Source organism: Juglans regia, chromosome 5 (assembly GCF_001411555.2).
Source record: "Juglans regia cultivar Chandler chromosome 5, Walnut 2.0, whole genome shotgun sequence".
Taxonomy (NCBI): Eukaryota; Viridiplantae; Streptophyta; class Magnoliopsida; order Fagales; family Juglandaceae; genus Juglans; species Juglans regia.
This window is the reverse complement of record NC_049905.1, coordinates 9,622,884-9,767,062: the sequence shown is the minus strand read 5'-3', so window position 1 is coordinate 9,767,062 and position 144,179 is coordinate 9,622,884. Positions and strand designations below refer to the sequence as shown.

The 144,179-nt window shown below is 36.0% G+C and overlaps 6 protein-coding genes across 18 annotated transcripts; 1 reads left to right on the top strand and 5 right to left on the bottom strand.

Moving 5' to 3' along the window:
- Nucleotides 1-982: 982 nt before the first annotated feature.
- Nucleotides 983-5,485, bottom strand: LOC109022081 (mitogen-activated protein kinase 3-like). Its single transcript, XM_035690223.1, has 6 exons — nucleotides 5,044-5,485; nucleotides 4,807-4,936; nucleotides 3,987-4,124; nucleotides 3,526-3,858; nucleotides 2,722-2,905; nucleotides 983-1,488 (listed from the first exon to the last, which is right to left on the bottom strand). The coding sequence occupies exons 1-6, from the start codon at nucleotides 5,214-5,216 to the stop codon at nucleotides 1,322-1,324; spliced, it is 1,125 nt and encodes a 374-aa protein (XP_035546116.1). The 5' UTR covers nucleotides 5,217-5,485; the 3' UTR covers nucleotides 983-1,321.
- Nucleotides 5,486-20,163: 14,678 nt separating this feature from the next.
- LOC109022108 lies at nucleotides 20,164-35,675 on the top strand. Of its 3 annotated transcripts, XM_019004922.2 has the most exons (12): nucleotides 23,240-23,402; nucleotides 23,831-23,908; nucleotides 24,206-24,279; nucleotides 24,422-24,774; nucleotides 24,857-24,947; nucleotides 25,219-25,346; nucleotides 25,561-25,680; nucleotides 25,790-25,947; nucleotides 33,371-33,415; nucleotides 33,708-33,786; nucleotides 33,906-33,979; nucleotides 35,251-35,675. In XM_019004922.2, the coding sequence occupies exons 6-12, from the start codon at nucleotides 25,278-25,280 to the stop codon at nucleotides 35,297-35,299; spliced, it is 594 nt and encodes a 197-aa protein (XP_018860467.1). In that variant the 5' UTR covers nucleotides 23,240-23,402; nucleotides 23,831-23,908; nucleotides 24,206-24,279; nucleotides 24,422-24,774; nucleotides 24,857-24,947; nucleotides 25,219-25,277; the 3' UTR covers nucleotides 35,300-35,675. The 3 variants fall into 3 exon arrangements, 1 of the variants encoding a protein (XP_018860467.1); XR_004801596.1 differs by lacking the exons at nucleotides 25,561-25,680; nucleotides 25,790-25,947; nucleotides 33,371-33,415; ... (1 more) ...; nucleotides 33,906-33,979; nucleotides 35,251-35,675 and adding an exon at nucleotides 20,164-21,100 and having other exon boundaries at nucleotides 22,131-23,402; nucleotides 25,216-25,282; XR_004801595.1 differs by lacking the exons at nucleotides 24,857-24,947; nucleotides 25,219-25,346; nucleotides 25,561-25,680; ... (3 more) ...; nucleotides 33,906-33,979; nucleotides 35,251-35,675 and adding an exon at nucleotides 20,164-21,100 and having other exon boundaries at nucleotides 22,131-23,402; nucleotides 24,422-24,829.
- Nucleotides 35,676-47,893: 12,218 nt separating this feature from the next.
- On the bottom strand, nucleotides 47,894-57,577 carry LOC109022183. 3 transcript variants are annotated; one of them, XR_004801508.1, is made up of 12 exons: nucleotides 57,492-57,577; nucleotides 57,022-57,066; nucleotides 56,641-56,719; nucleotides 56,447-56,524; nucleotides 55,140-55,246; nucleotides 51,993-52,151; nucleotides 49,847-50,063; nucleotides 49,661-49,735; nucleotides 49,192-49,541; nucleotides 48,825-49,017; nucleotides 48,438-48,690; nucleotides 47,894-48,349 (listed from the first exon to the last, which is right to left on the bottom strand). XR_004801508.1 is itself a non-coding variant. In XM_035689980.1 (7 exons), the coding sequence occupies exons 4-7, from the start codon at nucleotides 49,289-49,291 to the stop codon at nucleotides 48,278-48,280; spliced, it is 618 nt and encodes a 205-aa protein (XP_035545873.1). In that variant the 5' UTR covers nucleotides 49,292-49,541; nucleotides 49,661-49,735; nucleotides 49,847-50,063; nucleotides 50,459-50,648; the 3' UTR covers nucleotides 47,894-48,277. The 3 variants fall into 3 exon arrangements, 1 of the variants encoding a protein (XP_035545873.1); XR_004801509.1 differs by having other exon boundaries at nucleotides 48,937-49,017; nucleotides 56,447-56,520; XM_035689980.1 differs by lacking the exons at nucleotides 51,993-52,151; nucleotides 55,140-55,246; nucleotides 56,447-56,524; ... (1 more) ...; nucleotides 57,022-57,066; nucleotides 57,492-57,577 and adding an exon at nucleotides 50,459-50,648.
- A 347-nt stretch (nucleotides 57,578-57,924) lies between these two features.
- Nucleotides 57,925-66,262, bottom strand: LOC109022156 (U3 small nucleolar RNA-associated protein 20-like). 8 transcript variants are annotated; one of them, XM_019005002.2, is made up of 11 exons: nucleotides 65,990-66,262; nucleotides 65,308-65,766; nucleotides 64,619-64,663; nucleotides 64,280-64,358; nucleotides 64,086-64,159; nucleotides 62,772-62,873; nucleotides 61,255-61,391; nucleotides 60,992-61,169; nucleotides 59,274-59,507; nucleotides 58,995-59,127; nucleotides 58,720-58,758 (listed from the first exon to the last, which is right to left on the bottom strand). In XM_019005002.2, exons 2-8 carry the CDS (start codon nucleotides 65,496-65,498, stop codon nucleotides 61,120-61,122), a joined length of 678 nt encoding a protein of 225 aa, XP_018860547.1. In that variant the 5' UTR covers nucleotides 65,499-65,766; nucleotides 65,990-66,262; the 3' UTR covers nucleotides 58,720-58,758; nucleotides 58,995-59,127; nucleotides 59,274-59,507; nucleotides 60,992-61,119. The 8 variants fall into 8 exon arrangements, with proteins under 8 accessions (XP_018860535.1, XP_018860527.1, XP_035546348.1 ...); XM_035690457.1 differs by having other exon boundaries at nucleotides 61,251-61,391; nucleotides 65,308-66,262; XM_019004995.2 differs by having other exon boundaries at nucleotides 65,308-66,262.
- An 18,014-nt stretch (nucleotides 66,263-84,276) lies between these two features.
- LOC109014626 lies at nucleotides 84,277-85,692 on the bottom strand. The gene has a single exon (XM_018997129.2). It carries the CDS (start codon nucleotides 85,690-85,692, stop codon nucleotides 84,277-84,279), a length of 1,416 nt encoding a protein of 471 aa, XP_018852674.2.
- Nucleotides 85,693-97,040: 11,348 nt separating this feature from the next.
- Nucleotides 97,041-128,730, bottom strand: LOC109022127 (small subunit processome component 20 homolog). Of its 2 annotated transcripts, none has more exons than XM_019004936.2 (33): nucleotides 128,576-128,730; nucleotides 128,406-128,496; nucleotides 128,174-128,304; nucleotides 127,866-127,985; nucleotides 127,599-127,756; nucleotides 126,530-126,574; nucleotides 126,158-126,236; nucleotides 125,964-126,037; nucleotides 124,818-124,924; nucleotides 120,924-121,082; nucleotides 115,109-115,312; nucleotides 114,493-114,709; nucleotides 114,308-114,382; nucleotides 113,839-114,188; nucleotides 113,472-113,664; nucleotides 113,085-113,337; nucleotides 112,660-112,996; nucleotides 112,164-112,344; nucleotides 111,898-112,038; nucleotides 111,492-111,753; nucleotides 110,910-111,350; nucleotides 110,050-110,513; nucleotides 109,646-109,782; nucleotides 109,379-109,560; nucleotides 108,896-109,288; nucleotides 108,529-108,654; nucleotides 108,040-108,105; nucleotides 106,141-107,954; nucleotides 105,728-106,007; nucleotides 99,367-99,600; nucleotides 97,917-98,420; nucleotides 97,638-97,770; nucleotides 97,041-97,401 (listed from the first exon to the last, which is right to left on the bottom strand). In XM_019004936.2, the coding sequence occupies exons 3-33, from the start codon at nucleotides 128,240-128,242 to the stop codon at nucleotides 97,127-97,129; spliced, it is 8,073 nt and encodes a 2,690-aa protein (XP_018860481.2). In that variant the 5' UTR covers nucleotides 128,243-128,304; nucleotides 128,406-128,496; nucleotides 128,576-128,730; the 3' UTR covers nucleotides 97,041-97,126. The 2 variants fall into 2 exon arrangements, with proteins under 2 accessions (XP_018860481.2, XP_018860488.2); XM_019004943.2 differs by having other exon boundaries at nucleotides 128,174-128,301.
- Nucleotides 128,731-144,179: the final 15,449 nt, after the last annotated feature.

The following is a 144,179-nucleotide window of genomic DNA, read 5'->3' as shown; positions in this document are numbered from 1 at the left end:
AGTGTCTTTGGCACGAATTGACAATGATTGGGTTTGAGGAAGACTCTTCTCAGGTGGTTCAATATGCTCTAATGAGATTGTTCCTTTTTCACAGTTAAAATCTGAGTGATTTGCAGTGGCTTTTGGGAAAACATCAACAAGTTGTTATTTTGAGGAAATGAATCTGATTGTCAGAGCACCAGAAGATACCCCGATCGCGAACAAAGTGATAATCCCTTTCAATGTGTTTCGTCCATGCATGGAAGACCGGATTTGCTATCATCGTCGTTACATTATCACACCATAGCAACGGCGAATGTGATTGTGGAATGTTTAGTTCATTAAGCAAAGAGAGAATACATGAGAATACTTCAGTGGTTGTGTTAGCAATGGCTCAATACTTGACTTCGATGCTAGATCGGGAGACCGTTTTCTGCTTTCGAAAGCTCTACAAAATGATGCGGGAGCCAAGAAATGCATGTCAATAGTTGATCAACAGTCGTCAAGGCAGCAAGTCCAGGAAAAACTGAAGTGGACCAACGTCCTTTAGTGGGAGAGTTCCATCAGAAATTGCTTCACCTGAGAACCAAGACAGAGAGGTGGGCATGGACATTGGGAAGGCAACAAACATGTTTGTTCGCTGCAGTAAATCAATGGCAAGGAAAAACTGAAGTGGACCAACCTCCTTTAGTACGAATTTCATGGAGGTATAGTGTATTAGATACTATATCAAAATGAAAAATTTCGGCCGAAGGCCGGAATGGAGAATTTAAAACTATGAATCGACATGCAGCGTGTGGATTTGATGATTTTGATTGGCAAATTCAGGTGGTTGAACCATAACAAACATATTCAATGGGAGAAAGGCATTTTTCATGTCCAGTTGATGGTTGTGCCAATTGGCAGAGAGAGCACGGAAAAGAACAGTACGGATGGCGACGAGCTCGATAAGTGGGGTCAACAAATATTTACACAAGAACTTGGATGTTGGCACTTATGAATCTAATAAGACAGAACAAAACAATAGGCAACTTTTATTAAAACTGACTTGAACTGAATTCAATCCACTATACAAAATAGAGATTAAGCACATCAAAGAAGTAATTAAGATACAAGCACATCTAAGGAAAATAAAACGTTGAGGGGGGGAAAAAAACCCGCCCTTGTGGAATGACCTCAAAATTAAATTTGGAGGCCGAGTACAGCCGATGGGCAGTCTTTTTTATAATAACAGAACACACCAAAGTAAAATAATTTACACTGACATTAGCGATGGTTTGATCGATGACTTGCAGGCTAAGAAGCTTATGAGATTACACCAAAAGAGAAACTTTTTTTTCATTTATGCATACTCGGGGTTGAATGCTAAGGCCTCCTGGTAAATCATATCCTTCATTTGCTCCTCTTCCAATAGTTGCTCAAAGTCGAAGGAAAATGGCTCTGCGCAGACCGGTTCATCAGCTATGTCATGCAGTCTTTCAAAGTAAGGATGGGCCAAAGCTTCTTCAACTGTGCAGAGACAACATATTAACTATTGGAGAAAAGTAACATAAAGGAAAATTTGAAATTAAACTCAATATTTAACTCTGAGGCATGTCTTCTGCCCAACAAAGATTCAATTCCACATATGAAAAAAAATCCACATATGAAGTATTATTAATGGTGGCAAGCACTAAAATCCCCACCGATTTAGAGATAAAAGCATGTCTATAAATGTATAATTCTGACAACTAATAAATGCATGCAAGTTTTGCTTTGTCTGTACATGTGAATAAACCTTGCAGAGTGAAATTTGAAGAAAGAGAGACTTCTGAATGTTTTCCATGACGGGATGAAAAACGAAGGTTCCATAACTGAGGGACTTCAAATCACAACTTCTAACGCCTTTTTTAAGTGATCAAAGGTTAGCTATTCAGTGCCTGACGTCTGATATCACGATAGTAGATGAAGAGAGTAGACCAGATAACATGGCTTCCCATACACTAACAACACAGAAGCAACTCATAAACTCTATTCTACAAAATGTATATGAAACCCAATTACAATTTACAAATTTTAATAGGTACAGCTTGCGGTTTCTTTAAGAGAAACAATTAGGTTAGACTTTCATCGTATTAAAACTTTAACTTGTCTGTTAAAATTTCTCAATTACTTCGGACCTATCCAAAAAGCAATTAATGGAGCATCCACTTCTAAACAACAGATAACTGATCAAAACTGAATTTGATACAAGTGCTTGGTTCACTAGTCACCTAATTCAACTGCTTCTCATTGAACACACGATTGTGCAGAAACATTATTTTGATTGCTCGAGTTTTCTCTTTGCGTTCACATCATTGACACATGGTTTATTATGCTAATAGTGCTCTTGACAGTTCCAAGGTGAGTCGGTGACGACATTCTATTCAAGGATGACATATTACTACAAAACTCAAGCTATGATTCATTAATCGTGAACAAAAATCAAACTGAAAACAAACAGTTTTTAATGTTAAGTCCAAACTATTAATCTTCTAAAGCATTTTAAGGAACTGCGTGATAAATTTATATGCCTTAGAATGCCCAACTTGGTTTGAAAGTAAGTTTGAAGTAGGCAGTGAAACTCAATATGATGATTGCTTTCCCTTTTTAAGTTGATTGATGAAAAATTTTCATATCAACAATGCTACAATAATTAAAAATTAATAAATTTCATCTGGCCAGCAAAGCATAAAAATGACTGAAACAGTATAGTAAAATTACCAGTGATTCTTTTAGCCGGATCAAATGTCAACATTTTCTCCATGAGATCAATGGCCAGTGGATTAACATGTGGGAAAACACTGAGTAATGGCTGTCGAGGGTGTGGGGGCTGTTGGCGAATATATCTTTTTGTATCCTCATTCCGAACAAACCAAAGATCGGACTCAGTTGGCATCCCAAGGAGCTAGAAAAAATAAATACATAAATGAAGCATAAATAAGAGCATGCATAAGCATATATCAAGCAGAAATCACTTAAAAGAATTCATTAATAATACCTAATTCATTCCAATAACATACTAAAGCAAAAGGAAATACTAGTAAGGAAGTCTATTGCTAATATAAGTAATTAGAACCCTTGAAATTAATCACTAAACACAGTAATGTACAATAACATATGAGAAATAAATAGTCAACTCATGGAAGCAAACTAATATACTATAACATATGACAGACAAATAGCCAACTCATGAAAGCAAAAAAAAAAAAAAAAAATACAAAGGCAATGAAGCTCAGCTATATATCTAAAAGAGTTGTTTAAATTAGAAGCATGATCAGCTTTCAGAGTTGAAAAGATAAAAGAGTTTCCATATTGTTCATTTATTCTGATACTTAAGTGCATCAGTGGAATGCCATGTAGAAAACCAGAACAGGAAATTTGTTACAATAAGTATCTTAAGTTATATTATTTCTTCTCATAGAGGTTGAACACTAAACAAACCCTTACAACAAAGAACTGAAGTTGAAATTACTTTTCTTAAAAGTATATGTCTATCCTGACTTGCTTTCTTTTTTTATTCCTTACCTCTATCAACAAGCGCATCTGATGCGCTTGATCTCTGCCTGGAAACAAAGGCCTTCTATTCATAAGCTCCATAAAGATGCAACCCACAGACCACACATCAATGGCAGCAGTGTAATCTGAAGAGTTCAACAGTAGCTCAGGCGCCCTGTACCATCTCGTGACAACATATTCAGTCATAAACTCATTCTCTGCAGTCGGACGAGCAAGACCAAAATCACAAATCTTCAGGTCACAATTTGCATTCAATAAGAGGTTGCTGGGTTTCAAGTCTCTATGAATAACATTTGCAGAATGTATAAACTTCAGTCCTCGAAGGATCTGATACAAGAAGTACTGCAAAGCATCATTGCCATCATAAAACTAATGTCAGTTCCAAAAAAATATTAACAATAAAAAGAAGCACATAGTTTAGAAAGTCGAGGTGCTATACAATTGTGAGACTCAAAAGCAAGGCATCGTACCTGAGAGTGCTCCTCTGATAAGCCTTGATTGGAGCGAATTATTTGGTGAAGATCAGTATCCATGAGTTCCGTGGCAATGTAGACATCTGTAAATTCTCTCCGTAAAGGAGGAGGAACAACATCTCTTATACCTATGACCTGTATTACATGCAGGTGATTCTACTTCACAAATCCGATAATAATACAAGACAGTCTTATATTGAATCTATTAAAGTCCAAATCCCTATTACTTGGGCTCAAGATGAATGTTTCTTAAACCGTCCTCTTCTGGAAAAAAAAAAATGTTTTTTAAATATTAGATAAAGTAAAAAGTTCAACTTTCTTTTGCTACAATGGAACTTTATTAACAAAAACAATGCTCTTTCCGTTCCATTTATTAGAGCAAGAGGAATGCTATTTATAATCTTTTAATTATCATCATTTCATCGTGCAATCATTTGATGTCAATCATTTTACATCAAGAAAAGATCAAAGGGTAATCGATAAGAGATAATTGACATCATTTTTCAATAAAGCAAAACACTCTTAAGACATAAAAAATTTAGAATCTGTGGAAGTTTTTATTCTAATTTTAATTACTAAATTCATGGATAATCAGAGATGAGTTGCTATCATAAAACAAGATTTTTTAAAAAAAAAAAAAAAAAAAATCCCCTAAATAGGAAGTATTAGCACAAGGGCCCAAAATTCATACCACATCAGAGTTAAGTTTTACTTTTCAAAATTGAGTCACAGAAAGATGAACCAATGTTTTAGCTTTTTCTAGAATCAGCCAACAACTTGAATGAAACTGAAGATTTTCTTTCCATTTTTTCCTTACATTTTCATGATCGAAATGCCGAAGCAGCTTAATCTCCCTGAGCGTACGCTTGGCGTCCATGTGGTTATCGAACGCGTTCGCTATTTTCTTCATGGCGACCATCTCGTTCGTCTCCGAATTCAACACCGAGCTTCAAAAAGTCAACCACCGAAAATACAGTTAAGTTACATCCCAAACCACAACCCATCAAAGAAAAACCAGCCACCAAAAAAAAAAAACCCAAATCTGATCGAGTACCAGACGATTCCGTACGCGCCGCGACCGATAGGCATGATGGGAGGGCGGTACTTGGCCGTGATCTCGAAGAGGTTCCCGAAGATGTTGTGCTGAAAAAACTGACCTCCGTGCGTTGGAACCGCCGGAAAATCCCCTAACTGACCGGCTGCCGAACTGTGGTTGGCGTCAGCCATTTCCGAACTCTCTCTCTCTCTCTCTCACACACACACACACACACTCTCTCTCTACCTCTTCCACAGAAGCTTTCTCGCTCCTTATAGTGTGAAGAACAAGCAATGAGGACGAAGAATTTGAAGGGAGAGACAGAAAGGATTTAAAGGAGAAGAGCAGCCTGAGGTTCAGATCCTCAGTGCTTTTCCGTTTGGTCTGAGCTCGGAGTAAATGGCTGGAAGGTGACGGGAAACGAGACAGAGAGAGAGAGAGAGGATGCAAAAGTAGTGACCCCATACCGGGTTGGACAGGCATCGGAGGGCTGAGATTCCAGGCTTCCAGCCGCCTCTCATCGATGGTTCATATTTGTTCTATTTTTCCAACCGTCATTGGTTCGGATAACTTAAAAGTCAACAAAACCACGCATGAATTTAAACATTATAACTAAAATTAAATAATTATTTATTACTTTTTTACGATTTTCTTCTCAATTTTGTGTTTTTTTTTTTTCCCTCATCTTCTCAATTTTGTGTTCGACGTATCATTAAATAATAAGTTCAGATGTAAAATATAATAAATATTCTTGATTATTTAATCTAACATTATAAAATAATATAATAAAATAGATGATGAATAATATTATCCAATTGGGTTAATTAACTATGATATTTTAAAAAAATTGGCATTATTTTTCAAGATTTTCTTTTTTAAATTAGTGAAATAAAAGTCTTAGTTGTCATTTGGATAGTGAGTTAAGATGAAATGAAAGTTAAAAATTAAATAAAATATTATTATAATATTATTATTATTTTAAGATTTGAAAAATTGAATTGTTTATTATATTTTGTGTGAAAATTTAAAAAAATTATAATGATGAGATGAGATGAGATGAAACACTTTCACTATCTAAATGAGCTCGCTTGTTTAGAAAAAAATTTCATTTCAAAAATTTCATCTTATCTCATTTATCTTCTTCTTAAATATCACTCAAATACAAATACTTTCAAATTAATCATTACAACTTTCTTAAACTTTCAAATAAAAAATAAAAAATAATTCAATTTTTTCAAATCTCCAAATAAAAATAATATTATAATAATATTACAACTTTATAATATTTTTTATTTAACTTTTTCTCTATCTCATTTATCAAAATTTCATAAAATACCAACTCAAATTATCTCACTACTATTCACACTATCTTATTACTATTCATAAAATTTTTATCTCGTCTCACTAATCAAGCTTGTCTGATCTTCAATCACAAATATTTTAAATAATTCTTAATTTAATTCATTAGTATTTGTAAAATAGTCACATCATATGATTAATTAATGACAAATTAGGTTAAGACAGCATTCATCTATTTTTATGTGTTAATGAAGTCAACTTAATACGTGTTCATAAAAAGATTTTCTTTGAGATTCCTTTCTGCTTTTATAATTTTTTTTTTTTATAAAAGATTGACATTTGAGAAAATATTAATTTAAAAGATGGTTGGATTAAGAGAAGAAAATATATATATATATATATATATTTATATATATATTCAAAAGATGTGTGAGGAAATTGTTAATGGCCAATTGTAATAAAAGGTCTTTTGATGATGTGTGGAGAATTATGAACCACCAGATTTAATTAATTTAATGTTGTTAGAGGTTTCAAATTCTATACATATCATATCCTTTTTTTTTTTTTTTTTGGCTCCTTATGGGCAATCAAATCTAGTTGGTCCAATTTTTGTATCATATTTAATGAGCCACTTCCATTTTTTATTAGAAAAATAGATGACTTGGGCTCAATTATTGGAGCATTAAGGTTGGATTTGTTGGAATAGGGTTTTTTTTTTTTTTTTTTCAGATTTTTCTGTTGGGCAGAATTTTTTTAATCTCAATCATTTTTCTTAAATATAATTATTTATTATATTTTAAAAAATTGTAATTGGTTATGTGAGAGTTTTCAATCATTTAAATTTAATTTAATTTAAATAAAAAATAAATAAACAGATCTTGATCCTATTTCATAGTGTTTAGATGATAACAGTCTTCAACAGGTATAACTGAAAAAATTATAACAGAATGACAAGATAAGTCATCTCATGGAGATAAAACAAATTTTCAATCTTATGAAATATGAAAGAAAAATTTCAAGTCCTGGCAAGACTTATTTGAAACCAAAAGCCTTTTTTTTGGCTGAATGGAAACCAAAAGCCTCTGTTTACTTGAATTAGTCACTGATATTAATTTGTGGGTACAGAGAAAAGGACTTTGTAATATAATTGCATTTGTTTGTCCCATTGAGCACAGTAGATTTTGGATGGGATTAATGTCAAAGTCACAAACTCTTGACATCAAGTTTCAAATTAATTAAGCCACAAAAAATAATAATAACAAAAACTCGCTAAATATTTACAATAGTGTACGTTTGGATCTCAAATCCATCTCAACTCATCATTACAATTTTTTCAAATCTCAAAATAATAATAATATTAAAAAATAATATTCTAACAATATTTTATTATCTCAACTCAACTCAGTTCAATATCCAAACACAGCCTAAGGAGATGTTTGAAAAAGTTTTATTTTCAAACATCATTCAAACTAATTATTATAATTTTTTCAAACTAATTATTACTATTTTTTCAAACTTTCAAATAAAAATAAAAAATAATTCAAATTTTTTAAATTTTAAAATAAAAATAATATTAAGAAATTATATTCTAATAATATTTTAAGTTTATAATATTTTTTATTCAACTTTTTCTCTCTTATTTTTCAAAATCAATAAATACTTAACTTAAACTATCTCACTATTATTTACAAATCAATTTATTATTATTCACAAAATTCTGATTATATCTCATTCTCCAAATAAAATCCCTTAAATGCAATGCTTTATAGGTGAAAAAGCAGAAAATTTACTTGTTTTGTATGATGTAAGCACTTAAGAATTTAACCGAATAAAAAGGGTCCTACATGCCAACGCATACATGTAGGACTTTCGAGGAAGGCCACCTTCCTTACCACCAAACACTCCTCTCGAACCACTTGGATCACCGTTAGGACGAGCTCCTACTAGTGCCGACGGCACCAAAGGGCCCATGGGTGCCGCCATGGACGAATCCATAGGAGAATAAACCCTAACCACCAAGCAAAAGATACCTTGAAAATTACCGAGCTAAATTCTTGAGTGCTCACATCATACAAAACAAGTAAATTTTCTGCTTTTTCACCTATAAAGCATTGCATTTAAGGGATTTTATTTGGAAATTGAGATATAATCAGAATTTTGCTTTCTTGTAGTTTGAGTTAGTATTAGTATTATTTATTTACGATTTTTCTCCGTCGTAAATGAGAATTTGTTTTGAATAAAAGATGGAGGTGTCACCCTCTTTTTATTAAAAAAAAATATATATTGTTCAACTAAATTGAAGAATAAAAAAAGATGAGTTTTAGAAGATTCTTGAAAAGATTGCGATACCATGGCCAAAATTCTAGACGGTCGACGACTATAGTTACCGAACATGGCGTGGAAAAAGGATTATTTAATTTTGAAATTTTATGATTGAGTAAATAAAGAGGTTAGTCAAGATCGGTTAGATTGTTGTTGCCAACTTCTCATGTGCTTTTTTCCTTTGATAATTTTTATTTGCTTGTTCACACCCATTGAGTTGAAAATTATAAGCATAAGAGTTTTTTCAACTTGTTCCCACGTGCGATTAACATCATGCAGCTTCAATCCATTTCTTACTTTACCCATATAAAAATAAAATAAAATAAAGATCTAGAGAGAAGACAAAAGAGCCAAACAAAAGCATAAGATTATCCAATATATGGGTTAAAAAATTTGCTACTCATCATCTCTACATACTACACACCACACTTTTTTTTAATTTTTTTTTTAAATTTATTGAATTATTCTACTCATCATCCATATACGACACATTTGGTAAGAGAAAAAAATACAAATAAAATAGAAAAAAAATGTGGTGTGTAATTTGTGTAGATGATGAATAGAATTTTTCATAGGTTAAACCCTATCAAGATATACATAACCCCTATTTAATTTCCATGACTTAGCATATGTTTAGGATTGCGGTGAAAAATATAATTTATAACTTTATGGCTTATAACTTACAACTTAAGTAATAAGTTGTATTATTAAAAAGTTATTTACTATTTGGTAATATTTATATGTTTAAAATACTTTCAAACATGTTATATTTGTTTGGAAACAAATTAAAGAAGGGTTTTTTAATGTAGAAATGACGATCATTTGATTTTTTTAAAAATTATAACTATCATCTTAAAAGTTTGAAAGTTGTATGGGTATTTTCGCTCATTCACAGTCTTTTTTAAATTTGAATTCCATTCTGAATTATCTGGAAAAACACGTTTGAGTAAAAGCATCAAAACGATGATTTTCCTTAAACATACCTTTTAGCTTATTTGTGATTAAAAAAAAAAAACTTTAATAAGTAACATCTAAACAATTTAATTTTTCTGTTAAGCATTTTTTGACTTCTAACGCAACTCCAAATAGGCCCTTAACCGTCCTTCCTTTGTGAAAAAGCGAAACGTGAAATTATGAATTCTAATCTTACAAGTTGCCCATCATCTCATTATATATAGCAAAACAAGAAAGCTAAAGCTAGCCATGCACCTTAGAGTTTATAGTATAAAAAAAGATGACACGTAAAGTTGATTCTAATATATATATATATATATATATATATATATATATATATATTGAGCATTTGATATTGTACGAGAAATTCATTCGAACAATCATAAATACCATGGAATCCATTTATGTGCCTATATCTCCCGTACTCTAAATCTTGATCAAATTCAAACAGCAACTGTAAAAAAGTTAATTACTTATAGAATAACGGTTTAAATTAAAAAAGAACACCAAGATAATGGTTTAAAGTTGATATGATGAAGACGTCTCAACCATTTAACTTGAAAATGATGGACATTAAATAAGTCTAAATGATAAAAAAAAAAAAAATGCTTTAAAGTGTTTTTTAAAAAGATGTTCTTGATTAAGTTTGTTCATGTGTGAATACGCCGCATATTTTCTTCAATTTTCATCATATGGAAAGACCGAAACAAAGAAGTCAAGGAGGTAGGGCCGTAGGGGCCGGGGTGATGTTGGGTAGGGTTGCCGCGTCACCGAACCAACCCCATGCATTACGCAAAAGCCACCAAAGGGTCCAAAGGTCTTCGGATTGACCAACTCAAACCAAACTCAATTCAAAGATTTACAAAGACGTGGGAGCTTCTTCGTCAACTTGCAGCCCTCCTCAACTCAATTGCTGTTGTTTTTTTTGTTTAAAATTTATAAAAGCCATGCACGAGGCATTGCAGAAGCTCACCCCTTGTAGACGTCTATGCTACTATCCCATGTACAAATCACTTGTACAGTCTAATTAGATGCATGGACATTATTGTATCATACTCAAAGCTTTCCATGAAGAATACAATATCGGATGTTCTTGACCATGCTCACATGCCCTCGTGCAAGCCCATTCTACTCTATCGCCAAACACCAGCAAGCCATCTCTATTATCTCTTATTATGATCTTGCTCATCACATGCATGTGCAATATTGTGGATATATAATTGACCCATTTCATGTAGCAAGCTACTGATCAAGAATCCTTCACTCTATATATATATATATATATATATATATATATATATATATATGTGGATTGCATGATAAGTTAGGCATGCATGCACCTTTTTTCTTCAAGCAGTATGGACTAGAATGCATTTTTGGGTGCAAATTGGGTTGGCTACCCCACAAGAAGGTGTTCTACGAATGGCTCGAGTACTGGCCAGGGCCGAGTATAGAACTGTACATGGTTTCTACAATTGCTTAACTTACGTGGTCAACATTCTTACTTTGTGATCTTGGTGTTACCAAGTCATCTCCTCCGACCCTTTACTACAATTAATAAAGTTCTCTTTACATGACAATGGACCTTGTCTTTCATGCATGTAGAAAACACATTGAAATTGATTACTATTATGTTTAGGAGCATGTTGCCCTTGAGAACTTGTAGACTAAGCATGTGTACGTCCTTCTCATCTCAACTTTCAAACATATTTACCGAACCCTTGATCCCGACAAACTCAATCTTGTATCACAGTTCACTTAGCGTGCGGGGGGGGGGGGGGGATATTGAAAGAGTTGACTTTCTTAAGCTTGGCAACTTTATTATATTGTGAAGGCGTGTTTTGTAACCACCAACTCCGAAACGTGCTGTGTTCTTGTAAAAGAGAATAAGGTGGTGATACCAAAGTTAGGATAGATTTTGTATTGGAGAAAAGAGAGAGAGTAGAGAGTTAGTTCAGAGTGATTAGCCTCATTTCGTTATTGGCTTTATGTGATTTATATTATCCTCGTCAATGTCTTGTCGGCTACAGGATCTTCAGTGGGGATTCCAGACTTGCGCTCCATGTTGATGTATTTAATATGACATGACTTTTTGCACATCATCCTCACTATATCGGGTTGGATTAAATGTGCTTGATTCTAGGCCCAAAGACGGCTGCAGGCACAGGCCTAGCCCTATGGGGGGAGAAATATCCCTCTTCCAGTTACACCCCAATTCATACCATATGAACATTGAGAATTATTCTTTGTCCCTTCACGACATGCCCCCATGATCGTTGCCCACAATAGCTCGCACTGCTATGCCTAGGGTAAAGTGCGACGATTCATCTCCCATGTTCAATTGTGTGGTGGGAGTTATGGGCCTCGTTTCTAGCATGCCATCTTGTCTGACATTTGTCACATTTCCATTTGAAACCGTCCAATCAGTTCGGTAGACCTATTTGTACCCCTGGTTTAGGTTAGCAATCTTTGCCTTCCCGCACTGTCATTTCTTTCATTTCCATTGTTCCTGCGCTTTCCCTTTCCTCATCCTTCAACAATGCTCAAGCCAAATGGTCCCCCAAAAGGTATCCCACCTCTCTTCCCGAGAATCGCATCCACCGCATCTTGAAGCCCCCTTCAAGGTTTGGGGCGAACGTCACGCAACGCTTCCTAGCATTTCGAGGGGTACCATTGGACTGCATCCATCTCTCACTCAGATCTGTACGTCGTTCATGCCTCGTTTGGGATATCAGAGTACATTACCATTGGACTGCATCCATTTCTCACTCAAATCTGTACGTCGTTCGTGACTCGTTTGGGATATCAGAGTACATTACTCTAGAGGTGCCGGTACCCCATTAAGGTGTCGTGGACTTGGAGGGGTTCACCGAGAAGGTGGCTCTATACCCCCATGATGTTCTTGAACATGTTGCGACTCCCTTTTCGCCGCCCCTTTTGAGACATTTTGGATTTCGTTGAGCTAGTCCTAGTGCAGCTTCACCTCAATGCCTGGAGGATATTGATATCTTGCTGCGTTGTTTGGCGTAGAGGTGTTGTGTGATGGGGGTGAAGAATATCCTAACTTGACGACTAGGGAGTTTTTCCATACCCACCAGATACTAGGTCATGAGGGCAATGTGTGTAGTTTCAGGTCTCTACCTAAGTTTCGGGTTGCCTACCTTGAACAACAATTCTCTGGTGTCAAAGATTGGTTCAGAAAATTCTTTTTCATGTTAGGAGGGGGTTGGGAGTTTCCTGCCAGAAGTTCCTAATCCAGGCTGTGTGGAGGTTCGTCCTTGATGACAAGGAGTTTAAGATAAACTTGTCTACTCGTGAGCGAGCTCACATCAGGAAGGTTTATGCCTAGGTCAAAAGGCACCAAGAGGAGGTCTAGAGCAAGGCCCTATTGACGAGAGTGAACATTGAATAGTTTGTACTGATGTCGGAACGGTCGGGGATTTCTGGCCCTTATTTCCTGTGGGAGGCCTTCAATTTCCTGTGGTGAGAAGAGGCCCCGCAGTCTGGTGGTGGAGGAGAAGGGAAAAAAGGGATGCGTTGAGGCCCTACGGGGGTCACCGACCCCCAAAGCAGTCCAGGGGGTGGGCAAGGGGTTTCCTCTCATTCTTGACCGAAAAGTTTGAGCCAACCCTCATGCACTCTGTCTATCATGCTGACAGGGTCATCGCCCCATTTGACACTACAAGTTGAGCATATGAGGAGGATGACGACACACCGTGACCTGTCCTAGCCAAATGACGTCTAGGTTCTTATGGAGCAAGCATAAATCAATTTTGCAACAACAATGGGGCTCGACCACCCCTCTTTTGGCCCCCAGGCCTCTTCGGCATGACTTTGGCTCCAGCCCCTACCTAGCTAGGTGATCAAGACCAGACCATGTATTTCGGTCATGCAGAGCGGGAACTTGACATGGTCTTCTTCGTGGCCTTCCTTGATCCCATTCTAGCAAGTTCAGTTGTTGTCAACCTCCCTTTTGAAGGTGCCGAAGGGACACATGGCCGAGCTGTCTGGGGAATCGGTTGGGGAGATCACCCCTCTCATTCCCTTCCATCAACAGCATTTGGAGGTGAGATGCCCACTTTTACCACAGACCTGGGCAGGGAAACAATCTCATCCCCTATTTTTTTGGCAACCTGCCTAGGGCGAGGACAACTCAGGAGGAGGCAAAAGTAAAGGCTTTGACCGAGAGCCTTACTGGTGATGATACGTCAAGACCACAATAAGGTGATGTAAATGTCGAGGATATAGCAGGGCCTTCGGCCAATGGAGCAACTGGTGAGGGGATGGTGGAATCCCCCACTGTAGAGGTGGGCAGTGTCGGGGGATGCGAAGGTTCTTTCCTGAGGGCTTTTCCTTCTACCCCTCCAAGCATGCCATTTGAGCTAGTGTGTGTTCTTCAGAAAGGAGTACATGGTGGCGTAGGGGCTTCCAGAGTCTGTTTGAGCTGGGGCACTGCTCGGATGAAAGCAGTTCGCGAAACAGTTAGCAAGCTCATAGGACTCCTGTCTTTGGTACATTTCCACTAGCCCTCTTTGCTTTGTTCGTCTTTGTTTTTTTTTTTGTCTTACAATATTGCTGCCTACATGCCTGAGGGAATCAATCAGCTGGTGGCCTAGATTGTTGATAGAAGGGCCGACTTGGAATGGGAGGTCCTTAGGTAGTGAGCTTTCGCGATCTAGGCCCACGAAAAGGTTCTCCAGGCTCGAGCGGAGAGGGATTGCGTGGTGAAGCCTTCGTCGACGTCTTTCGACGAGGGCGCATGGAGGAGAGGGAGAACTCTCGCCTTTGCAACAAGGCTGCTCGCCTTTGAGGGGAGTTGGTTGAAAGGGTCAAGGAGATAAACCGCTGTCATCTTAAGGCCAAGTGGCTCGGGGAGGATCATGATGCCAATCAGGACAAGTTGTCCTGCCAGGACACCAAGCTGGTGGAGTTAAGGGAGCGTTTCCAGGAGCATGGCGAGGCCATCCAGAAAATCGAGCGCTCCTTCTAGGGCCTAGAAGAGCAGCGTATGTTGGAGCTTGGGGAGCAAAGGCGGCTTGAGGACGACGTCAAATCTCGAGACCGACTAATCACTCGAGTTAATGACTCCCTCCAACAGAGTTGGAAAGAGATCATATCTCGGGTCGGAGAACTAGGGACCCTAAGATCTGACTTGGCCTCGGCCAAGAGCAAGATCATCATCAGTGATCTTCAGGTTGCCTCCTTGGAGGCCGAGCTGACCTCCTCCGAGGGAGACCTGATGCAGATTTCTCCTCAATTAACAAAGGTAGGGTGGTCTACAACAGGCCCTAGGGCCACAGTTACCAGGAGGGCTTGGAAAAGATGCGAGACTTTGTTCTTGAGAACCTCGGGGCCAAACTCCTTGAACTTGACCTAAAGACCCTGCACCCTGACAATTCCTCACTCCAGTTCCTCAATGTTTGATGCCTTTCCACCTTCGGCTCCTTGCCCCTGATCTGCTGAGGACACTTGTATACATGTGTTTATTATTATTTATTTCGTAGCAATTTTCATGTTCTTCACCCCGATCCAACTTAGGGCTTGGCTGAGCTTAGTCGCACGTGTTGCTCGTCGGGGCTTAAAATGGGTTGAGATCCTCGACCAAGCTAGTCGCGAACGGCTTGGATAACTAGATGAGAGATGTACTTAACCGCGCTAGGTCACAATGAGAGTTCCCTCCTATAATGCAGGGGTGTGAGCATAGAGCATCGGTTAATATAGTTCCTATGACACGTTAGCAAAGAGGGAATAATAGAGCATTTTATTGAAAAATTTGATTTAAATTATCCGAGGGGCATACTCCTCTTTTACTGAGTTTTCAAATGAAATATTTCCTAAGGTGCTCCGTGTTCTATAGGTGTGGCAATTACTTTCCCTCCACGTCCATGAGCTAGTATGTTCTGGGTCGATCGCAGGCCGTAACCACTTATGGTCCTTTCCAACTTGGTCCGAGTTTCCCTTCCTCTTGGGAAGTCACTCCTGCTTCCTTTAGCACTAGATCCCCTCTTTGAAAGACTGTGTCTCTTCAATTGAAGTATTGTTCTATTTTCCTCGTCGACCGTTATCCTCATATTGACTTCCTCTTTTCCACCAAGTCCAGATTTGCACACATGCACTCTTTATTCATTCTTTTTTCTGAAATGCTAAACTTGGAAGCTCGGTATGCCTACCTCCACTAGGAAGACCGCCTCGCTCCAATATACTAAAACAAAGGGACTTTTTCCTTATAAAGGTTTTAACTGTGGTTTGATATGCTCACAAGACCCCAAGGAGCTCTTCTGCCCACGCTCCTTTTTTGGTTGTCAACCTCCTCTTTAGGATTCCTACCAAGATCTTGTTGGTCGCTCAAACTGTTCATTGGCTTGGGGGTGTCCTGGGGATGAATACCTGGCCTTTATCCTCCAACTCGTTGTTCTAGTTTCTGTAATGGTCGCAATTAAATTGTCTCACATTGTCTGCGATGATTACTCGGGGAATGACATACCGGCACACCACGACCTTCCACAGGAACCGAGTTACACTAGCAACAATTATTGTTGTGAATGGCTCTGCCTTCATCCACTTCATGAAATAGTGCACCGCCACCGAGATGACCTTTGCACCACCTTTTCCTCGCGGCATTGGCCCTACGATATCTAGTCCCTATTGTGTGAATGGCCAGGGGTTAGTGACAAACGTCATCTCTTAGGGTGGGCAATGCGGTACCGACGCATGCATTTGGCACTTATCGCACTTTCGGACGAATTCCTTCGCAGCCTTGAGGGCTCAGGGCCAATAGTAACCAGCTCTTAGTGCCTTTCTTGCTAGGGTCCTCCTGTTCGAGTTATTTCCACATACTCCTTCATGTATTTTTGCCAAGATGTACTAAGCCTTTTTTGAAGAGATACATCAGAGGGGAGAAGAGAAACCTCGTTTGTACAACTTCCCCTCCGCAAGTACAAATCGGGTTGCCCTTTTCTTTACCCTTCTTGCTTACTCTTTCTTGGTCGCCAGCTCTCTAGTGGTAAAAAACTGATTTATCTTGTGAGCCCACTTGGGTATGGCATCCTTTATTTTTGACATCACGGTCCTTATGGCCAGGTTCTTTATCACCCCGATGACTGCTTCCCACGGTAGCTCTGTGTCATCTATTCCCAATGTAGCCGCACTAGCTGGTCTGCCTTCTAGTTGTCCTTTCAAGGAATTCGTTCGATGGTGAGATTCTGGAAGCAGCCGCACTCTTTCCATACCCATTGTAGATAGAGCCAGAGTCTTTCGCTCTTTGCCAGGTACTTACCCTTGACCTGGCTCACCACTATCTCAGAGTCCGTCTTTACTTTTACGTTCGTCATGTCCGGAGCCCTCGTTATGGCGAGGCCTGCCAGTAAGGCCTTGTTTTCTGCTTCATTTTTGGTGGTCTTGAACTCAAATCTTATCAAGCGGTAGGTCTTTTTGCCTTCGTCGAAAACTACATATACCCCCGCACTCCTTTTTTGGCATGACGAGCTATTGACGTAGACATGCCACTGGTTGCCCTTTGGCCGGGTGGGTGTACCTTTAGGATCTTCAATCATCTTAGAAATGAAGTCTGCCAAGGTTTGCCCTTTGATGACTGCTTGGAGAACATAGTCGATATCGAACTCGCTTAGTTTGATTGACTAATTCACTAGGCACCTAGACATGTCCGAGCACTAAAGAACCTTCTTCAGTGGCGCTTCCGTTAGGACCTTTATCAGATGCACTTGGAAGTAAGGCCTTAATCGATGGGCAGCCACTACTAGTGCTAACGCCAATAGCTCCATTTGTGGGTATCTCAGCTCCGATCCCCTTAGGGCCCTACTGGTGTAGTAAACAGGCTTCAGCACTTTGTTCTCCTCCCAGACCAATGCCGCCAGGACGGCGACGGTCGTCACGGACAAGTAAAGGTACAAGGTTTCTCCCGATACCGTTTGACTTAAAAGTGGTGGGTTATATTTGTTAACCCAGGAATACCTCTTCACATTTGTCATTCCACTTATGAAATTTCTGTAGAACTTGGAGGAACAACGAGCACTTGTTTGTTGACTGAGAAACAAATCGATTAAGTGTTGTGATTCTCCCTGTGAGTCTTTGTACTTTGTTAATGGTTAGAGGGGATTTCATGTTGATCATGACTTGAATCTTCTCTAGATTAGCTTCGATGAACCTTTCCCAAACCATGAACCCAAGGAATTTTCCTGATCCTATCCCAAAAGCCTTTCGCAAATCGTTGATGTTCCTCTCGGGTTCCTTGTTTTTCATAAGCAAGTCGTCAACATATACTTCTATGTTGCAGCCGATTTGCTCTTTGAACATCTGGTTAATCAGCCTTTGATAAGTAGCCCGAGAAGTTTTTAGGCCGAAGGGCATCACTTGGTAGCAATACAAGACTCAAAGGTATACCCCACATCTATTACAATCCTTTCTTTCTTTAAAATAATTTCTTGCCAAAGGGTATACCCCTTGGAAACATTTTGGCCACTTTTGAGTTTTAAACAACTCAGGAGATGAGGAATAACTCTACCTCAATTCTTCAATTCAAGCTAGTGTGGGAAAAGAAATCATTGCTAGCACTGCCTCCTTCTCCATGATTCCTAGACAAAGCATCATAAACCTTATTCTCCCTTCCTATCTTGTATTCAATAGTGAAATTGTAACCCAATAATTTGGTGATCCACATTTGTTGAGCCTCAATTCCCACATTTTGTGCAAGAAAAAATTTAAGGGCTTGTTGATATGTTTTTACAATGAATGGTTGTCCAAACAAATAAGGTCACCAAGGCAATTAAACAACTCCTTCTTGTAAGTTGATAGCCCAAGGACCCTTCCTTACAAGGCTTTACTCATATAGGCAATTGGTTTTCCTTGTCGCATTAGAATTGCACCTATCCCCGTGCCATTAGTATCACATTTTATATTAAAGGGAAGAGTAAATTCTGGAAGCTTAAGAATAAGAGGGTCGGTCACAATATGTTTAAGTATTTCGAATGCCTTAGAGGCCTCTTCACTCCACTTAAAGGCATTCTTCCTCAATTACCTTGAACCGTGAGGCTTACATCCCTGCACAACCTCGCACTCTTGATCATATCACCATTAGCCACATGGACTGAGAGTTGAGCTGTCAAGTTATTTGGCACCCTGAACTTCTGTACAAGAGATGCATCACACCCATCAGGATCACCATGTCTCCTCTTTTATTTGTCCCAATAGCCTCATTGTGTTAGAATTTGGTGTTCCAGTCATGGCATGAATTGATATCTCAGGACCAGACTCCTCTTTTTGTAGATCAGGATTGTTTTCCCCCTCCTTCAGGCCTCTCCCTTCCTCATCTCCTGAATCACATGCTAATTCCTCCATATCTTGCAACATATAAATCTTGGGATTTTTGCATTTGTGCATTGGGTTCTTCTTCTCATCACAGTGGTAACAATCTATTCATTCTCTTTTCATCCATCTGCACCGATGATATGCTTCTAGGAGATGATGTTGGCCTTATTCCCTTATTGGATCCTTCTCGGTTCCATTTATTTTTTACTATTAACATACTGTTCTTATCTTCTAAGTTTTTGATGGATTTTCTAGCACTCAATAGGTATTCTTCTTGTATCTTTGCTAACCCAAACGTAGCATTCAAGTTTATATGATTTAGTGTTCTAATATGCAATCTTATCTCATTTTTAATCCGCTAAGGAAGCAACTCAACTTATGTGTATCAGACAAACCTTTGAATTGATTGGAAAGATACTCAAACTGAGACTTGTAAGCTGAAACGTAAGTGGTTTGTTTAAGTTTGGTGAGGGTCTCCATCGAATCATCGTATGCAGTAGGTTCAAATCTTATCAACATAGCTCGGGAAACGTCTCCCAGCTATTGAATATTCCACTCTTTGCTGCGTCTTGATACCACACTAGGGCTTCAATAAGATCAACAACCTTTGTGCCGATGGGGTCCGGTGAAACTTGAAGTGAATGGCCTTGGATAACCATCCTGCAGGATTCTCCCCATCAAAGTGAGCGAAATCCAACCTCAAACCTCTGTTGAGACCCCTCCTTTGATCTTGGCCCTCCTGTTCGTGCTCCCATTGCCTCTCCCTGTTAGCCACTGCATTCTGATTCTCTACAATGGTTCTCATCTTGTCAGCTAATTGGTCAAGTCATTCCTTGATTTCAAGAATGTTTTCTTCATGAGTTTCCACCTACTTCTACACTGCGTCTCGCTATTGCTTGAACTGAGTTTCATCCGCCATTAGAATCGAACTGCTCTGATGCCAAAATGAAATGAATCTCAATACCGACAGTGAGAAACGAAACTATCAATCAATGAAGATAATGGGGAAAGTGCAATTGATAGAAGATGAACAATCATATTCATAAATTAATTGGATTATTCGAGGTAATCCGCCTCCAGAGTCCCAAATTTGTTCCAAGCAAAATCATACCTATTTTCTCCTTTCTGCTGCCTGTAGGGAATGCTGACAGCGTGACTGACGACTCACGACTGACGAAAGGAAAAAACCAACTTTCCTTCAGTTTGGCACCAACGCCCTAGCAAATTATATAACGAAACGACACCGTTTAACACTAACAACGACGACACCGTTTGGGTCTTGAGTACCTCTCGACTACAGCTCCCACATGTAGACTCTGAACTGCACTCCCCTCCAGCTTGCTACGAGTCTTCCCTTCTGGCAGTATCTTACCATTGCTATTCCCTATTTAGGTGCTTCTCTGGGCACCGTTTGGTGACTGTAGCATAGGCTATGTAGGTTCCACCTGACGCTTCTCTGTTGTTTCCTTTTCTGGTTTGCTCCGTTTGGTAGCAATAAAATTACAGTCCAATCACTGTAGTGCGATGGCAAAATTGCATGAAACTCTAAAACCCATTTTGTCAATCCCGTTTTCTCGTTTAGACTATTCTATGTACATGAAGATGTTGCAGGTTTGCATGGACGCAAAGGCTGAAAGATGCGGTCGTTTGATTCATAACCAACTAATAACAAGTGGGTTTGATTCAAATGTACACTTAAATACAAAACTGATAATATTCTATTCGAAATTTGGCCACATGGACACAGCTCGTAACTTGTTCGATAAAATGCGTGACAGAAATTTAGTGTCCTGGACTGCTATGATTTCTGGGTTTACACAAAATGGGTATTATGAAAATGCTTTGATGATGTTTTCGGCAATGCGTGGGGTGGGTGTCAAGGCCAACCAGTTCACCTATGCGAGTGTGTTGAAGGCGTGTACTAGTATGAGGTGTTTGGAGGTGGGGATGCAAGTACATGGCTGCATACACAAGAGTAGGTTTGTGGACAATTTGTTTGTGCAGAGTGCATTGGTTGACTTGCACTCGAAATGTGGGGAAATGGAAGACGCTTGCAAGTGCTTCGAAATGATGGCGGAGAGGGATGTAGTTTCTTGGAATGCAATGATTGGTGGATATGCTGTACAGGGATTTGCCGATGAGTCATTTCAAATGTTTCGTTCAATGATGAGAGAAGGTGTAGCATTTTCCATTAAACTTCTAGATTTCATTTTTCTTCTAATTGTATTCTTCTCTATCTTTGTGATGTTGAGACTACATGCATTTATTCTTATTTTCTGAAGCAGACATATATCATAACACTCTAGTGATTGTCTTTATTTTTTGTTGCGTTGGATCTAATCAAGAACATTATAACGTAGATAGTTTGTTTGGAAAAGCTAGTCTGATGGAGACTAGTTGAAATGAATTTTTTGGAGAGATATCTTGATTAAATTCAAATGAACCATACAATTTCTAAGAAATACATTGTTGAGTGTAAATCAAAATATTAAAAAGAACAAGAAAATTAATTGAATAGACTTGAGTTGATTGTCAATATACCCTTGGTTTCTCTCTCTCTCTCTCTCGATCATCTCTGAAAATCCCAACACTTGCTTGCATTCATGTTAGTGGTAAAATTTTGTTTCTTTTATTAGCATCTATACAACTTGAGTAGAGAGAGGGCATTCACTTGTTTTCTTTTTCTTTTTCCATTCTTTAGCCCATAATTTTTTTTTTTTTTTTGGGGGGGGGGGGGGGGTTCAGCACTTTGAGGAACGATCCTGTAAAATTGTTGAGTGTTGTCTTTTTCTGCATTATTGTTTTAAGAATTGCTACTCTATCTTCTGGCATATTCTCTTCGTAATCTAATTCTGCTCCATATTGTGTTCCTACATAAATATCCTTGAGTGAAATAGTCTATCAATTGCTTAGTATCTTTATTACCTATTTAAAAAAAACAAAAGCCCTCTCTGCTGAATGATGCCATCGAGATGCATGGAATTCAGACAAGTCTAGAGCACTTCATCTATAGTTTAATCACTACATACTCTCTTAATAATATTTGAATGGACTCTAAAATATTATTTAACCAATATCCTGATCAACAGTTTTCCTCTTTCTTTTAAAGTTACTAGGAAGAATTTTCTTTTCTGTATGCTTTTTTGTAATCTTCTGTTGTAGGTTTTGATACCTTTATTTGATGTTTCTATATTAAATCTTAATAGGACTGATTCCTGATGGCTTCACCTTGGGAAGCGTCTTGAGAGCCTGTGCTACTCACAGTAGTCTCATGAAGATCAACCAGACACATGGGTTAATTATCCATTTGGGTTTTGGATCACAAAATGCTCTGATTGGATCATTGATTGGTGCTTATGCAAAATGTGGAAGAGTAGGAAGTGCTTATCACTTATACAAGAGTTTGCCAACTAAAGATATTATATCTTGTACTTCACTGATAGTTGGATTTGCACACGAAGCTAACCATAGCGGAGATGCCCTGAGACTCTTCAAGGAAGTAATTCAAATGCACATTGAAATGGATGAAGTTATATTTTGCTCCATGCTTAATATATGTGCAAATATATCATCACTAAGCTTTGGAAGACAAGTCCATGCTGTTGTTTCAAAAGTTCAATCCTGTTATGATGTGGCCATGGGCAATGCCCTTGTTGATATGTATGCAAAATGTGGAGGAATTGAAGATGCGAAGCATGCTTTTGATGAGATGGAGGAGAAAAATGTGATTTCATGGACATCACTTATTGCCGGATATGGGAAACATGGCTTTGGACATAAAGCATTTGCACTTTATAAGATGATGGAACACGAAGGGTTAAGGCCGAATGATGTTACATTCTTGACTCTTCTCTTTGCTTGTAGCCATAGTGGATTGACTGGTGAAGGATCAGAATGCTTTAATAGTATGGTAAAAGAGTACAACATTTTGCCTAAACCAGAGCATCTCTCTTGTATAATAGATCTCTTTGCACGTGGAGGCCAGTTAGAAGAAGCCTATAATTTGATATGTGAGATGAAAATCAAACCTACTGCTTCGATTTGGGGTGCCATTCTTGGGGCATCTAGCACCTATTATAATTTATCAATTGGGGAAATAGCAGCCATTAATCTTTTCAAAATGGATCCCAAGAATTCAGTTAACTATGTTGTTTTAGCTAGCTTATATGCTGCGTGCGGCCAATGGGACAATGCTTCCAAGATGTGGAATTTGGTAAAAGATAGAGGTTTAAAGAAAGATCCCGGATACAGTCTTTTACAAGCTACAAAGAAGGAAATTGCACTTTTGAAGCATAGTTGAAAGTGGAGAACTATCTCATTTTATTGCCCTTTGGGAGATAGGGAGATACTGAAACCTTTACCATGCAGAACAGATGCTTCATATGTTGAGGCCATAAAGGAGTAGGGGAGGATGCTCAAGCTCAGACTTTTGGTCCATTGATGCATTCTCAGTTCACAGTCTTGTCGTCAACATTCAGGTACTTACTAGGACTTTTTATTTCGAAGTTTGTTTGTATGATTTCATCTTGATATCATACTCCAAATGAGTGAAAGTGGTTTTGAAGTACTAAAAAGTCTCAGTTTTTATGCATGTATAAAATCTGAGCCGTTAAGTTTATGCATGATTGTTCCTGATGTCATGCTCCAAATGAGTAAAAAGAGTGTTCAAGGGCCGAATGGCTTCACATGAGTATTTGAAATATGAGCCTTAAAGCTTTTTGTTATCCATATGTATGCCCGAAGTATTTGAAATATGGGCCTTAAAGCTTTTTGTTATCCATACGTATGCCTGAAGCCTCCAAATGAGTGTTCAAAGGCTGTCATGCTTCCCGTTATAGTTGGGGAGTTTAGAGTTTAGTTCTAATGCTGACTGGGATTTTACACTCTGTTTACATCCCTTTTGCAGATCCTTTGAGTTCTCGTGCTGTCTATTGATGCTAACTTCTCTTCTATCTGAGTCTTCTCTCCTCTGTGAATTAACATGGTAAGTTCTACTATTCTTTAAGCCCCAACGCCGCACTGATTCTTTAGCTTTATCAAGGTTTTGTTTTTCTGATTTCAGTCAATTGGGTCTGTTCTTTTCCTCAACCATTAGATATTGAATGCATATTTTGTCATGCTTCCACTGCAAATGAGTCCACCATCTCTCTGGATATATTGAAACTTTAGGTGTCTTTGTGGAGATGGGTGTGCTCAAGATTTTTCCTTTATTACCAATGTTGGTTGCTCAATCTCAACAGCTTTATGTATTCATAATTTATCTGTTCACATGTGTATATAGGAGTCACTGGGTGATATCTTGTCAGGCACCAAAGCAACATTTAGCTTCAGCATTCCTATAACGGGTCTGACAAGGTCAGTAATATGCAATTTATGGAAAAAAAGTTGGTAAATCTATCAAAAAAGAGCATATTAAGTTTCGCTAGAATATTTTTTGGCATTTTATTTCCATGTATACTAAAACTTGGGTTTACTTCTAACTGAGATGTTGCGGCAGTCTTTTTTTCAGATTGAGGGAAGAGAGAAGAATGCTTCCCGATGGAAGAAAAATATCTCAAGTGCAAAACAAATCCCAACTGCCCTGATCTATTGGAATAAAGGCAAGTAGGAGCCTCAATCAAGCTTTAGATGCTTAGGGAGACCATGTTCTGGTCAATCTAAAAACATGCTTAGTGCGTTATTCTACTCGAACTAATTGAATTGGACAGATCCAAGTACAACTGATCGTGTTGACTCGAGATCCTTCCCCAAACACTTGATTTTCAGCCCCTTTCCCCATGGAACCCTAGATCAGAACGGTGACACAAACCAAGACTCTCTTCTCGCCCAAATCACTCGAGGACACAGTTGGTAAGTCCTCTTCTCTCCTCCGTCATTTTTCCCCCTCCCTCTACCGTGAATAATCAAACAGACACGGTGTGATTTCGTTCAGCACATCTTCGACCCCCAAGGAATGTCGGAGCACCACCCAAGCTACCCAGAACCCGCCAACCAGGCACCCACTACCACCTCGCGCCATTTCGGTAAGCCCACGCCAGATTCTTCCTCCTCTTCCTCCTTTACGTCGTGGTTCTCGGTCTAACAGACCACAAAACTTATTGAGTTTTGTTATATACAAACAAGTTTGCGTACTAATCTGCGTACTAATATTCTTGTCTTCATATTCTAAATTTAAATTAGCACTGTTTTCAATAAAGTCTACTTTCTGATCAATCATATTGAATGGGTGCGCAGAATCGCTTACAACTAGATTTTTCCAAACTTATTTATCTCTCCCTCTCCCTCTCCCAGCAGCTTGTGCCGCAGGTTCCTCTCTGTCAATCAAGGCGTCTGTGAAACTGAAACGCTAAGTAATGGCGACGACGTCGCATGCTCAGGCTGTGAAGTCCCTCAACAAATCCCCTGCGCGCCGCCGTTTTGTCGTAAGTCCTTAAACCCTTAACAAAACTGTGATACCCTAAACCCCATAAACAAAAAATGGAATTATTCTATGGAAAGCAAAATATCGTTTTTCATTTGAAATACTCATTGAACGACTTCTTCTTCTTTTTTTTTTTTTTTTAATATATATATATATATATGGTATAAAGTTTAACTAAATTGGTTTTCGTGTGTGTGCACGTGCGTGGGGTGCAGTTCAAGACGTTCTCTCAGAGGGTAGGAGAGATAGAAATCGATGTTTACAGAAGTCTTGACGAAGTGAAACCCGAGCCAGCAGAGGGCTCCTTTTTTCGGGACTGCCTCATAGAATGGAGGGTATGCCTTGCCTCTTTCTTCCCTCTTCTCTCTCTCCCCTCCTCCTCCTCCTCCTCCTCCTCCCCCACTAATACCAAGTTTTCGTTTTTGATTGTATTATCACGTACAGGAATTGAATACTGCTGAGGATTTTATTTCATTTTATGTGGAAATAATGCCCTTGGTACAAACATTACCTTTGGTTCTATTGCACAAGGAATTAATAGTGTCGAAACTTCTCTCTAGTTTACATATGAAAGCAAGGCTCTCTCTGGAGCCTATTCTTAGGTATGTAAGCCTAATTCATAATCCCTTCTTTACTGATCGTTGGATATTTATGTGCGCTATAGGGTATGATAAACATCTATTGAAGCTTGTGTTGTTTTCTTCTAATGCTTCGGTTTCAGAAAAAAGTATTTTGTTTTTATTAGTAATTGAAAGTTTTATTGATAGTAACATTAGGCATGACCTGAGTCACAGGTCGGGTACAAGAGAAATACCTAGTTAGAGTTTGAAACCGATTGAAGGAAGTCATGGAGGCTTACGCCCAGAAAACAATTCGTAAGCCTCCAGTAAAACAATTCTTATGCCCATATAGTATACTGTCGCTTGTGTTTCTCTATGGTCCTGTTTTGTTTTTACTTTTTTTATGTGGGCACATTTTAATGGAAATCAATCAGTAATAAGTTGAATCTGGCTCAGTAGGTAGAGTATCTTGGTTATTAACTTGGGTTGTCCTCATACCAATAGCATCATGTCAGGGAAAGTAATTAGAAGAGGGTCAGGAATGAGTGATATGATACTTTCTTCGATGAGGTTTTAGCGATCAATGCCATCAGTTTATGTAGGTATCTGAATATTGACTAACTTTTTGTTTCTGGCTACTAAGCCTGGTACAAATCTTTGCTAGCTGTAACTGATATAATAATAAATTGACATCGTGATCATTGAATATCTGTAGAATATGTATAATTTGGGTGAAGAACCTTGTAAGGGATGAGAATATTTGGTCAGTTGGAAGAAGGTTAGTTGGAATATGCGGTGGTTTGGGGATTAAAGATTTAAGGGTTTTTAATAGAGCTTTACTTGGGAAATGGCTTTGGAGATATCAATTGGAGAGTAAAGCCCTTTGGAAAAATGTAATAGAAGTGAAATATGGAAGTTTGTGGGGCGGTTGGTGTACCAATGCAGCCAGTGGAGCTTATGGGGTTAGTTTGTGGAAATTTATTAGAAAAGGATGTAATTCCTTCTCCAATAATATCAGATTGAAGGTGGGAGATGGAAAGAGGATTCTCTTTTGGCATGATCTGTGGTGTGGGGATGCTGCTCTCAAGCTGGAATTTCCTACCCTTTTCAGAATTGCTAGGGATCATAATGCAACTATTTATGATTCTTACTGCAGTAGTAACAACAAGGTTGAATGGAATATCATTTTTACAAGGGACGTTAATGACTGAGAAGTGGATGAAGTTTAGGCTCTGCTGGTTAAACTTTACAGTTCAAAGTTGGTGCTTGAAAGAGAGGATAGCATGGTGTGGATTCCTGCTGGAAATGCTTAGTTTTCAGTCTCAACTTATTACAGAATTTTGTCAAGCCTTAGTAGTTGTGTTTTTCCTTGGAAAAGTATTTGGAAAGTGAATGTTCCCTCTAAGGTTGCTTTTTTCTGTTGGGCGGCATCTTTGGGTAAAGTATTGACTACTGATAATCTTAGAAGGAGAGGTCTGTTTATTGCTGATTGGTGTGTTATGTGTAAAACGGACAGAGAATTAGTAAATCACTTTTCTCTTCACTGCAAAGTGACAAGATTCTTGTGGAATGAGGTTTTGAGTTGGACAGGATTACATTGGGTAATGCTTAGAAATGTGGTGGATCTGTTGGTAGGGTGGAAGGGTTTGAAGGGCTGTAAGAAGGTGGCAAGAGTTTGGAAGATGATTCCTCCTTGTCTTATGTGGTGCATTTGGCTTGAAAGAAATGGGAGATGCTTCGAAGATAAAGAACGCTCATTGGGAGAGCTTAGGGATTTGTTCTTGAGTACTTTGAGTTCTTGGGTTAAAGCTTTTGTAATGGAGGATAATTTTCTGCATTTGTTCTAGTTTTCTGGTGTTAGTTTCTTTTCGTTTTTGGAAGTTGTAGGCGTTTCCTTTGTATACGTCCTGTGTACTTGGGCTTATGCCTATTTCTTTGAATAAATTTATTACTTGTAAAAAAAAATATATATTTGTAGCATTTTGCCTTAGTTCTATTATTTTGCTATAGCTTGTATCTAGGTGTACTCACTTGTATACATCCTATGTACTTGGACTATGCCTATTTACTTGGAATAAATTCTATTATTACCTATAAAAAAAAATATGTATAATTTGTATTTTGATCGTTCAAGAGCGATGTAGTCGACCGAGAGAGAGAATGAATTCGTATTTTCATTTACATTCAACATCCTATACATACTACATACAAATGACCATTGTATACTCATGAACTATACTAATTACAACCATGTCCTCTAACACTCCCCCTCAAGCTGGGGCATATATATCATATAAACCTAGCTTGGAACAAATAAACTTTAACCGACTACAACACAATGGTTTGGTAAACATATCTGCAAGTTGATCAGCAGACTTCACAAAGGGTGTAGAAATGTCACCACTTAGTATCTTATCCCGAATGAAGTGACAATCAATCTCAATGTGTTTAGTCCTCTCATGGAATACAGGATTAGATGCAATATGCACTGCAGCTTGGTTATCACAAAATAACTGAAGAGGGACAGGAGCTGGAAACCCAATCTCTTGAAGAAAGTGTTGCAACCATGTTAGCTCACTAGTAGTGTGAGCCATTGCTCTGTATTCGGCTTCTGCACTAGACCGAGCTACTACTGTTTGCTTCTTACTCTTCCATGTAACCAAGTTACCTCCTACAAAGGTACAATATCCAGTAGTCGATCTTCTATCTGAAGGAGATCCAGCCCAATCAGCATCTGAAAAAGCTTCAATTCTAATGTGTCCATTTGGTCTATACAATAGTCCAAGGCCAGGAGCTCGCTTAAGATAACGAAGAATATGGATTACAGCATCCCAATGTGAGACCCTGGGCACTTGTAGAAATTGACTCACTACACTCACTGCATAAGAGATATCAGGTCTAGTGATAGTAAGATAATTCAATTTTCCAACAAGTCTTTGATACCAACCCAGATCTCCAAACAACTCACCTTCATCTTTCAAGAGTTTACGATTTAGGTCCATAGGAGTGTCAATAGGTCGTGCACCTAACATGCCAGTTTCTTCCAGAAGATCAAGTACATATTTTCTTTGAGATAGGTTAATACCTTTTTTAGATCTACCGACTTCAATTCCAAGAAAGTACCTAAGTTTGCCCAAGTCTTTTGTCTGAAACTGATCATGTAAAAATTGTTTCAGCCTAGCAATTCCAGCTGAGTCACTCCCAGTAATTACAATGTCATCAACATATACAACTAACAAAATATGACCTGCATCACTGTGTAGGTGAAAGACCGAGTGGTCTGTTTGGCATCTATGAAAACCAAATACTAATACAGCATCAGAGAACCTCCCAAACCATGCTCGAGGAGATTGTTTCAAACCATATAATGCCTTTTTTAATTTGCACACAGTACCTCGATACTCCCCCTGAGCAACAAACCCAGGTGGTTGCTCCATATACACTTCCTCATTTAAGTCGCCATGGAGGAATGCATTTTTAACATCCAACTGAAATAAGGGCCAATCCAAGTTAGCAGCAAGAGAGATCAATACCCGAATAGAAGAAATTTTGGCAACTGGGGAAAAAGTCTCATCATAATCAATGCCATAAGTTTGAGTGTAACCCTTAGCAACCAAGCGGGCTTTCAGACGTTCAACAGACCCATCAGAATGAAATTTGATTGTATATACCCATCTACAACCAACAAGGTGTTTACCAGGTGGTAGAGGAACAAGATCCCATGTCCCATTATGGTGAAGAGCATTCATTTCATTTTTCATAGCTGTCCTCCATTCCGAATCAGATAAAGCATCATGAACTGTCTTAGGAACAGAAAGTTTTGAAAGTTGAGAAGTAAAGCATGAAAAAGATGGAGATAAGGCATGACAAGAGACATATTTGGCAATCGGATGTTGAGTAACACAAGAACGAGTACCTTTTCGGAGAGCAATAGGTGGAGAGTCTGAAGTAGTAGGTAACTCAGGATCTGAAGATAGAGACAAGATTGGTGGAGGCATGGGAGCCGGGGGCCGCACACGACGCGAGTACACCTGTAAAGGAACAAGGGAAGGAATAGAGGAGGATTGGGTAAAAGTGGGTGAGTGTGCAGGAGAAAGGGTAAGAGTAGGTAATGGTAGAGGATCACACTCAACAACTGAAGATGTTGTCGAGAAATAGGGTATGGACTCAAAAAAGGTGACATCAGCACTAGTAAAGTAACGTCTAAGAGTAGGACTATAGCAGCGATATCCTTTTTGAGTCCGAGAATAACCAACAAAGAAACACTTGGTAGCACGTGGATCAAGCTTATCAAAGCCTGGGTCAAGGTTATGAACATAGCAAACACACCCAAAGATTTTGGGAGGGAGAGAAAAAGGTGGAGACAAAGGGAACAAGATGGAGAATGGGGAGGAACCATCGAGGACTGACGAAGGCATACGGTTAATAAGGTGACACGCAGTAAGAACACCATCACTCCAAAAACGTTTAGGAACATGCATGTGCAATAAAAGTGCTCTGGTTACATCTAACAAATGCCGATTTTTGCGTTCAGCCACCCCATTCTGTTGGGGTGTATAAGCGCATGAAGTTTGATGAACAATTCCTTTATTACTTAAGTAAGTATCAAAGGCACTAGATTTGTATTCTTTAGCATTGTCAGAACGCAAAACTTGAACTTTTTGTCTAAATTGAGTTTTAATTTCTTTCCGAAAGACTTTGAATATGGAAAGAAGTTCAGATCGTGCCTTCATTAAAAACAACCATGTCATACGAGAATAGTCATCAACAAATGTAACAAAATACTGAAACTTGTTTGATACAATGTTGATTGGTCCCCATATATCAGAGTGAACCAATTCAAAAGAACTAGATGCTCGATTATCAACTCGAGGTACAAAAGACACACGATGGTGTTTGCTAAGCTGACATGCTTCACAAGGAAAGGAAGATGCATTTTCAAGATTCCTAACTTGACGTTTCAAAAGAGTAAGAGATGGGTGTCCAAGGCGACAATGCCATTCAAAAGCAGATGATGAGGATGTGAGGGCTCGAGTGGGTGACTGTTTGACATCAAGGTAATACAGACCACCAGCTTCATGCCCCGTACCAATCTTCTTCCCCGTCTTGAGATCCTGAAAGATACATACAGAGGGATAAAATGTCACAGAACATTGAAGAGTTCGAGTAATTTGACTAATGGACAACAAACTAAAGGGAAAACTAGGAGCATATAGAACAGATGACAAGGATATAGAATCGGTGAGCTTAGTGGATCCAATGCCTGTAATTTTAGCAAGAGAACCATTAGCAAGAGTAACACTCTTTGGAGATGTCAAAGTATCTAACTTAGATAAGGAATAAGACAAACCGGTTAATGTTCATTAGCTCCTGAATCGATGATCCATGGATCTTGAGTAGATGAGACAAGACAGGCAGACGCTGTACCTGAATGGGCATGAGTAGCTATGGAAGATGAAGTCGCTCGTGTGAGAGCCAAAAACTGATCATACTCATCCTTCGATATGCTAATCATCTCTGGAGTCGGGTCGGAACTCGTTGACGGTGATGTAGCATTTTGGCAAATAGCTTGATTAACGGATCCAGATGGTCTACCATGGAGATCCCAACAATAGTCCACCGAGTGGTTAGTGCGACCACAATGAGTGCACTTACGAGATTCACGACCTCGAGTGCGATTACCTCTGGTATCACGCCCCCCACGTGCACCTCTATCACTCCGGCCTCCACGCCCACCGGGAGCAACATAGGAGGCAGCTAAAGCGGATCTCTCATTACTCTGATCTGAAGAAAACTGAGATCCTTGTCCAGATAATGTGGCTCGCTGAAGTCGGGAGAACACATCAGGAAATGGAGGAAGTTGTGGACTTGCCAGAATTTGAGAACGCACTGACTCATACTCAGGTTTTAATCCAACAAGGAACCGAACAACATTAAAATCTTCCCGTTGTTTTAGCATACTTGAAACATCAGAAGTGATAGGTTGATACATTCTGAGTTCTTCACATATGCTTATCACTTGAGAATAATATTCTTCTAGGCCCAAAGCACCATGTTCCAACCCAAAGAATTGCTGACACAACTCATAAATACGGGTTATGTTCCCAGCACCTGAATACATCTGTTTGAGATGCTTCCACACCTCTTGAGCAGTGTCAAAATGTATTAAGCTGGTACAAATATTAGGCTCAATACTGGTCAACATTAGGGACAGTATTTGAGCATCTTCTTGCTCCCATTGAGCAAATGTAGAACTAGCTGAGTTAGGCATTGGATCAATCAAGTGAGTACGACAAAGACCCTTGCCTTTCAAAAACACTTCAACAGATTTTGACCACAACATATAGTTTTTTCCATTTAACTTCACCGAAGTCATAGGCATACTAATGTTTGGTGTAAGAGACATTGACTCAAATTTAGTTGTCATGGAGAAAAGTATCACAACAATTCAACTTGGAGTCAAGAATACACAACATATGAAATATGGATGAAAAATTGGGATTAAAAACCCAAATTTCGGATCTGTATTGGTCAAAACAAGCCTGTACCGGCCGAAACAAGCAAGTATCGGTTCAAAATCGGCCTGTTTCGGGTCTGAACCGGCCTGTATCGGGTCTGAACCGCTCTGTTTCGGGTATATACCGGGTTGTTTCGGCCTGTATCGGGTGCGTTTCGGGTATCTCCGGAACCGGCTTAAAAACTAACCCTAAACTGGAATAGCTTATCCCGAATGAGGATAACTTATCCTAAACAGGAATAAGTTTACCGTATACATGTTACCAAACATACGTTATACTGGATAGAAATAAGACCTTACTCCGGATTAGGGGCATACGTAGTCGAGGACAGGATAGTAGAGACCTGCCACCAACCACTCCGAGACGTCGACGTCGCCGGCGATAAACAGGGATTCCGGCAGCCGATGACGACGGGAGACACACCGGTGTGCACAGAAAACGCCGGCGATCTTGATTCTGGTGTCCAGTACCGGAGACGGCACCTGAGGTTACCGGAAAAACTTGAAACAGATACCAGCCACCAACGACAACGACGTCGCCGGCAATAACCACCACAGACAACGACGGTGATACCACTGCGCCGTCGCACAAGCACCACTAACTCCGTCGCACAACCACAAGCACCACTAGCTCCGTCGCACAACCACCACTAACTGACTACACTTTGCTCTGATACCATGTAGTCGACCGAGAGAGAGAATGAATTCGTATTTTCATTTACATTCAACATCCTATACATACTACATACAAATGACCATTGTATACTCATGAGCTATACTAATTACAACCATGTCCTCTAACAAGCGACAATGAACTATAGGAGAGTTTAGTGATTTAAGAAGGAATTTTTAATTTATTGTTTATTGTTTTTTGTTCGTTTGTGAGTTATTTATGCTTTTCTTCTTTAACATGAGATATGTTGAGAGTTCCAAATTATGCTCATGCAGGTTAATTGCTGCTCTATCTAGAGATCTCTTGGTGGATTTAATCCCGTGAGTTCCTTCTTTCTGGATTTAATTCTCAGGCTTTTTTTTCTTTTTCTTAGTAAATTATTCTTGGGCGCTTCTATCCTTAGAATCCTGCACTATTGGTTGCTATTTGCTGCACTTATTAACATTGTACTTAATGAGAAATTAGCCTCTATTATTGTTGGAGATGCACCAGCCTCACACCCTCTTAAATTGCTTTGAAATTTTCCTTGTCAGACTATCATATTCTTGTGCATGCCATGTCTTTACAGTTTTTTGCATTTATGACTTGTATCTCATGTATGTGGTCTGACAGCTTTCTGCCGAGGATTGCTGATTCTTTAGCGTCTCTCCTACAAAGTGGTGCTGATGGGGAGCCAGAGATTATCGAACAGGTCCAATCCATGGTTTCTGTGGTGTTCTTTAGTTGTCAATATTTTGTCTGTTTCAATTTTTTCAAATAGCTTCCTCAATCTCAATCTAAACTTTTCCAAGTGTGGCTGTTGACATGCAGATATTTATATCGTGGTCATATATTATGATGTATTTGCAGAAGTATTTGATAGGAGACCTTGTTTATCTGCTCAAGTAAGTACTTTTGAATGCTGCTTTAGGAATTTTATTAATTTTGTTGTAATGATTCTGTGAAAGCAAACTGTTCATGCCACAATATTTGAGATTTATGTTAGAGCAAAACAAATATATTTTGGTTTGCAGTGAAACGTTCCATTTTGAAACAAAAATGAAACATGTTTCTGTGTTTGGTAGTTTTGGGGTGGGTCTAGGTAATTGGTAGCTCTTTTGATATTTTGTCTAGGTGATGTGTTTCTAATCCAGCAATATCATTCTGATTTTTGTCAGTCTAGGTGATATATTTCTAATCCAGCAATATCATTCTGATTTCTTTTATCACATATTTGTTGCTATTGCTAGCACTGCCCCTTCCACCATGGTCATGCTGTCACATAGTCCGATTTCTTTTGTAATTGTCGTCTTGTGCAATTACTGAAAAATCTCTCACTTGCAAAATGGAGAGGTTATAGGTAATGGAATCATAATTATAATAATTATGTAAACTGCATTTATATGCTATGCTATATGAGAATGAAAAGTCTGCCTCAAAAGATTTAAATCAAACTGAAGGAGCTAGTTTGAGTATCTTATGCTGCCCCCCCCCCAAGAAAAAAAAAAAAAAAAAAAGAGAAGATAGTTTTAGGTCTCCAAATCTTTTTCTCTTTTAATTTTTTCCCAGGCTTCTTTTTCTCAGAAAGGTGGTCTGGTTTACTATGTATCAAAAGATATATAGCACGACTATAAAAAATATTTGCTATTTTTCTTTGAGGATCGTGAGCAGTGAATGGATGAGCTTAGAACTCTTTTTTGAATACTTTATTCAATTGGTTGATTGTAATAGATTTCAATGGCTTGAAAGGTCACTATTTTCTTGCATTGCTCGACACTCATGCTTAGGTGTTGTTCTTGTATATGTCCCGTGTATCATTAGTCAAATTCTTGTTTACTGATAAAAAAATTTTCATCACGAGTCCTCACCAGAATAAGTACTTGAAATGGAAATTAAGTTTGAATTGAACTATAAGGTAAATTGAACAGTTGCTTTGAACAAATGTAGAAAAGACTAAACAAATTATTTTAAGGTCTAAGGGATATAGTCCTATAATGTTAATATCAGGTATTAGTTGATACATGTTCAGATTTTTCTAGAACAATGAGATGGTAGATGTTTTCTCAAATATCATTTGTATTACTGTATTAGCCAGGTACAAGAGTCGCCATTCATATATATTTACCTATGCATGAGCAAAGATATTTACTTACATTTTTTTCTCAAATTTTTTCAGGGTGACGGTAAAACTAAGATTTTATCCCAAGGATTATGTTCAAGAATAAATTATTTGAATATTACTACTTATCAAAAAATTATTATGGCAGAGGCATTATCATTCTTGCTTAGGAATGCGCCAGATGAGGAAAGGAACCTTAGTTTTTATTGGTGTAAATACTGTCAGAAAACACTGAATCACCAAGTCAAACCTTCAATGGGGAAAGGAACGTGGGAGTTTCGTTCTTCCAAACTATTGGCCAGCACTATAATTGTATTGGCTGGTATTATTAGTGCTAAAATCTAAATTGTATTGTGTTAGAGGACATGTTTGTAATTAATATAAGTGTGTGAGGGTATAAGTGTCAATTGTATGTAGTGTATATACACATTTGTACATCAATGATAGTAAGTGTAATCTTTCCAATATGTGTCTACATGGTATTAGAGCCAATGAGCTTAGTGGATCCAATGCCTGTAACTTTAGCAAGAGAACCATTAGCGAGAGTAACACTTTTTGAAGATGTCACAGTATCTAACTTAGATAAGACAGATGACAGACCAGTCAGATGCTCATTAGCTCCTGAATCAATGATCCACGGATCTTGAATGGATGAGGCAAGACATGCGGATGTTATACCTAAGTGGGTATGTAACGACCCGACCCTATATATTTTTTTTAGGGATAAAATTTGAATAATTTTATTAAGGCTTTATTATTATTATTATTATTATTTTTACTATTATTATTTTCTGTCCAGCCCTTGAATCCTCTTCAGAATACAACTCCTCTTGCCGGATTTTTCTTCTATTTTGAATTTCAAACAATCTACTCACATGCACATACACATGCACGTCTATTCCTTTATTTTATTTTTTTTATCTAGGGTTTTCTTTAGGTTCTCAAACAATTATACATATGCACGTTTCACTCACCAAAGAATGCAAGCCGCCATGCCCCCATCGTGAGTCTTCCCATCGCGTATCAATTCAACGCATGCACGGCTTCATCCGTTTCCTCCGCATTCAGGTTTCTCGTCCTAGGGTTTTCCTTTTTGACTCTCAACTAACTAGGTTATAAATAGTTAAGCTCTCCTCTGCTTGAAGGGAATAGCCACTGCCGCCCACGTCTTTTTACACTCACGCACACAGAGCACTTGCCACAAACCTCCTCCCCTCAAACCGCAGCACACGTCCGAGAAGACAAGCTCCACCACCTCCCTCAAGCTCGTCCAGCAGACCACCTCTCCCTCCACCGTAAATCCCACTGCCGTGTTGGTTCACTTTTCCTCCACACACACAACCACTGCACGCCACCGGGAAACCGCAGCACCACCTTGCCGAAGCCAAGCAAACCACGTCCCAGCTCCTCCCTCTGGCCACCTCATAGCCCAGCTAGCAGAACCACCGCACGGCCCGCCCTCAAAAAAAGCCATAAACCCGCTGCCATCCTCCCCTGTTTTAGCCCTAAAAAACAGAGCACTGAGCTCTTCGACCGTAAGCCACAGCCCGGCCACCCTCAGCCACAGAACTCGCCGACTAGCACAACCCTGAGGCACCCACTCCATCCCGGTAAGCCCACGACTGTCGTCGTCCCCCTCTTTCTCTCGGTTTGTTTACGGCTTGACTGAACTCCCGCTCTCCTCCTCTCGGCGTCAACTCCCGCACTCCTCCTCTCGGCGTCATACCACCACTGCCCAGAGAACCCAGTCGCGTCTCCGGTCCTTCCCCAGCCACCCAGAGCCGCCGCGCATCAGCTTCCTCTCTCGGTGAGCATCGCACCCCTCAACCCGAATGCATGCATCCCTTTCACGCGTAAACCAAACCAGATCATGCAACCCGTAAATCAATATTTGTTTTTGGTTAGTTAAATTACAAAAATGCCCCTCTATTTTTATTTTTCCAAAATGCCCATGTTCAGTATGTTATTTTCCAAAAATATCCTTGCTTATTTAAGACTAACGGGTAAGGCTATTTTAGTGTCGAGAAGTGTTTAGGTTTAGAAAATATAGACTATTTTAGTAGTTAGGTTTTTAAATAGAATCACTTGTTTAAATTAAAAATTTATGCAAAATACGTGTTTATTTTTATAGGCGACCGATTTCGTGCCGAAAATAGTGGATTAGCATTGCAAGGTAAGTAGCATGATCATATCCTTACGCGTATGTACAGTGAGCTGTTTGTCTTTTTATAAAAGATATTATGCATGTATGCCCTTTATTGGAAATCCCTTTTTACGTATCCAAAACATGATAAAATTATGAAAAAGTCATGATTTTATGTGAAAGATTATTCATGAAATTATTTATGAAATGCATGATTTTATGTGAAGATTATTCATAAAATTATTTATAAAATGCATGATTTTATGTGAAAGATTATTCATAAAATTATTTAAGAAATGCATGATTTTATGAGAGAGTTATTTCGTAAAATATTTATGAAAAATCATGATTTTATGCGATGAAACATGTATCACGACATTTATGAAAGAATGCGATTTCGTTTGAAATCTATGATACGATATGACAAGTATGTATGTGATTTCTTTTGAAATCTATGAAATGACAAGTATGCAAGTATGATTTGATAAAATATGTAACGGCCTATGTTATGATATGAAAACGGTACCTATGTTATGGGCATATTGCATTGCCAGGTCGTGCATGCTGGTAGTGCACCCAGTATTGTCTTCCTTATGTATGGATTCCACAACCCGCGGCCACGGGCGGAATCGGAATCTTTTTAGATTCGCTAACCCTAACTCACGGGGGTCAACAGTGGGTAACGGCCTATGATAAGTGAAAGATAAGTTAATGTTCATGCTCATGTTATTTATGCATGTATTTATGAATATGCACGCTTTTCAAGACACCTTATGTTTATTATGTTTACTGTATGATGTGTTGCTTATTGAGTATTCGACTCATTTTAGTTTGTTTTTATGTTTTTTTTAAACCCCCTAGGTGATGACATTTATGAAGATGAGACTGCAGGACAGGACTTGACTCTGGGAGGCAAGGCTAAGGCCTAGACAGATTTTGCTATGATTATTTCTATGGTTTAAATAAATTATTTTGATAAGCACATAAGACTTCTGTATTTCTTAATAAATGCTTCCGCAGACTTTATTTTAAATTTTCAGTATTTATTGAAGTTTGTTATTTTATGGAATTTTTTCGTATCTGGCGCGTTGTTAAAAAGGAAAAGCTTTTTATATTTAAGTTTAGTAGTAGCACACTGGCTTCTCGAAAATTCTAAAATGTCTTTTCGGGAACGGGGTGTTACAGGGTAAGAGTAGCTGTGGCGGATGAAGCTCGTGTGTGACCCAAAAACTGCTCATACTCATCCTTTGATATACTAATCATACATGAGTTGGTGCTAGTTAACTGTGATGTGGTATCTTGGCAAATGGCCTGATTAGCAAACCCAAATGGTCTACTATGTAGATCCCAACAATAGTCTACCGAATGGTTAGTGCGATCACAATGGGTACACTTATGAGGCTCTTGACCTCGATTGCGATTACCTTTGGCATCATGTCCCCCACATGCACCTCTACCACCTCGGCCTCCATGCCCACTAGGAGCAACATAAGAGGTAACCGCATCATATAATTGTGACTCAAATTTAATTGTCATATTTGAGAACCTTCACACAATATCACAACTGAACTGGGAGATTGAAACTCCACACAATATTTGAGAAAAATCACAATTCAACTTAAAAAATCCAAGAAACACAATCTAGAAATGTAGATACTTAGCCCAAGTACCCGAAAAACAACTTAAATACCACAATTTCGGTCCTGTATCGGCCTGAACTAGTCTGAACCGAACTGTTTTGGTTCTAAATCGGGATGTTTTGGGTCTGTATCAGCCTGAACCGGCCTATTTTGGGTCTGAACCGGTACCGGTTTAAAACTGAGCTTAAACAAGAATAAACTATCCTAAAAGAGGATAAGAATACCGTATAGGTGTTACCAAACAGGTGTTATTCCGAATAGGAATACACTCTTACTCCAGGTTTTGGCTATCCAAACTCAAGGATTGGATAGCTTATCCCTGTAACCAAACACTCCAGGCTTCAACCTTTTGCCGGTGACGGAGGCTCTTTCCGGAGGCGACGACGACGATGCCGGTACCCACAGACAAGGCCGGCAAGTCCACCCCTGGTGCCCAGTATCGGAGAAGACGCCGGAGAGTGGCCGGAAACCACTTCATACACTTTTGGTCCCGAAACAAAGGGAACCACCGTATCGATTCCGGCTACAACGACGATGCCGGTAACCACAGACAAGGCCGGTGAGTCCACCCCTGGTGCTCAGTATTGGAGAAGACACCAGAGAGTGGCCGGAAACCACTTCAAACGGAACCACCGTATCGATTTGGGCATGAACCACCATACACGATCAATCTAACGTACACTATGCTCTGAAGACGGGAAACAAGATTGGTACGGCCCTACAGGGCATAAAGCTGGTGGCCTGTATTATCTTGATGTTAAACAGTCACCCACTCGAGCCCTTACATCCACATCATCTGCTTATGAATGGCATTGTCGTCTTGGTCATCCCTCTCTTTTCCTTTTAAAGCGTCAGGTCAGGATTCTAAGAAATGTGTCTCCCTTTCCTTGTGAAGTATGTCAAATTAGTAAACATCATCGTGTGTCGTTTATACCTAGAGTTGATAAACAAGCCTCGAGTCCTTTTGAATTGGTTCACTCTGTATATGGGGACCAATCAACATTGAATCAAACATATTTTAGTATTTTGTCACATTTATTGATGACTACTCTTGTGTGACATGGGTGTTTCTAATGAAGGCAAGATCTGAACTTATTTCCATATTCAAAGTGTTTTGGAAAGAAATTAAAACTCAATTTAACAAAAAGGTTCAGATTTTGTGTTCTAATAATGTTAGAGAATATTTATCTAGTGCCTTTGCTACTTACTTAAGTAGCAAATGAATTGTTCATCAAACTTCATGTTCTTATACATCCCAACAGAATGGGATGGCTGAACACAAAAATCGTCATTTGTTAGATGTAACACAAGCACTTTTACTACACATGCATGTTCCTAAATGTTTTTGGAGTGATGGTGTTCTTACTGCTTATCACCTTATTAACTGTATGCCTTCATCAGTTCTTGATGGTTTCTCTCCTTTCTCCATCTTGTTTCCTTCATCTCCACCATTTACCCTTCCTTCAAAAATTTTTGGGTGTGTTTGCTATGTTCATAACCTTGGCCCAGGTTTTGATAAGCTTGATCCACGTTCTACCAAGTGTTTTTTTGTTGGTTATTCTCGAATTCAAAAAGGACACCGTTGTTATAGTCCTATTCTTAGACGCTACTTCACGAGTGCTGATGTTACCTTTTTTGAGTCCATACCCTATTTTTCTGACACAGTTTCCAGTGTTGAGTGTGATCCTCTACCATTACCTACTTTTACACTTTCTCCTCCTGTCACCGGTCCTCCACCCCCTCCCCTAGTTCGTTTACACGTTTACTCGCGTCGCTCACAGCTACCAGCTTCCATGCCTTCACCAATCGTGTCTCCATCTTCGGATCTTGAGTTACCTAGTATTTCAGACTCTCCACCTATTACTCTCCGCAAAGGTACTCAATCTTGTGTTACTCAACATCCAATTAGTCAATTTGTCTCATATCATGTCTTATCTCCTTCATTCACATGTTTTACCTCTCAACTTTCAAAGCTTTCTATTCTTAAGACAGTTCATGATGCTCTATCTGATCCGGGATGGAGGACAGTTATGAAAGATGAAATGAATGCCCTTCACCATAATGAGACATTGGATCTTGTTCCACTACCACTTGGTAAGCAATCTATTGGCTGTAAATGGGTATATACAATCAAATTTCATCCTGATGGTTCTGTGGAACGTTTGAAAGCCCGCTTGGTTGTTAAGGGTTACACTCAAACATATGGCATTGATTACGAGAAGACTTTCTCCCCGGTTGCCAAAATCTCCTATGTTAGAGTGTTGATCTCTCTTGCTACTAATTTACACTGGCCCTTATTTCGGTTGGATGTTAAGAATGCATTTCTGCGTGGCGACTTGCATGAAGAAGTTTATATGGAGCAACCACCTGAGTTTGTTGCTTAAGGGGAGTATCGAGGTACAGTATGCAAGTTAAAAAATGCATTATATAGTTTGAAACAATCTCCTCGAGCATGGTTTGGGAAGTTTTCTGATGTTGTATTGGCATTTGGTCTCCATAGATGCCAAACAGATCATTCAGTGTTTCACCTACATAGTAATGCAGGTCACATTTTGTTGGTTGTATATGTGGACAACACTGTAATTACTGGGAGTGACTTTGCTGGAATTGCTAGGCTGAAACAGTGTTTACATGATCAGTTTCAGACAAAAGACTTGGGCAAGTTGAGATATTTCCTTGGAATTGAAGTTAGTAGATCTAAAGAGGGTATCAACCTATCTCAGAGGAAATATGTACTTGATCTTCTAGAAGAAACCGGCATGCTGGGTGCACGACCTATTGACACCCCTATGAATCCAATTCGTAAATTCTTGAAAGAGGAAGGAGAGTTGTTTGGAGATCCAGGTAGGTATCAAAGACTTGTTGGAAAATTGAATTATCTCACTATCACTAGACCAGACATCTCTTATGTAGTGAGTGTACTGAGTCAATTTTTACAAATGCCTAGGGTCTCACATTGAGATGCTGTAATTTATATGCTTCGTTATCTTAAGTGAGCACCTGGCCTTAGATTACTGTATCGACCAGATGAACATCTTAGGGTTGAAGCCGTTTCAGATGCTGATTGGGCAGGATCCCCTTCAGATAGAAGGTCTACTACTGGATATTGTACATTTGTAAGAGGTAACTTGGTTACATGGAAGATTAAGAAACAAGCAGTAGTAGCTCAGTCTAGTGCAGAAGCTGAATATAGGGCAATGGCTCACACTACTAGTGAGCTGGCATGGTTGCAACACTTCTTCAAGAGATTGGGTTTCCAGCTCCTACCCCTCTTCAGTTATTTTGTGATAATCAAGTTGCAATGCATGTTGTCTCTAATCCTATGTTCCATGAGAGGACTAAACATATAGAGATTGATTGTCACTTCATTCGAGATAAGATACTAAGTGGTGATATTGCTACACCTTTTGTGAAGTCTGCAGATCAACTCCCAGATGTGTTTACTAAATCTTTGTGTTGGAGTCGGTTAAAACTTATTTGTTTTAAGCTAGGTTTATATGATATATATGCCCCAACTTGAGGGGGAGTATTAGAGGACATGTTTGTAATTTGTATAAGTGTGTGAGGGTATAAGTGTCAATTGTATGTAGTGTATATATACATTTGTACATCAATGAAAGTAAGTGTAATCTTTCCATTATGTGTCTACATATTGCATCTTATGTCTTTCGGAATAAAGTTCTGTTAGTTTCCCTGTTGGTTCTATCTATAGTCACAACTCATATTCTTAGGGTAGGTTTGGGGGGTGAGATGAGAATTTTGTGTTTTGTTTTAAAGTTTAAAATATTAAGTTTTAATATTATTATTGTTTTAGAATTTGAAAAAGGTGTATTGAGATTTAAAAAAATTGAATTGTTTATTATATTTTGTATGGAAATTTGAAAAATGTATAGTGATGAGATGAGATGAGATGAAAATTTTGTATTTTGTTTTATGCTCAAAACCTGCCCTTAGTCCTCCAACAGACCTAGTCATGGTGAACATCTATATGACTAGTATCTGTTGTGACCACTCGTTAGTCTCTAGAATAGTGTTATTGTTTTTTAAAACAATTTTATTGTATAATTGGAGATGTATGATGTTCTGTGGATGTGGCTGGCGGCAAGAGAGTTGATTTGATTGCTTTATGCCTTTTCAGAAACATTTCACTCTTGAGATATGCTGCTAATAATATTTTAATTGCTTGTTGCAGTTGAAAATTATATTCAATTGTTTTTCAAAAATATCATCACAAATCAGTCGGGACGATTGCCTACATTATGTACCCGAAATCCTGCTGCCCCTATATAAAGTTTGTGAAGGATTTTCTGGGAAAGTGATCCCTGGTGAGTTCGGTTTCCATGCTATAACAGTCGATTAATTTCATGAATCCTTTTTCAGTCTTTCCACGTACTTTTTTTTTGTTGGTGAGGTAATATGGTCGAGATTATTGGAACTGCATGAATTTTCATTCATAATGTAATATTATAGCAATTAAGTTTTCCCTATAGCGGATAGATAGCTTGCTTTATGTCGAGGAGTTGTTTGTATGTAACGGGCATTAACTTTTCCTGCAGATGACATAAAGCAATTGGCAGAAGAAGTTCGTGAAACAATTAATGAAGAATACTGTAGGCATCCAAAACTTCGTACAAGTGTACAGCGAGATCAGGAAGAATCTCAAGGTGAAACGGGACAAGAGAAAACAGGAAGAAAAGGTTATGGCTGTTGTCAATCAAATGCGCAATGCCAAGAGGCTTCACAAGAAAAATGTATATATATATATATATATATATATATATATCTCCTGCATCAATAGAAATTACTTTTTCAAGCAATTGAGACTATCGATCTGTGTACACACCGATACCATGCGGAGTGTTGCTCGCTTGCTCCCTCTCTTTCCTGGTTGAAAATTGTTATTCATTGCTCTTTTAATTATGATCTTTTTATCATTTGTTTTTGTGGCATCAAATGGCTGTCAAATAAGTGAAAATAAAAAATAATTTTACAATCACTTGATGCCACACCATGAGGAGAAAAAAAATATGATCGGTTGAAAGAATTATAAATAACTTTTTTCCTCAAACCAAAAAGGACTTTACGCCTCTTTTGTTTTTGTACATAAATTAATTGAGATAAAAATTAAAAGTTGAATAAAATATTATTAAATTATATTTTTTTAATATTATTTTTATTTTAAAATTTGAAAAAGTTGTAATGATCAAATTAGATGAGATTAGATAAAGAGTTTTGTGAAAGTGAATTAGGCCATTGGCTTCATTTGCTTTCAAGACTAAAATTTTAAATTTTAAAAATTTTTCATTTCATTATTATAATTTTTTCAAATTCTTACACAAAATAAAATAAATAATTTTATTTTTTTAAATCTTAAAATAAAAATAATATTAAAAAATATATTCTAACAATATTTTATTTAATTTTTTTAACTTTAATCTCATCATTTCTAAAAACAAACGATGAGTCGCTCCAGAGAATTTCAGCATCAACAAGACATACATCAAACCATGACGATAGATCCAACCTTTTACCATGTTGGAGTGAAACGGCCGGGTAAAATGCACCGGTTCCGGCGGGTCAATTAAACGGCCTTTATTTTTTTACCAGCCCTAAGATTCACCACTACTAGTCTTTGTCGTGTTGAGAAGTCTGACCTGATCATAATACTCTTTTAATTCCGTTTTGAAGCTTAACGAAATTGCAAGGAGCGATATGACATAGACGAGCCATCCAGCAATCTTGAGAGAAAATGGAACTGGAATGGTAACCCCAATAAAAAACGCAGTATATGTGAAGAATACACCACAGTTGACAACAAGTTTAGTTGTTCCCATGTACTTGGGATTAATGAACCAACCAACGAAGAAAGAAGCAAATGCAAGTAATATTGCCATATTCAGAAAATAGAAGCCTGTGGGAAAATTTGAGTGAACTTGAACGTAGACAAGTGTTACATCGATAGCTGCTGTCAAGCAAGAAGGAAGGATAATTTTTGCCCAGCTCATGTTGTGGCGCCATTCAGGTTCAACCGGCCCCAAGCCAACTCCTGCCTGTGTCGACGACTGGCTCAGTAGTACTACTAGAAGGATTTAGGTGCAGAGAGTTAGAGAAATGTCGGAAGAAATATGCCATTGTCGATCTGCAATCGAAAAAGAGCAGCCTTAAAGTACGGATTCTCCATTTACATCCTCGTGTATATATTGCCTTCTAGGACGGAAAACCACGTCATGTACTCGTTATGTTTTTTTTTGTTTGGAAGGGTATATCTCGTCATGTTAATTGTCGTGGCTTCGACTCTTCGAGGAAAGTTGCCTAGTGCTCCAATCACTGTTTGATCTACGTTGGACCTGAGGGGGACATCACATGGCCCTCCCAAAACTTTTTGACTACACAGTATATCCCATAGATTTTATACATGATTCTATAAATATAGAAAATGATCCTCTCAAAAAATTAGAGAGAGACATTTTTAGATATATTGAAATTTATAATTTGATTTTATATATATATCATCATCTTATAATATTATTATAAAATATATTATAAAAAAATTAAGTATGTAATTTAAAAAATTATTATTACTTATTTATAAATATATTTATAAATAAAATAAAATAAAATAATTATAAATATTATGTAATCATTTGTGGAACCCATATTTATCTACTCTTCAACAACTTAAAATCATCTCATCTCATTTCCAATTCAAACATACAAAATTTTTAAAAATTATTTCAACTCACAAATCTCATTACTATTTATAAATCATTTAAATAAATTTTATTTTATATCTCGATCCAAACGAAGTCCAGTCTTCGTATCCCACCTCCTACATGGGACGATCGTGAAAGTGGCCGACTCTTTTTATCCCACCTCCTACGAAGTTGGACCACGCTGAGGAAAGAATTAAAGATGGAGGATGAGAAAACTAGAGTGGGCCACGTTAAAGATGGAAGATGAGAAAACTAAGTTGGGCAGGGGTTGGGTGTACCTCGAACATACCCAAATACATACTTCCTTTGAATATCTCATTTGTTTCTTGCACATTCTATATATTACAAAATATTACCGACCATTACAACCTCCGGAAAGCCTACTACTGTCTTTATCACCCCCACGTAGGACGATCGCTAAGCCACTTACATGGAGACGCCTTTGGTTCCCCATTTTACTCACGTCCCTTTCTCAGTTCTTGACAGTCCAAGCCACGCACTTATATGGAGATGCCTTTGGTTCTGATTTTCCTCACGTCCCTTTCTCAGATTTTACATTATTGATCTATCTGCAGAGTGGTGAGTATTTATGGAGATGCAGTTCTGATTTTACATTAGATCTATCTTTTACAATTTGGCTAATTGTATTTGGGTAAACTTATTTTGAGCGTCAACCTTGAAAATGGTTTTTTGTTGGAATGGGCAGGATAGCATTGTTAATATAGGCTACGATGAGATGCATGGTGTTTATGGCGTAGTTGCATCCAGAGGGTTGTCAGAGGAATCACTGAAGATGTTACTCTCTTTGCAAAGACTTTGTTTGGATCTCACAATGTTCATTCGTGTTATGTGGGTTTTCATTGTAATGAAATAGAGAGGCTATATATGTAGTATTGGTTATAGGAATCTGTTCTTGTATTTGCATTAGTCATTTATTTCATGAACATCATCATAATTTATAGTTGCTCGCCAAGGCTAAGGACGTTTTTCGAAAGATGCACTCATGTGGTTAATTTCAATGGAATAGCAGGTGTTGAACTTTATCCAGACATGCAAAAGTAGAGATCCGTTTTTTGAGTTTTCCCAATGTCCATCATTATGAGTTTTTTGAGTCACAAGAAAATGCTCCTCCATTCACGAAAATGCCCAATTTCAATTTTTTTTTTATAAGTAAGAAATATTATATATATATATATATATATATATTAATAGGAGTAATCAAGTACACTGACTGAATACAAAAAAAACATCTTGCTCATATTAGAAAGTCTCAAATGACCCAAAAAGCCCATGAAAAACAACCCAAAATACATCAAGCCCGACCCCAACTCCTTGTTTTCCACAAAACTCTACCCGAAAACCCAACCCCAACCCCTTGTTTCCCATCTTCACAATGCCCTTCCTTTAGACTTCTCTCTAGTTGAGCTACCGCCCTTAACATCGTAGTTGATTGTCAAAGAAAGACGTTGTAACTCCTACATTTCTTGAAACTTGATTCAGTTTCAAGATCATGTAACCCCCTTCCCGTAGGCTAGGAGTGTCACGTGTTTTTCATAAAATAAAACCGATAAGAGATCTCATATTTAATAAATAAAATTAGAATTTATTTTGTCGAAAAAATTGTCTAATAAAATGTCTTCCAAAATAAACATCAATGAATAAATTTATGTCATAAAAGCCATTTTAACCATTCCTAAAGGACACCCTTCCACTCTCTGCCTTTACAAGCACGTGAATCGAATAATCCCACACTTCAATAACAAATGAAAAAGGCAAACCAACTTTTAATGAGATAGTTCACTTGAACCTTTACAAGCACATGAAGTAGGCAAGTAAGTATCACCAACAAAAGACACAAGAACCAGCAGAATGCTACGTTATAAGATCATCGAGATTATAGCCCAGAAACTTTAAGAACAAAGACATAAACTGTTGAGAATGGGATTCGACAACATTTGGAATCTTTTGCAAGGATTGGAGCAACAAGGATAATACTGTTGCATATGGAGTGCTATCTGATTCCAGAGTAACAAACGAATAACAATTCTGTACAAGATCTGGAAAATAAAACCACATCAAAACAATAAACTTCCAACGGAACTCAGTTTGAAGGAAGATAAACTAAGAAAATAATAGCTTTGTTGCTCTAAAGCATGTGCCATAGACCAGACCCTGAGTCAAGATAAGAAACTATCACTAGATCAAAATAAACAAACTAATAATTGATAATAGAAAAAACTAAAGTCCGGCTCCCAGCGGGTAGGGTGCTACTAAAGTCACACCCAGGGAGAGAAGCCACCTTTGGTTGCCCCCTCCTTCCCTTTTATTTGCTCATAAAAAATTATAATAGCAAAAATACTATTGTCACATACCACTTAACTCATCATGTAAGTTCCCACGGTCTTGTTCTTTAGATGTATGAAATATCGATTGGTACTGCTCAAGACAAAAAATAAATTCATCCCATACAACTTGAACATGCTGGCTCAACAAAATTGCAAGGCATTCCAAAGATTGCTAAAGCGGTTATTCAATACATAGGCTCGAGGTACCCTGCCAGCAGGAAGACCCATCTGTATTCTGGAAATCTATAGGATAACTTTCCAGATTGCAGAAATTGAAAGAGAAGTTCCCTCGATTGAGAAAAGCAACAGGAGAACCTGACATTTGAAGGAAAATCAACCCAAGATTTCATAGTCAGAGCAGGGTGTCAAACAACAGGAGCAGCAAGAATATAGAGAAACATACATTAATGCCCTGACTATCCACATGGGATCCCTGAGCAACTTCAGATTTTGTTTTCTTCCCAACTGCTTGATCATTTGTAGAATCTACAGAGCTCAGAGGTTCATAGTGGCACAATATTCTAAGAGTTGAAAAGCGTAACCCCTTGTTCGAGTGGCGCAAATTATCAGCAAATATCATTACTGCATCCACAGCCTTCTCCACAGAAAGTTCTGGATGATACTTCCTATTGCTACTGTGTGCTTCCACTGTAGGCCTGAGATTTTTACAGTAGCAGAAAGTTAAAGCTGAGTTTTTAAGCATAGACAAGAACCTGTAGATATTAAAATTGGCCAATAATAAGAAACAAACTCATGATGTATGTAACAGTTGACACACAGGTCAACTTACCTATAGACAATATCCAAATAATCACCTACAGCAGACAATACTTGTGCAGATGATATGTATATTTTTGCCAGATACAAAAATTTGCTTGTTTCTTCAGGCTGGGATTCTTTACCATGATGTGATTTGTTATAAGAACTCAAAGCAGCACCAATTCCGCTTTGCCGTGTTTGTTTAGGAAGACCTGCTACGGAGCCTGAAAAAATAATAAAGATTAATACGCTGATGAGCCTCATTAAGTGCATGAACTCTTGATGCAAAAAACCAAGAGAGACATATTATATACTGTCATTACAGAGACATGGGAAAGTTATACCAGGGTTCAAAGTGAGCAACAAATTACATCCAAATGATAGAGAAGGTGTCATACCTGCTTCAATCATCAGTAGCCGATCAAGTGCATCAATCAAATCTATTAAATAGGATGACATCTCTGGGATATCAATCATACGGGGATAGCAGCTAATCATTTCCCACAGCAAAACTAACTCAGTCTCATGAATATGACTACATTATGGATCCCCATGCACAATGTCATTTATTGCCCCAATCCAATAGCAGATAGCTTCCTGCAAGAAACTCTGAATCTTTGAAGACACTTCTACAGATGTGCTGCCTGAGAAGTAGGACCCTTGCCCTTTTGCTTCCATTATTCCACAGAAGGACAGTAATAGAAATAAAACCTCTTCTTTTGAAGTCTCTATCAAATCACTCAATGCACTGAAAGTCCAATCAGAAAGGTCAAGACCGTCCCAGGAAACAAACCATATCGCATACCAGAATTTTTTTTTTTTGTAAGTATATATCCCATACCAGAAATAACAAACATATAACATTACCTCAAGATGTTTACTCTGAAAATATATAATATGCAAGGGTCCTTTTGTAGTAGTTCTCTAATAAAATTCAGCAAGCTGCAACATAAGCCTAACCAATGTCAAAACTATTTTTCTTATACAAGTAAAAATGTGCCAATAATGGGGAAAAGCAAGGGAGAAAATATGTGCCAGACAAGTATGTTTTACCTTGAGTTCCTTGACCTAAATACAGGAGCCCATTGCAATCAACAGTCAGACATGGCTGGCATGTTATTTTTATTGTGGAGGCCATTCAGAATACATAACATCAATTCCAGAATCTTATCAACAGCCTTGGTTTGATCCTTCTCTGCCTTCATAATGCCAGAAGACATGACACTATTTTGCATAAGAAACTCCGCATGTTCAAGCAATGACTGGTAATCTGTTTAACATCATAGCAGTTTCACTTGGAATATAAGAACTACGTAAATATGCAGCAAACAAACAAGTAAAATAAAAGGTGTGGCTGTAAAACAAGCCAAGCTCAGCAAAAGAGCAGTTGGGTGAAATAATGCTCACGGAACTCGCTAATCAGTTGTAAAACTAAAGGAACCAATCTATAATAGCCTATTATCAGCTCCAATCAATGTCTAACTTGAAAAGCCAATCTACTTGAGCTCAACTAAAAAACTTTTTATGAAATGAAGATTTAAATTTTTTTTCTGATCATATTGGAGATTATTCACATGGACTTACATCTGAGCTTGAGCAGTGGACTAGCTTGTTTACAGCAGTTCCCCAAAAAAAAAAAGTAAATCCAGATAATTTATGACTCACCATAAACCATTCACCCGTTATGAATCTGAACGATGGAAATAAGTAGCACCAGGAGGTTACTCAAATGCAAAATGGATCCACCAATTACACAGTTAGTAATTTTTTTATAAGTATTTCAACATAAAATCCAACTCCTTTGCCTCTATATCCTCACAGTCTTTGAAACACAGAAATAACAACTTCAAGACAGCCTCTGGGGGGGGGGGGGGGCGCAGACATAGAAAGGCTTAGAACCATGAACTTTTGAAGGTTTCATAACCCATAGAGCAAGTTAAGATTCAACTAAAGTTAGCAAACAGGTTAATGCAGTATACATGTATTACAAGTGGAGGAGAAGAATAATTTAGATTTTCATGGTGAAGATTCAGAACCTGATTAGGCAAACAGAGAGAATGAAGGAAACCAAGGAAAATCACTAAATAGAGGAAGATCAATCATCTACCAAAACTTCCCAGATAATTACACTGACACTATTATCATTCCACTCATATAATTTATACTCTCATCTCAATCACTCCAAAACACATTAATTGTGCAAATGATCGAACATTCTACTCCACAAGGCACACATATTGTTAACAAGCGCTGGTTTATGATCATGCTAACACCACAATAATTTCTCTCCAAATCAATAACTAATTAACAGTAGAGAAATTCGCTCAAAAAGGACTCCAAAAGTAAAATGAGTTAGCTTATATATCATAGTTTTGTTTAGACCATGAGACATGTTTAACCGCAGTGGTGTATAACATGTATTACAACCACTAAATAAGATGATATCTGTACTTCTACAAAGCAGTAGTACCTTCTAATTTCACTTCGACAAACACATCAATCACCTCTCTTGTTATCGATACATAATTGAAAAATCTGAAAATCTTTAAACTCAGGTTTCTCCTTGCAGATGGATTAACTAGTGACAGCCAATCAGCTTGATACTCAGTGAGCATGATAGACAAGGCCAGAACTAGAAATCAAATGAGTTTTTCAAAACACAAGGTCAAGACAGAGTTTCAAAAGTGGAGTAAAAGTGGTGCAAAGTATACAGAACTCCCCTCACACACCCAAGTACAGGCACATAAATGAGTGGATAGGAATTAGACTAATTATTCTGCTGCGTAATTGTAAACTGACATTCCATACTTACAAAAGTATCTAAAGTGGAGTTTACACTATAATCAATTCAAAAAATGTCTTCCATTGGGTGTATCTTTTAAGGCAATGTCTATTTGGGATATTATCAAGAGAGAAGGAGAAGCATCGACAGGCTGGATAGAAAGAAATTATAACTAAATAACTAAACTCACACACACGTGCAACGTAAGTATGTGTCTCTCTATAGCATCATCTTTACAATTGTAAAGCACATGGATTATATTTTACACAATAATCGGTTATAACATGATAGAATCATATCATATTTTGGGAAGAAACGAAAGTAGATTGTCACAAGAATTCATGGGATTATGTATATTATAAATTCGCAATAAAATAGACCAGCGAAATAGATGCAAGAAATTTCATTTCTCAATACCCAATATAGCACTGTCCATCAATAGCCACGATACTCGTTCTGCTCTTGAATGGAACCTTGATGAGGCCCCTCTCATGACATAACATAGTAAAGCACTGACACCAAGTTTTCTTGTAGGCAACGGTTTCTTCACAACTTCACTCATTATCCTTTTAATACCTGTTAAAATCCCACACAAACCACATCAATAATCCTCAAAATAACTCAAATCTGATTGATTGCAGCTCTGGCTATGCTATATACCAACAACATGAGGTCATCTACATGCATACTATTTACCAATTTGGGGCATAGTCCTCCTTTCAAAAATATAAAAACTAAAAAAGGTAATCCACATGCATACCATTTACCAATCTACAACAGTCAACGAACAAAAGGAGATATACACATGCAATCTGTTCGTTCAGCCTACAATAAAAGTTAATCAACCAACCCTGCTCCAACTCCTTGATGGCATAGCTGCACCAATGTGCTGCAATAGCTTGGCACATGTGCAAAACTATGCAAGCCACACACACACACATACACGAATGAAGAATAAGGCAGGGTGGATGAAAAAATGAAGTGAGGGTAAAGCATCATGAAAATTATTAGATAAAATCAACTCAGCATTCATATGGTACCAGTATAAAAAAAAAATAGAACATTCTAGAAGTACTGTCACCATATGAAAAGAATGCATCAACATGAAAATTGGATGCACCACATCTGAAAACTCTTGAAAATGACCATGTTCTTTTGCACAAGAAAAAAAAAAGAAAAAAAAAAAAAAAAAGAAAAAAAAAGGCCACAGAAGATGCAATGAACACACTATCCAGAAATATAATTACCAATAATTTTATTCCAAACCACATTGCATAGAAAACGAAAAATATGACCTACACCAACTGGTATTGTAGCTATGAACCAACTTAAATGAATACTAATTACTGTTGAAGGATGGGTTTAAAATCTCATTAGGGCACGATATGTGACCAGCCCTTGAAAACAGCTTTCCCAACATTGTTTAGCCTCTCATTGTAAGGATGCATCCGTAGCAGAACTTTCGCAGATATCTGAGAATGGACCCCAAATGAATATCACTTTTATTAGAGCAGCAAATGATTGATAAGCGGACCTTGGAGGTCAAGTCTTCTACTACGTGCTCTTCCCCCAAGATGGCCCCATTTCCCCCGAATGGAGATTTGGGAAAATAAGGCATCATCAAGAATAGCATTATTTATTTGGTTGGCAACGTCATGGAAGATAAGATCTAAAGGTAGATAGCTTGAGGAAGAAGAAAGTCATAGTAATGGACTGGTGTTGTACATGAACGAAGGAAGGTTAAAGCATCAATCATCTCCCGCTTCACTACGAGGTGGCTAGGGATTTATGGGCATCAATAATTCGTTGTATTAGAATTGAGTACGTAATGACCTCAAAGGCTCAAACAATAGTAGATTTGATGGATCGTAGGTGAAGTCCAATTAGTACCCATATAAATTTACTAGTTTGAAGGATGCTACATTTTGTGTTTGATATGGTGTGTTTAGCAACAACATAATGCTTAGACTTTCGAAGATTGGAAGGATAGCGTTTGAGCTAAGAGTCATTATGCTTAATTCCTTTTATGTTTGGATGACAGTGTACGATATTTTCCCTCTAGCTTTTTAGATTTTATGAAATTGTATTCAATAGTATACTTTCTACAAAAGTGCATGCAATAGTAAATTCACCGAATTTTTCCACTACTCTTCTTCTATCCCACATCAACTATACACCTCCCAAACAACCAATTGAATCCAAGCAACATGAATCTACATGTTGGCTACACCAGTGTATGATATTGGGAGTCATGTTCTTCACTCTGGAGAGCCCTAATCCCTTCGTTCAAGTTCAACTTGCAGTTACACTTTTTACATCATAATTAATGGAACAAGTGAACCTCTTTAACTCTCTTTGATGCATTGAGACATCAACAAGCAATTCCATGAGCTCCTCCTCACCCTTCACATGAAACCCCAGCAGCATGACATAAAGTTTTTATATCTCTCCTCACCCAATCAAAGATTCCTGACCTCCCACTCTCCAAAGGATAGACCTAGCAAGAGGCTCACAACACAAAGGTACCTCTAGTTCCCTATATTTTCCATAGAATAACAAAAATCTGCCCATTCGAACTGTTGTTACAAAGGTTCCCCAATATTTCTTGAGTCCTCCCAGACACACAAGATCTAATGGGTGCAGGGCAGAACCCCGTACCTGGCCTGCCTAGCACATCTATTGGCCCCGCTAGGGCCAGAGCAGGCAACCAACCTGCCTCAAGGACCAGGGTGGACAAGGTTAAGACTTAATTCTAACATACCGGTGGGTTGCAAGCAGGTATCCCGCGCACCTGCCCAACACATAAAAACCAAAAAAACCCTAACAACCACACGCCAATCAGTAGCCACCTTCTTCCTTTCTCCTTCTCCACTTCCTCTTCAATTTCTTCCTCTTCTTCTTCCCTTTCTACTACCCCTTCTCCGCTTCCATTTCCCCTTCCCCTTTCTCTTCATCTTTTTTCTTCTTCATAGTCACAAACCCATGGTAGTGGGTATCTACATAGAGAAGACCCATGACCATGACCGTGGGTCTCCAACAAAAAAAATCTTTATTTCAAAAACAAACTTGGCTTCTATGAACAAATTGACTTATCACCCTATTGGAAAAGACAAGTGCTTTGATACCAAAACTGAATTTGAAGACCATTGTATGCTATATTTGCATGGAAAAAAGGTACAGAAACGTGGTTACCTCATACGAGAATCATCAGAAATCCTTGAACCATAAACAAAAGGTTATTATAAGTTTTTCCCTCACAATAATATTGCTATCAACACCATGCCATTTACAAACATATATTTTCTATAAGTTATTCACACAAGTCCCACTTATCAAAAACAAAAGTTATTCACATAAGTCCATACTGGAGACCACATTAAAATGTTTCCTAGTTCCCAAACAAGAAACTCGCAAGGATACAACAAAATAACAATAATGACTGCAGAAATCAATTGATGAATAATTCAAACATAAAAGGAAAAAAAGGTTCCTTTATATCCATGTCAGTAAAACAAAGGAATGGATTCCCTGAAGACAAAAATAAATAATAAAGCATGATCATACCATACTGCAACTGCTCTTCTGGTGCATTCCTAAGCAAGATTGATAATGCCTCTGCTATAAATTTTTGAACATAATCCTTGGGATGAAATCATAGTTTTACCGTCACCCTGAAAAAATTTGAGAAAAATATGTAAGTAAATATCTTTGCTCATGCATAGGTAAATATATATATGAATGGCGACTCTTGTACCTGGCTAATACAGTAATACAAATGATATTTGAGAAAACATCTACCATCTCATTGTTCTAGAAAAATCTGAACATGTATCAGCTAATACCTGATATTAACATTATAGAATATATCCCTCAGACCTTAAAATAATTTGTTTCGTCTTTTATACATTTGTTCAAATCATCTTTTCAATTTACCTAATAGTTCAATTCAAACTTAATTTCCATTTCAAGTACTTATTCTGGTGATGACTCGTGATGAAAATTTTTTTATCAGTGAACAAGAATTTTTACCGATGATACACGGGACATATACATGAACAACACCTAAGCATGAGTGTCGAGCAATGCAAGAAAATCGTGGCCTTTCAATCCATTGAAATCTATTACAATCAGCCAATCGAATAAAGTATTCAAAAAAGAGTTCTAAGCTCATCCATTGACCGCTCACGATCCTCAAAGAAAAATAGTAAATATTTTTTATAGTCATGTGCTATATATCTTTTGATACATAGTAAACCAGACCAGCTTTCTGAGAAAAAGAAGCCTGGGAAAAAATTAAAAGAGAAAACGATTTGGATACTCAAACTAGCTCCTTCAGTTTGATTTAAATCTTTTGGGGCAGACTTTTCATTCTCATGTAGCATAGCATATAAATGCAGTTTACATAATTATTATAATTATGATTCCATTGCCTATAACCTCTCCATTTTGCAACTGAGAGATTTTTCAGTAATTGCACAAGATGACAATTACAAAAGAAATTGGACTATGTGACGGAAGGGGCAGTGCTAGCAATAGCAACAAATATGTGACAAAAGAAATCAGAATGATATTGCTGGATTAGAAACATATCACCTAGACTGACAAAAATCAGAATGATATTGCTGGATTAGAAACACATCACCTAGACAAAATATCAAAAGAGCTACCAATTACCTAGACCCACCCCAAAACTACCAAACACAGAAACATGTTTCATTTTTGTTTCAAAATGGGACGTTTCACTGCAAACCAAAATATATATGTTTTGCTCTAACATAAATCTCAAATATTGTGGCATGAACAGTTTGCTTTCACAGAATCATTACAACAAAATTAATAAAATTCCTAAAGCAGCATTCAAAAGTACTTACTTGAGCAGATAAACAAGGTCTCGTATCAAATACTTCTGCAAATACATCATAATATTTGACCACGATAAAAATATCTGCCTGTCAACAGCCACACTTGGAAAAGTTTAGATTGAGATTGAGGAAGCTATTTGGAAAAACTGGAAACAGAAAAAATATTGACAACTAAAGAACACTACAGAAACCATGGATTGGACCTGTTCGATAATCTCCGGCTCCCTATCAGCACCACTTTGTAGGAGAGACGCTAAAGAATCAGCAATCCTCAGCAGAAAGCTGTCAAAGACCACATACATGAGATACAAGTCATAAATGCAAAAAACTGTAAAGACATGGCATACGCAAGAATATGATAGTCTGACAAGGAAAATTTCAAAGCAATTTAAGAGGGTGTGAGGCTAGTGCATCTCCAACAATAATAGAGGCTAATTTCTCGTTATGTACATTGTTAATAAGTGCAGCAAATAGCAACCTATAGTGCAGGATTCTAAGGATAGAAGCCCCCAAGAATAATTTACTAAGAAAAAGAAAAGGAAAAAAAAAAGCCAGAGAATTAAATCCAGAAAGAAGGAACTCACGGGATAAAATCCACCAAGAGATCTCTAGATAGAGCAGCAATTAACCTGCATGAGCATAATTTGGAACTCTCAACATATCTCATGTTAAAGAACAAAAGCATAAATAACTCATAAACAAACGAACAAAAAACAAAAAACAATACAAATTAAAAATTCCTTCTTAAATCACTAAACTCTTCTATAGTTCATTGTCGCTCTTGAACGATCAAAATACAAATTATACATATTACTTTTTTTTTTATAGGTAATAATAGAATTTATTCCAAATAAATAGGCATAGCCCAAGCTTGTATACAAGTGAGTACACCTAAATACAAGCTATAGCAAAATAGAAATAAGGCAAAACGCTACAAATATTATCATCCCTATGATCACGATGTCAATTTATTATTATATCTGTTACAGCTTCCAAAGATTTGTACCAGGCTTAGTAGCCAGAAACAAAAAGTTAGTGGATATTCAGATCCTACATAAACTGATAGCATTGATCGATCGCTAAAACCTCATCAGAGAAAGTATCATATCACTCATTCCTGACCCTCTTCTAATTACTTTCCCTGACGTGATGTTATTGGTATGAGGACAACCCAAGTTAATAACCAAGATACTCTACCTACTGAGCCAGATTCAACTTATTACTGATTGATAGTCATTTATCTTTTAGGCTTTGGGATTGTTTGGATTATGAGAATAGTAATAAGATTGTTGAAATGTAATGATTATATTTTTTTTCCGATATCATCGGCGCTGATTGCTTAACCACAAAAAAATTGGCATCTGTCAAAAGATAAATGCAATTTGGAACTTGCTCTCCAGGATGGAGAAAATTTTGTACTTAAGCTTGTTGGTGTTGATGCTCGGTTCCTGCATTTTCGACGGATTCGAACCCATTTGCTCGAAGACTTTTTTTTGAGAGATTTAAGAGGATTACAGACATTGGGGTAAAAGGATGAACCAGTCAACAAGCTTGAACATCTAGTAACTTGAGTAGCACAAACAAAGCTTATTTCATGTTGACAAAAGACGGAAACCAAATTAAACCTTTAATTCACGACCTCAACATTGGAATAGTTGACAAATTCATCTTCGCATAGTCACCAAGGAATATATATTTGATGGGTCATACTACTATTTGGTGGTTGGTAAATACAGCAAATGGTGAAAACTACCTTGTTCCTCAGCTTCAGGCTTTCACCCAGAGATGCCTCAAGATGTTCTAGAATAGTCTGCAGCAGCACTGAGGGCAGCACTGACAACAGCGATGGGTATTGAATTTCTGGGGATGGGGCTTCGATGGAAGAGGTAGAGGTCAAGGGGATGACCAAGGATGGGTGTTGAAGAATTTCTTATCAGCTGTAGTCAGGCACACAAGAGGTAAAATGGTAGAGTTACGGGGCATATGTGATATATACATACATTTTTCTTGTGAAGCGTATGTGATACTATTATATTATATTATATATTACATCGTCCTTTGTTTCTGGTGAACCCATCTCCCCATTTTCATTGTCATTATCTTCCTTTTCTTGTTGGCACGATGCTTAGCAGCAATCCTTAACTTCCTCTTGGCATTGCGCATTGGATTGACAACAGCCATTACCTCTTCTTCCTGTCTTCTCTTGTCCCGTTTCGCCTTGAGATTCTTCCTGATCTCGCTGTACGCTTGTACGAAGTTTTGGATGCCTACAGTATTCTTTATTGTTTCACGAACTTCTTCTGCCAATTGCTTTATGTCATCTGCAGGACAAGTTAATGCCCGTTACGTACAAACAACTCAACAGATTGCATGAGAAAATCATTAATTTAGGGTCATGAGATTGAGCAAGCTATCTATACGCTATTGGGAAAACTTAATTGCTATAATATTACATTATGAATGAAAATTCATGCAGTTCCAACCAAAAAGCACGATGAAAGACTGAAAAAGGATTCATGAAATTAAACGACTGTTATAGTGTGGAAACCAAACTCACCAGGGATCACTTTCCCAGAAAATCCTTCACAAACTTTATATAGGGGCAGTAGGATTTCGGGTACATAATGTAGGCAATCGTCGTGACTGATTTGTGATGATATTTTTGAAAAACAATTGAATATAATTTTCATCTGCATAAAGCAATTAAAATATCATTAGTAGCATGTATCTCAAGAGTGAAATGTTTCTGAAAAGGCATTTGAATCGTTAAGGAATTTTCTAAGAATATCTTCAACAAGCCTAACAAACTTTACGCTACCACCTCTGGAAAACAAACCTGAACAGCCTCCATCTGAAGGGCAATTTTTCCCATTCTTTTGAGCAAATAAGAAACAATTGCATGTCGGATATCGTTGGATTGGCCAGGATCCTCTTGATAACTTACACCAGATGTAAGAGACAAAAAGACGCTTTTCCCCTTTCTTGAATCCAGCAGTTGGAAAGCTTCAAGAAAACGGACTTGCTCATGCTGTTCAAGGGTAGACCAGAACTCCATTTGTGCCATCAAAGACTTCATTCCACAAATCGTGAAGACAAGATTTTGTGTTATAAGGTACGTGGAAGAATCTAAGACATAAACAGCTCTAATATTTTTTTTCAGGTAAATAAACAGCTCTAATAATATATGTAAAACATGAAATGAGTAGTGTTCAGAAAATGATAAGCATAGAAACATAAGCCTTAAGCAGGATAAAACACAGAAAACTCAGTTGTAAATGAATAATATTGTTGAAAAAATTGACATCAGCATCTTTAATGCACAGAGCCCTCAATGAAGTAAGATTTTCTACTTCTGGAAGTTTCAAAACCATTTCTCGTAGTAAATCTATCCATTCCTGAAACCAAATCAGTCTAGAATAAAAACCATGCCAATGCAAGAGAGTTCACTTTTTGCAATATCAGTTAAATCATTTAATTATTAAATCATTTAAAAAAATCTTTTTTTTTCAGGAGTTTACAATAACGAACTTTATTACATCATGCATACACGCAGCAACATAATCATATATGTTAGGTAAGCATGTCTCTCTTTATAAGATGGCAACGGGAACTGTATACCTTCTTGACAGTAGTTTCTCTGCTCAAAGTAACCCCCATATGTTTCAAAGGGAACTTGTTTATTATAAGCTGAATAGATGCTCTTGTCCAACAACCATTATCATGCATAATCAACTTAGAAGTCATTTCTTGCCTGACCTTTTCCATCTTGGCAAAGAATCAGGGCAGAAAATTCAACAAACGAGAGCAATGACCTATAAGCACTATGTGTAACGCCCCAATGGAAGGCTCAAACCACATGACCTATACTTCAAAAGGACTAGTTAATTATACAATTGGAGCCCCATTGAAACCTTATAAAGAGCAAGAACTTCTCCTTCCCAAGCAATGTGGGATCCCATACACCACCTATCCTTATCCATATCATATGGGGGTATCACAATCTACTCCCCTTAAATTCCCGACATCCTCGTCGGGCCTGTCCATTATAGATGGCACAGCTCAAGTCCCACATTTCTGGTTAGGATAGGCTCTGATACCATTTGTAACGCCCCAATGGAAGGCCCAAACCACATGGCCTATACTCCAAAAGGACTAGTCAATAATACAATTGGAGCCCCATTGAAACCTTATAAAGAGCAAGAACTTCTCCTTCCTAAGCAATGTGAGATCCCATACACCACCTATTCTTATCCATATCATATGGGGTATCACACTATGCCTTAAGATCAATTCTTCAGAAGACATGTCATATACACAATGTGATAAAATGACCAATGCATGATCCTCATGAATAGAATAGAAGAAATTGACGCAAATCTTTTCATAAGCATTTAATATGGTGTCATAATCAAGGCTACCCAATTCAGTAGCAGAAGTTGCGTTCAAGTCACAAACAAGTTTTGCCTAGATTCCAATCACGAATTAAGAAAACAGAGACAATTGGGATTCAGAAATCAATCAGGATCAATCAGAAGCAATACACAAATACAATACCATGGACAGGATAGTAGGATCAGCTTCCGCAAGAGAATCAAGAAGATGACAAATAGACAGCCGCATCTCCAATTCAACAGAAGCAAGTAATGGGGAAACTGACGTCAAAACCTTTTAGTACTCACTTCCTAACGCTGGAACAATTTCTCGAATGACTTCACAGCTTCAGAACACAGATCTGCAAGAAATTACAGAAATTCAAAGAACAAGCAAAGATTGATGATGGTAACTACCAAAATTTAAATTTCCAGCGTTATACCTACAAGAAACTTTAGCTTTCTTTGCTACGAATGGGAGCAAGACATCTACAAATTTTCTTGCTAGCAATGGGTCCTTTATATACTTTGATAATAACTTGAAAATTCTTATGTCCCTCTCCCCCGGACATTTGACCAATTTCCTGGTACAGAAAAATGATGTCATAAAGGGGACTTTCCAATCTCAGCAAGTCTAAAAAAGGACTGCATCAAAAAGAAGTTTCTCCTTTTTCCCAGAAATACTAATTTAACAAAAAATTAAACTTCTTCAAATACACATGATATTTGAGAAAACATCTAATTAATGGAACAAGTGAACCTCTTTAACTCTCTTTGACGAGTCGAGACATCAACAAGCAATTCCATGAGCTCCTCCTCACCCTTCACATGAAACCCCAACAGCATGACATAAAGTTTTTATTTCTCTCCATACCCCATCAAAGGACCTCCCACTCTCCAAAGGATATACCTAGCAAGAGGCTCACAACACAAAGGTACCTCTAGTTCCCTATATTTTCCATAGAATAACATAAATCTGCCGATTCGAACTGTTCTTACAAAGGTTCCTCCATATTTCTTGAGTCCTCCCAGACACACAAGATCTAACGGGTGCAGGGCAGCCTGGCCTGCCTGGCACATCTAAGAGCAGGCAACCAACCCGCCCCGAGGACAAGGGTGGACAAGGTTAAGACTTAATTCTAACATACAGGTGGGTTGCGAGCAGGTATCCCGCCCGCCCGCCCGCCCAACACATAAAAACCAAAAAAACCCTAACAACCACACACCAATCAGCAGCCACCTTCTTTCTTTCTCCTTCTCCACTTCCTCTTCAATTTCTTCCTCTTCTTCTTTCCTTTCTACTACCCCTTCTCCGCTTCCATTTCCCCTTCCCCTTTCTCTTCATCTTTTTTCTTCTTCATAGTCACAAACCCATGGTAGTGGGTATCTACATAGAGAAGACCAACGACCATGACCGTGGGTCTCCAACAAAAAAAATCTTTATTTCAAAAACAAACTTGGCTTCTATGAACAAATTGACTTATCACCCTATTGAAAAAGACAAATGCTTTGATACCAAAACTGAATTTGAAGACCATTGTATGCTATATTTGCATGGGAAAAAGGTACGGCAACGTGGTTACCTCAGACGAGAATCATCAGAAATCCTTGAACCATAAACAAAAGGTTATTATAAGCTTTTCCCTCACAATAATATTGCTACCAACACCATGCCATTTACAAACATATATTTTCAATAATTTAGTTATTCACACAAGTCCCACTTATCAAAAACAAAAGTTATTCACACAAGTCCTTACTGGAGACCACATTAAAAAGTTCCCTAGTTCCCAAACAAGAAACTCGCAAGGATACAACAAAATAACAATAATGACAGCAGAAATCAGTTGAGCAATAATTCAAACATAAAAGGAAAAAAAGGTTCCTTTATATCCATGTCAGTAAAACCAAGGAATCGATTCCCTGAAGACAAAAATAAATAATAAGGCAAGATCATAGCATACTGCAACTGCTCATCTGGCGCATTCCTAAGCAAGAATGATAATGCCTCTGCCATAAATTCTTGAACATAATCCTTGGGATAAAATCTTAGTTTTACCGTCACCCTGACAAAATTTGAGAAAAATGTGTATGTAAATATCTTTGGTCATGCATAGGTAAATATATATGAATGGCGACTCTTGTACCTGGCTAATCCAGTAATACAAATGATATTTGAGAAAACATCTACCATCTCATTGCTCTAGAAAAATCTGAACATGTATCAGCTAATACCTGATATTAACATTATAGGAATATATCCCTTAGACCTTAAAATAATTTGTTTAGTCTTTTATACATTTGTTCAAAGAATCTGTTCAATTTACCTAATAGTTCAATTCAAACTTAATTTCCATTTCAAGTACTTATTCTGGTGATGACTCGTGATGAAATTTTTTTTATCAGTAAAGATGAATTTTTTGACCAATGATACACGGGACATATAAAAGAACACCTAAGCATGAGTGTCGAGCAATGCAAGAAAATCATGGCCTTTCAAGCCATTGAAATCTATTACAATCAACCAATTGAATAAAGTACTTAAAAAAGAGTTCTAAGCTCATCCATTAACCGCTCACGATCCTCAAAGAAAAATAGTAAATATTTTTTATAGTCATGTGCTATATATCTTTTGATACATAGTAAACCAGACCAGCTTTCTGAGAAAAAGAAGCCTGGGAAAAAATTAAAAGAGAAAACGATTTGGATACTCAAACTAGCTCCTTCAGTTTGATTTAAATCTTTTGGAGCAGACTTTTCATTCTCATATAGCATAGCATATAAATGCAGTTTACATTATTATTATAATTATGATTCCATTACCTATAACCTCTCCATTTTGCAACTGAGAGATTTTTCAGTAATTGCACAAGATTACAATTACAAAAGAAATCAGACTATGTGACAGCATGACCATGGTGGAAGGGGCAGGGCTAGCAATAGCAACAAATATGTGACAAAAGAAACAAGAATGATACTGCTGGATTAGAAACATATCACCTAGACTGACAAAAATCAGAATGATATTGCTGGATTAGAAACACATCACCTAGACAAAATATCAAAAGAGCTACCAATTACCTAGACCAACCCCAAAACTACCAAACACAGAAACATGTTTCATTTTTGTTTCAAAATTGGACGTTTCACTGCAAACCAAAATATATTTGTTTTGCTCTAACTTAAATCTCAAATATTGTGGCATGAACAGTTTGCTTTGACAGAATCATTACAACAAAATTAATAAAATTCCTAAAGCAGCATTCAAAAGTAGTTACTTGAGCAGATAAACAAGGTCTCGTATCAAATACTTCTGCAAATACATCATAATATATGACCACGATATAAATATCTGCATGTCAACAGCCACACTTGGAAAAGTTTAGATTGAGATTGAGGAAGCTATTTGAAAAAATTGGAAACAGAATAAATATTGACAACTAAAGAACACCACAGAAACCATGGATTGGACCTGTTCGATAATCTCTGGCTCCCTATCAGCACCACCTTGTAGGGGAGATGCTAAAGAATCAGCAATCCTCAGCAGAAAGCTGTCAAAAGACCACATACATGAGATACAAGTCATAAATGCAAAAAACTGTAAAGGCATGGCATACGCAAGAATATGAGTCTGACAAGGAAAATTTGAAAGCAATTTAAGAGGCTAATTTCTCATTATGTACAATGTTAATAAGTGCAGCGAATAGCAACCAATAGTGCAGGATTCTAAGGATAGAAGCCCCCAAGAATAATTTAGTAAGAAAAATAAAAAAAAAAGCCAGAGAATTAAATCCAGAAAGAAGGAACTCACGGGATAAAATCCACCAAGAGATCTCTAGATAGAGCAGCAACTAACCTGCATGAGCATAATTTGGAACTCTCAACATATCTCATGTTAAAGAACAAAAGCATAAATAACTCATAAACAAAAGAACAAAAACAATAAACAATAAACAATACAAATTAAAAATTCCTTCTTAAATCACTTAACTCTTCTATAGTTCATTGTCGCTCTTGAACGATCAAAATACAAATTATACATATCTTTTTTATAGGTAATAATAGAATTTATTCCAAGTAAATAGGCATAGCCCAAGTACAAAGGTTGTATAAGTGACTACACCTAGATACAAGATATAGAAAAATAGAACTAAGGCAAAACGCTACAAATATTCTCATCCCTTACAAGGCTCTTCACCCAAATTATACATATTCTACAGATATTCTATGATCACGATATGTCAATTTATTATTATATCAGTTACAGCTTGCAAAGATTTGTGCCAGGCTTAGTAGCCAGAAACAAAAAGTTAGTCGATATTCAGATACCTACATAAACTGATAGCATTGATCGCTAAAACCTCATCAAAGAAAGTATCATATCACTCATTCCTGACCCTCTTCTAATTACTTTCCCTGACATGATGTTATTGGTACGAGGACAACCCAACCTCATCAAAGATAAATGCAATTTGGATACTGTAGAACCCAGATTTGTACCGAGTCGCGCAGGAGAATTTCAGCATCAGCAATAAATTCATCAAACCATGACGATACATCCAACCTTTTACTCGTACATGCCAAAGAACCCAGAGCTTCTGATCATTGTAGCCGAAGAGGAACTTGATTTTGTAGTTAAGCTTGTTGGTGTAGATGCTCGGTTCCTGCATTTTCGACGGATTCGAACCCATTGGGTATTGAATTTCTGGGGATGGGGCTTCGATGGAAGAGGTAGAGGTTATGGGTATTTGGATTCATAGATGAGTTGAGATGGTTTGAGATGGTTTGTGAATAGTAAAAATGGGTTGAGATGGTTTGTGTAGAAATTTGAGAAAATTGTAATGATGAGATGAGATGAATTGAGGTGAATTTTGAATACAAACGACAGAGGTAGGAAGGTTTTCTCCTCTAGTATTTGGAGGTTTGATGATATAATACCCTTTTAATTCCATTTTGAAGCTGAACAAAATTGCAATGAGCGATATGGCATAAATGAGCCATCCAATAATTTTGAAAGATAATGGAACTGGAATGGTAACCCCAATAAAAAAAGCAGTACATGTGAAGAATACGCCACAGTTGACAACAACTTTAATTGTTCCCATGTACTTGGGATTAATGAACCAAGCAACGAAGAAAGAAGCAAATGCAAGTAATATAGCCATATTCAGAAAATGGAAACCTGTGGGAAATTTTGAGTGAACTTGAACGTAGACAAGTGTTACATCAATAGCTGCTGTTAAGCAAGAAGGAAGGACAAATTTTGCCCAGCCCATGTTGCGGCGCCGTTCAGGTTCAACCGGCCCCAAGTCAACTCCTGCTTCTATGTCGCCGGCTGGATCAGTAGTATTTCTAGGTCGGAAGAAATATGCCATTCTGGATCTACAACCGAAGAAGTGTGTTTAAGAATTTGGCATTACGGTCCATATATATATAGTGTTTGGGGTGCTACACTTTGTCGTAACCAGCGACCCCGACCCCAGTTTAGCGTTTATTCTTACAGTCCCAAAATTTTATTTAATTTCATTATATTATTTATTTTTAAAGATGTGGATTCTTTAAAATTAAACTTAAAATTAAGTTTAAAAGAAATAATAGGGATCTCAATTTTTTTTTTTTTTTGTTACACAATATTTGACTTTTTAATATGGAATCTCAAATGAAAATATAAGAAAAAATATTTAAGATCAATGATCTATATAAAAAATAGTTGCGAGATTTTATCATCTACATTTCATTGAGTAATAAAATAATTTATTTAAACTTTCAATTATAACATTATATGTTTAATGTGATACGAAAATATCTAAATTTTACATGAAATCTGATAAGTAGCTTCCATATTAAATAAAAGATGACATTCTAAAAGATCTCTTGATAGTTTATATGAAGAAAATAAACTCTAAATATTTTATTACAAAAATAACAATAGATGAATATTATTTCATGAAACATTAAATATAAAACATATATTAAGTTGTGTTTTTATAATTTTATTTCTACATTCTTTTTTATAATTTGATTTTATGTATATATTATCAATAGGAGTAATCAATCACAATGACTGTACATAAAAAAAACATCTTGTCCATATTAGAAAGTTCCTAATGACCCAAAAAGTTCATGAAAAATAATTCAAAATACACCAAACTCGACCCCAACCCTTGTTTCCCGTAAAACTCTACCCGAATACCCAATCCCAACCCTTTGTTTCCAGTCTTCACAATGCCCTCACTTTAGACTTCTCTCTAGTTGAGTTACCACCCTTAGCGTCGTAGTTGATTGTCCAAAAAAGACGCTATTGCTTCCTGCTTTTCTTGGAACTTGATTCAGTTTTAAACATGTGTGTAACACCCCTTTCCCGTAGGTTAGAAGTGTCACATATTTTTCATAAAATAAACCCAGCAAGAGATCTCATATTTAATAAATGAAATTAAAATTTATTTTGTAAAAAAAATTGTCTAATAAAATGTCTTAAAAAAAACTTAAATTAATAAACTGAATAAATTTATGTCATAAAATTCATTTTATTCTAGAAAGTCTAAAACTAATTCAACTGTTCCTTTTAATCCTGGCCTGCCTACTCGTGTTCAACATCCTCACCAGGGTGGTTAAAAAAAATGAAATAAACTAAAATAAATCAAAGACTCAGCAAGAAATCCATCACAATGTAAACATAATAAACACAAGGTTTTCAAAAAAGTTTTCATGTTGAGAGTTTAAATTCATGACTATTCATTCTAATGTTTATACTATACATGACTGATTTATTTGAATTAATTGACTGATTTGACTTAACTGACTGATATGACTAAACAACACACTTAACCTTATGTACGAGGTTGTGCACCGGTCCCATGTCCTGCCGCCGCAAGAGGAGCCGCTGATAGTATTCTGGCATACTATGGTGGACCACGCTTGAGTCCGTGATGTGCACATCCACCCTGATCTGAACTGCATTGGTACCACGCATCTAAATGACCATCTAATTAACTAACCTGATCTTATTTTGCACTTGAATTTAAGATACCTTATGTGTCTTATGTACATGAGATGCATGAAATAATATATACATAATTATAACTTCTGAATCTGAACATGATGCAGAATGATATGATCGTATGCTATGTTGGATGACATATTTACATATGACATGAGTGGTACATAAAAATGGCTGTCAAATAACTAGCGCTAATAATAATCTATATAAGCTATATTGTGATAATATTAATTTGTGATTAAATTACTTACCTCGTTGCGCTTCTTCATGAACCTCACTTCATAGCTCATCACCTATACGCAGTATTAAATATCACTAAATTTGTCTAGGAACAACATATACTAATATTCTACTTAATTAAATTCATAATTTAGAAGATAGTCAAATAAATATTTTGTTTAACACCATAATCAATAAATCCTGATATTTTTAATTACTTAAATACTAATAACATATTATAATTTAGTAGAATACTTGGATTATTTTAAATAAGTCATAAAATTCTCAATTCTTAAAATGAGTTTATTTTCTTAATATAATCATTCAATCTTATAAGAAATCTAATAAATATTAATATCCTTTAAATATTCTTAAAATATTTCTTAATTTTAAATCTACAACTTTAGTAGCATAATTATATTAAATCTATTGCAATAAATAGTAGAAATTCTCTTCATATGATAGACGTTGAACTAATAATGATTAACCCGCTAGAATTTAAATACTAACATTATATCTAATCTTTCAAATATCATTAACTATATATATGTGTTTTTTTTTATATATATAGTAAAACACCTTCTCATTAATAATAACTGCCAAAATAGCATTACAAATGAAAATCAGTCCATAAGATTGGTTGAACACAGTTTGGAACAGACTTCCACCATATAGTAGTGTTTGAGACATTTCTGGAAAATCTTTCTAGCTTGTGAGCAGCCTGATTTGCTTCTCTATTGATATGATCAATGGAACAGTTTAGAAATCTACACTTGAGCTATTGGATATCAGTTATGACATTACCATAACTGGCATTTGAAGGTAGAGGGCTGGATATTTCTTTGACCAGCAACAAAGAGTCGGTTTCTATGCACAAAAATTGAAAACTAAGGGGAATGTTGAATTGCAGACCTCTCAATAATGCTAAAAGTTCAATCTCTAGAGGCTCCATGACAGCCTCTTCTTTTTGACTAACTGCCATTATATATATGTGTTTTTTGAATCTAAAATAATTGGTGAAAATATTCGATTAATAAAATAGACTTAATCATATTTAATTACACTTAGATTAACACAGAATAATATTATTCAAAACTTGTAACATATTCCTTAATTTTTCTATTTAAAGTATAACATAATAATTTTATTAAAATCCTAATAAATAGACAAATGAAATATTAACTAAAATATTAGGCTAGTATACATTAAAATATATTTCAAATTCTTTAAACATTTTCTTATAAAAATGAGTCTTTGACTAATATATTTATTTAAGTAAAAACTTACATTTAAAATATTAAGCCCAACTCAACAACAAATAAAATAAGAGTAATGCTACATACAATTTTCATTTGGGGACTGCAATGTAAGTCTAGACAATTCTATCTTTAAAATTTTTTAAAATTATAAAAATATCTCTCCTAAAATGATATTTTTTCTTATTTAATAAAGAATCTGCACATACAATCTTCAAGTAGGAACTGCAAATAGAATTTCTGATAAAATAATCAAGTCCACATGAGAATATCAGAAGCTCTTGGCCGGATGGGCTTAAGGCCCAAGTCCCATTAAGATTTTAAAGATAGTTCATAAAAACAGAGGGCTCAGGAGTTTCTGCTCATCTTAGCGCACCTTATGTGTCATTTTTTTTAATGAAAACGTGCGTTTCATCGATTTGGATGCTGCCGGCCTCTCCATTCCGCACCTCCAAAATTCAAAACTAGTGCTCTGAAAGTTTCACCCTCCAAGGTTCGAAGAACATTTCGATTCCCTTTCCGATGGAGGCCGCGAAGACTAGGGGAGCGGGAGGTAGAAGAGGTGGAGACAGGAAGAAGTCGGTCTCAAAGTCTATCAAGGTTGGGCTTCAATTCCTCGTGGGTTGGATTACTCGGTATTTGAAGAAGGGTCGCTACGCTTAGAGGATAGGCTCCGGTGCTCCGATCTACCTCGCCGCGGTTCTTGAATATCTCGTTGCTGAGGTACTTTTAGATCTTGGATACACCTTTTGATCTTTTTGCCATTGGTATCTTACATTTTGAGTGGTAGTTTGCTCTTCTGTGTTTGTTGTTCAGACACTGAGAAATAGAAAAGTTAGAACTGGAGTGTTCGCTTCTTCTTCCTGGATTATATAGACACTGAGAGAAAGGAAATGTAGATGAGCATCCCTGGTGTTTAGCAATTTATTTTCTTTGCATCAGATAGGACTTCATTTTTTTTTTAAATTCTCGATGGTGTTGGTAAATCTTTTCCGTATGGCTCTTAAGTTTATCTTGGTGAACTCTTTCCGTGTGTTGCTAAATGTAGAAAAAGTGAGAGGAAGCTATTAGGATATGAAATACAAATTCTAATAGCTATGAAATACAAATTCTTGAAATCATTGTGTCATTTGTGATGCATTATTTTTGAGTCCTAATCGTTTTGTCCTCCGGTTTCAAGCTTTTTGTGTGAATCTTCATGTAGGTGTTGTCCTCCTCTCTTTTTGAGAAAAATGTTATTTTTTTTGCTACTCATAAAAAAAAAAAAAAAGATGAAATGGAAAGCAAAGATCTTTATTCCTTATTTTTTAATTTTGGGTTGTATGTCAGTTTCTTATTAAGAAATCATAGAACTTTGTAGCTACAGTCCTGTTCATGAAGTTTTTCTGAAAAAAAAAAATTATTCTTACTTATCAAAAAACTGAAGGTTTTTTGGAAAAATGAAACGACAATGACATGTTGTAGTGCTTATTCAATTATATCATGGAATCTAAATCACCAAAAACAGAGTGGGATTAACCTAGTGAATAAGCTGATCATTTATGTAACACCCCATTCCCGTAGGCTAGGAGTGTCACGTATTTTTTATAAAGATAAAACCGGCAAGAGATCTCAAATTTCATAATTGAAAACATGAAATTTATTAAGTGGAAAAAGGTCTAATAAAACTGTCTTCCAAAAACATTAAATGAAATGAACTGAATAAATTCATGTCATAAAAACATGTTTTATTTTAGAAAGTCTGAACTAAAAATAAATGCTCCTTCTACTCTTGGTCTGCCTGCTCGTAATCATCATTTTCACCTGGCTGGTTAAAAACATGAAAACAAACTAAAATGAGTCGATGACTTAGTAAGAAATCTATCACAACGTAAACATAATAAATATAAGATTTTCATAACAACTTTCATGCTGAGCTTAAAATTTATGATTGTTCATACTGATGCTTATGCTATGTATGATTGATTTAATTGAATTAACTGACTGATCTGACTGATTTATCTGATTTAACTGATTTATCTGACTGGTCAACACACTTAACCCTGTGTGCAAAGTTGTGCACCGGCCCCACATCCTGCTGCAGTAAGGGGAATTGCTAATAGTATTCTAGCATACAATAGTGGACCATGACTGGGTTCGTGGCTTGCACACTACCCTGAAACTGAATTGCATTGGTACCATACATCTAAATGGCCATCTTATTAACTGATCTGATTTTATCTTACACTTGAATTTAAGATGGCTTACATGTCTTATACACATGAGATGCATGACATAATACATACATAATTATAATTTCTGAATCTGAAGATGATGCGGAATGACATGATCGTATGCTATGCTGGATGACATGTTTACATATGACATGAATAGTTCATAAATAATGGTTGTCAATGAACTGACTTGAATAATACATATATATAAGCTAATTGTGATGATCCTAATTTATGATCAAATTACTTACCTCGCTGCGTTTTTTCTTGAATAACACTTCGTAACTTGAGACCTACATACAATAATAACTATCACTAAATTTGTTTGGAAACGAATAAGTACTAATATCTTACTTAATTAAATTCACAATCTAAAAGATAGTCAAACAAATCTTTTGTTTAACACTATAATCAATAAATCCTAGTATTTAAATTACTTAAAATACTAATTTATAATTTAGTAGAAATACTCAAGCTATTTTAAAATAATTCATAAAACTTAAATTCTTAAACTAAATTTTATTTCATAACATAATTATTAAATCTTATAGGAAACCTAATAAATTCTATTAAAAATTCTTAACATCATAATTTTATTAAATTCTACTAAATAGACAAAAGAACAATAACAAAATATTAGTCTCAATAATATATTTTGAAAAATAATTCAGTTCTTTAACACTTCATTAAAATGGTCTTTGACTAATATATATATTTAATTAAAAAATGACCTTTAAAAATATTAAGCCTAATACAAAATTACTAAAACTGTTGTTGGAATAAAAAATAAGATTAAATCTAATTTAAAATACCTTTCAAATTCTTTAACTATTTTCTTATAAAAAATGAGCTCATGACTAATATATTTATTTAATAAAAATAAACTCAACTAGGAATATTAAACTCAATAAAAATCACTAAAACAATTATTAAAATAAAATAAGATCAAGTCCAACTTAAATTACAAATTCATTTAAACATCATTATAATTTTGTAAGAGTCAAAATCTGGCCTATAATAATAATACTTCGTGAAACCATCTACATAAGCCCAAACAAAAAGATCAGTCCATTCCACGCACAAGGGCTTAGGGCCCAACGGCCCATCAAGAAATCTAAGGGTTCTTCTAGAACCCGAAAACATGGCTAAGCAGAAAAGAAAAATAAGAAGTTTGAGAGAGAAAGGGGGGTCTGCGATGAACTCACCGAGAGAGGGCTGAGGGCGACGGCGGCGCTGGGTGGCTGGGAGTGACCGGCAACGCGACAGGGGGTTTCCTATGGTTGTGTGACACCGAGTGAGGGAGAGAGAGAGAGAGAGAGAGAGAGAGAACTGTAAAACCGAAACCAAAAGAGAGGAAAAGAGAAAACTGGCGGTGAGCTTACCGGAAAAGAGTGGGTTCGACGGGGCTTATACTAGTTTTGTTCACGAGTCTAGATTAAGTTTAGTCGAGTTTATACGAATTTTATCCGTTTAATATTTGAATCTATATTAGTGTTTACGAACATGTCATTTATTAAATTAACCAAATTCGAATCGAGTTTACACGAGCGAAACTCAAACTATTCACAAGCTGCTTTATTCATTTGCAGCCTTAGCGAAATAGTACAAATACTGCGACGCTATGCTCAACGCTTGGTACCAAGGTGCAAGGCAATAAGTGAAGGGTAGTCAAGTAGAATTGAAATGAAGGGTAGTCAAGTAGAATTGAAATGATTTTTTAATAAAGTATCATATATAAGGTAAACTGTAAAATAGTTATAAGTATATCATTATCCAAGTCAAACAAGTGCCAAGGCAATAAAAATGATGTCATAAAGGATGCCTCAGTTCATTTTTTCATTTCCTCCATGTTTTTTATAAAATCAAAAAAGGGCATTGTAGGTGTTTTTGGGACGTCATTCCCTTTTTCTTCATTTCCACGACAAGCCGAGAGAAAATCATTGCTCAATCTTTTTGTTGCTGTTGGCGTCATATCGTCAGTTATGTGACTATTACACAAAAAATGAGCATTCCAGCCTAATCATCGGAATCCGGCTGTAGTGGAGTTGGAATTTAATCCAGAACCAAATATCCAATTAAGCCGTGACGATTACTCGTCACAAAAACAATCTCATAAAATGATATAATTTTATATAATTCGTTAAATTTATTTTATAATAATAATTTTATAATTTAATGAATATTATAAAAATAATAAATATTTGTATCAAATTATTTACGATTAAAATAATTATTTATGATTAAAATAGATTTATTTTAAAAAAAAATAATCATTTTACTAAAAAATAACTAAAACAAATAAACAATTTTTTTATAATAAAATTACATTAAATCACGATGAATTTATAAAACTTCACTAAGCTAAAACGCAATGGCACCTCAAAATCAAGCAGCATCAAGATGACCGATGCTTTTATGCCCTACACGTGTATAGACGAACCTGAAGCGTATCATGTCGGTCGTTGATAACTTACTTTAAGAAAACGCGTTGATTGTTTGGAGCTAAAGACAAAAAAAAAGGCATAAAGTGAAAATACACAAAAAAAATATTTAAGGTCAATGATCTATAAGATAAATAGTTGCAAGATTTTATCCTCTATTAAATAATAAAAGAAATTAATTTAAAATTTCAATTATAGCATTATATATTTAATGTGATACGAAAATATTTAAATTTTATATGAAATTTGATAAAGTAGCTTATATATTAGAATAAAAAATGACATTTTAAAAAATCTCTTGATAATTTATATGAAGAAAATAAATTTTAAATATTTTATTACAAAAATAACAATAAATAAATATTATTTTATGAAACATTATTGTCAGAATCTGAAATATATATTAATTTGTGTTTTTATAATTTTATTTCTACATGTACATAAACGTACATATAGCAAATTATCGAGATATACTTTTATATGTAGTTATGTTTTTATGAATTTTTAATCTCTTTTTAATTTATATAAGAAAAATGATATTAGTAATTTTAAGATGTGCAAGTTTCACCCATTCTCTTTAAAAAAAATATGTAAATTTATAACTCACATTAAAAAATTATTTTTTAATAATAAATTTTACTATTTTTGAAATAGAATACGGAATGTTTGCCCATCTTACAACTATATTTATTAGAGAAAACATTACGTCCTTAAAAACAGCCCACTAATAATATTTGGACACGTACACATTTTTATCTTTGTTTTCATGTGACCGCATCTCACCCGATTACTGGCTTTTCCTTTCATCTTTGTTTTCTCTTTCGTCCAAGATGGTTCTCTTTCGTCCAAGAAAGAACACAAGTAACACTACTTCAAAACTGTTGTTCAAGAAAAAAAATCAAACTGAAAGAGCATCCTAAAGAGAACTAAGAATACTGAGGAGAGAAGCGTAAGAATTCCCTCCCACGTGAGCCACGAGAGCCAGTAAGCAGAATCATAAAGACCCATCATACTCATTGCCTGTGGGTATAAAAATAATGAAAAAAATGAAAATTTGAATAATTCTGCAAAGTGCAAAGAGAAGGAAACGATAATCCTATTTTGAGTTCAGACCACAAAATGTAAATATCTGCCGAAGTTTAAGCTCTTTCTCTGTGATCAAAGAACTGATATTAAAAACAAAAGCGAACATGGTGGCTGCAAGGAAAAAGGTTGGTCCTACTGTAGCCACTGCAGAAAAAATGAAAATATTAGAAAAAATATTTAAGATCAATGATCTATATAAAAAATAGTTACGAGATTTTATCATCTATACTTCATTGAGTAAAAAAAGAATTTATTTAAACTTTCAATTATCACATTATATGTTTAATGTGATACAAAAATATCTAAATTTTACATGAAATCTAATAAAGTAGCTTATATACTAGAATAAAAGATGATATTCTAAAAAATCTCTTAATAGTTTATATGAAGAAAATAAATTCTAAATATTTTATTACAAAAATAACAATATATGAATATTATTTCATGAAACATTAAATCTGAAACATATATTAAGTTGTATTTTTATAATTTTATTTCTACATGTACGTATACGTACATGTAGCAAATTATCGAGATATACTTTTATATATAGCAAATTATCGACATATATTAAGTTATGTTTTTATGATTTTTCAATCTTTTTTTAATTTATATAAGAGAAATGATGTTGACAATTTTAAGATGTGCAAGCTCCATTCACTCCCTTTAAAAAAAGTAGGTAAATCTATAACACATGAATAAAATTATTTTTTAATGGTAAACTTCACTCTTTTTTTAAAAGAGTGTGTAGTGCTTGCACATCTTATAACTGTATCTATTATTATTTTTTTCATAAATGTATCACACAAGAAAAATTGGGTATGTAATTTAAAAAATTATTATTACTTATTTATAAATATATTTATAAATAAAATAAAATAAAATTATTATAAATATTATGTAATCATTTGTGAAACGCATATCTATCTCCTCTTCAACAATTTAAAACCATTTCATCTCACTTCCAATCTAAACACAAAAAATTTTTAAAAATCATTTCAACTTACAAATTTCACTATTATTTATAAATTATCTCAACTCTTTTCATCTTATCTCTCAATCCAAACGGAGCTAAATATGAGAAAACGAAGCTGGCTGGGTAATTGGGTGTAACTTGAATATATTCATTATCAAACGAAGCCTTTGAGAGCATTCTCATTGGGTTCCATATAAAATTTCCTATAATTTAGTTAAAAAGGTACATTTCTCAAAAGTTTTCTTAAAATTTTACTCATCTTTTAAAAATATTCTACATCTCATTCTCTATCAATTCTCATTCTATTAAAATAATATTTCTCACTTTTTTCTCTATTACTTTTTTCTCTCACTTTCATTTACAAATTTAACTATTCAATATTTTTTCTTATGTTTTGAACTATTACTTTAGTGAATATTTTAAATCAAATTTTAATTTTTTTTAATTTTTTAATTTTTTTAATATTTTCGTAGTTATTTAAATTATTTTTAATACTATTATTTAAAATTATAAAAAATATGAGTATGAGAGAAAGTGTAGATGATTGGAAGAATAATTAATTTAATTGAAATAAATAAAATATTGATAAAAATTATTTAGGGGATGAATAGTAATTCTCTAAATATTAAAATTTTTTTCTAAAATAGAGATCTGGATGAAAGGAAGTTTTGAGAACATTTTCTAAATTTTTTTCAAATTATAGAGAAAAAGAAGTTAGAGCATTCTCATTGGATTAGCTAAAAGCTAAATCCAATGAAAATTTAGTTATTAGGTCAATAAATTGCTCACATTGAATTAACTATATCTCAAATATTTGGAATATAGCTATAGTAATATCCAAACTAATTTTTAAATTTGGAACATACTATTCATTCATCAAATCCTTTTTATATTATTTATTTCTCTCTCCTTTTAATATTAATTATTTCTCTCTCCATTTCAAATGACAATTGAAAAAATATAATTAAAATACAATTACAAATTAATATATAATATTATAAATAGTAAAATATGATAAAATAAAATAAATTCATAATTTGAAAATTTTCAAAATTATTAATTACTCATTACTATATAATGAATAAATGGATAATTCAATTTGGAGATTTGATGTGAATAGTCAAAATTAAATTTATCTTATATTATTTTATTATTATATAATGAAAAAATGGTTATTCTAATGTAGAGATTTATATAAATGAAATAGTTAAAAGTTAAATTCATCTTATATTTATAAAAAATATACTTTAATTTAGCTATTCCAACTCCAACGAGAGTGCTCTTATAGAGGAACGCACTGATGGAAGAAGAGAAAACTAAATTCGGCCAGCTGGCTGGGTTTCCTGTCACTCGAATACATCCATTATCAAACGAAGCAAACGTTATTTTCATATGTTATTTACAAGTTGACGCCTTTTTTTCCTTTTCTTATACATCAAACACAATAAACCCCATAGATTTTATACATAACTCCATAAATATAGAAAATGATTTTTTCAAAAATTTATAATTTCCATATACTCTCTAAAATTTTAATATATCTAAAAATGTCTCTTTCTAATTTTTTTTCTTATAGTCTTAAAATTCTGTTTAATTTCTATATATTATTTATTTTTAAAGATGTGGCCTCTTCAAAATTAAACTTAAAACTAAGTTTAGAAAAAATAATAAGCTTATTAATATGGATCTCAAATTTTTTTGTTATATAATATTGGGCTTCTTAATATCGAATCTAAAGTGAAAATATAAAAAAAAATATATAAGGTCGATGATCTTTATGAAAAATAGTTGCGAGATTTTATCATTTATATTTCATTGAGTAATAAAAGAATTTATTTAAACTTTCAATTATAACATTATATGTTTAATGTGATACGAAAATATCTAGATTTTACATGAGATTTGGTAAAGTAGCTTACATACTAGAATAAAAGATGACATTCTAAAAGATCTCTTGATAGTTTATATGAAAAAAATCAATTCTAAATATTTCATTACAAAAATAATAATAGATGAATATTATTTCATTAAACGTTATTGTCAGAATCTGAAACATATATTAAGTTGTTTTTTTATAATTTTATTTCTACATGTACGTATACGTACATGTAGTAAATTATCGAGATATATTTTTATATGTAGTTATGTTTTTATGATTTTTCAATCTTTTTTAAATTTATATAAGAAAAATGATGGTGGCAATCTTAGGATGTGCAAGATCTGCTCACTCCCTCTGAAAAAAGTAGATAAATATATAACATATAAAAAAATTAATTTTTAATAGTGAACTTCACTCATTTTTTAAAGGGTACGTAGTGCTTGTACACTCTATAACTATATCTATTATTACTCTTTATATAAATGTATCACACAATAAAAAAATTGGCTCCTTCAACACAATTTGGTTCCGCCATTGACAACAACTCAACTCATCGATTTGGATTGAGAGATAGAGTTTGAAATGTTGTAAATTGAACAAAAGTGAGAACTTGCCTTTATGCCTCATTGCTCTATTGAGATGGAGCATCAGTAGTTGGTTCAATAAAGTTATAATTTAGTCAAAATTTAAATAAATTATACAATATTTTCATTAGCCAAATTTAGCTAGGCCAAACAGCGGCCAAATAGTATTTTCATGATAAAATATTCATGAAAAACGACCGTATGTGCATGGAGAAAAATAGGAAAAGAGAAAATATAAATAGCACTCTACTGTGCATAACACACTCTGCACACTAAATGTATTGGGTGAAAAAAAAAAAAAAAAAAACCACAGCACTGGTGTGCTACGGCTATGGGCTGATGCCCAGAAGAATTCATAGGAAAAACAGTACAGATTACCGCATCCAGTCAAACTGTGAAAAACGACCAGCGAAACAAGACGTCGCTGGCGCTTGGAACTTTCCTCTTCAATCTTATTAAAATCAAGATGGTTATAAAAATATGAACTTTGAAAACATATATCAATTTAAATAATATGATCGTTGTAAAAAATAATTATTAAAAAATTATATTCATTAGGAATAATATGGACATTAAAAAATTAATGTGTATTTTTTTAATGACAAATAAATATTTAAATTATAATTAGAATTAAAATAAATAAAAATGTAGAAATTAATATTTTAATAGAATAATAATAGATTTGTTCAGTCATTTATTCGGTATTGTTAAAAAGTGACTAGTTAAATTTATAAAAGTGAATTTTCTAACTAAAATTTGGCTAAACTTTATTGAGCCTACTACTAATGCTCTGATTGCTATCTACCTATCCCCATATAGTAATAAAAATACCAATAGAAAACTGAGAAAAGATAAATTATTTAATAATATAACAGCAACTTACAATGTTGAAAACCGAGAAAAATACCATTTTTTTTTATAATTTGATTATATATATATTATCATCCGATAATATTATTATAAAATAAAAAAAATTGGGTATGTAATTTAAAAAAGTATTATTCTATATATATAAATAAAATTATTATAAATAATATGCAATCATATCTATCTCCTCTTCAATAACTTAAAATCATCTCATCTCACTTTCGATCTAAACACAAAATTTTTAAAAATCATTTCAACTCACAAATCTCACTATTATTTACAAATCATTTCAATTCATCTAGTTTTATTTCTCAATCTAAACGAGTTTCGTATCCCTCCTCCTACGTAGGACGATCGGGAAAGTTGCCGACTCTTTTTATCCCAATTATGAAGCCCACGAAGTTGGACGATGATGAGAAAACTAAAGTGGGCCAGGTCAAAGATGGAAGATGAGAAAACTAAGTTGGGTCAGGGGTTGGGTGTATCTCGAATACACCCATTGTCAATTCATGCTTCATTTGAATATCTCAACTGTTTTAGCACATTCTATTACAAAATATTACATACCATTAAAACCTCCCACGTAGGACGATGGGGAAAGTGAGCTACTACTGTCTTTATCCCACCCCACGTAGGACGATCACTAAGCCACTTATATGGTGTTCTTGTCAGTCCAAGCCACTTATATGGAGATGCCTTTGGTTCTGATTTTCCTCAAATTTACCTCACATCCCTTTCTCAGATTTTACATTATTTTTATTTTTTTTTTGAAATAAATCATTCCTCATTCATCAATATAAACTGTTTGATCAATGCAAAGATTATCAATCTGTAAACTATTTAAGACAAACATTGGAGCTTCTTCTATCCAAATTTTTTCCTCTTCAGAATGCAACGCAGCTCTTGCTAGTTTATGAGCTACTGCATTTGTGTCTCTATGTGAGTATTTAACTGTCCAACCTTGCCAGCCTTTGAACACCATCTTCAACTCTTCAATAATACTGCCATAGAAGGACAAGTCTTCATCTTGATTGTTCACAGCATTTATAACAATCTGTGCATCCCCCTCGAAGATTACTTTGTCAAAATTGAGATCTCTACAAAAATCCATTGCTGTTCTTAGAGCATAACACTCTGCTAAAGCTGGTTCTACCACATTATGCTTCTGAGCATGACATGTTGCCATGACCTCTCCCTTCTCATTTCTTATTATAACCCCGGCACCCATCTTTCTTGCTTTAGCATCCAAAGCTGCATCCTAGTTTGCCTTAACCCAACTCTGTTCTGGTGGAAGCCATTTTTTCTCACCTCCCATTGCACTGTTGTTTCCCCCTTGTCCCATTGACTGAGTTTGGACCTGTTGAAACTCATTCAAGAAATCTTTTGCTGATCTAATAACACTGCTAGGACTGGTGAACTTCTGTTCAAAAATGAAAACATTTCTTCTTATCCACAGACTCCTCATTATGGCAGCTATTGCTTCCATTTCAGTTTTATGGAGCTTTTTAGTCAAACTCTCCCATAAGCTCAGTAAATCTGTTTCTTCTTGTATCTTCCATTTCTGCACTATTTTTAGGAACCCCGCCCACACATCATTGGCAGCAGGGCAATACCAAAGAACATGCATTACAGATCTTCCTCTTGGAGGCATATTGGACACATTGAGTCATCACTAATCTTCCTAACAAATAAATTCTTCTTTGTAGCCAACAAATCATTACCTGCCCTCCACATAAACATTTTTATTTTCCCTGGTATATTCAGCATCCAAATATGTTTCCATCGACCATCTGATTCATCCCCTCTTGAATACTCCCCTTGTGCCCTTTTTGTTCTTCCTTGCTCCAAGTAATATGCACTTTTAACACTGAACAAGCCTTTAGTAGTAGGCCCCCAAAACAGCTTGTCTTCCACCTCATTTCTGCTCAATGGAATACAGCAAATCTGTTCAGCTTCTTCTTTCATGAAGATAGCTCTGACTAAGTGCTCATTCCATTCCTTCTTGCCCTCAACCATAAGGTCGCAAACCTTAGCATCTCCATTCAAAATAGTGATTGGAGACTGAACACAGAAAGAGGATGGAGTAGTTAGCCATTTACTCCCCCAAATTTGGATCCTCTTCCCATTACCTACCCTCCATCTTAGCCCCTCTTTTAATAAGCCCATAGAACTCCAAACACTCCTCCATATCAATGAAGGAGAATGCCCCAGCTTTGCCTCTAACAGATTGGAATATCTAAAATATTTTTCCTTGTAAATCTTGGCAGTTAGAGAATGAGGGTTGTGTAATAATCTCCAGCCTTGCTTTGCCAACAAAGCTGTATTAAAATTCTCTAAATCTCTGAATCCCAATCCTCCCTTACCTTTTGATTGCCCCATTTTCTTCCAACTCCTCCAATGAATACAACTCTCTCTTTGCTGGTTGCCCCACCAAAACGTAGCTAGCAATCCATTCAGTTCTGTGCATAGCTTCTTTGGCAGCCTGAAAACACTCATGGTATAGGAAGGGACAGCTTGCAGCACAGCCTTTATCAAAATTTCTTTTCCTGCACTTGAGAGAAAGGAGTTCTTCCAACTATTAATTTTTTGCCATATTCTTTCTTTTAGGAACCTGAAAGTGTTGTACTTCGAATTGCCCACCAGAGTAGGAAGTCCCAAATACTTTTCATAGCTCCCTTTCACCATATCCCCACCTTCCCTCAAAATCTTACTTCTAGTCTCTGAATCAGTATTAGAACTGAAGAAAATGGTTGTCTTATCCTTATTAAGAAACTGACCAGAGGCTCTCTCATAAGTGCTAAGGATCCCTTTCAATTTTTTCCACTCCTCTACATTGGCCTTGCCAAATAGAACACAATCATCTGCAAAAAGCAGATGATTGATCCTCAGCCCCCCTCACAACTGAAACTCCTCTAGTAATACCCTGTTGATCAGAATTATTTAGCAAAGCACTAAGTCCTTCTGCACACATTATAAACAGGTAAGGGGATAGTGGATCCCCTTGCCTTGATCCCCTTGCCTTAATCCCCTTGAAGGATAGATTTTAACACCTGGCTCTCCATTGACCAAAACTGAATAAGTAACTGAAGAAACACATTTCATGATAAGATGTGTCCACTTACTGCAAAAACCCAGTTTTTCCATTATAGCTTCCAAAAAAACCCACTAAATTCTGTCATAGGCCTTGGACATATCAAGTTTGATGGCCATGCTACCCTTCTTGCCTGTCCTCCTCCCCTTCATAGAGTGAAGAACCTCGTATGCCACCATTATGTTGTCAGTAATAATCCTTCCAGGTATAAAAGCACTCTGGTTGGATGATATTATACTCGATAAAACTCCTTTCAGCCTGTTTACAATAACTTTCGAGACAATTTTGTAAATTACATATTACAAAGGCTAATTGGCCTGTACTCAGTAACAAGTAAAGGGCTTTTTATCTTGGGGATTAGAGCTATATAAGTGAAATTAATAGAAGAGATCAGAGAATTACCATTAAGAAAATTTAGCACTGCATTACATACCTCATCACCTATTGTTTCCCAATGGTTTTGATAGAAACAAGCCCCAAAACCATCAGGGCCAGGTGATTTCAAGGGACCCATCTGTTGGATGGCAACCTCTATTTCCAATCTGCAGAATGGCCTAACCAATCTGTTATTCATCTCACTTGTGACTCGAGCCTCCACATGCTGCACACATTCTGCAATGTCTTCTGGGCTTGGCCTTGATGAGGTAAACAGGTTATTGAAAAAGTTATTAAAAGCCCCTTCAATTTCTTCTTGTTTGTTGAATATCTGTTTTTGCTCATCCATGACTTTTTTAATAATATTTTTCCTTCTTCTTTGTGATGCACAAGCATGAAAAAACTTGGTATTTCTGTCACCCATTGTATACCAATTTCTTTTTGCTCTTTGTTTCCATTTTAGATCTTCCTTTTCAAGCAGTACCCCTAACTCCCTCTGAACCCTTTTAATCTCTTCAACATTAAAGCTACTCTCTTCATCTTGAAGCTGTTTCAATAAATCAGTTTTCTCCTTAATTTCTTTTGATTTGTCTAAGCTGGTCTGTCTACTCCACCTTTGAAGGGCTGTTTTACAAGACTCTAGCTTAGCCTGGATCTTCTGAGTTTGTGAATTCCTTTGCATTGAATGCCAAGCCCCTCTAATGACTTCCTCACAACCCTCCTCCATAAACCAACTAGCTTCATATCGAAAAACCCTTCTCTTCCTCCAAACCTTATCACCTTTCTTCTTCATAGTCAATAGGATTGGCCTGTGGTCTGAGCTTCTACCAGTCAGCACCTCCACATAGTGATCATTGAATATTTGTGACCATTTTGAATTGGCCACTGCCCTATCTAGCCTTTCTTTTGTAAATGTCTCATCTTCATGCTTATTGCTCCATGTAAACTTATTCCCTCTCCATCCCAGATCAAATAAATTCCCCCCTTCTAGTGCAGATCTGAACCCTTCCATTTGTCTCTCTGATCTTGGCCTACCTCCCATCTTCTCATCATTTGAAACAATCTCATTAAAATCTCCTATTACACACCACCCTTGATTGGAACTTGGTTTTAATGCTTTTAGCAAGTTCCACGCTTCTTCTCTTCTGTTGGTAACAGGCTGGCCATAAAAACCTGTCATTAGCCACTTTTCCCCTTCTCCTTCTTCTGAGATCCAAGCATTAATATGCCTTTGTGAAAAGTTTTGTATCTCTACCTCTATTCTGCTTTTCCACCATAGAGATAAACCTCCCTTTGTTCCCACTGGTCCCACTACAAAACATCCCTCACAGCTAAATCTCTTCTTCAATCTCACACACTGCTCACTTTTCAACTTAGTCTCCATAATGAATATCACATCTGGGTCCTTTTCCTTTACCATAAGGCAAAGATCTTGAACTGTTCGAGGGTTCCCAAGCCCTCGGCAGTTCCAACTAAGGATTTTCATTGGGAATGGTGGGGCTGTTGAACAGCCACCACCATGCTTATTAAAGAATTGTTTTCTTCCCCCTCTCCACTTTCACTATCCTTTTGTTCCTTCAACCTCTTTATAGCTCCCCCCTCTTCACCTTCATACCTTCTTTTTTTAACTAAGTGCTCACCTATGTTTATTACATTTTTTCCTTTTTCTCTTGCCCTTCTCTTCCATTCTCCCTTATTGATAATTAAATCTTGTATTGTTTCATTCAGATCTCCCTTCTGCTCCTCATCCACTATTATAAGCTCCTTTTCATACCCTATTCCTTCCTTCATTACTTCCTCCCCATTGGTTCTTATCTTTACTGCTTCTACGTGTTTATTGCTAATCACTTCCCCATTTAACTTTCCCTCCTTCTCATTTTCCTTTGCACTTCTTTCCTCTAACTCAACCTCACTCAGTCCCTCTTCCATTACATTAGTTTTTCCTCCATTTAACCCCTTTTTTCCTTTTTCGATATTTGCTGCATCATCTCCCTCCACCTGAATATGCCCACCCTTACCTACATTATTCTTCATTAAATTGACAGATTCCCCTTCTCTTTTTGTTTTTTCTCCTCTTTTCATATCTGCTCTTAACCATACCCCATACTGATCAGTCCCTACACTTTTGTTTTCACAGCCTCCTTTCTCATGAATTAAACATCCACAAGAGAAACAAAATCGAGGCAAATTTTCATACCTTATGGGGATCCAGAGTTTCTCTCCTCTCACATTGATGGTTTTGCCTCTAGCTAAAGGTTTTTGAAGGTCTATCACAATCAGGACCCTCAGATATCTTCCCCATCCACTACCATCCTCTTTCACATCCACCTTCTCCACCACACCAATGGTATTGCCCAGCTGCCTTCCTCTATCCTCATTCATGCAAGACAGTGGCAGATTATGGAATTGAATCCAGAAACGCTCCTGCATGAACCTCAGCTTCTGTGGTGGTGTGTCTTCATCAAAGAGTTTTAACGCAAACAGATGGTAATCAAAAGACCAAGGTCTTCCACTCCAAACACGATATTTGTCTGCTGGATTTGCAAATGTAATAGTGAATACATTTGTATCTACTTCTAAGAACTTAGCAGGTTTGCTTATTTTCCACACTCTCTTCATCGTGTTCTCCACCACTTCTTTGCTAATAGTTCTGTCCATACACACTTTCCCCACCAGGCTGCATTCTCCTCTGTAAGATATCTCCTCTCCAACTTCTTCATCAAAGACTATAGTAGCTTCTTCGTCTTCCAGCAGATGTAGCTTATTCCATTGTTCTTCTAAATCCTCCATTCTTTCGCCCTGTTCCTCCCTGAATTTTTCTGTAATTTTTCCACCTTCGGCGCCTTTCTCCACCGTATTCCTCCGTACTCCTCTCACTTTCCGTCCCTTTCCACTCATAAACCACCACCTAAATTCCGTTAGAATCTAGTGGGCCCCCCCACTCCACCTCAGGCTCCCAATCCGTGGGAGAGAGAGAGGAGAATGTGCTATCACCTTCAGATTTTACATTATTGATCTATCTGCAGTGGTGAGTATTTATGGAGATGTAGTTCTGATTTTACATTAGATCTATCTTTTACAATTTGGCTAATTGTATTTGGGTAAACTTATTTTGAGCGTTAACTTTGAAAATGATTTTGCAGTTAAGCTTGTTGGTGTAGATGCTCGGTTCCTGCATTTTCGACGGATTAGAACCCATTTGCTCGAAGTCTCTTTTTTTTGAAAGATTTAAGAGGATTACCGACATTGGGGTAAAAGGACGAACCAGTCAACAAGCTTGAACATCTAGTAACTTGAGTAGCACAAACAAAGCTCATTTCACGTTGACAAAAGACGGAAACCAAATTAAACCTTTAATTCACCTCAACATTGGAATAGTTGACAAATTGATCTTCGCATGATCACCAAGGAATATATATTTGATGGGTCATACTAGTATTTGGATGCTAAGCGGTGGGAAGGTTTCCTCCACTAGTATTTGGTGGTCTGATGATAAAATACCTTTTTAATTCCGTTTTGAAGCTGAACAAAATTGCAATGAGCGATATGGCATAAACGAGCCATCCCGTAATCTTGAGAGATAATGGAAGTGGAATGGTAATCCCAATAAAAAACGCCGTATATGTGAAGAATACGCCACAGTTGACAACAACTTTAGTTGTTACCATGTACTTGGGATTAATGAACCAACCAACGAAGAAAGAAGCAAATGCAAGTAATATTGCCATATTCAGAAAATGGAAGCCTGTGGGAAAATTTGAGTGAACTTGAACGTAGACAAGTGTTACATCAATAGCTGCTGTTAAGCAAGAAGGAAGGATAAATTTTGCCCAGCCCATGTTGCGGCGCCGTTCAGGTTCAACTGGCCCCAAGCCAAGTCCTGCTTCTATGTCGCCGACTGGCTCAGTTGTACTACTAGAAGCTTGCGATGGCCATGGATTTAGGTGCAGAAAGATAGAGAAGAGTCGGAAGAAATATGACATTCTGGATCTACAATCGAAGAAGTATTTAAGAATTTGGCATTACGACCATATATATGGGGTCGAGGGGGGGCGGGGCGCTGGTTTCTTCGCGCTGGTTTCTTCCAAGTTTTTCTTCCAACCAAAAAAGATCAACCTTTTGAGGCCCTCCCTTCTGGTATTTCTACCCCAAAAGGTCCCTTTGGCAGGGACCAAAAGGTCCCTGCCAGGTCCTCAACCTTTTGGGGGTATTTCAAATACCAAAAGGGTCCTTCCCTCCCCCTTTAGTTTTTTTTTTTTATAGTCCCAAAATTCTATTTCATTTCTATATATTATTTATTTTTAAAGATGTGGATTCTTTAAAATTAAACTTAAAACTAAGTTTAAAAGAAATAATAGGGATCCTAATTTTTTTTTTTGTTATACAATATTTGATTTCTTAATATGGAATCTAAAATGAAAATATAAGAAAAAATATTTAAGATCAATGATCTATATAAAAAATAGTTATGAGATTTTATCATCTATACTTCATTGAGTAAAAAAAGAATTTTACTCAATGGAGTATAAAAAAAGATTTTTATAAAAATAACTATTAGTTATAAATTAAAATAATAATACACAAGATAAATGTAATAAACTAAACTATTTAATACATATAGATGATATAATAAATCAATAGTTGTAGTTGTATGATATATTATTATACAAATTATCCTATACACATTTTGAGAACATAACATATATATTAAATAAGGTAAACTATAAATAAATTAGTAATATATATAATTAAGTATATAAAATATAATTAACATGTAATATATAACACACATATATATAACATATTATGAGTTTCAAAATGAGCTCAAACGAGTCAAGTCGAGCTTATACTAATTTTATTCACGAGTCTAAACCGAGTTGAGTCGAGTTTATACGAATTTTGTCCGTTTAATATTCGAATCTATATTAGTATTTACGAACATGTCATTTATTAAATTAACCAAATTCGAATCGAGTTTACACGAGCTGAATTCAAACTGTTCACAAGCTGCTTTATTCATTTGCAGCCTTAGCGAAATAGGACAAATACTGCGACGCTATGCTCAACGCTTGGTACCAAGGTGCAAGGCAATAAGTCATAAGGAAAATTATAAGCTTACAATTAGTATACTACTAGTTTAATACTCTACTTAAAATGAAGGGTAGTCAAGTCGAATTGAAATGATTTTTTAATAAAGTGTCATATATAAGGTAAACTGTAAAATAATTGTAAGTGTATCATTATCTAAGTCAAACAAGTGCCAAGTAGGGCTGGGCTCCGACTCCGACGGAGTCGGAGTGCTCGTTTCCAACCTTCGACTCCGACAAGAGTCGGAGCCAAATTGGAGCTCCGACTCCGACTCCAAACTGGAGTCGGAGTCCGACTCCGATCGGAGGTCGGAGCTGGTCGGAGCTCCGACCTCCTATAGGAGTTCCGACATAAGATCGGAGCTCGACGTGCGCTCGACGTGCGCTCGAGGTTCGCTCGGTGCGGTTTCAGTTTTGGACCAAAAGAAATGCAAATAGCATAGCAACAAATACATCAGAATTGCACAAGATGACAATTACAAAAGAAATCTGGGAGTTCCTGCTATTTTTTTTTTAACTTTTAAATATTTTTTAAAAGAAAATTACAATATTAATAAAAAATAATTACTTAATCATTTAAGTAAAAAAAATTAAAACCAGCACAGCGGGAGGAGTAATTTTTCCCATATTTTTTCTCATTACCAAGAAATACAAGATTTGTACTGATTGCTTAACCACAAAAATATTGGCATCTGTCAAAAGATAAATGCAATCTGGATATTGTAGAACCCAGATTTGTACTTAAACCCGTCGTATCCAACTGAGTCGCATCAGCAATACATACATCAAACCATGACGATACATCCAACCTTTTACTATGTTGGAGTGAAGAGTTACGAGTATAAAAGTCCCCAATTAAAATTAGACACGTAAGAAATTTCATAAAATATAAACTACAAAAAGCCTTATCTGATTAAACCCATCTAAGATTCACTCGTACATGCCAAAGAACCCAGAGCTTCTGATCATTGGAGGTCTGTTATTTGGATATTAACAGATTTGGAGGTCTGATGATATAATATCCTTTTATTTCCGTTTTGATGAGTAGCACAAACAAAGCTTATTTCATGTTGACAAAAGACGGAAACCAAATTAAACCTTTAATTCATGACCTCAACATTGGAATAGTTGACAAATTGATCTTCGCATAGTCACCAAGGAATATATATTTGATGGGTCATACTATTATTTGGATACTAAGCGGTGGGAAGGTTTCCTCCACTAGTATTTGGAGGTCTGATGATAAAATACCTTTTTAATTCCGTTTTGAAGCTGAACAAAATTGCAATGAGCGATATGGCATAAACGAGCCATCCCGTAATCTTGAGAGATAATGGAAGTGGAATGGTAATCCCAATAAAAAAAGCCGTATATGTGAAGAATACGCCACAGTTGACAACAACTTTAGTTGTTACCATGTACTTGGGATTAATGAACCAACCAACGAAGAAAGAAGCAAATGCAAGTAATATTGCCATATTCAGAAAATGGAAGCCTATGGGAAAATTTGAGTGAACTTGAACGTAGACAAGTGTTACATCAATAGCTGCTGTTAAGCAAGAAGGAAGGATAAATTTTGCCCAGCCCATGTTGCGGCGCCGTTCAGGTTCAACTGGCCCCAAGCCAAGTCCTGCTTCTATGTCGCCGACTGGCTCAGTTGTACTACTAGAAGCTTGCGATGGCCATGGATTTAGGTGCAGAAAGATAGAGAAGAGTCGGAAGAAATATGACATTCTGGATCTACAATCGAAGAAGTATTTAAGAATTTGGCATTACGACCATATATATGGGGTCGAGGGGGGGCGGGGCGCTGGTTTCTTCGCGCTGGTTTCTTCCAAGTTTTTCTTCCAACCAAAAAAGATCAACCTTTTGAGGCCCTCCCTTCTGGTATTTCTACCCCAAAAGGTCCCTTTGGCAGGGACCAAAAGGTCCCTGCCAGGTCCTCAACCTTTTGGGGGTATTTCAAATACCAAAAGGGTCCTTCCCTCCCCCTTTAGTTTTTTTTTTTTATAGTCCCAAAATTCTATTTCATTTCTATATATTATTTATTTTTAAAGATGTGGATTCTTTAAAATTAAACTTAAAACTAAGTTTAAAAGAAATAATAGGGATCCTAATTTTTTTTTTTGTTATACAATATTTGATTTCTTAATATGGAATCTAAAATGAAAATATAAGAAAAAATATTTAAGATCAATGATCTATATAAAAAATAGTTATGAGATTTTATCATCTATACTTCATTGAGTAAAAAAAGAATTTTACTCAATGGAGTATAAAAAAAGATTTTTATAAAAATAACTATTAGTTATAAATTAAAATAATAATACACAAGATAAATGTAATAAACTAAACTATTTAATACATATAGATGATATAATAAATCAATAGTTGTAGTTGTATGATATATTATTATACAAATTATCCTATACACATTTTGAGAACATAACATATATATTAAATAAGGTAAACTATAAATAAATTAGTAATATATATAATTAAGTATATAAAATATAATTAACATGTAATATATAACACACATATATATAACATATTATGAGTTTCAAAATGAGCTCAAACGAGTCAAGTCGAGCTTATACTAATTTTATTCACGAGTCTAAACCGAGTTGAGTCGAGTTTATACGAATTTTGTCCGTTTAATATTCGAATCTATATTAGTATTTACGAACATGTCATTTATTAAATTAACCAAATTCGAATCGAGTTTACACGAGCTGAATTCAAACTGTTCACAAGCTGCTTTATTCATTTGCAGCCTTAGCGAAATAGGACAAATACTGCGACGCTATGCTCAACGCTTGGTACCAAGGTGCAAGGCAATAAGTCATAAGGAAAATTATAAGCTTACAATTAGTATACTACTAGTTTAATACTCTACTTAAAATGAAGGGTAGTCAAGTCGAATTGAAATGATTTTTTAATAAAGTGTCATATATAAGGTAAACTGTAAAATAATTGTAAGTGTATCATTATCTAAGTCAAACAAGTGCCAAGTAGGGCTGGGCTCCGACTCCGACGGAGTCGGAGTGCTCGTTTCCAACCTTCGACTCCGACAAGAGTCGGAGCCAAATTGGAGCTCCGACTCCGACTCCAAACTGGAGTCGGAGTCCGACTCCGATCGGAGGTCGGAGCTGGTCGGAGCTCCGACCTCCTATAGGAGTTCCGACATAAGATCGGAGCTCGACGTGCGCTCGACGTGCGCTCGAGGTTCGCTCGGTGCGGTTTCAGTTTTGGACCAAAAGAAATGCAAATAGCATAGCAACAAATACATCAGAATTGCACAAGATGACAATTACAAAAGAAATCTGGGAGTTCCTGCTATTTTTTTTTTAACTTTTAAATATTTTTTAAAAGAAAATTACAATATTAATAAAAAATAATTACTTAATCATTTAAGTAAAAAAAATTAAAACCAGCACAGCGGGAGGAGTAATTTTTCCCATATTTTTTCTCATTACCAAGAAATACAAGATTTGTACTGATTGCTTAACCACAAAAATATTGGCATCTGTCAAAAGATAAATGCAATCTGGATATTGTAGAACCCAGATTTGTACTTAAACCCGTCGTATCCAACTGAGTCGCATCAGCAATACATACATCAAACCATGACGATACATCCAACCTTTTACTATGTTGGAGTGAAGAGTTACGAGTATAAAAGTCCCCAATTAAAATTAGACACGTAAGAAATTTCATAAAATATAAACTACAAAAAGCCTTATCTGATTAAACCCATCTAAGATTCACTCGTACATGCCAAAGAACCCAGAGCTTCTGATCATTGGAGGTCTGTTATTTGGATATTAACAGATTTGGAGGTCTGATGATATAATATCCTTTTATTTCCGTTTTGATGAGTAGCACAAACAAAGCTTATTTCATGTTGACAAAAGACGGAAACCAAATTAAACCTTTAATTCATGACCTCAACATTGGAATAGTTGACAAATTGATCTTCGCATAGTCACCAAGGAATATATATTTGATGGGTCATACTATTATTTGGATACTAAGCGGTGGGAAGGTTTCCTCCACTAGTATTTGGAGCTTTGATGATATAATACCCTTTTAATTCCGTTTTGAAGCTGAACAAAATTGCAATGAGCGATATGGCATAAACGAGCCATCCAGTAATCTTGAGAGATAATGGAACTGGAATGGTAATCCCAATAAAAAACGCAGTATATGTGAAGAATACGCCACAGTTGACAGCAACTTTAGTTGTTCCCATGTACTTGGGATTGATGAACCAAGCAACGAAGAAAGAAGCAAATGCAAGTAATATTGCCATATTCAGAAAATGGAAACCTGTGGGAAATTTTGAGTGAACTTGAATGTAGACAAGTGTTACATCAATAGCTGCTGTTAAGCAAGAAGGAAGGATAAATTTTGCCCAGCCCATGTTGCGGCGCCGCTCAGCTTCAACCGGCCCCAAGCCAACTCCTGCTTCTATGTCGTGGACTGGATCAGTAGTACTAATAGAAGTTTGCGATGGCCATGAATTTAGGTGCAGAAAGTTAGACAAGGGTCGGAAGAAATATGCCATATTCTGGATCTGCAATCGAAGAACAGTTTAAGGATTACCAATATATAGGTCTAGGGAAAGTAGGTCCACGACCGGGGATTTCCCTTTTGTAGGAAAATGGATTTTCCTCACTTTCAGCGAGGGAAAGTGAGACGAATGTTAACATTGAACCCGTCAATGTGAGACGAATGTTAACATAACCGGGTAAACCCGTCAACTGTTAACATTCGTCTCACTTTCCCTCGCTGAAAAATGAGGAAAATAACACGGTCGTGTTATTTTCTGAGCAATTGCAGTATGGCATTAATTTTGTCTTCAGGGAATCCATTCCTTCGTTTTACCGACATGGATATAAAGGAACCTTTTTTTCCTTTTATGTTTGAATTATTGCTCAATTGATTTCTGCAGTCATTATTGTTATTTTGTTGTATCCTTGCGAGTTTCTTGTTTGGGAACTTTTTAATGTGGTCTCCAGTAAGGACTTGTGTGAATAACTTCTGTTTTTGATAAGTGGGACTTGTGTGAATCATATGTTTTTAAGTGATGTATAGGGTGTGAAATTTATATTTAGAATTTTTCTTTGAAACAAATATGTAAGTAAATATCTTTGCTCATGCATAGGTAAATATATCTATGTAAGTTGCTGTTATATTATTAAATAATTTTTCTTTTCTCAGTTTTCTATTGGTTCCCTTTATGGCTTTATAATTTGATTATATATATATATATATATATATATATATATTATGCAATTATGATAAATATTATGCAATTATTTGTAGAACGCAAATCTATCTTCTCTTCAATAACTTAAAACATCTCATCTCACTTTTAATTCAAATACACAAAACTTTTAAAAATTATTTTAACTCACAAATCTCATTATTATTCACAAATCATCTCATTTTATTTTTCAATCCAAACAAAACCAGTCTTTCTATCCCACCTCTTGTGTAGGACGATCGGGAAAGGAGTTTTGCTACACAACTTGATACTGTTCACGCATCCTCCACTCCGGCCAAAAAAAAGAAAACGCGTGTTTATCTCCAGAAGTTTCAACTCTTTCAATTTCGAATTTTCGAGTGCTTCTACACAACTTCCCACTGTCAACTTCCACACACCAGCTTACCTGTAAATATTTAAAAAAAAAAAAGAACTAGTACGTTTTAGAGGTCGAGAAATTTGCAAATCCAAAAATTGCCCCCTCCAACTCGTTCTTCTTCTGCATTTCAAATCCAAATTTGCCCCCCCCCCCCGCATTCTCTCCCACCCAACTCGTTCTTCTTTTGCACGGCTTCACCCCTCTGCCCGCTTTCTGGAGCAACTTTCTGTTACTCGTCTGAGTTCAACAAGGGATTTTACTTAACAGATCTGATTCTTATTAGACTAGGAAGATGAAGCCTTTAGGCATTTGTGCTAGTGAACCATAGCTTAAATGGAAACTGCCCCCCACCCCTGCTTCCCCTTAGGAATGGATTGAAGACCTACTTGGTGTGAGTAACTGTCAAAAAGAAAACTTCTTGAACTGGGTTTAACCGGGTGAGTTTAATTGACCATTTGAGTTTAGTTTTTAGCTAGTTCCCTACCTCTAACTGGTTGTTAATGTTACCAGAAACACAACCTTTGTGAATTTACATAGCTGTTAGTGTCATGTATTAGATGGTCAACATTTATTTTTAGCTAGATGTAAATGCTTGTCCCATTTTGTATTATACACGATAAAGAGTTTCTCCAGCATTATTCATAGCAGGTTACCACGTGTTTGATACTAGCTATCGTTTGAAGGGTAGGTATTAAAGTGCTTCCTGAGTTTTAAAGATGATTATTCGAAGGGACTTGTGTGGATTATGAGTGTTTGATACTAGCTATCGTTTGAAGGGTAGGTATTAAGGTGCTTCCTGAGTTTTAAAGATGATTATTCGAAGGGACTTGTGTGGATTATGAGTTTTTTTTCCTTTGTTGGTACATGTATAAATAATAAAGGTTCAACATGCAAAGGACACTAGAAGTGAAAAGGCCATCTTTCCAGTGCAGAGGATTGATGCTGAAAGCATACTGGATTTCAAAATGCACGTTTGAGCGTGCATTATGTGTTTTGGGGACATGATGTGCTTCTCCACACATGGTGTTGCTTGAGAAATTTGAATTTCCAGTTGATGAGCGTCACTGGAGCTGCTTTGATAATGTAGCTTGGCATTGGGTTATAGTGTAATCTGTTTTTCTGATATAGTTTTGGAAGTATAATCTTTTATGTATCTAAAGGGGATATTTTGCTATTTTTAGTACATTGAAACTACTTTACAGATTTGGATCATTGTTTTGCTTTAAAAGAATAAAGGGATGTTCCTACCAAAAAAAAAAAAAAGAATAGAGGGATGTGAATTCTCTCATATTCAAGTAGTAGTGGGAACATCGCATACTTGGATTCTGCTCTGTTTTGAACTTGGTCATGGTTGTTGCACTGGGCTAGTGTCATTGGTAATTGACAGTTACATTCTATGTTTTTTATTCAAGAGATTTTCTTTCTTCCAATTTTGTTTGTGAAGATGCAGGTGACTAATGATCTGCACATATATGCATACATAGTGGCCAAATGCATACTTGGATTTCTGTCTGTTCTTTTTTTTTTTTTTTTGGTTATTGCACAACAATATGGTCCAGCTTGCATTTCCACATTCGGTTCGAACAATGCATGTTGAGCATTGGCATTTTTTTGAGGGACAATAAGCTAAGAATTACCAACAAACAAAAATAAATGCAACAACATTTATTTTTTCCCGAACTTTATATTTCCATGTAGTAGATGCATAATTGAATGAACGCCAGAAAAGTCAGCAGGAGAGAGAAAATAAACCATGCTGTTAATGAACCAAATGTAGGAAAAAAAATTTATTATGCATATATGGAAATAAAGTTGGTAAATCTATCAAAAAATAGCATATTAAGGTTGCATTTTATTTCCATGTATACAAAAACTTGGGTTTACTTCTAACTGAGCAGTTGCGGCAATCTTTTTTCCAAATAAGGACAGTGGATCCAACCAAGGATTATCGAGGCATTTGGAACCGTTACCCCAACAATCAGATTGGTAGAGCTGGGAATTGAATAATGCAGCCGATCAAAAATCATTCTTTGTGAGCCTAAAGATGGTTGTACTAAGCCAGCAATTGTCATTAAAATTTATTCTCGTTTGATTCTTAGAGGGTCCCTAAACCTTACAGGGTCAGGCATACTTTTCTATATAGTCGAAGTGGCTCAGATAAACTGATATATCTATAGCTGAAATGAACCAAACAACTGAACAAAGCAATGCTCAAGAATGACATAGTGACAGGAGCATCATATACCATTAATGGGTAAGCAATTCAAATGATTATTGGATAATGACGCACTCAAGAGTATCAATATCAATTCATGATGAATGTGATGCATATTGTTAAAGATATTTAAGGAAACAATACCAAAATATATAGGAGACGAAATAAGAAATTATCGACAATTAGTTCCTAAATAAAATTAAACGTGTCAGCAGCTGTACATTGTGAAATCCCTCTTCACGCAATGTAAAGTAAGACAAAGCAAAGCAAAGCAATTTAAGAAAAAGAAAATGAAAGCATATACAGAAACAAAGCATCAGTTGTTCAAGATAGTATCAAACACAAGCATATCAAAACAAGATAGTATCGACTGTATTGGGTCACTAAGGAGAGGGCATAGACTGAGGGAAGAGAGAATAATGGTCATCTAAAAACATGTTTTCTTGATAGTGTCATCTAAAGTCTCGTTCATTTTCACAAAAATTTTTATCTTATCTCATTTTATCTAATCATTGCAGTTTTCTCAAATTCTCATATAAAATAAAATAAAAAATTCAACTTTTTTAAATTTCAAAATAAAAATAATATTAAAAAAATATATTCTAAAAATATTTTATTCAACTTTCAACTTTTATCTCAACTAATCTCATAAAACAAACGCGGCGTATAGCCCTTTTTGGTTTGAGGAAAAAAGTTATTTATAATTCTTTCAACCATCATCTTTTTTTTCTCCTCTTGGTGTGGCATCAAGTGATTGTAAAATTATTTTTTATTTTTACTAATTTGTCAGCCATTTGATACCACATTAAAAAATATATATAAAAAGATGATAATTAAAAGAACAATGAATCAATGTTTTGAATACCGTACCAGATGTTGTACCGGTCAACACTGGAACGAAATATTTTGATACTGGTACCATTTTGGAATAACGTTTCGGGATAACATTTCGAAATACTCGATATATAAATAAATTACATATAAAAATTATATTCCAAAATAATAGTCTATATATAAATAAATTATATATAAAAATAAATATATATAAATTATAAATAGTCTAGTTTGAATTGTGGGTTAAAAAATAAACTTGTAATTTGAAAAAAAAAATGACCGAAATTGAGACCGGTACGGACGGTATTTTGACCGGTACGAAATAGATATAATACCTGTACCGGCCGGACGGCCGATACAAAAAATTTCGTCCGTACAGGCCGGTATGGTACAAAATTTAAAACTATGCGATGAATAACATTTTTCAATTAGGAAAGAGAGATCGATAGTCTCAATTGCTTGAAAAAGTAATTTCAATTGATGCAGGATATATACATACATTTTTCTTGTGAAGCATATGTGATACTATTATATTATATTATATATTACATCGTCCTCTGTTTCTGGTGAACCCATCTCCCCATTTTCATTGTCATTATCTTCCTTTTCTTGTTGGCACGATGCTTAGCAGCAATCCTTAACTTCCTCTTGGCATTGCGCATTGGATTGACAACAGCCATTACCTTTTCTTCCTGTCTTCTCTTGTCCCGTTTCGCCTTGAGATTCTTCCTGATCTCGCTGTACGCTTGTACGAAGTTTTGGATGCCTACAGTATTCTTTATTGTTTCACGAACTTCTTCTGCCAATTGCTTTATGTCATCTGCAGGACAAGTGAATGCCCGTTACGTACCAACAACTCAACAGATTGCATGAGAAAATCATTAATTTAGGGTCATGAGATTGAGCAAGCTATCTATCCGCTATTGGGTAAACTTAATTGCTATAATATTACATTATGAATGAAAATTCATGCAGTTCCAACAAAAAAGCACGATGAAAGACTGAAAAAGGATTCATGAAATTAAACGACTGTTATAGTGTGGAAACCAAACTCACCAGGGATCACTTTCCCAGAAAATCCTTCACAAACTTTATATAGGGGCAGTAGGATTTCGGGTACATAATGTAGGCAATCGTCCCGACTGATTTGTGATGATATTTTTGAAAAACAATTGAATATAATTTTCATCTGCATAAAGCAATTAAAATATCATTAGTAGCATGTATCTCAAGAGTGAAATGTTTCTGAAAAGGCATTTGAATCGTTAAGGAATTTTCTAAGAATATCTTCAACAAGCCTAACAAACTTTACGCTACCACCTCTGGAAAACAAACCTGAACAGCCTCCATCTGAAGGGCAATTTTTCCCATTCTTTTGAGCAAATAAGAAACAATTGCATGTCGGATATCGTTGGATTGGCCAGGATCCTCTTGATAACTTACACCAGATGTAAGAGACAAAAAGAGGCTTTTCCCCTTTCTTGAATCCAGCAGTTGGAAAGCTTCAAGAAAACGGACTTGCTCATGCTGTTCAAGGGTAGACCAGAACTCCATCTGTGCCATCAAAGAATTCATTCCACAAATCGTGAAGACAAGATTTTGTGTTATAAGGTCCGTGGAAGAATCATCGAGTTGTGTCTTCAGTTGGCAGCAGAGGGAAACAGCTATCATAAAAAGTCTACTTGGCTTCATAAGAAAATAAGCTCGTAATGATTTTTCTTCATTTTCTTTGGGTGCTTCTATTGCACTGGCAAAGTACAAGGCTATCAGGCGATTGGATATGTGGCGTAACCACATGTGTGGGTGCAAAAGCAACTCACAGATTGCCTCCCAAATATCCTGAAAATTGTGACGAGAATTTTTATTTATTTTTAAACATAAAGGAAATGAAAACCGATGAAATCCAAAATTTAAAAAACATAAATAAATATTTCAGAAAACCCATCAAGAAGTTCAAACAAAATGCAATTCAATAAAGCTAATCATAAATCAAACCAACTCTATTGTCGCCAGCCACATCCACAAAACATCATACATATCCAAATTATACAATAAATTGTTTTAAAAAACAATAACACTGATCTAAAGACTAACAAGTGGTCACAACAGATACTAGTCATATAGATGTTCACCATGACTAGGTCTGTTGGAGGACTAACGCCTGCAAATGAAATTAGATGAGTTGAGATTAAAGTTAAAAATTGAATAAAATATTATTAGAATATTTTTTTTTTAATATTATTTTTGTTTTGAGATTTGAAAAAGTTGAATTTTTTATTTTATTTTGTATGAAAATTTGGAAAAGTTGTAATGATTAGATGAGATGAGTTGAGAAGTTTCTTGAAAACATACGAGTCCTAAGAATATGAGTTGTGACTATAGAACCAACAGGGAAACTAACAGAACTTTATTCCGAACGACATTGGATGCAGTACAATTTAGATTTTAGCACTAATAATACCGGCCAATAAGTCTAAAATCATGCATAACACGTATAGTGTTTGCCAATAGTTTGGAAGAATGAAACTCCCACGTTCCTTTCCCCATTGAAGGTTTGACTCGGTGATTCAGTGTTTTCTGACGGTATTTACACCAATAAAAAATGAAAAATGCTAAGAACGTATTAAAAACTCTCACCCTACTACTCTCACTGGCCACCGGCCACTGCCCATCTGGGGCCAACTGCAGTAAATGATCATTGGACCTACCAAGTAGGCAAACACTTTAAGAAACTATAGACAATTTGTAAGAACCAAAAACAAAACTCCAAGTAAAGAAGGCATACCTCAAGATCACTTTGAAAGCACAAATCAGGGAACTGATGAAGCATCTTCTCCAGCATAACAAGGGAATAGTATGCCTCCCTCCAGAAAGCAACAGTAGGCTCCTCAGAGAAATCTAGTTGCCTACAGGTGACAGCACCAATGGCAGACTGCAAACTTTTTCTTGTCACCGACAATACTCTATTAACATGTCTTTCAAATCCTTTCTTCATTACCTCAACCAGAAATCCCAGGACCTGTGATAGAGACCACAACATAGAATCTTAAAAATAGAAAAATCAAAGAGCAGTTACAGTTATTAGGATTTCTATCTAGATTCGAGGTATATACTTAGGAAAATGCTATTCCTACAGAAGTTTTCCACCGAAAACTTCTACCGAAATTGTATTTTATTTTTTTTTATTATTTTATTTTTACTTAGTGATTAAGGAATGTTTTTAAATGAATTTATGATTTTTTTATATTTTTTAAAAATATTTAAAGTGTTTAAAAAAATGATTGAAAAAAAAACAAAAAAAAAAAAAAACTTTTGCCTTTCGGTAGAAGTTTTCGGTGGAAAACTTCTGTAGGAATAGCAGTGCTCATATACTTATTGATAATTGAGATTCGAGGATCCCATATGTGATACCCCCCATATTGAGTGATGAATTAGGTGGTGTATTGGATACCACATTGCTTTGGAGGGAGAAGTTATTGTTCTTTATAATGATTCCAATGGGGCTCCAATTGTACCATTGACAAGTTCTTTGTTTTTGATATGTAAGAAACTTTTATTGATCAAATGAAACTAGGTGAAGCCCATGGAAAGAGACCTAATTACATTCTAGAAAGCTGAAAACAAAACAAAAACTTATGAACATTCCCTCCCTTTAGGACAATAGCAGAAAACCACTGAACGAAAGAAAACACAAAAAAAATTCCAGATTTCCTCCACAGCTCTCCTTGTTGTTGAAGCACCTATCATTCCTTTCATTCCATAAACACCAGATTAAGCACAAAGGAATCATCCTCCACGCCGCTGCCAGTTGAAAGCTATTATGATGCCTATTCCAACATGCTAGAAGCTCCACCACACTATTAAGCATAACCCAAGTCAACCCAGCTCTACTAAAAATGCCAACCCATAACTCCCTAGCCACCTCACAATGTAGAAGTAGATGGTCAATCAATTCACCATTTTTCTTACACATGAAACACCACTCAACTACAATCATCCCACGTTTCCTTAAATTATCTACCGTCAAAATCTTTCCTAAAGCAACAGTCCAAGTAAAAAAAGCAACCTTAGACGGCACCGGAACCCTCCAAATACACTTCCACGGGAACGAAATATGCTGTTGATCTGTCAACACCTAATAAAATGATTTAACAGAAAACTTGTTGTTCCCCGTATGTTTCCACAGCATTCTATCTCTCCCATTTCCTCCTATCTTCATGGAATAAAAGAAAGCTGAAAAAACCTGTTATCTCATCAATTTCTCAATCCTGTGCATTTCTGGAAAAAAAAAAATATTCCAATGCACATTACCATTGGCACGACACAACACTTCTGAGACAGCAGCCTGCTGATTTCCAGCCAATCTGAAGACAACCGGAAAAACAGTATGAAGAGCTCTCTCACAACACCATTCATCAAACCAAAAACGAATTCTCGTACCCTCTCCAACCTCGAATTTGATGTGTTTTTCAAACAAGTTCCACCCCTTTCTAATAAATTTCCAACAGCTCACACCAGAAGTCCCCCTACCCTCCTTGGAACACCAACCCCCTCAATCACTTCAATACTTCCAATCAATAACCTCTCTCTACAACGAATCCCCTTCCAATTGATATCTCCACAACCACTTTCTTAATAGAGCTTTATTAAAAATAATCAAATTATGCACCCCCAAGCCTCCCAATACAATCGGACTACACACCCTTTGCCAACTCACAAGATGAAATTTATTCTTCTCCCCCATGTCACCCCACAAAAAAGCTTTAAACAGTTTTTCAATCCAATTAGCCACACCCACCAGCACAATGGAAATAAAGAAAGAAGGGAGATTGGAGAGGGTACTTTTGATAAGAGTTAATCTCCCCCCTTTTGATAGATATAGCTGCTTCCAACTCGACAATCTTTTTTCAACTTTTTTCAACCTTCTCTACAATACCATCCCAAATATTTTTTGCTCTGAAAGAAGTCCCCCAATAAAAGCCCGAGACATTTCGTAGGAAGGTAAGCCACTTTACAGCCCAACAAATCTGCAAGAAGGTTGATATTCTCCACATCCCCCACCGAGACCAATTCCGACTTTCCCAAGTTCACCTTGAGTCCCGAAACGGCTTCAAAACACAATAGAACAGCCCTTAAAGCATGAATCTATCCACTGTCAGCATCACAGAAAAGTAAAGTATCATCCGCAAACAATAAATAGGAAATGGATAAAACATCGTTACTATTGTTTCCCACCGGGAAACCAGCAAGAGAGCCTTTCCCTACGGCAGCCTCCACCATGCAACTCAATGCCTTCATTACTAAAACAAATAGAAAGGAAGATAACGGATCCCCTTGTCTCAAACCCCTCGAACTCTGAAAAAATCCAAACGATTTGCTATTAACAAAAAATTGGGCAGTCGATACACAATGTTTAACCCATCCACATCACCTATCTCCGAAACCACATCTTCTCAGCATATAAAACAGAAAATTTCAACACACATGGTCATATGTCTTTTCCATATCCAACTTACAAAGAACCCCCGGAATGCCTTCCCTCATTCGACTATCCAAGCACTCATTCGCAATCAAAACTGAATGCAATATTAGCTGACCCCGCACAAAAGCATTTTGAAATTTGGAAATTATTTTATCCATCACCAAACTCATACGATTAGCTAACACCTTCAAAATAATTTTAAAAATCCTGCCTACCAAACTAATAGGACGGAAATCTTTCAGCTCAATAGCACCAGTTAACTTCAGGATGAGGGCAATGAAAGTAGCATTAAGAAACTTCTCAAACTTGTGACAAAGATGAAACTCATGAAAAACCCACATCACATCATCCTTCACTATGTCCCAACACTCTTGAAAGAAGGCCAAAGAAAAACTATCCGGGCTCGGGGCTTTATCTTTACACATACCTCTCACCGCCTGCTGCACTTCAGATTCCTCAAATGGTCTCTCCAACCAGCTTGTTGCACTAACATCCAGCTGGTCGAAATTCAAGCCATCAAGTTTAGGACGCCACTCCACTGTCTCTGAGGAGATCTTCATAATAATTCACAATATGATCTTGAATATCCTCAGGGGATTGGAACACATCATTACCGGATTGAATAACCTCAATCACGTTATTACGCCTATGAGAATTTGCCATCTTGTAAAAAACTTAGTACATTTGTCCCCCTCCAACCAAATCACCCTTGATTTTTGCCTCCATGAAATTTCTTTCATCAACAAAACCTTTTCTATTTTAGTCACCACATCATGCTTTCTCAACAAAGACTCATCATTAGCCTCCCCAGCCTCTAGAGAATGCAACTAATCCCAAAGAAGACTTTTTTGCTCATTCGTATGCCTAAAAACCTCAATATTACACTTCTTTAAATCAATCTTAAGGGCTTTAAGTTTTACCAGCCACAATTAGACTAGGGGTACCATGAAAGGAATATGAAGCCCACCAATTCCTTACCTTCTCCACAAATCCATCAACTTGAAACCACATATTCTCAAATTTGAAATAGCGCCTACCCCCCTGAATGCCACCACAATCTAGCAGTATGGGAAAATGATCAAAACATACCCGTGGCAACCTCTTCTGGCATTGGTCCGGATAAAGCATCTCCGAAGGAAAAGAGACTAGAAATCTATCCAACCTTGACCATCCTCTATTGTTAGACCAAGACAAAGTCCCCCCTACCAGAGGAAGGTCCACAAGATTAAGATAAAAAATCAACTCCGAGAAATCTTCCATAGCCTTTGCCGAGGTAGTAGCCCCTGTCCTCTCACAAGGAAACCGAACAATATTAAACTCCCCACACAAACACCAAGGTAAATCCCAAAAATAATACAGACCCACCAATTCCTCCCACAAAAAACTTATATCTCTATCTACGTTAGGCCCATACACTCTCGCAAGAGCCCACCTCCACCCATCCTCAATATTCTTGAAGGAACCAGCCACTGAATAAATCCCAATGCAATCCTCTACCAACTCCACCACTCTCTTATCCCACATCAACAAAACTCCTCCTTAAGCACCCATCGAAGCTAGATAACTCCACCCCACAAAAGTACAGCCCCACAAACTACGAATAATATTTCTATCAACATAACTCAGCTTAGTCTCTTGAAGCCATTCAATATCAATTTTCAAACTGCGAAGAAGGGATCTAATGCGAAGACGCTTGTTAACATGATTGATCCCCCTTACATTCCAAGAAAGGATTCTAGGCTTCATATGATGAACAAGACCCCCGCCCCTTAAACCTATCCCTCCCAACACTACCTCCTTGTTATCGTAATTAATCGAACATATCAATTGTTTCAGCTCCCTTTCCTTTTTAACTGCTGACTTCAAAGCCATCGATCTTCCAGCTTCAATAGCGACCAAAAGAGCCTTAAAATGCTCTTCAAAACCTTCACAGGAAATCCCCACACTTTCCTGTAATAATTCCTCCACCTTTTTCAGCACCCAGTCTGAAGATTTAGGGACTGAGTTAGGGGGAATAGTACATAGCGGGATAGGACTACCCAACTCATTCTTGTCACCCCCTTCCTCCACCTTTTTCAGCACCCATTGACTAGTCCTTTTGGAATATATGTCCATATGTAGATTGGGTCTTCTCTAGGAGCATTACAAATGATATTAGAGCCTATATCCCAACCAGAAGTGTGGGACTTAAACCGTGCCACCGATGATTGAATGGCCCAGCAAGAATATCGAGAATTTCAGGGGAGTGATACCCCAAGTGGTGAAGGCCTTGGTCTTGGGGTATCACTCATTTCAAGGTCCAAGATTCAACACCTCATGGGTGCAAACAATCATTTGGGACCACACCCCTTGGAGAAAAGCCAACAATTTAACTAGTTCCATGTAAGAAAACTTCCGAGGGTGCGGTGCATGGGACCGGGGTTTATTCTGTAGGGGTGGGTCTGAAGGGCCCTGCCTTGAAGAGGTTCCCCGACATTTAAAAAAAAAAATAGTGGTTTGAATATTAAATTATCCAAACCCATATAAGCTTGCCTAAACTCAATTTAGGCTCATGATTCTTGCATAAGCTTGACTCGGCACGATTGAACTCATTTTAGAGCTAATAACATGTTTGTATATATTCTTTATTTTATGTCATATATAATAATATTATCAATTATGTATGCATTACAATTCAACATGTTATAGGCTATACATGTTAGTTGTTATTATATTTATTTAGTTATGTATCATAGTTTATTTATAGTTTACTTACATAATATGTTTAGCTATGTTATCAATGCATGTATAGATTATTTCTTATAATTAGTTATATATTTAGTTATTTACTAATAGTTTAAGTTTATTGCAAATGATATTCTATCTAGACTCGTATTCATATATCGACTAGTTATAAATCTTGTTAATTCAGTACTATATATATATATAACAGGTGTTATATGCTATATTTGTGCATTGTCATGTGGATTATATACTAATATTATGTGTATATAGGAGTAATACATGTTTGTGAATATTACCAAAACGAATACCATCAACTTCCATCTTGACCTTCATCATTAGATCATTTGAATTTAGAGAGAGAGAGAGAGAACCCTAGTTGGAACATAAAAGGTAAAGATGGAAAAAGAATGAGCCACTTAGTTTGGGGCTTCACACAAAAGCACAAGTTATATGGTGGTAAGTACAATCTTTACGTGTGTGTGTGTGTAAACATGCACATATGTTATCTTCTTCTCAAAAGGGAAGAAAAAATAAATAAATAAATAAAACTCAAGTATGAGCTCCATGATGAAATCTAATTCATTCAAAGTTTTTATATAACTAATTATTACATATTAATTAGTGGAAATATGCTAACCTTCCCAACAAAATAATTGATTTGCAATTGAGCCGAACCGAGCTCAAGCTCAACTTGTGTGCTTTGTTTGGCTTGACCTCAAGTCAAGCTTGAGCTTAGTTATTATCAATCGAGCCAAGTTCGAATAAGAGCCCTTAAAAGCTCAAACCACTATTAATGTTATCAAGTTGAGCTCAAACATCAACTAATCAGCTCAACTCAGCTTGATCGCAACCCTTTGTGACCGGAATTATAATCAATGAAGGTGTGTAGTCCTCTCAAATCATAATTTTCTACCACAGAATGTAATTGAGAGATTATTACCTGTGCAGCAGCACTCCACAGTTGCTGTGTCTCTTCTGAATACCAAGATAATGTGTACTCAAGAATTGAATGGAGTGAATGTGAGCTTACGCACCCAATGAGCTTCTTTATAGCTGCCCCAGTCATGGAACGAACCCTACTATCATGATCATTGGCTAAGCAAACCACCAAATGTACAAATAACGTCTGTGATTGCTCATCCACATTTTTTCTTGGAAATTTGACAATGATTGCATGAAGCATTTCAAGCACAGCTTCTCTTCCAGTTGAATGCTCATATCTGCAAGAGTTATTTAGTCATTTTAGGACATATAAGAGAATTTTTAATCCAATTTTTTTCATCAGTAAATAATAATTTTATTGTTGATGGAAATTAGGCTTTTTTCATCCAAAATTTGATGTCAAATTCTTGCCTTAGATTTGAAAGCAGAAAATCTAGATGTTGCTGCAGACGTTTCACAGAAAGCTGATAATCAAGTAAAAATTGCAATAAGATTTGACTGCATTTCTTGCGAATTGAATCCACTTGACTAGTCACCATCAATTCACCAACTTGAGTTACAAGATCATATATCTCAGCAACAACAAGCTTGCGGCTAACAATTGCCTTTAAAAGTGAAAGGGCAAGATTAGAAGGATTTTTTTCAATATCAACAAACAGGGGAAGCTGAATTAAATGGTGTAACTGATCTGATGAAAGGGTGATTCTGGTGCTCCGTAGAAGCACAGCCAACAATCTCAGACATGACTGCATTAGAAGACTGCTGGAAGTTACCGAATTCTGTGCAATAGCCAAGACTGCTTCCTTTATTTTATCAGCTTGGGATTCAAGGGATGGTAAAGGCAGCCTTACCAATGGAGTGAGGCAACTAAGGGATGCAGATAAAATATCTTCATACTTAGAATCCAGGCAGTTGACAAGAAGCATGACAAAAGGATCGAGCATTGATAACCCGTGTTCACATTTTCCCAGTTTCAAACTTTTGATACGTTTGTGCAATATCCTGAGAGCAAACACAATAATAAGATGAGAAGATACATTGAGAATCCGGCCCGAAGTTATTCTTTTTCCACGAGAGTCATTTCTATGATGTTTCTTTGCCTCTGTCACTAATGAATGTTCACCCTGACCATTTTCGTCTTTAATACCATCTTCAATAAGGCCATATAAAAAGATGAAAAGCCCAGTCTCATCTACAGATGGATTACGATCAATACCAACAGCTATGTGATTTAACATCCTTTCCAATTCAGTTTTAACTTTTGGTGTCAGCTGCTTTTGCAAATGTGTTGTAACAGGTGAAAGAAGCTTCAAGGCATGGGTTTTGAATGTTACGCTTTCGGCTATCAATTCCAAGGTTTTCATCGATTTTCGCGTCTTAGTTTCTTTCATTTTTGAAGCAATCTTTTCCACCTCTTTTTGCTCAGCAACATCTCCAAGAATATCATTCTCTACTACAGAGAGAAGATCTTCCAAACAGTAATCCAATTTCCCACTAACAGGAACTAAAAGAGACTTGGACAAGATGAAATTGAGTGTATAACCCAATACATGCAGCTCGTATCCTCGTTTCAAGGTAGCTCGCAAGACCCTGACAATAAACTGCAGGTATTCCAGCCCAAGCTCCTTCAAACAGGCAGCCAAAGCAGACCTAGCTTCATCACGTATGCTTTCCAAACGATTCTTTAAGAAGTTTGAAATGCGATGAATGATACTTGGAAGCAATGAGTCCATTATGTCCTCAGGAAGTAATTTTAGTAGTTTCAGAGCAGCCAAACTGATGTTCACATTGACCTTATCAGAATCAGAATTCAGTAGCTTCTGCATCTTTGGGAGCACTGTTTTACTAAGGGATGCCTGTATCTCAGTTACCATAGTAGAAGTACTGCACTCCTGTAAAATAGCAGAAGAACCCCTACTAATGGTCCCATCAACAGTAGCATTCTCCAAGGATTCATTCGCTTTTTGGCTGTTACTAATTTCTGAAAAATGAAAATTGTCCAATATAGAGCAAGTCAGTCTCAAAAAGAGCTTTTGCTTGTCAGGATTCTTCGTCACCCCTTGAAGGCATCTAACTAATAATCCATAGTATGAATTCCATTCCACATGACCAGAAATTGAACCTAGGGCCTCTATGCATGCAGCTCTAACATTTTCTCCTTTTCCTTCTTGTCCATCAAACAACATACTAAAAAAGAGAGGCACGAAGACTTTATTTATGATTCCCTGAAGCAATAACAGCATAATAAATTCAGTAGCTTGGCAGTAGAGTTGGAAGAAGTGAGAACGACAAGCAAAATAATATAATTACCTCTGACATGTTGACTGTACTGATAACATTTCTAAAACGAGACAATGCCCTTGCTCTCCTGTGTCTCTGAAAGAACAATGTGGACATATCAGATGACACAAGTACCTTGTCAAATGTGTTCATTGAGCTCCAGTTGTTCGGAAAAAAAACTAATGATGGAAATGGTTCTTAATGGCTATATCAAACCAATAGATTTTGTTCCAAATAGAAACAATCAAGACAAGAAAGATGCATCTCTTAATGTAGGAGAAAAGCAATGCAAAAAATTACCATCATTTTGTTAAGTCCTTTCAATTATAAAGAGACGTTCATTATAGATAATCTAAGACATAAACAGCACTAATATTTTTTTCAGGTCTCTAATAATATATGTAAAACATGAAATGAGTAGTGTTCAGAAAATGATAACCATAGAAACATGTCAACCCTTCAAATGATGACTATAGAAACATGTGAAGCCTTAAGCAGGATAAAACACAGAAAACTCACTTGTAAATGAATAATATTGTTGAAAAAATCGACTTCAGCATCTTTACTGCACAGAGCCCTCAATGAATTAAGATTTTCTACTTCTGGAAGTTTCAACACCATTTCTCGTAGTAAATCTATCCATTCCTGAAACCAAATCAGTCTAGAATAAAAACCATGCCAATACAAGAGAGTTCACTTTTTGCAATTTCAGTTAAATCATTTAATTATAAAATCATTTAAAAAAATTGTTTTTTTTTCAGACTAGGAGAAAATAAGAGAGTTTACTATAATGAATTTTATTACATCATGCATACACGCAGCAACATAAACATATATGTTAGGTAAGCATGTCTCTCTTTATAAGATGGCAATGGGAACTGTATACCTTGTTGACAGTAGTTTCTCTGCTCAAAGTAACCCCCATATGTTTCAAAAGGAACTTGTTTATGATACGCTGAATAGATGCTCTTGTCCAACAACCATTATCATGCATAATCAACTTAGAAGTCATTTCTTGCTGACCTTTTCCATCTTGGCAAAGAATCAGGGCAGAAAATTCAACAAACGAGAGCAATGACCTATAAGCACTATGCCTTAAGATCAATTCTTCAGAAGACATGTCATATACACAATGTGATAAAATGACCAATGCATGATCCTCATGAATAGTATAGAAGAAATTGACGCAAATCTTTTCATAAGCATTTATTATAGTGTCATAATCAAGGCTACCCAATTCAGCAGCAGAAGTTGCGTTCAAGTCACGAACAAGTTTTGCCTGCATTCCAATCACGAATTAAGAAAATAGATACAATTGGGATTCAGAAATCAATTAGGATCAATCAGAAGCAATACTCAAATACAATACCATGGACAGGATAGTAGGATCAGCTTCCGCAAGAGAATCAAGAAGATGACAAATAGACAGCCGCATCTCCAATTCAACCGAAGCAAGTAGGGGGGAAACTGCCGTCAAAACCTTTTTAGTACTGTCGCTTCCTAACGCTGGAACAATTTCTTGAATGACTTGCACAGCTTCAGAACACAGATCTGCAAGAAATTACAGAATTTCAAAGAACAAGCAAAGATTGATGATGGAAACTACCAAAATTTAAATTTCCAGAGTTATACTTACGAGTAACTTTAGCTTTCTTTGCTACGAATGGGAGCAAAACATCTACAAATTTTCTTGCTAGCAACGGGTCCTTTATATACTTCGATAATAACTTGAAAATTCTTATGTCCCTCTCCCCAGGACATTTGACCAATTTCCTGGTACAGAAAAATGATGTCATAAAGGGGACTTTCCAATCTCGGCAAGTCTAAAAAAGGACTGCCTCAAAAATAAGTTTCTCCTTTTTCCAAGAAATACTAATTTAACAAAAAATTAAACTTCTTCATATACACATGAGATATATTTGGAGTGGCAGGTGCCGACTCCAACAAGAGCTCACAGAATTGTTTCTAAACTAGAATTGTAAAGTTATCATCTTATCTTGAATCATAAACTGACTTAATTACAAAGAAGACCATACATACCTCTTTGTTGCACTATCACTTTGAAAAAGGCAATGCAAGCTGCAGATAAGTGCCTCCAGGTTTGGAAGTAAAACTCTTTTTGTACTAGCATCTTCATCACCCAACTCACTATCAAGATTCAACAGGTTCTCAACGAACTTAAGAACACATGAGACAATAGCTTCAGAAGCTGACTTAATACTCAGCATTGAAAATATATCACGAACAAGATTCTTTTCCCTACTCAAGAGTGATACAAGCCTGTGGCTTCTACTCATAGCTACAAAGCAAGAGAACAGCGAACTTGGTTTCTCACTGCTGGAACCTTCCTGTTTGAAACCATCAACTAAAGGTTTCACAGATGTAAAGAATAGGTCCCAGAACTCACAACCAAATTCGTAATCTTCATACTTGTCAAGGAAAAGAGAGATGATTTTCAGGCATAGAGACCTTAAATCTTTGAACTGCTTCACAGTGTTGCTTGTCTGCATGTTGGCTTTTCATCAGTAAGTTGCCATATAACCATCTACAACTGAGCTAAAAGAAGTAAAGGATTTCCCTTGAACTCTTATTCCATTAGCTTAAAATGTAAGGCAGAAATAGAATGTATTGGATTTGAGGATGCTATTCTAAAAATTGGTGAGAAGCAAGCAACTAAACTCAAACAAGGAAGATAACTAAATGTAGGGAAGATAAAAAGCTTCTGTAGCAAAGGGGAAAATTATAATAACAATATTTGTGGTTGATAAGTAAAAATTAAAAATATTGTAACAGCATTTTCCCTATTTATTTTCGATTAGGGTAGTCGATATCAATCAACTATAACACCAAAGAGTTTAATAACACTTGAGATTCAACATTATGCATGATAAACACAGTACCGTGACATGACTTGCTGGTGCACTGTCTTTATTGAATAAAGTTAGGTCAGCACCAGAATGATCATCGCGTGAGGATAATCCATCGCACTTTGCAGCGTCAATACTTGATGTGCAGCTTCCCAATACCCGAACAACACATCCCATTAATAGATCAAGAAAAGGTCTGATGTGGAATTCATCAAAAACTCCTAGGATATCTTCAATCACATGCATAAAACCGTATCGCTTCTTCCAAGACAGGGCTGTGATATTATCCACGGTGAAATACTTTAAGAAACTAAATCCTTGAAATTGATCCATAGAATTTTCGGGTGAACTATCAGTATCTTCAGAACTAATTTGCAATGGCTTTATCAACAATGCGAAGAAAAGTGGAAGCTCCAAAACATCAAGTTCAGCAATGAAACCAAGCACTGCCTTTCTGTGATGAACACTTGCATTCTGCATAAAAAGTGACATTATACTAGGTAATTAAGGATGTGATGATGAAAACTTAGGAAGAAAAGGTGATGTTGAAAACCCTGCCAATGTAAACAAATTAGTGCAAAAGAATAATTATCTTATAATTCAACTTTCATATACCTTTCGAGAGGCAAGTGTCTTCAATTTCCTAACTTTTGGCATTAGAAGGCGGATAACTATAGGCACAACATAAGGTCTGTGCTGTTCTTCAATTAAATTAGATTCTTTTGACAAACTCCAAGTAGTCAGTTCTTCTCGCAGATATCTAACACTAATCAAGTTCCTCAGATGCTGATCATAGGGAAGCAAGAAATCCTCCTTCCAAATTAACAGGCAATCAAGAACCTTCATCTGTATTTCAGCATCATTTTCATCCAGAAGCCTAACAGAAACATCAAAATATTTAAGTAAATAAGAACTCACTGCACTCGAACTGAGACTAAAAAAAGAAAAGAACAACTAATACAACAAGCATAGATGAGCCCTAAGTAAAAAATACAACCCGTCATCCAAACACTGCACCAACCTATTTTGCAGAACTTCTCTAAGAAATTGACTCTGATAAAAAGACCTAGGGTTGCGCATTATTTTCAGCAAGTTTAACCATTCCTTAAGGACACCCTTCCACTCTCTGCCTTTACAAGCACGTGAATCGAATAATCCCACACTGCAATACCAAATGAAAAAGGCAAACCAACTTTTAATGAGATAGTTCACTTGAACCTTTACAAGCACATGAAGTAGGCAAGTAAGTATCACCAACAAAAGACACAAGAACCAGCAGAATGCTACCTTATAAGATCATCGAGATTATAGCCCAGAAACTTTAAGAACAAAGACATAAACTGTTGAGAATGGGATTCAACAACATTTGGAATCTTTTGCAAGGATTGGAGCAACAAGGATAATACTGTTGCATATGGAGTGCTATCTGATTCCGGAGTAACAAAAGAATAAAAATTCTGTACAAGATCTGGAAAATAAAACCACATCAAAACAATAAACTTCCAACGGAACTCAGTTTGAAGGGAGATAAACTAAGAAAATAATAGCTTTGTTGCTCTAAAGCATGCACCATAGACCAGACCCTGAGTCAAGATAAGAAACTATCACTAGAACAAAATAAACAAACTAATAAATGATAATAGCATAAACAAAAGTCCGGTTCCAAGCGGGTAGGGTGCTACTAAAGTCACACCCAGGGAGAGAAGCCACCTTTGGTTGCCCCCTCCTTCCCTTTTATTTGCTCATAAGAAATTATAATAGCAAAAATACTATTGTCACATACCACTTAACTCATCATGTAACTTAGACTTCCCCCGGTCTTGTTCTTTAGATGTATGAAATATCGATTGGTACTGCTCAAGACAAGAAATAAATTCATCCCATACAACTTGAATATGCTGGCTCAACAAAACTGCAAGGCATTCCAATGCCGGATTCCAAAGATAGCTAAAGCGGTTATTCAATACACCAATTATCCCATTTAAGACAAGGGGCACATAGGCTCGAGGTACTCTGCCAGCAGGAAGACCCATCTGTATTCTGGAAATCCATAGGATAACTTTCCGGCTTGTAGAAATTGAAAGAGAAGTTTCCTCGATTGAGAGAAGTAAATGGAGAACCTGACATTTGAAGGAAAATCAACCCAAGATTTCATAGTCAGAGCACGGTGTCAAACAACAGAAGCAGCAAGAATATAGAGAAACATACATTAATGCCCTGACCATCCACATGGGATCCCTGAGCAACTTCAGATTTTGTTTTCTTCCCAACTGCTTGATCATTTGTAGAATCTACAGATCTCAGAGGTTCATAGTGGCACAATATTCTAAGAGTTGATAAGCGTAACCCCTTGTTAGAGTCGCGCAAATTATCAGCAAATATCATTACTGCATCCACAGCCTTCTCCACAGAAAGTTCTGGATGATACTTCCTATTGCTACTGTGTGCTTCCACTGTAGGCCTGAGATTGTTACAGTAGCAGAAAGTTAAAGCAGAGTTTTTAAACATAGACAAGAACCTATAGATATTAAAATTGGCCAATAATAAGAAACAAACTCATGATGTATGTAACAATTGACATACAGGTCAACTTACCCATAGACAATATCCAAATAATCAGCTACAGCAGACAATACTTGTGCAGATGATATGTATTTTTTTGCCAGATACAAAAATTTGCTTGTCTCTTCAGGCTGGGATTCTTTACCATGACGTGATTTGTTATAAGAACTCAAAGCAGCACCAATTACGCTTTGCCATGTTTGTTTAGGAAGACCTGCTACGGAGCCTGAAAAAATAACAAAGATTAATACACTGATGAGTCTCATTAAGTGCATCAACTCTTAATGCAAAAAACCAAGAGAGACATATTATATACTGTCATTACAGAGACATGGGAAAGTTATACCAGGGTTCAAAGTGAGCAACAAATTACATCCAAATGATAGAGAAGGTGTCATACCTGCTTCAATCATCAGTAGCCGATCAAGTGCATCAATCAAATCTATTAAATAGGATGACATCTCAGGGATATCAATCATACGGGGATAGCAGCTAATCATTCCCCACAGCAAAGCTAACTCAGTCTCATGAATATGACTACATGATGGATCCCCATGCACAATATTATTTATTGCCCCAATCCAATAGCAGATAGCTTCCTGCAAAAAACTCTGAATCTTTGAAGACACTTCTCCAAATGTGCTGCCTGAGAAGTTGGACCCTTGCACTTTTGCTTCCATTATTTCACAAAAGGACAGTAATAGAAATAAAACCTCTTCTTTTGAAGTCTCTATCAAATCACTCAACGCACTGAAAGTCCAATCAGAAAGGTCAAGACCGTCCGAGAAAACAAACCATATCGCATACCAGAATTCTTTTTTTTTGTAAGTATATATCGCATACCAGAAATAACAAACATATAACATTACCTCAAGATGTTTACTCTGAAAATATATAATATGCAAGGGTCCTTTTGTAGTAGTTCTCTAATAAAATTCAGCAAGCTGCAACATAAGCCTAACCAATGTCAAAACTATTTTCTTATACAAGTAAAAATGTGCCAATAATGGGGAAAAACAAGGGAGAAAATATGTGCCAGACAAGTATGTTTTACCTTGAGTTCCTTAGCCTAAATACAGGAGCCCACTGCAATGAACAGTCAGAGATGGCTGGCATGTTATTTTTATTGTGGAGGCCATTCAGAATACATAACATCAATTCCAGAATCTTATCAACGGCCTCTGTTTGATGCTTCTCTGCCTTCATAATGCCAGAAGACATGACAATATTTTGCATAAGAAACCCCGCATGTTCAAGCAATGACTGGTAATCTGTTCAACATCATAGCAGTTTCGCTTGGAATATAAGAACTAAATAAATATGCAGCAAACAAACAGGTAAAATAAAAGGTGTGGCTGTAAAACAAGCCAAGCTCAGCTAATGAGCAGTTGGGTGAAATAATGATCACAGAACTCACTAATCAGTTGAAAAAACTAAAGGAACCAATCTTTAATAGCCTATTATCAGCTCCAATCAATGTCTAACTTGAAAAGCCAATCTACTTGAGCTCAACTAAAAAACACTTTCAAGAAAAGAAGATTTAAATTTTTTTCTTATCATATTTGAGATTATTCACATGGACTTACATCTGATCTTGAGCAGTGGACTAGCTTGTTTAACGCTGTTCCCAAAAAAAAAAGAAAAGTAAATCCAGATAATTTATGACTCACCATAAACCATTTGCCCGTTATGAATCTGAACGATGGAAATAAGTAGCGACAGGAGGTTACTTAAATGCAAAATGGATCCACCAATTACACAGTTAGTAATTTTTTTATATAAGTATTTCAACATAAAATCCAACTCCTTTGCCTCTATATCCTCACAGAGTCTTTGAAAAGCAGAAATAACAACTTCAAGAACAGCCTCTGAACCTGCAGGAGGGGGGGAGGGGGCAGACATAGAAAGGCTTAGAACCATAAGGTATCACAACGCATAGAGCAAGTTAAAATTCAACTAAAGTTAGCAAACAGGTTAATGCAGTATACATGTATTACAAGTGGAGGAGAAGAATAATTTAGATTTTCATAGTGAAGACTCGGAACCTGATTAGGCAAACAGAGAGAATGCAGGAAACCAAGGAAAATCGCTCAATAGAGGAAGACCAATCATCTACCAAAACTTCCCAGATAATTACATAGACACTATTATAGTTCCACTCCTACAATTTATACTCTCATCTCAATCACTCCAAAACACATTAATTGTGCAAATGATCTAACATTCTACTCCACAAGGCACACATATTGTTTACAAGCGCTGGTTTATGATCATGCTAACACCACAATAATTTCTCTCCAAATCAATAACTAAGTAACAGTAGAGAAATTCGCTCAAAAAGGACGCCAGAAGTAAAATGAGTTACCTTTTTTTGATAAGTGAAGTAAAATGAGTTACCTTATCTATCATAGCTTTTTTTAGACCATGAGACATGTTTAACCGCAGTGGTGTACATGTAGTTACAACCACTAAATAAGATGATATCCGTACTTCTACAAAGCAGTAGTATCTTCTAATTTCACTTCGACAAACACATCAATCGCCTCTCTTGTTATCAATACATACTTGAAAAATCTGAAAATCTTTAAGGCCAAATCTCTCATACATCAAGTTTGTTCAAACTTCAAGTGCATAAAACCCTACTCCATAAATTTGACAACTCAACTGAAATAAGAATCAATCCCAATTAAGCAGACCTAACTCCCTAAATCTTTTATCAACTACTCAGAGATGACCAAACTATTCTGTCTTATCTGAAACACCGCTCTCCACCACTTAGTGATCAGATACAATTTTCATCTGCTTCCGTCCAAGTTTGTTTTACAAATACTAAAGTTTTGTTAGAAAGTGCAGAAGGTGTGACCATAGTATATAAGCTATATACAAGAGAAGCACCTATCTAGAAGGAGAAAAAAATGCAAGTTATTTCAGCCCATCAACCCTTTTCAATCTTTGAAAGTGAATCACATCACTCCACCTTATTTCAGCCCATTGTGATCTTGGACGATTATTGCATGTGACCAACTAGCGAGAGTGAGTCCCATCTGTTCCTGATTCATGCCACCCAATTTCGAATGGTTATCTTCATTCTTTATGATATCTTTTCTAGCATTCCCACTTAAGAACTTGCATTGTTGCTTTTTACCAGTAAAGAAGAAGCATTATTAATGAGAACAAGGACTCGCATGTTATTGGGTGAACCTATGTAGTTGTTAGTGACAGAAGGTTCAGTAAATGATGCCACTAGTGTTTTTCAGTCTCTTTACCAATTAAAAAAAAAAAAAGCACTCCCACTTATCCATCTTAAGATTATATTTTAGTGAAAAATGTCTTATGCACATGTTTCTGACTAGCCCAACACGATCTCCTTAAAATAGTCTTGTAGTACTCATAAAACATTCATTTCAGTTTTACTACATCAAAATCCCTTTACTTTAACGGTATTCTATCACAGTATCACTCACCTATATTTGTCTAATAAGAAACCAAAGATTTCTTTTAAAAATGCAAAAGGCGTAGCCCAATACACAAAAAGTATATAAGAGTAAAACCTAACTACAAATAGAAAAAGAGATAAGAAAATGGGATCCTACTATCCAAGCATTCATTAGCAATAAGCAGAGTCTAAAATTTGTGTAACTTTGACAAATGCAATTTGTGGCTTCTAAATTATCTTCTTGAAAACCCTCCTCAACCGATTATCTTTTACACCTCATTCATAAGGCTAATGGAGCGGTAATCTTTAGCATTCATTACCCCACCTTTTTTAGTTATGAGAGGAATGAAAGTGGCACAAAGCTTTGTTCAAAATTACTGTTGGTATGAAAATCCAAATACCCTCGTGATGTCTTCACAAATTACATCCCAGCAAACTTGAAAAAAAACCATAGTAAAACCATCTAGGCTTGATGCTTTATAACAATCATACTTTTTACCACTTTGAGAGCCTCACACTCTACATATGGCCTCTCAAGCCACGTGAGCATCCCTTCCTCGATGGATTCAACTGCTAATACGTCAGCCTTGGGCCTCCAAGCAAACTGTTCAGAAAATAGATGCTCATGATACCACACACTATGAAACCTAATCTCCATTTTGATCAGAAGACACTGAATCATCAACCAAAAAGAGCTCAATATCATTGTTTCTCTTTTCAATTTATCCACCCAATACAAAACTTTGTAAGCTTATCACCCTCTCTTAACCATAGAGCCCTTGATTTCTACCTCCAAGACAGATCCTCCATTAAAATTATTTTTTCCTATATTAATAACAAATGGTTCTTCCTTAGTTTCTCTTCTTTAGATTATGCTCTCTCCTCTACCACACAATCCAAACTTTGTAACTTAACCAAAGACTTGATCATCCCAAGCCCTTAAGTTAATCTTTAAAGCCTTTAGTTTGTAGCCAAGATAAAGCTTGGAGTTTCTTGGAAATTGTAGAATGACCACCACTTAGGGCTGTAAGGAAATTGAACCGACCATCGCCGACGTGGACTAGCCACTAGAGTCTGGAACTGGCCGAAACCACTAGAGAACCAGTCGGCCAGCAGTATAAATTTAATGAAACCGATGTAGGCCTGTTCGATCCTGGTCTGAACCAAGCCCAAACCTCTGATCCGGCCAGTAATATATATATATATATATATCTTCTGTAAAATGACATCGTTTCACTTAAGTGAGTGAAATAGCATCGTTTTACACCTACCATTTACAAAAAAAAATTAAAATGAAACAACGTCGTTTGGTTTAATACACCAAACGGCATCATTTGGCTTTAAGGTTTAATACGTTGTTTGGAAGATGGTGCCTATAAGTAGGGCTGCAAATGGTCCGGTCCGGCGATGGACCGAATATTTACGGTCCATCATTTTTCCGGACCGGACCAGACCAAACACCCAAAGGGTTGTCCAGTCGGTCCGGCCTATTTTTTTTTTTAAATAATTACTAAAAAAAATTATTTAAAATACTAAATTAAATTAAATGACTTATTAATGTGGATTATGTAACAAACTCAATAAAAAAATATTTTATATGGTCAATGATAATAAATTAGATGAAAATTATATTATTAATTTATATAATTACTATATAATTAACTAATTGATATTATATATTAGTTAATTCATATAATATTAACAAGTGTTAATAACATATTTAAAATTTTATATTGTTAATAGTGATAGGTTAGATGAAGATATATATAAAATATTGTTAATTTATAGAATATTAACAAGTATTAATAATATATTTAAAAATTTATATTGTTAATTGTACAATTATTATATATAAAATATATTTTTTTTTTTCATTCGGTCTAGTCCGGTCCGAAAAAACCCTGGACCGTGGACCGGACTGAAAAGTTTCGATCCTCTAAAATGTGGACCGGACTGGACCAGTCTAAGTCTCGGTCCGGTCCGGTCCGGACCGAAACAGTCGGTCTGGTCAGTCCAACAGGACCGTTTATCACCCCTACCTATAAGTTTAATTTGGTGCACTTGGAATGAAAGGAATGGTCGCTGTTTTGATTTTAGGGAACGTTTAATGGGAGTGTTCAAGGATTTCTTCTTTCATACATTGTTACTTTGGGCTTCCGCTATTGTATTGAATGGGACTAGTTTTAATGACTTCTATGTTGTTTTTCACAGATCTTAGCTTGTAATTAGGTTCATCACTTGTATACTTCCTGTGTATTTGGGCCTTGCCTAATTATGTGGATCAATAAAATTCTTCTTATTAAAAACAAAAAAAAGGGTTTAATACCTTCGTGTCCCCCCACCCCTCCCTCTTCTTCTCCCCGATTGAACTTCTCTTAGAAGCTCTCTCACCTCTCTCATGCACAGCCACCGCCACTGCTAGTCTCTTTTCTCTCACGCCATGCAGCCTCTCCCTTCAACAGTCGGCGGCATCCATTCTAACCGGCCAAAACCAACCTCCCTCCCTTTCCCTATCCTCCGTTAACCTCTCCTCCGTCTCTCATCTTGTTGAGCTCTCTCATCTTGCCGCCAATGGAAAAATCTGGTACTTCAAGTGGTTTATTGTGTTGGGTTTTGTTTTGTGGGTTTCTTGGTGTCTGGTGATGGCCGACCCCAAACCGCCGAACCGATCGGTACCGACCATCAGATTCAGGCCGGTTCTCTCTCTCTCTCTCTCTCTCTCTCTCTCTCTCTCTATCAGCCGGTTTCAGTCAGTACGACAATCTTAAAAACATGTCGGTGTGGTTTCGGTTTTGGACCAAAACTGCACCGATACGTTCAGTTTTCAGCCCTACCACCACTATCTAACCCTGTCAACAAAACATTACCCAATCCCCTAAACTTGTTATATAACACATTAGCACTTGTACTTATCATATTTACATAAGAGGCAAATACACAAAAATTAAAATTAAAAAAAAAAAACACATTTGAAGCAATCCTTTTCTCTATACAATGATTGTGAACACCTCTTCATTTAAGTAAAATGTTTTTGTCTTCTATCTAAATATTGAAAATCAATAAGTTTCTGCTTTTAATCCAGTAATTTCAAATGCTAATTTTTTTTTTATCTAGCTGCTTTGTTTTTTAAGATTTTTGTATCTCTTCCTTCTTCTCCCTACTTGGGTGTATCATTTACTTATCAAAAAGTTGGGTGTATTATTTTATATACTTGGACTTCACTTTAAATAAGATTCCATCACTTGTCAAGGATTTATTTAAAATGCTTATAGCTAGCTCATGCCCCGAGCACATGTACTTGATTTGTGGATTGTGAAGATCAAAACCCTTGATCTTTAATGTTGGCCCAAATACCCTAATAAAGTCATCATGCATGTCAAAAATCAAATGTGTTTCACTAGCTACCAAATCCTTAAACTCAGGTTTCTCTTTACAGATGGAATAACTAATGACAGCCAATCAGCTTGATACTTAGTGAGCACGATAGACAAGGCCAGAACTAGAAATCAAATGAGTTTTTCAAAACACAAGATCAAAACAGAGTTTCAAAAGTGGAGTAAAAATGGTGCAAAGTATACAGAGCTCCCCTCACACACCCAAGTACAGGCACATAAATGTGTGGATAAATATTAGACTAATTATAATTCTGCTGTGTAATTGTAAACTGACATTTCATACTTACAAAAGTATCTAAAGTGGAGTTTACACTATAATCAATTCAAAAAATGTCTTCCATTGGGTGTATATTTTAAGGCAATGTCTATTAGGGATATTATCAATAAAGAAGCAGGCTGGATAGAAAGAAATTATAACTAAACTCACACACACGTGCAACGTAAGTATGCATCTCTCTATAGCATCATCTTTACAATTGTAAAGCACATGGATTATATTTTACACAATAATCGGTTCTAACATGATAGAATCATAACATATTTAGGGAAGAAACGAAAGTAAATTGTCACAAGAATTCATGGGATTATGAATATTATAAATTTGCAATAAAATAGACCAGCGAAATATATGCAAGAAATTTCATTTCTCAATACCCAAGATAGCACTGTCCATCAATAGCCGCGATACTCGTTCTGCTCTTGAATGGAACCTTGATGAGGCCCCTCTCATGACATAACATAGTAAAGCACTGACACCAAGTTTTCTTGTAGGCAACGGTTTCTTCACAACTTCACTCATTATCCTTTTAATACCTGTTAAAATCCCACGCAAACCCCATCAATAATCCTCAAAATAACTCAAACCTAATTGATTGCAGCTCTGGCTATGCTATATACCAATAACATGAGGTCATCTACATGCATACTATTTACCAATTTGGGGCATAGTCCTCCTTTCAAAAATATAAAAACTAAAAAAGGTAATCGACATGCATACCATTTACCAATCTACAACAGTCAAGTAACAAAAGGAGATATACACATGCAATCTGTTCATTCAGCCTACAATAAAAGTTAATCAACTAACCCTGCTCCAACTCCTTGATGGCATAGCTGCACCAATGTGCTGCAATAGCTTGAAACATGTGCAAAACTATGCAAGCCACACACACACACATACACAAATGAAGAACAAGGCAGGGTGGATGAAAAAATGGAGGGTAAAGCATCATGAAAATTATTAGATAAAATCAACTCAGCATTCATATGGTACCCAGATCCAAAAATAAATAAAAGAACATTCTAGAAGTGCTGTCACCATATGAAAAGAATGCATCAACATGAAAATTGGATGCACCACATCTGAAAACTCTTGAAAATGACCATGTTCTTGTGCACAAGAAAAAAAAGGCCACAGAAGATGCAATGAACACACTATCCAGAAATATAATTAACCAATAATTTTATTCCAAACCACATTGCATAGAAAAGGAAAAATATGACCTACACCAACTGGTTTTGTAGCTATGAACCAACTCAAATGGATACTAATTACTGTTGAAGGATGGGTTTAAAATCTAATTAGGGCACGATATGTGACCAGCCCTTGAAAACAGCTTTCCCAACATTGTTTAGCCTCTGTAAGGATGCATCCGTGGCAAAACTTTTGCAGATACCTGAGAATGGACCCCAATGGAATATCACTTTTATTAGAGCAGCAAATGATTGATAAGTGGACCTTGGAGGTCAAGCCTTTCTACTACGCGCTCTTCCCAAGATGGCCCCATTCCCCCTGAATGGAGATTTGGGAAAATAAGGCACCATCAAGAATAGCATTATTTCTTTGGTTGGCAGCGTCATGGAAGATAAGATCTAAAGGTAGATAGCTTGAGGAAGAAGAAAGTCATAGTAATGGACTGGTGTTGTAAATGTGCGAAGGGTGGTTAAAGCATCAATCATCTCCTGCTTCACTGCAAGGCGGCTAGGGATTTATGGGCTCAATATTTCATTGTATTAGAATTGAGTAGGTAACGACCTCAAACAATGGTAGATTTGATAGCTTGTTGGTGAAGTCCCATTAGTAGCCATATAAATTTGGTAGTTTGAAGGATGCTACATTTTGTGTTTGATATGGTGTGTTTGGCAAGAACACACCATATTGAAGATTGGAAGGATGCTTAGACTTTTGAAGATTGGAAGGATAGCGTTTGAGCTAAGAGTCATTATGCTTAATTCCTTTTATGTTTGGATGACAGCATACGATATTTTCCCCCCTCTAGCTTTTTAGATTTTATGAAATTGCATTCAATGGTATACTTTCTACAAAAGTTCATGCAATAGTAAATTCACCCACAAAGATCTTGAATTTTTCCACAACTCTTCTTCTATCCCACATCAACTATACACCTCCCAAACAGCCAATTGAATCCAAGCAACACGAATCTACATGTTGGCTACTCCAATGTATGATATTTGGAGTCATGTTCTCCACTCTAGAGAGCCCTAATCCCTTCGTACGAGTTCAACTTGCAGTTACACTATTTACATCATAATTAACGGAACAAGTGAACCTCTTTAACTCTCTTTGAAGCGTCGAGACATCAACAAGCAATTCCATGAGCTCCTCCGCACCCTTCACATAAAACCCCAACCACATGACATAAAGTTTTTATTTCTCTCCATACCAATCAGAGATTCCCGACCTCCCACTTTCCAAAGGATAGACCTAGCAAGAGTGTAACGCCCCAATGGAAGGCCCAAACCACATAACCTATACTCCAAAAGGATTAGTCAATGATACAATTGGAGCCCCACTAGAACCTTATAAAGAGCAAGAACTTCTCCTTCCCAAGCAATGTGGGATCCCATACACCAACTACACTTATCCATATCATATGAGGTATCACTTAGTGATACCTCATATGATATGGATAAGGGTAGTTGGTGTGATACCTCATATGATATGGATAAGGGTAGTTGGTGTATGGGATCTCACATTGCTTGGGAATGAGAAGTTCTTGCTCTTTAAAAGGTTCTAGTGGGGCTCCAATTGTATCATTGACTAGTCCTTTTGGAGTATAGGCCATGTGGTTTGGGCCTTCCATTGGGGCGTTACAAATGGTATCAGAGCCTATCCCAACCAGAAATGTGGGATTTGAGCCATGCCACCTACAATGGACAGGCCCGACGAGGACATCGGAAATTTAAGGGGGGTAGATTGTGATACCTCATATGATATGGATAAGGGTAGTTGGTGTATGAGATCCCACATTGCTTGGGAAGGAGAAGTTCTTGCTCTTTATAAGGTTCTAGTGGGGCTCCAATTGTATCATTGACTAGTCCTTTTGGAGTATAGGTCATGTGGTTTGGGCCTTCCATTGGGGCGTTACAAAGAGGCTCACAACACAAGGGTACCTCTAGTTCCCTATATTTTCCAGAGAATAACATAAATCTGCCAATTCAAACAGTTGTTACAAAGGTTCCCCCATATTTCTTGAGTCCTCCCAGACACACAAGATCTAATGGGTGCAGGGCCCCATACCTAGCCCACCTGGCACATCTATTGGCCCCGCTAGGGCCAGAGCAGGCAACCAACCCACCCCGAGGACAAGGGTGGACAAAGTTAAGACTTAATTCTAACATACGGGTGGGTTGCGAGCAGGTATCCCGCCCGCCGGCCCAACAAATAAAAACCAAAAAAAACACTAACAAACACACGCCAATCGGCAGCCACCTTCTTCCTTTCTCCTTCTCCACTTCCTCTTCAATTTCTTCCTCTTCTTCTTCCCCTTCTACTACTCCTCCGCTTCCATTTCCCCTTCCCCTTTCTCTTCATCTTTTTTCTTCTTCATAGTCACAAACCCATGGTAATGGGTATCTACATAGAGAAGACCCACGACCATGACCGTGGGTCTAGAGCTTCGAATCTTTTGGAAAACAATCACCACTAAGGATATCAACCATTTCACTTTTAGTTTTCCCGTAGACAATGGCCAACAACCCCCCAGAGCACTCAGTGACATGAATCCCTAGCGCGCAAACCCCTAAAAACAAAAAAAAAAATCTTTATTTCAAAAACAAACTTTGCTTCTATGAACAAATTGACTTATCACCCTATTGGAAAAGACAAGTGCTTTGATACCAAAACTGAATTTGAAGACCATTGTATACTATATTTGCATGGAAAAAAGGTACAAAAACGTGGTTACCTAGGACGAGAATCATCAGAAATCCTTGAAACATAAACAAAAGGTTATTATAAGTTTTTCCCTCACAATAATATTGCTACCAACACCATGCCATTTACAAACATATATTTTCAATAATTTAGTTATTCACACAAGTCCTTACTGAAGACCACATTAAAAAGTTCCCTAGTTCCCAAACAAGAAACTCGCAAGGATACAACAAAATAACAGTAATGACTGCAGAAATCAATTGAGCAATAATTCAAACATCAAAGGAAAAAAAGGTTCCTTTATATCCATGTAGTAAAACCAAGGGCTGGATTCCCCGAAGACAAAAATAAATAATAAAGCATGATCATACCATACTGCAACTGCTCATCTGGCGCATTCCTAAGCAAGAATGATAATGCCTCTGCTATAAATTCTTGAACATAATCCTTGGGATAAAATCGTAGTTTTACCGTCACCCTGACAAAATTTGAGAAAAATATGTAAGTAAATATCTTTGCTCATGCATAGGTAAATAAATATGAATGGCGAACATGTATCAGCTAATACCTGATATTAACATTATAGGAATATATCAAAGCATCTGTTCAATTTACCTAATAGTTCAATTCAAACTTAATTTCCATTTCAAGTACTTATTCTGGTGATGACACGTCATGAAAAATTTTTTATCAGTAAACAAGAATTTTACCAATGATACACGGGACATATACAAGAACATAAGCATGAGTGTCGAGCAATGCAAGAAAATCGTGGCCTTTCAAGCCATTGAAATCTATTACCATCAACCAATCGAATAAAGTATTCAAAAAAGAGTTCTAAGCTCATCCATTGACCGCTCACAATCCTCAAAGAAAACTAGTAAATATTTTTTATAGTCATGTGCTATATATCTTTTTATACATAGTAAACCAGACCAGCTTTCTGAGAAAAAGAAGCCCGGGAAAAAATTAAAAGAGAAAATGATTTGGAGACCTAAAACTATCCACCCTTTTTTTTTTTTGGGAAAGGGAGGGGGGGATAAGTAAGATATTCAAACTAGCTCCTTCGGTTTGATTTAAATCTTTTAGGGCAGACATTTCATTCTCATATAGCATAGCATATCAATGCAGTTTACATAATTATTATAATTATGATTACATTACCTATAACCTCTCCAATTTGCAAGTGAGAGATTTTTCAGTAATTGCACAAGATGACAATTATACTGACAAAAGAAATCAGACTATGTGACAGCATGACAATGGTGGAATGGGCAGTGCTACCAATAGCAACAAATTATCAAAAGAGCAACCAATTACCTAGACCCACCCCAAAACTACCAAACACAGAAACATGTTTCATTTTTGTTTCAAAATGAGACGTTTCACTGCAAACCAAAATATATTTGTTTTGCTCTAACATAAATCTCAAATATTGTGGCATGAACAGTTTGCTTTCACAGAATCATTACAACAAAATTAATAAAATTCCTAAAGCAGCATTCAAAAGTACTTACTTGAGCAGATAAACAAGGTCTCGTATCAAATACTTCTGCAAATACATCATAATATATGACCACGATATAAATATCTGCATGTCAACAGCCACACTTGGAAAAGTTTAGATTGAGATTGAAGAAGCTATTTGAAAAAATTGGAAACAGAAAAAATATTGACAACTAAAGAACACTACAGAAACCATGGATTGGACCTGTTCGATAATCTCTGGCTCCCTATCAGCACCACTTTGTAGGAGAGACGCTAAAGAATCAGCAATCCTCGGCAGAAAGCTGTCAAAGACCACATACATGAGATACAAGTCATAAATGCGAAAAACTGTAAAGACATGGCATATGCAAGAATATGATAGTCTGACAAGGAAAATTTCAAAGCAATTTAAGAGGGTGTGAGGCTGGTGCATCTCCAACAATAATAGAGGCTAATTTCTCATTATGTACAATGTTAATAGTGCAGCAAATAGCAACCAATAGTGCAGGATTCTAAGGATAGAAGCCCCCAAGAATAATTTACTAAGAAAAAGAAAAAAAAGCCTGAGAATTAAATCCAGAAAGAAGGAACTCACGGGATAAAATCCACCAACAGATCTCTAGATAGAGCAGCAATTAACCTGCATGAGCATAATTTGGAACTCTCAACATATCTCATGTTAAAGAACAAAAGCATAAATAACTCATAAACAAACGAACAAAAAACAAAAAACAATACAAATTAAAAATTCCTTCTTAAATCACTAAACTCTTCTATAGTTCATAGTCACTCTTGAACGATCAAAATACAAATTATACATATTCTTTTTTTTAATAGGTAATAATAGAATTTATTCTAAGTAAATAGGCATAGCCCAAGTACACAGGATGTATACAAGTGAGTACACCTAGATACAAGCTATAGCAAAATTGAACTAAGGCTACAAATATTCCCATCCTTACAAGGTTCTTCACCCAAATTATACATATTCTACAGATATTCTATGATCACGATGTCAATTTATTATTATATCAGTTACAGCTTGCAAAGATTTTTACCAGGCTTAGTAGCCAGAAACAAAAAGTTAGTCAATATTCAGATACCTACATAAACTGATAGCATTGATCGCTAAAACATCATCAAAGAAGTATCATATCACTCATTCCTGACACCCTTCTAATTACTTTCCCTGACATGATGTTATTGGTATGAGGACAACCCAAGTTAATAACCAAGATACTCTACTTACTGAACCAGATTCAACTTATTACTGATTGATTTCCATTAAAATGTGCCGACATAAAAAAGGTAAAAAAAAAAAAAAGGACCATAGAGAAACACAAGCGACAGTATTCTATATGGGCATAAGAATTGTTTTACTGGAGGCTTACGAATTTGTTTCTGGGTGTAAGCCTCCATGACTTCCTTCAATCGGTTTCAAACTCTAACTAGGTATTTCTCTTGTACACGACCTGTGACTCAGGTCATGCCTAATGTTGCTATCATTAAAACTTTCAATTACTAACAAAAACAAAATACTTTTTTCTGAAACAGAAGCATTAGAATAAAACAACAAAAGCTTCAATAGATGTTTATCATACCCTATAGCGCACATAAATATCCAAAGATCAGTAAAGAAGGGATTATGAATTAGGTTAACATACCTAAGAATAGGCTCCAGAGATAGCCTTGCTTTCATATGTAAACTTGAGAGAAGTTTCGACACTATTAATTCCTTGTGCAATAGAACCAAAGGTAATGTTTGTACCAAGGGCATTATTTCCACATAAAATGAAATAAAATCCTCAGCAGTATTCAATTCCTGTACGTGATAATACAATCAAAAACGAAAACTTGGTATTAGTGGGGGAGGAGGAGGAGGAGGAGGAGGAGGGGAGAGAGAGAAGAGGGAAGAAAGAGGCAAGGCATACCCTCCATTCTATGAGGCAGTCCCGAAAAAAGGAGCCCTCTGCTGGCTCGGGTTTCACTTCGTCAAGACTTCTGTAAACATCGATTTCTATCTCTCCTACCCTCTGAGAGAACGTCTTGAACTGCACCCCACGCACGTGCACACACACGAAAACCAATTTAGTTAACCTTTATACTAAATTTTTTAAAATTAAAACAGTTATTCAATGATTATTTCAAATGAAAAACGATATTTTGCTTTCCATAGAATTCCATTTTTTGTTTATGGGGTTTACGGTTTAACTGTTTTGTAAAGGGTTTAAGGACTTACGACAAAACGGCGGCGCCCCGGGGATTTGTTGAGGGACTTCACAGCCTGAGCATGCGACATCGTCGCCATTACTTAGCGTTTCAGTTTCACAGACGCCCTGATTGACAGAGAGGAACCTGCGGCACAAGCTGCTGGGAGAGGGAGATGGAGAGGGAAATAAGTTTTGTGGTCTGTTAGACCGAGAACCACGACGTAAAGGAGTAAGACGAGGAAGAATCCGGCGTGGGCTTACCGAAATGGAGCGAGGTGGCAGTGGGTGCCTGGTTGGCGGGTTCTGGGTAGCCTGGCTGGTGCTCCGACGTTCCTTGGGGGTCAACTATGTGCTGAACGAAATCACACCGTGGCTGTTTGATTATTCACGGCAGAGGGAGGGGGAAAAATGACGGAGAGAAGAGGACTTACCAACGGTGTCCTCGAGTGATTTCGGCGAGAAGACAGTTTGGGTTTGTGTCAACGTTCTGATCTAGCTTCAAAACCCTAGCTTAAATACTCTCTTTCACATTATTCTTCAAGTAGGCTGCATACAGTTGGAAAGTGCGCTACCACCGCAAATAGCAGGGTTCTGTGGATTCTATGCTTGCTCACTTTATTTTGAAAATGAATATGCGGTATTTGTGTACTCAACACTATTTAAATCTTAATCTAAGACCTGTATATTATATTTTTATCTATAAGCTTTGTTTTATTTATGGTTTTTATAATTTTTTTAAAAAAATTTATTTTCATCAGTCACAATTCACCACTCTACGTTCTAAATCTCATGAAAAATATTTTCATATCCTATAAAAAACACTCGCACATTCTATGAAAAAACTATAGATACGGAATGTGAGAATAAATAGTGACTAGTGCATAATATATCCCAATTTTTTCAACACTAATTCTAATTATTAAAATTTAGTATTTATTATTATAATGATAATATGATATTTACATATAAAAAATTATTAATCTTTGTGACGCCTCAACCTCCGCTTAGGATGGAACAGAGACTTAAAGTTTCAGAATATGTAATACAAGATTACATACCTCAATTCGTGATAGTTAATATACAATGCATCCTAGTATGTAACTAGCAGTATGTACTAATCGTAGCGGATAGAAAGGTGAAAACAAAACTTATGTCAGAATAACTAAAATATCTTAATGCATTACTAATCATCATAAGTTCAAAGTCAAATCATAGCATAACTTAACAAAACTATATATTAAAGTCTTTAAAATTAAATTAATCGATTCATGCATTCTAGAGCATGAATGACTAGAGCTATAAACTTGATAATCAAATCTAGTCTCCTCTCGAAGTCGAGCTCCTCCTCAATCACTCAAATCCAATGCTCCATCTAATTCGTCCTACTCGTATCCTGACACAGGTTCTAGGGGTGATAAATGGTTCGATCCGGTCCACGGTTCAAGATTTTTCCAGACCGGACCGAACGAAAAATAAAAAATATATATTTTATATATTATTTATATAATAATTGTACAATTAACAATATAAAATTTTATATATGTTATTAATATTTGTTAATATTTTATATATTAACAATATTTTATATATATCTTCATCTAACCTATCACTATTAACAATATAAAATTTTAAATATGTTATTAACATTTGTTAATATTCTATAAATTAACTAATATATAATATCAATCAATTAATTATATAGTAATTATATAAATTAATAATATAATTTTCATCTAATTTATTATCATTGACCATATAAAATATTCTTTTTATTGAGTTTGTTATATAATCCACATTAATAAGTCACTTAATTTAAATTTAATATTTTAAATAAATTTTTTATTAATTATTTAAAAAAAAAAATTAGGCCAGACCGACCGGACGTCCGGTCCCTATGGCTGTTCGGTCCCGTCTGGTCCGAAAAAATGATGGAACGAAAATATTCGACCAATCATCAGACCGGACCAGATTGAACCATTTGTACCCCAAACAGCTTCTATCATTCCTTGGAATGATAGTGAGTCCACAAGGGATGAGATTTACATGAAATCTCAATAAATTAACAACCAACTTGTACAAAAATAAATTATGCATGAAAAATGATAAATATGAAATGCATGAAAAACATAAAAATGTGAGTGTCTCCCATCCAAATTTCTCAACATTTTCAAAAAAACAGAGACGCATATTTTCATTCAGAAAATATTTTTACTTTAATCGTCAAAAGATAATAATTTCATCATAACATTTCATTACTTTTAGCAATTCAGAAATTAATCATAACATGGTATCATCACAGTTCCCCATGTGCACTATGAGTACCTGTCAATGACCGTAGTACAACTCACGTTGAAACTACATTGTTTGCAGACTTGTTCTCAATGCATTGGTAATAAAATATAACATCATAACGTGTACACCCACCAGCACTAGATGTCATAACATATTGAGTTCGCTCCGGCGTTCTTTAAATAAAACTCATTTAAAACTCGTTAACTGTTCTTTTTCAACCTAACGGTTTCCACTCCATTCTTAAACACTCTAAAGTGGACAGAGAAGTTCCACTAAGATAATTCCATATCGGAACTCCTCCACCCTAGCCTTTGAGGTCGTGAAAAAAATTATTTTCATACTAAGTTAAAAAAATGTGTTTCATGGCATGTACATATATAGAAAGTTTTTTATGTGAAATAAGTCAATGACATTTATAGATGTAATATGTAAAATGGAAAAAATATCACATATCAAGTAAATATACAATCAACGTATCATATAACATGATATTCTATACTCAAAGTGATAATTGAAATATGAATGTGGCATTTATCAATAAATCATAAATAATCTGTCAATATGTAAGTTAGAAGCTATTTTACAAACGTCCTGAGTAATCGAAAAAATGTCATAGCAGCTAAAATCAAATGTTTACTAATATAGGATTAATACTTCTATGGTTGAGGTTCAAATCAAAGGCTTCAAAAATAGGTATTTACAAAAATATCTCTAAACTCTCAAAAATTGACCTTAAGATCCTAAATTTTTACTAATTGCAAACGAATTTCAAATTTAACCAAAATTCATGGATTTCATATTTTTGGCAGTCTAAAACCATCTATGCCCTTAGATTTTCAAAAAAATTAAAGTGAAACTTGCCCAAACAGTCTCAACATTTGGCATGCACTCTAGTTTTTGCCTAAATATGTTTTCAACTATTGATCCCTATGAATGCATGCACATGAGATTTTCTTTAATCACAAATGATCAATAACATCTTTAATAATATAATGAAGGCTAATTATTGGGTAATCAAGTTCATCCCAACACTTAATCATGGTTAAGATAGCTCCAATTTATTCAAAACTCATTCATACTTGATAATCAAAATAAGAAAGATTTAAAACATATCATGGCATGCTTTCAATCACAAATCAAACCTTCCGTAATTATTCTAAGATAATAATAAATCATATCAAGTCATGCTTAAGATATGTCATAGCTAAATGTTCGCTTAAAATCATTTTTTAAACATTCAAATGACCATTTAATGACTCGGTTTTGAACTAAGTTTGATAATTTTCTCAAAATTCAACCAAATTTCGTACCAACACTTGGAAACAAAACTGGACATGCTAACTAAGATGAAGAGTAAAAAAACTAATAAATTTTGTGGCATTCAAAGCACTCAAGGTAGCCTTACTCAAGAACACTCAATAACTCACAAAAAATCTACTCGATTTCACTCTATTGCTCTCTAAGGGGGAGAAGTGCTTTCAAGACTCAAGAGAACGCTTGGAGTTTAGGTGTGGAGAAAATATGGAGGTGAATGGGCTTTTTATAACCAGCCAAAGGGAGGGGATGTTGGCCTTGGTCCAAGGTGATTGATGGAAGGTGGTGTAAGAAGCTGAAATTTCTAGATTTGCACTCCATCACTTGTGTCATCTTGTGCAAACTAAAACAGTACCCTAAACCACCAGGATTTCACTTTTACATTTGCTACATTACTCCTATGGAGGCTGGTCAAGTCATGGTGCAAAAGAAATAGAAGGAAAGCCAACAAAACCAACCATGGGGCTGACGGGTTCAAAGTGATTTTCTTTGGACATTTTTACTCGTTGTCTTGAATCATCCTTTTGACTCCTCATCATGGCTGATTTGTGCAGGTGCAATGTCACTTCTTGAAGGCTTTTTCTGGTGGTAGAAGGTAGAAAGATGGTTGCCAAGTGATCATGGAGGTGCAGTTCGAAAAAAAGATGATGCAATGGAGGGTGATTGCTGAAATTGAAATTTTAGATTGCCTTTATCAGTTTGAGTCCTCTTGTGCAGGGGGAATAGTAGCCAGAAACCACCACGATTTCTTCCTTACTATGGCTACAATGGTACTACAATGATGGCCAGCAGGCCAGGTCGTGGGGCATGGTCTAGTTGACAAAAAGGCAAGCAAACCACCTATACTAACCGATGGGTTCAAGTGGTTTCTATTTGGCATATTTGAGCTTCGATTTTTGGATGGTTTTGGGTGAGAAAATCTTAGTTGAATTTCTCATGATGGTCATGGGGCCTTTTAGGGATTAGGTGGTGGTGGCGTGGGGTGGTGGCTCAACCATTGCAGATGGTCAGTTAAATTCCAACCCAATCAGTTCCTACACAATCTAGATCAAGTTGCACTCGGTTTGGTCATTTGAGCTAGTTTGTGTAACCAATTTCGTCCAAGGCTCAAATTGGGTTTGAAAGGGTCTCATGAGGTATTAAAGGACCATATTACCCTCGGGAACAAACCACAAAAATATTGGGCTAAGGGCCAAACAGTCCAAGCATATAAAGGACAATACACAAAGTCGATTGATGCAAGGTTTGGATTTGATATGTCATTTCCCTTAATGACATGTGGGGATGTTTATTTAGGGTATTAGTAAGGTCTAAGTATAATGAGATGGAATAATAATTCAAGAAAATCCGAATTAAAAGGTTTAAGAAAATATTAAACAAAATTAAGTTTCAAAGCATGACTTAAAGTTTACTAACCTCAAGTATGATAGTTAATGATCTTAGCCAACTTTCAAAACTTAATTTGGATACTTAGGGTATGATTTGGGTTTAAAGGAACCAATGGTTTGATATATTAGGCTTTCAAGTTGAATAGTAAAATAAACTCAAACATGAATTTGGGCATTGTGGTCTTAAAAGAGCCAAATGTGTGGGTTCATGGCTTAAGAGCTCTTGGGCTAAGCCCATGAATGCTCTAAGATCCTAAAAGCCTCACTAAATTCACTAATGGGCTTACTTTTCTAATCATTAGCTTAACGGTACTAAGTGTCAAGATTAAGGTTAAGCTCACTATCAACATTAATGTAAATAATAACCTAAAACTAAAAACCTAATCTATAATACTTAAGGGTTGATCTAATGGCTAATTAAGCTTGGTATTACAGTCTATTTATATTATAGTAATAATTATATTATTTTAAAATAATTAACACATACAATATAGTATTAAATTTAACTATAGTCTATATAACTTCTAAACTTTTAATATGAGTATATTAATATATAATAAATAATTATTTTGCATACAAGTGAGTTGGCGCACGAACCTACGCACGAAATTTGAAGTGGCAGAACGCCACGTTAGCAACCTATTTTATTTAAAAACAAAAAGGAAGAAAGAAAAGAAAGAATAAAAACATGAAGAAGAAAGGAAGAAACAAGATGTCCTGTATGCAGAAGAACTGACCGGAGAAACTCGTTTCCTCCCTCTTTGGTGATTGTAGTGTGCAAAAGCAAATACAATGTTTGTGGTTTATCATTTCGGTGGTTTCTCAATTCCTCTGTCAGTGTTCTTCGTTTCTGTTCTAGATCCTGAAAGTTGAACCACCCCCAACCAAAGCATTAGATCCTTCTTTCCCAATCAAGAATTGAAGGTTACCTTCTTTAATCAATTATGAACTTCATGCTTTAAGTATAGGTTATGGATATCATAGAAAAAAAAAAGTTTAGATTCAGCCCAATTTGTGGAAACAAAATATGGAAATAAAAAGAAGAAGTGTACACTCATTTTTCTTCAATGGGCCAAAATATAATTCTCATTCCGAAATATTGATTTAGTCCAGATTCAGTCCTATACCCATTTTTCAGCCTATCCCCCCCCTCCCTTTTTTTTGCCTTTCTCTTAAAATGAATTCTATACATTCAATTCATTCATTTCCATTTGGAGAGTTTTACCTTCACCACGTAAAAAATGGAAAGGAAATGTTTGGATAAATGATTTAAAAAGGGTGTATCTCAACATCAATTTTTTATTTAAAAGAATGAAACTATCATTTACTTGTAGAGTTGCTTGTTGTTGTGGAAGGGGGAGGAGAGAAATTAGGGTTAAGAATGGAGGGACATGGGAGAAGAGATGAACTCGAAAGAGAAGGGTCCTGTATGAATTTGAAACGCATTATTTGGCAAATAATGAAACGAGCCGTTTCATTTTAGTCTATCACTCACGTCGTTCCAAGAATTACTCTCCCACCCATCCATTGAAATGTCACGTTTAATTTTTTTAGTTGGCATGCCAGCTTGTGCTTGTGCATAATTCTTTCACGAAATGGACTAAATCTAGACTTTTTCTATGATCAAATATGCCAAAATTTATTTGTCAAGAAGAATATATATAATTTATTATGCCAAAAAAGTATTTATCCTTTTTATTTATATATATATATATATCAAAAGTTAGTTTATATCTATAACTTATTATTAACGTTTATGTTTAAAATTAAAATTTAACGTTATATTAATTTTATGTTATAAGATTAAAATTTATATGCTATATCAAATGTTATGTTAAAAATTATACGATTAAGTTTATGTTATATCAAATGTTATATTAAAATTTATAAGATTAATTTTATGTTACATCAAATGTTATATTAATATAAAAAAAATTATATATATATATATATATATATACTGGTCCAGTTCGGTTCAAACTAGTTTTCAAAAATGAAAACCGGGTTGAACACACCTGTTCGGTCCAGTTTTGTCTGTTCAATCGGGTTTCTGGTTTTTTTTACCCCTAATTGAACTTTTTTTATTTTTTTTCTTACACTCTTGCATATGGTCGAGTTTGTTGGATAACTTATGCTTTATGCATGATTTTGCAATGATTTTTCATAACCACTCCTTTCTATACAATATTTAGGTCACTTAAGCATAAAAAATCATATAAAGAAACATAATTTGGAGCAATAGACTGTGACGCACCTATTGAGTTAGAGAAGAAAACAATTGGACTTGGTACCAAGGTAAAACTTTTCCAACTATTTACAATTTTCTAACTTGACACATGATATTATTGTTAGTGTTTTTAATGGTACATATTTCTCTAACTCAGTTTTGACATAGAACATATTGGTTTGGTTTTTGAGTATTAGTCCCACTAAGGACAATGGAGTGACAGTTTGTGAGGGAAATGTACTTATTCATTTATTCTTTTATTTAATGTAGTTTATGAATGATGGTATCAAATCATATAGTATTTTCTATGCATTTTTGAATAATCACAAAATTATATTTACTTTCTAATGTGTGGCAGGCTAGGCTAAAAGATTATGAGACAATACTAAGTCCCTGTTTAGATTCAGAGATGAGATAAGTTGAGATGATTTGTGAATAGTAGTGAGATTTGTGAGTTGAAATTTGTGAATAGTGGTGAGATAAGTTGAGATGATCTCAATCCAAACCAGCTCTAAATCCTCGAAAGATTCAGTTGCTCTTGAAGTGAGTCATTGGTTGTTATACAATGAGTCAGTTCTATTTCTTTGTTATTGTATGCTGATATTATAAATGTACTTGTAGAGTTTTGACTTTGTTCTTACTACAAAGTTACTCTTTGCTTGATGACTCGACAAGGTTATGTTCATGTTTTCATGTTGGATATATTTATGGAACTTATCTGTCACAAACTAGACTAAATCCTAAGATAGTCTTTTGACTGCTCTTTGTGCTCCATGGGTGAAACCAAGTGATCGGCCTAATGTTTTCCGCTTGCTTGGAGAAGTTAAATATGAACTCAAGGATTTTGAAGAGAGTGCTACCACGTATAAGATCACTTCACAGATGTTAAATTTTCTCCATATGTGCTGGATTGTTTCCTGCTTATTAATGTTTCAGATAACTGTTTTGTTGGTTTTTAGACTCGAACCAATGCATTTCTCTTGGGAATAGGAGCACGCTTGGCCACCAAATAAGAAGTTATAAGAAGTTGTGATCTTTGGTGAATTAAAAACCTTTTTAATGCGTTCTCTACAAATTGAATAGTTACAACTTTTTACAAGTACTCTTTCATTTTTTAGTTGTAACTTTTCACAAGTGTTATTTCCTTCTAATTGTGACTTTTCACAAGTGCTATTTCATTCGCTACGAATAGATAATCTCACCCATAAATTTACACACTCCAAATTCTTTAGAAAATTAGAGAAACATTTCCTCATTTATTTTGTCTCTCTTTCTTTGGTTTTGGCTATTTTATATCGTGTTAGATGATCTTCTTTTGTGTACATTAAAAAGAAGAATAAAAAAAATCGACATTGTTGTATCTTGTGAGTAGATTGTCAAAAAGCCTAGAGCATATTAACATTTGGATGACACAAAATCTACTTTAAAGAAAGCGTCCATCACAACGTACCTTAATATCAGTATGTTCAATCTTACCATGCTTGACTTTAGCACTGAGTCCACTTTTATTAGCTCTAACTTCAATCAATTATAATGTGTGGTACATGCACACACAACCACTCCCTTACATGACCTGGGCAGACCGGGTAGCAGGGTAGCCTGCTCTGCCCATGCAGGGGTGGGGGCCTCACCCCGCATAGAGAAGGCCTAGTGGGGGAGGGGGCGGGATGACCCCAGCGAGGTCCGGCCTAGCTCCCCACTCCGCTTCACATATATAAAAAAATATTTTATATATATATAAATGTATTATATTTAGATATATACAATTTATTAAAGACTTGAAATTGTATTCAAGTTATTAGATTGCGTAAATCTCACATTGCTTAAGTGTGACTATTGTATTGCCTTGACCTCCTATATAAAGGTTAGCTTAGGAGGCCAAGACAATTCAAAATATAACTCTAATGAGTTTAAGTTCTTTTTGTATTTCTAAATTTTAATTTATAATTTTAATTATATTATAATTTGGGTCTAAAAAAATATTTTTAGACCCAAAAATAATTTTTTAGACCCAATGTGTTGGTCTACGTGGGGTGGATGGGGTTTTTTCCCCCTCCCCGACATCAGGGTAAGGGCCCTTGCTCCTGCCTCCTGGGGGCGGGGGGTGCGGTAAAAAACCCCTCCTCCCGCATGGTGTGAGGCGGGGTGCGAGGAAAGGTCCCCCCACCCTGCACCATGCGGGTAGCAACCCATGTTTCTTTGTTGATTATCTAAACAGAAACTTATATATTGATTTCTTGTCCTTATAATAACCTTTGAACTTTATTGTTAATAAGGTATCATATATCGAAAACTAGATTACCAACCTGGCATGTCTCAAGATTTTATTTTGGCTGGTCTCTTATTTGATAAGCATATCTATGTTTGGGTGTGGTGTGTGACCGTAGTTTGTATGTATGTGTATATATCTTTAATTCCATAATGTTATTCAAAGACAAACCATTTGGAAATGACAATGGGTCCTTCAAATTTCTAGGGTTTCATTAGTTTTCAACATAACATCATGATGTATGTACACATGGGGTGGAACTAGGCCAGTGCAAAAAGGGCCTTGGCCCGATCCCAACGAGACATCCGAGTTTTCCAACCCGATCAAATACGGGTTCAATGGGTCAAAAATTAATAGCAGGTTTTAAATAATGTAACCCATCGAATCCAGCGAAATCGAAAAATCTCTCTTCTCTCCACTACACCCTATGAAACCCTAGTCACTGTCGCCGTTCTCCATCATCTGACTCCTCACTTCGAGCTTCTAGGCCACCGTTCCATTGCTTCGTTACTTCTCTTGCGTCCACATCGTTGACTCCCCACTCCCCACTTCATTGCTTCTAGGTTTTAAATAATGTAACCCATCGAATCCAGTGAAATCGAAAAATCTCTCTTCTCTCCACTACACCCAGTGAAACCCTAGTCACTGTCGTCGTTCTCCATCGTCTGACTCCCCACTTCGAGCTTCCAAGCCTCCATTCCATTGCTTCGTTGCTTCTCCTGCGTCCACATCGCAGATTACTCTCTCTCTCTCTCTCTCTCTCTTCACTTACTACTGAGCTTCACCACCAAAATCCTGCACTTCACCACCCCTTTTTTTTATTAGGTTAAAGTCTCGTATTTCTTTGCATTACAACATTAAAAATGAATTTGAAGACGATGGTTACATCTTGGTATGAAGAAATAAAAATGTGATCAGGTCAACATTATTAGACTCATTTTCTATATTTTATTTATTTTTAATTTTGTGAACCGAATGGGGTGATTATTGAAACCCACTTCTCCATTGATGAGATTCTATTAATATATCTATATATATATATATTTTTAAAATGTCTAAAATCGAGAAAACTATGTATTGTTCTCGACTTTTCCCTTTCAACGGAGAAAATATATAACATAAACCATAATGGTGGAGTCTGGAGAGAGCAGGTGGGCCTTGCTTAGAAAACATCTAATAAAAAAAAAAAGGCTGGAAAGCAATTCAAAGGGAATTACTCTATGTTTTCTCTCTGCATTATTTTTTACAAAATTCAAAGATAAACATTGCATCCTTTGCATTTTGTTGTGGGTTTGGTTTTGATGTCTTTACAGAGTTATGAAAAATAAACATTGCATCCTTTGAATATTATGCAACGGTTGAATTTAGTTAAATGATTATGTGGTATCTTTTTTTATAGCTGAATAATGCTTCCCATTTTCAGATTGGTTTCTGCTGTGGAATTTTCCCCTGGATTTTCCTGTGCCTTTTCGTGACTCCCTGCTTTTCATATCATTTTTCACATATCATTTTATTTATGGTATTCCAAATAATTGCTCAAGAGAATTTAGATCACATAGCATACTCGTTCTATAGAATCCAAACCCAACAATGAGCTTTTTGAATTAGTTTATTCTTCCAGCAAGAACTCAGAGATTCAAATCCCCCCAAAAGATAAGCTTAATGATCTACACTTCAATTTAAAAAATTACCCATCCTAATATAAAAATCCTGACCTACAATATTTATTTAAGTTCAAAAAATAATAATAATAAATATTGTAGGACCAACTTCATGTATATATCTATACTTTCACTTTGATTTGGGTTTGTCTATACTTTATATTGATCTGTGACCAAATCATGAAGTCATCATTCTAATCTACTTACTCAATTGCCTTACTTCCTCTCTTTTTATCACTGCATTGTTTCTCAAAAAGGTAGTTTGTACTAACTCAGGAAAGAAAAGGTTAATTGCCTAAGTACTCAAACAACTTAGAAAAGAAAAGCTTGAGATCAACAATCCTTTTGAGCTTATACTAAGATAGAATCTGAACAATCATGCATTAAAAAAAATGAAGAAAGGTGTTTTCTCTGAATTCATGTTTGTGGATATTTTCAAACATAGCGGAAGCGCTCTAAAATTGGAGGTGCTAAGATTTGGTTATGGCCTATCTGGTCCATCTTGAAAACATTTTTGTTGTTTTTCATCTCAAGTTTTGGTAAAACATAATAATCTCCTCTGTTAATCTTTGTTATCACATCTTTTTAGTCAATAATTAGCCATTGGATTTCACAAGTACTTGTGTACACCTGTTTGATCAATGGTTTCTCTTTGTTTTGAGTTTCTTTAAATCATAAAAATAGAGTAATTTTCTGTTCATATCCTAATATCTTGATTTTATGTCAGCTCATATATGGATTGTTTCGAAAGTGACACTCATACAAATTTAAGAGATAATGAGACTGCTACTTTTTTGGAAAATCGATCACAAATAGCTTCAAATATTAACTTGTCTAGTAACATAAGTATCTCAGTCCCTCCTCGTAAAAGGAGGGCAAATAAGGACCATTTAGCAGTGTGAGACCATTTTACTAAAATAGATGAATGCCTTTTAAATGACTCAAAAGTGAAGTCTAATTATTGTCACAAGATTTACTCTTGTCATCCTAAAAGACATGGTACATCAAGTATGTTGCAGCATCTTGGTACTTGTAAGCAACATCCTTATAGAATCAGACTTACAGATCAATAGACTATGAGTCGTGAGAGGGCTCTTGTGGGAATTGGAGATAGTGATATCAATAACTCGGCAAATGCACATAAGTTTGATTTAGAAAATGTGCAAATGACAATTGTTGAAATGATAATTTGTGATGAGCTTCCATTTAAGATAGTAGAAACTCAGAGATTTAGGAAAGTATGTAGATCACTTGAACCAACGTTCCAAGTACCATCTCGAATCACTGCAGCTAACGACTATATTAAACTATTTAAAATAGAGAAGAAGAAGTTAAGGAAAATATTTAAGATGGTTGGACGGGTTAGTTTAATCACTAACACATGAACGTAGATTCAAAACTTAAATTATGTGTCTTACTGCACACTTTATCAACTATGAATGGAAACCATACAAAAGAATTCTAAACTTTTGAATGATCCTTAATCACAAAGGAGAAACTATTGGAAAGTATATAGATTCATGTCTACAAGTTTGAGGTATTGATATGATCTTTACTGTTATAGTTGACAATGCTTCCTCAAATGATATTACCATCGAGTATTTAAGGAAGTTCGTACGAGGTCGTTTGTTAGAAGGGAAGTATATTCACATTAGGGTGTTGTGCTCATATTATGAATCTCATTGTGAATGATGGGCTAAAATATTGTGATGATTCAATCATAAGAGTACGTAATGCGGTTAGGTATGTTATATCATCTCCCGTAAGAATGGATAAATTCAAAAAAGTGTATAGAGAATGATAAAATTGGTTATACAAAATTCGTATGCCTTGATGTTTCCACAAGATCAAATTCGACTTATCTAATTCTAGAAGTTTCATAAACGTTTAAAATACCATTTTTGCGATTGGAAAAGGATGATAATTCTTTTTTTCGTTATTGTCGCAGTGTGAACTTGAACCCCCAAACTCTATTGATTGGGAGAGAGTTAGAGTATTGATAAGGTTTTTGAAGATTTTTTATATGCTACTATGAGACTTTCTGGCTCTTTGTATGTCACATCTAATGCATTTTTCCTGGAGATTTGAAGCATCCAATCACATTTGTCAAAAATGTGTCAAAGTAATGATACAATGTTGAAATGTATGGCGGCAAATATGAAGATTAAATATGACAAATATTGGGGATCAATCAAAAAGACTAATTTGATGATATTTATTGTTATTGTTCTTGATCCAAAATGCAAATTTAGTCTTTTAAATTTTTTATTCAAAAAAATATATGGTGGCAATTTAGTCAAATAAATTATTACAAAAATGAAACAATTGATGATTGACATTTATGAAGAGTATAGTGTTGTGTATGTGAGTTCAAGTGGAGTTTCCTATTCTGAGCCTTCTTCCTCAATTGATCCTAATATAATTGATTTTGATTCTCAACAGAGGTTTCGGGTTGAGTATGAGAAATAAATAATTGAATCTAATTTGATCATCAAATTAGAGATCAATCAGTACTTGGAACATGGTTGTGAGACACGAGCTCGAAATTTTGATATTTTAAATTGGTGGAAGATCAATGAAGTAAAGTATCCTATTTTAGCAAGAGTTGCACGGGATGTGACGGTCATTTCCGTTTCTATTATTTCTTCTAAGTCAGCCTTCAGTTCAGGGGTCGTGTGCTTGACCCATTTCATAGTTTACTATCTCCAAGAACAGTCGAGACACTCGTTTGTAAACAAAATTAGTTGAGGGATCCTATACCCATTTATCTTCGTGCCTCCTTGGATAATATTGAAAGTTTGAGGCGAAATTGGGTAATAAACTTATTTCTTATTTACATTTTTATTAAATTTTTTCATAATGTTTATTTTTATATCATTTAATAATCATCATGTGTTTTTTTTTTAGAGTTTGATCAAAAAACAAACGTTACTTATATTGATGAGAAGTAACTTAAGGCTTATGGTCTACATGATGGTATGCTTTTCATTTTCACTACTTTGTTAGAGAAACTAAACCACTTTGTGTTGACTTAAATTATTTGAGGTGTTATTATTGATTTGATGTTAGACTTTTTCATAATGGCAAATATAGAGGAAGAGATGGGAAGCTGTTATAATTTGATCGTTGGATGCTCCTTAGCCATCTATTAGTTGATGTTCATATTTTGTAATTTAGATAATTTTTGTAATAGATGGCTTTTCTACATTTTTTTATTAATTTTTGTACAAATTTAACCTATCTGTTAGCCAATAAATCAAACAGTTCTAAGGAATGACCTGAGGTGATTACTGATTAGTGGTATTATGGGCAGTATGGATAAAAGTCCATCCAAGGTCTCTTTATTTTTTAAGAAAGTTTATTTTTTAGTAACTACTGCTGAAGTGAGGTTGGCTTCTTTTTTATTACATTGTTACGCCTGGTTGTTGTTGTTTGTTATTAGATTATTAACAGGATTTGAATGCAAGGTGATAGGCCTGAATAGTTATTTGCACATGCCTTTTTTTAACAGGATTTGAATGCAAGGTAAATCATGCATTCAGATGGTAACTTAACACCAGGTCACCAACGTTCACATAAACTTAGAATACAAAAATATGACATGTTTCAACCATCGGTAATACACAATAACCACTATGGCATGTAGTAGGCAGAATAACTACCTATACGGGTCGGGTCGGGTCGGGTCGGGTCGGGTCGGGTCGGGTCGGGTCGGGTCTATACCCATTTAATTGGTATCAGGTTGACCCCTAGGCGGAACTACGTTTAGGGGGGGGGGTCACCGCCCCCCAAAATTTCTCAAAACCATTTTTTAATACATAGTTCTTTTAAGATGTCCTCAAGATAAAGACAATTTGACTCCCCCCACCCCTTACCCCTCCCCCCAAATTTTTAAAAATCTAACTTAGCAATTAGTTTTCCAACTTCCTTTTATTTTCTCAATAATTTTTTCAAACTTGCACTTATTTTTTTGTCATTAAAAACATCTCACATGCTCACACTGATTGTTTCATTTTTTTCACATCTAATAATAGGCAAGAGAATTTCTCCATCCTTTTTATAAACTATTAAGTATATTTAAAATCTCATTTTTCCTATTTGTTGACACTTGTTCGTTCAAGTTTTCTATTGGCTAATTTATTTTTATTGGGTTTTTGTTAACATCTATGCTCGACAATTAAGAATGATGGCTACATGTGTTATATGACTATTCATATCTATATAATAGAGACTTTACATCATTCAGTTTTAGATTTAACAATGAAGATTATTTTTTATTTTCTTAATTTTTATCCTTTGTTTGTGCTTTTATGATGGATTTGTAGAAAAATGTTGAGTTTTTTTTTTTATTTAATCAATTTTGAGCAATTACGATATTGATTCATTATATAGATCTTTAGTAATGCATGTAGACTCGTATAGGGGGAACCACAAGAACGTACATGTTTTTTATACTTATATCGGTTGGCCCCCAACAAAAAATTCATGGTTCCACCCCTGTATGTACAGATTCTTTGCCAAGTATTTTCTTTGACATCATGATGTCATGTTGTGCTGGTTCTTTTAAAACTGCAGCCTCTTAAGTGAAAGTGCTAGAGCAGTCGGGCCTGGCTTTGTTGTTGCCGCAAATCAAGCCAAATGCATGCCAATGGCTGAGGTCTTTAAATCTCTTGCCCTATTTTGCATGAATGAGTTTATACACTTTACGTCTTATGCACTTTATCTTTCAATATTTATTTATTTTGATAAAGACTTTCTCCGGTTGGATAAACTCGCTAAAAAATGGTTTTTTGGTTCTATATGACTTTTTTGACGAGCAATACTCGCTGCAAATATTTATTTTCGGCTAGTATTGCTCGCAAAAAATGTTTTTTGGTTTAATAT

Bases quoted from the DNA above. Each gene is read 5' to 3' on its own strand.
- LOC109022183 (XM_035689980.1), bottom strand. From the start codon at position 49,291: ATGATTAGCTGCTATCCCCGTATGATTGATATCCCAGAGATGTCATCC. The intron at 49,018-49,191 runs GTATGACACCTT...TTATTTTTTCAG, and splicing joins GCTACTGATGATTGAAGCAG to GCTCCGTAGCAGGTCTTCCT. The intron at 48,691-48,824 runs GTAAGTTGACCT...TAAAAATCTCAG, and splicing joins TATTTGGATATTGTCTATAG to GCCTACAGTGGAAGCACACA.
- LOC109014626 (XM_018997129.2), bottom strand. From the start codon at position 85,692: ATGAGTGGAAAGGGACGGAAAGTGAGAGGAGTACGGAGGAATACGGTG.
- LOC109022108 (XM_019004922.2), top strand. From the start codon at position 25,278: ATGGCGACGACGTCGCATGCTCAGGCTGTGAAGTCCCTCAACAAATCC. The intron at 33,416-33,707 runs GTGAGTTCCTTC...GTGGTCTGACAG, and splicing joins CTCTTGGTGGATTTAATCCC to CTTTCTGCCGAGGATTGCTG. The intron at 33,787-33,905 runs GTCCAATCCATG...GTTGACATGCAG, and splicing joins AGCCAGAGATTATCGAACAG to ATATTTATATCGTGGTCATA.
- LOC109022156 (XM_019004982.2), bottom strand. From the start codon at position 59,672: ATGTTTCTATGCTTATCATTTTCTGAACACTACTCATTTCATGTTTTA. The intron at 59,128-59,273 runs GTTTGTTTTCCA...TGCTTTATGCAG, and splicing joins TTCAGATGGAGGCTGTTCAG to ATGAAAATTATATTCAATTG. The intron at 58,759-58,994 runs GTGAGTTTGGTT...CTTGTCCTGCAG, and splicing joins TTCTGGGAAAGTGATCCCTG to ATGACATAAAGCAATTGGCA.
- LOC109022081 (XM_035690223.1), bottom strand. From the start codon at position 5,216: ATGGCTGACGCCAACCACAGTTCGGCAGCCGGTCAGTTAGGGGATTTT. The intron at 2,906-3,525 runs GTAAGGAATAAA...TATTTTTTCTAG, and splicing joins AGATGCGCTTGTTGATAGAG to CTCCTTGGGATGCCAACTGA. The intron at 1,489-2,721 runs GTAATTTTACTA...GTCTCTGCACAG, and splicing joins TCCGGCTAAAAGAATCACTG to TTGAAGAAGCTTTGGCCCAT.
- LOC109022127 (XM_019004936.2), bottom strand. From the start codon at position 128,242: ATGGCGACGATGTCGCATGCTCAGGCTGTGAAGTCCCTCAACAAATCC. The intron at 126,237-126,529 runs GTGAGTTCCTTC...GGTCTTTGACAG, and splicing joins CTGTTGGTGGATTTTATCCC to CTTTCTGCCGAGGATTGCTG. The intron at 124,925-125,963 runs GTAAGTACTTTT...AAATTTTGTCAG, and splicing joins GACCTTGTTTATCTGCTCAA to GGTGACGGTAAAACTACGAT.